Genomic DNA, 144,179 nt, shown 5'->3' with positions numbered 1-144,179 from the left:
GGAAATCACCAAATTCTGCACAATCTAAGAAAATTTGACAAACAGCTTTAGCTTCTACAACACCATTCTTGGTCTAGCCAGCTTGTAGTGGGGACCCAGATCATTCATTCAGAAAGCCATCCTTCCTGCCACAAAGCCTGGAGAAGGATCTTACATGTAAATACTCTTTGATAGCCCTGAAGGAATATGCCTCATTTAGAAAGGAGGAGTGAAACTAGAGAATTGTCATTATTGCTCCTATTTTGCTTTTTCACCGCGGTAAATACAGGCATACCAGGAGTTTCCTTATAGCACACTGAAAAATCATGAAATCTCCTTAACTCTGTCTTTCCCCTCTCTGCCAAAAAAAAAAAAATGTGATTGATGAAAAACAGAATCTGTATTGGCCACACGTTCACTGAAGTTCAAATACTTGGATCATTGTAATTTAAAATCATATTTGCTTTTATGTCTTTTGGCCTAGACATAATAATAATTGCTGTAATAATTACACCTGCTGGTAGTAGGTAGCAAGAGAGATGGAGAAGAGAAACAAGGGCAGGGAGGAAGGCGGAGGCAGTCAGTGAATAAAAATAGACAGAAAGCTGATTTCTCCTTAGGGACTGAACAAATTCACCCCCGTCATGCTTCATTTGGAAGAAGGCAGTCTCCTGGGTGCTCGGTTCACCCTCCCTTCTCTCCTCATGCCTCCCTCACCCCCGTTCAAAAGGAACTAAATAAAAGACCAGGTGGGAAGGGAGAAAGATAATGGCATTTGGTACCAACTCATCTGGGTGTGAGTCCCAACTTCTGCCACTGATTAGCTGTGCAATTGTAAATGGAAATAGATATCTCTTTTGGCTTTGCTTCTTCTCATGTGCGAAACAAGGTTATGAGTACTGTCAATGAGATAAAGCAAGTACTCAGTACATTTCTGCGAATACTTATTAACATTAAAGGACAAAAAGAAACAGGAATGAAGATTTTAACATAAGACCTAAAACTGTAAAACTCCTAGAAGAAAACATAGGAGGAAAGCTTTATGACATTGGGCTTGGCAATGATTTCTTAGATATGACATCAAAAGCACAAACAACAAAAGTAAAATTAGACAAATGGGACTATATTAAACTGAAAATCTTCTGTGCAACAAAGGAATCAATCAACAAAGTGAAAAGACAACCTATGGAATGGAAGAAAATATTTTCAATGCATATATCTGATAAAGAATTACTATCCAAAATATAATATATAAGCAACCCCAACAGCTCAGTAGTATAAAAACAAATAATCTGATTTAAATGTGGGGCAAAGAACTTGAATAGACATTTCTCCAGAAAAAGATTTGACTTTAAATTGCTCAATTAAATGTGTCAGATTCACATCTTCCCTTTCACCCAGCTCTTCCATTACCACCCAACAAGCACATGCTTATCTTTCTTGTGAGCCAAGCAATTCTACCCATTGACCTGACTGCAGTCACAAGCCCAACCAGCCTGGGACGGCTAGTGCAGAGGCATGTGAAAAAGTCTGAGTCAGGAACTCAGGGAGGCCCCCATCTGCCCACAGAATCTCAGTGGCCTGTTGAAAATATGGTCTGAGTAGGCATGCACTCCTCTCCTTTCTCATGCTCAAGTTTTACTATTTTTGAGTGTTTTAACTCCAAATGGCACGTGGAGAAGACTTCTATGAAACAGAAAGTTGCTTGGTGAAGTTTGCATTTACTATGTCTGGCGTGGATGTATTTGCTAAGACCACTCAAGTAGATATGGCAATGGAATTTCAATAACCTACACAGGGGTGAACAGACTATGGTCCATGGGTGAAATGATTCCCATTGCCAGTTTCTGGAAGGCCTGTGAACCAAGAATAGATTTTACATTTCAGATGGTTAAAAAAAATGCAAAACAACAGCATTTCATGATATGTGAAAATTATATGAAACTATGTGAAAATTACATAAAATGAAAATTTATCATCCGTAAGTAAAGTTTTATTGGAACACATCATGTGCAATCATTTTCATATTGCCTATGGCTGCTTTTCCACTACAACAGCAGAGCTGAGTATCTGCAACAGAGACCGTATGTCCAGCAAAGCCTAAAATATTTATGATCTAGCCCTTTATAGAAAAAGTTTGACCCCTGAGCTATAGCACATTACTGCTTATAGGCTACAAATCCATTTATCACCACATTGCAGGTCACCACTAAACTCCCTTTCATTCCTGCCTGACCGGTTTCATCAGCTATGAACTTACTGCCTTCATTCTTTCCCTTCTTAAAGCATATTTTTCATAACCTTCTTCATGTCATCTCCCTGTTCAAAAGCCATCTATATACTTTTACAATCAGGAGAAAGAATCTTCCACTATGCCAATTGTTCTCTATCATTTATAGAACAAATTCCAAAATAGTTGTGATGCACATATAAAGCCATTTAAATCTAACCTTGGTCTCCCCGTCACTTCTGGAATAAGCATCCTGTTGCCAAGATTCCCTCTCTGCAGCAATGCCTTTCACCTTCATCTACCTAACAGCTCCCTTACTGCCATCAAAGTCCAGCCCAAAGTACCACTCCCCTTTCCTCATATCCTCAATCAGAAAACTATATTTTATGCATCAATTGTTCCTCCAAAGCACACACTTTTTTTTTGAACGGTATTTTATTTTTTTATACAGCAGGTTCTTATTAGTTATCTATTTTATACATATTAGTGTATACATGTCAATCCCAGTCTCCCAATTCATCCCACCACCACCTCCCCCCAGCTTACCCCCTTGGTGCCCATACGTGTGTTCTCTACATCTGTGTCTCTATTTCTGCCTTGCAAGCTGGTTCATCTATACCATTTTTCTAGATTCCACATATATGAGTTAATATACAATATTTGTTTTTCTCTTTCTGACTTACTTCACTCTGAATGACAGTCTCTAGGTCCATCCATGTCTCTACAAATGACCCAATTGCACTCCTTTTTATGGCTGAGTAATATTCCATTGCATATATGTACCACATCTTTTTTTATCCATTTGTCTGTTGATGGGCATTTAGTTTGCCTTCATGACCTGACTATTGTAAATAGAGCTGCAATGAACACTGGGGTGCATGTGTCTTTTTGAATTATGGTTTTCCCTGGGTATATACCCAGGAGTGGGATTGCTGGGTCATATGGCAATTCTATTTTTAGTTTTTTAAGGAACCTCCATACTGTTCTCCATGGTGGCTGTATCAATTTGCATTCCCACCAACAGTGCAAGAGGGTTCCCTTTTCTCCACACCCTCTCCAGCATTTGTTTTTGTAGATTTTCTGATGATGCCCATTCGAAGTGGTGTGAGGTGATACCTCATTGTAGTTTTGATTTACATTTCTCTCACATTGAGAAGCTTTTCATGTGCTTCTTGTCCATCTGTATGTCTTCTTTGGAGAAATGTCTATTTAGGTCTTCTGGCCATTTATTGATTGGGTTGTTTTTTTTTTTAATATTGAGCTGCATGAGTTGTTTATATATGTTGGAGATTAGTTCTTTGTCTGTTGATTCATTTGCAAATATTTTCTCCCATTCTGAGGGTTGTCTTTTCTTCTTGATTGTAGTTTCCTTTGTTTTTCAAAAGCTTTTAAGTTTCACTAGGTCCCATTTGTTTATTTTTGTTTTTATTTCCATTACTCTAGGAGGTGGGTCAAAAAAGATCTTGCTGTGATTTATGTCAAAGAGTGTTCTTCCTATGTTTTCCTCTAATAGTTTTACAGTGTCCAGTCTTATATTTAGGTCTCTAATCCATTTTGAGTTTATTTTTGTGTATGGTGTTAAGGAGCGTTCTAATTTCATTCTTTTACATGTAGCTGTCCAGTTTTCCCAGCACCACTTATTGAAGAGGCTATCTTTTCTCCATTGTATATCCTTGCCTCCTTTGTCATAGATTACTTGACCATATGTGCATGGGTCTATCTCTGGGCTTTCTATCCTGTTCCATTGATCTAAATTTCTGTTTTTGTGCCAGTACCATACTGTCTTGATTACTGTAGCTTTGTAGTATAGTCTGAAGTCAGGGAGTCTGATTCCACTTAATTCATATAATTAAGGAGAAAGTTAGGAATCTAGCCAGGATGCTCCCCCCACCTCTGGTCCCTACATAGTTATATTTTATCTTCTGTAGTAACCAGCCTCAATGATGACCTCCAATGATCCCTATATCCTGGCAATCACACTCTTGTATCATGTCCTCCCAAACTGAAGAGGGCTGACTTGTATAACCAATAGGATATTGTGAAAATGATAATGTGTGACTTTTGAGACTAGGTCATAAAAGACATCATGGCTTCTGTCTTACTCTCATGTATCATTTGCTCTGAGGGAAGCCAGCCATTATGTTGGAAGGATGCTCAAGGACTCTTTGGAGAGGTCCACATGACAAGGAACAGAAACAGCCTGCCTGTGTGCATGAGTCTTTTTAGAAATGGATCCTACAACCCTGTTCAAGCCTTTAAATGACTGCAGCCCCTGCCAATATCTTGACTATAGCCTCACAAAAGACCCAGAGTCAGAACCACCTGGCCCAATGGCTCCTGAATTCCTGACATACAGAAACTGTGTGAATAATAAATGTTTATTGCTATTTAAATCACTTAGTTTTAAGGCAATCTGTTATGCAGCAATAAACAACGAATATACTTCCCATTGTGAGCAGTAATTTCTGCAAGGTTTGTGCACATTCACTTTTCTCCTCCTGAATTCCAAGCTTCTCTTCCTAAAATGGAGTCATACATCCACTTTTTTAGTAGTTCCCTAAACTCACTTTCAGAGACATTAATCAAATGAGAAAAGTTACTTCAATAATCTAATTTCCCCATGGCCTTCACCCAGCTGCCCCAGAGGTTTTCCATCTTGTCCCCAAGCAATTTCCTCACCATATACTCATGTCTAAAGCCTGAGATAATGTTGACTAGACAGTGTGAATGTCACATACTCTATATCTCATCTGTCCTCTGAGGAACGCATAATAAGATCTGAGATGCATCCTGTTGAAAATTGGATGCTGAAATGATAGGATCATGGCACTTAAATATATTCTTGTTTATTTGGTCCAGATCCCATGTTTCTCTCTTCTTTAAATACTTCTACCATCCTCCTGTCCTTTATGATTTATCATCCTTATTACTGAGAAACCAAAACCATAGAAACTGGTTGTTAACAATACTCATCTTTTTTAAAAATGTATTTATAAATCAGAGCCCCTTCTTTTTCCAAAGCAAATAAATTGTGAAACCTGTAGTCCCCCAGAGACTTGACTATTTATGCAACTCCCTTGAGAAAAGGAAATAAGAAGTGAAGATCCTGAACTCATCCCATCTCTGCCCTCGGAAACCTAAGATACTTGTCAAGATGCAAGGAACAAGATGCTGGCCTATCAAGGGATTGATTGTTCCTCATCCTAGCTGTATGGTCAGGAGCAAATGTCATCAAGTCCTTACAGTGGGGGTGAGAGTGAAGCAGAGCCAGCAACACCTTCCAGAAGTATTCAAAATTATAATGAGGAATAAATTAGTTAACTGCAAGTGCTTCCCAAACTTTCAAGAGTATACAAATTACCTAGGGATTTTGGTAAACTGCAGATTCTAATTCATAATGCTAGAGGGTGGCCTGAGATTCTGCATTTCAGCAAGCTTCCAGGAGATGCTGATGTTGCTGCTCCAAGGACCACCTTTTGAGTAATGAGGATATGAAAGAATCGTAGCTCTTAGCAATTATTATTGGTGTTGTTCATATGATCTCCATAGCAAAAGTAGTAATGTTGGTAAGTGGTGGAGTTGAGATTTAAATCCAAGACTAACTCTCCCTCCCAACTCCTATGTTGCCTCTGAAAAGGAGCAAGATATGCTTAGAGCAGGGCTGGGTGACAACTTCATAGAGTCATTATGCCACTGGTCTACCATGCCAGTAACTTTCCTTGTGACAATTCAGCCCTGATATCTTAAAGGCTCCAGAAAGTAATTCCAGCAGAAGAGTGAGGAATTCATTAGAGCCTCCATCACATTATCACATGTTGAGGACTTTCCAGCTTGCCCAGAAAGCATCCATCAGCAAAGCTAGTTTCTATCAAAAATGAAAATTGAGGCTTAATTCAGCCTGGGGAGGAAACTGATTAACCAGAAGATGGGAGATTAATCCCCTGGGCCACATCTCAGGGGTAAGAAGGGGCTGACTGTTCTATGTGTATTAGAATCAATTAAGCACTGTCCACCCCAGGAATCACAGGGAGGAAACTCTCTCCCAGGACTGAATAAGCCCGGAGACAGAGGCACAGACCTTCACTCTATGGCTTCTCAATGGAGGGTTGGCCCTGAATAAGCAGACTTCTGGCTTTATAGGGGGTGTGACAAAGCTGCTGAGACAAGCCTGGCATTATCTTACACTTACAGCACCTTTGAGGCAGGAGTGCTTGGTATTTCTATATTATTTTGTCTTAAATATGCCAGTAGTCATGGGGAAAGGAAGCAGAAATAAACTCTGAGAAAGGAAGAAGTGGGCCATCCTAACATTCTAATATATTGGTGTCAGACCCTGGGAGCTGGTTACAGATGCATCAGCAACTAGTTGTGGAAGGTTAAGGACTAGTGACGTACTTGCAATCACAGTGAGTTTCAAATTTGACTAATAAGACTTATGACTAATAATAGCTACTCTTCTGTCTCAGATGTTGCATTAGCATGATAAATGCATCATCACAGTCAATCTTTCCCGTAGCCTTACGGGGGATGGATTTGTGACCCCTACTTTACCAAGAACTGGAGTGAAGTTGCTTGCTGCCTTCCAAAGGCAGAGACGATGCTACAGACAAATTTGCCTTTTATAGCAGTTGAATATTTTGGTAGAGAAAAGAGATTGAACATGAATCAAAACACAAGATTTGTGAAATCACACAGGGGAAAAGAGAATGGAAGGGTCTCGTCATTACTGACGAAGATATAAGCATGATCACCCAATCTTTCCTAGCTATACAAAGCATTCAGTAGAATATTTGTGAGCTTTATTTGTGGGCAGTGTGTTGGAGGTTCAGACTCGTTCTAGATGTGGCTATAGTTTCTTAACAATGCTTCTCTCTCGCCTTCACTTACAGCCACATTCATTGGAAGAAGGCGGTGATGATCTGAATTAATTCTCACTAGGCTTGGCATCACAAAGCCTACACTTATTTTCACCCAGGTCACTGGTGTGCCCTGGAAACTGAGGAATAGCAACGAACTTTTCTGATCCTGTATCTTCATCTATAAAATGGGACTAACCCTACTTACTCTACAGGACAGTTGAGATGAGCAAACAAAATAATACTTGTGAAAATTACTTGAGCATGCTGCACAAGTGTTAGGTGTGGAACATGTGGAGGGAAACCACTCTCCTTTCCTCCCCAGTGAAGTGCCCAGCCTCAAGCAGGTGTATTCCTATTTTCTAGTTCTCTCTCAAAGAGAATGGCAAAGGATGCATGAATCAGCAGAGCATAGAGCACTGCCTATTTTTTTTCTCAGGGTCATTTTTCCTTTTTCTTCTCTTTCTACTGGCAAACATGGCCTTTTGAAGATTGACAGTGACACTGATTGGTTGGGTCACTTCTTTATGACCAAACAGAAGTTCTCTTTAGGAAACTGAAACATGCCTCCTTCCAACATCCACACTGAGAGAGTGTGGCATGAAGATAATCAAAAAAATCACAGGCAAACTGGCCAATCCAGTTATATCTGACCTTAAGTCATAGACCTACCCTCCAAAATCTCAAGAGCAAACACAACACACACTCCTGAGCATGTGCACACAAGCTATGCATCCTCAGTATGAAGGGGACCCCCCTGTCCCATCTCACACCCCATGTCAAAGCAGGGTCTCTACCAACTGTCAGTGTCAGCCAGGAGGACCAAAGCTGGAACAGAAGTCAAGGTGGGGCCATTAACTAATGATCATGGAACCAAAACCTCACTGACAGAGCAAAAACAAGGTTAGGAATGGGCTGAAGTCTTCTCAATATAAGAGCAGAATTTCCTAAATTCTATGATGCTCCCTCAGGGCTAACGTGGTCTTGCCTCTGAGAGTATTCACTCAAGATCAGCATTCCTGGACATGTCCAGGCAAAGTCTGCAGAGTCATTCCGATTTGGACATTTCCAGAGAGGATGGGAAGCTCCACTTCCTGAATAACTTCTCCAGTACTTTCCAACATTTGTCTCATTCCCACAGAAGAAAACTTGGGAAGGAGGAACATGAAACTTGCTTCTACACCTGGTTTTTGTTCTCTTCTAAGTTTGTAATTATTTTCACTTCTTGCTTCTTCCTGACTTTTTTTCTTTCCGTTCATTTCAATTCTTACACTTTGGGGGGTAAAATTAATTTGTGCTAATAATTTGAAAAAGGAAGTCCAATATTTTGAAAAACATTGGAGGCACAGAGGTTTTTTTAAAAAAATTTTTTAACATCTTTATTGGGGTATAATTGCTTTACAATGGTGTGTTAGTTTCTGCTGTATAACAAAGTGAATTAGCTATACATATACATATATCCCCATATCTCCTCCCTCTTGCATCTCCCTCCCACCCTCCCTATCCCACACCTCTAGGTGGTCACAAAGCACAGAGCTGATCTCCCTGTGCTATGTGGCTGCTTCCCACTAGCTATCGGTTTTACATTTGGTAGTGTATATATGTCCCTGCCTCTCTCACTTCATCCCAGCTTACCCTTCCCCCTCCCCATGTCCTCAAGTCCATTCTCTACATCTGCCTCTTTATTCCTGTCCTGCCCCTAGGTTCTTCAGAGCCATTTTTTTCTTTTTTTAGATTCCATATATATGTGTTAGCATACAGTATTTGTTTTTCTCTTTCTGACTTACTTCACTCTGTATGACAAACTCTAGGTCCATCCACCTCACTACAAATAACTCAATTTCATTTCTTTTTATAGCTGAGTAATATTCCATTGTATATATGTGCCACATCTTCTTTATCCATTCATCTATCAATGGACACTTAGATTGCTTCCATGTCCTGGCTATTGTAAATAGAGCTGCAATGAACATTGTGGTACATGACTCTTTTTGAATTATGGTTTTCTCAGGGTATATGCTCAGTAGCAGGATTGCTGGGTAGCATGGTAGTTCTATTTTTAGTTTTTTAAGGAACCTCCATACTGTTCTCCATAGTGGTTATATCAATTTACATTCCCACCAATGGTGCAAGAGGGTTCCCTTTTCTCCACACCCTCTCCAGAATTTATTGTTTGTAGATATTTTATCATGGCCATTCTGACTGGTGTGAGGTGATACCTCATTGTAGTTTTGATTTGCATTTTAGAGGCACAGAGTTTTAAATCCTAAATTCTTATCCCAGGAGCTTCTTTGAAGAATACGCCAAACCTCTTGTCTTCCTCTTCTGCCATTAATTTTGATTTGAAGTCATGTATTAACCTATCATCCATTTCCTTGCCAAGGAATTATGAGGGTGGCTTGAATATATTAACCTTACATATCCTAGGATTCTGTCATGGATTGGACAGCCTTTAGCTCTGCAACTTCTAAAAGCACAATATTCAAAGGGAAACATGAAGCTTGACTATTCCCAAATTTTGTCAGAGATTTTATAAACCCCAGCTTCCCTATTTCGTCTACCACCATGTTGAAATACAAGGATCAACACTAGGGCTTAGAATATGTAGAGATAATTAGGAATTCCCTAGGGGAAAAAAGGAAGTAAAGGATTAACCAAGGAGAGCTATTAATTAAAGGATTAATTCTTTCTTCTCAGTTACCACACATAGAGTCTTCCTCCCCACTCCAAGCTCCTCCCTAAACCATCCTCAATCAAAGCAGGAGCCTATCAGAGGGAGAAGAATGTCTTTTTTTTTAATCCCTTAAATTAGAATTCTCTACCTGAAATTGTGAATGCTAGTTAATGGTAAGCAATGAAAGGACCTATGAAGCAGAGTTTGAAATAGAGAGCGACAGAATGAATTTGCTTTGGTTATGCATCCAGCATAATTTTTAAACACAATAATATCTATCAACTGGTTAGCACCTTACATGTGTCTAATTTGGGATTTTCCCATAAACAGAGACTGAGTAAGGAGTTCAGAAGGTGATGCCTGAATACACAAGTGAGGGAATGGAGACAGTGAGGCAGGGAGCTGGAAAGGCCAGAAAAGGGTGCATTTTCAAAGTCACTGTGCAAAGCAACAGGGCTGTGCTCTGCAGAGAGCTCTGAGGAGTGTACAGAACACAACACAACTGAGCACTGGGTCACTGACCCACTGCCTCCCCTTCTCCCATGGATAGGGCTGCTCTAAGGGGTGTTAACTGCTCCCAGCCCCATTTCCTGTTGCTACTGTGCACTGGCTGAGCCAGCTCCAGATGCTTGTGGCAAAAAGTGGAAAGAGGCTCTGTGCATTGGAGGAGGGATGGAATCACCACCAATGGAAGTGGGTGCACAACTGCCCAGCTGAGCCACAGCTAAAATCAGACGTGGACGGCCAGGATGTGACAAGCAACACAAAAGGTTCTGCTACACATAGACACACATCATAACCCCTGTCTTCTCCTTCCACCTCATGACTTTTGTGCAACCTCTATGGAGAGTAATTTAGTCATATCTTTTCAGATAAAAAATATACATACCACTTGACCAAGAAGCTCAGATTCTAGGGATTTGCCCCATGAATATTCTTGCTCACGTGTGAAATGTCGTATGTACAATGATGTTTACTGAAGCATTATTTGTAATGGCAAACAATTGGGAGGAAAAATCTCAGTGTCAATCAATATGGAACCCATCAAATAAATAATGATATATCCACAGAACAATGGAATTAGGGTGCTAATTAACTATATTCAATACGTTGCATGAAACTGTCATTAAAAAATCAGAATGGACACTCAACAAACAAGAAGAGCAGCCAACTGGCATGCCCATAATGATGCATAGAATGTCAGTCATGAATGGCAAACCTTGTAGGAGTTAAAAAATGAAACTTCCCTATAGTCACAGTTATACTTCTTTAGATCATCGTTCTGCTAAGAAACTCAAGCTGAAAGTTCAAGCATCGTGCCCTCAATTCCCTTGGCTAAATTCTTCTGCCTTTGATGCTTATTTGAAGGGTGAATGTAAGGATATATTTAATATATTAGGCTTATTATGCAGTTATTAGTAGAGTTGGTTTTTCTCCTGTCCAAATCTCCATTTTATTCTAGATGTCTAAGCACTTGATTGAATTAAAAGCAGGAGTCCTGTGTGTGAACAGCCAGACCTCACAGAGTTAAACTAATTCCACAGCAGGATCACTTCATCAAGCAAACTGATAAATCACACTCAGCGGGGTTTTTCCTTCTTCCTGATAGCTTTCTTCTCAACTTTAGTATGCCAACAAAATTGTATTCGCCTTAAGAAAAAGTATCCAGAATCTGGAATCCTACTTGGTCTTCCCCATGGGAACCAAGATCCTGGAGAGGTGTGTCCAGACGCATGTAAAACAAACCTCCCCATCCAGCCTCCTGCATTCTCTGTCTTTAAAGGCAGAGAAAACTCACGAATCCAAACCACACCATGCTTTTTAAATCTCAAAAGGGGCTCACCTAGGATCCCATGCCTAGAATCATGGCTTAAATTCAAAGTGAAAAAAAGCAATTCCTGGATTGGAGCTTCCTGGGGAGTTGGTTATCCCTATAGGGTCTCTCCTGCACCTACTCAAGCAGTCATCCCCTCCTCTGGCCTTAACATGTGTTCAGCCAAGTGTAGGATATAAACACAGTAGAATACACCCAAAGCAACCATTATAGTTTAGACTGTCAAGGAAGCAAAAAGCAGTCTCTACCCAGAGTTCTGTCTGGCATTCTGTTTTCTTTGCCAGTAGGGAGATATCCCTGGGGATAAAAGGAAAGCCTCCTATATCAGGGTTAATTCCAAGAGTGGTAAGGGTTCAGCACAGTGTAGGAGTTAAGCCTCTGTTCATTAAAACCACCGTTCTTTGACTGGATGTTTTATGAAGGACTGTGAACAATCCCATAAAACAAAAGCACTTGCCCCTCTCTTTTCCAACCTTGGAGATTACTGTTTGGATCCACAGTAGCTTAAAACAAAGCACATGGTGAGAAGGCTAGTTCATCACAATGACAAGGATTGCAGTAAAATTTCAAGGAGTTGAGCGCCATCCAGCTCTGTTCACAGGCTGAATATGATGATAAAACTTGTTGATTCCCTAGTCTTCACTAGGGTTTGTGGAGCCAAAAGGGCCATGGGGAGTTCTGGGGCTTAAGGGGGAAGCAAAGGGGCTTGTGGGGAGGTGAGTGCTCACAGCAAACAGGACAGTTGTGTGTGCTGGCATCTCTTGGGAGCATCAGTCTCCAGACAGGCTTGTCCTGTATCCCTGTCTTGTCACTGAACCTTGCCCCTAACTGAAAGACGGATGCTAAGTTCACTTCATGGACTCTGGAAAGTCCAAAGTGTAGAAGCATGGGTTAGTAATTTCCTGTCTAGATTTTGTAGTTAATGGAATGGTGGCATGTTTTGAATAAAACAGTACATCTTGGAGATCTTTCTGTGCCTGTGCACATTGTTATCACTCATCTTTTTAACACTTAAACAGCATCCTAGCAAATGAAATCACTAAAATATATTTAAATGTGGATTGCTGAACATTTATATTGCCCTTCCCTTTACTTTGAGATATTAACAACAATGCTACATGCCTCTATGAGCTCACGTGACAGTTTCTGTATTCTATGGACCTATAATTGCGATTGCTTGGTCAAGAAGTGTGTGCTTTCAATTTTGCCACCTACTGCCAAATTGCTCTCCAAAATAGCTTTACTGATTTGCACCACGACCAGCAGTGCATGAGGATATCCACTACCCTACCAACTCACCGCCTCTTAGTACCATCATTCCTACAGATTTTAGCAAGTTGATAGATTTGAAGTGACATCTCAAAATGTTTATTTTCATTTACATGATTACTTGTAAAGTTGAGCATCTTCTCATGTATTTCATCATCTGCTGATTGTGGGTCCATATCCTTTGTTCCCTTTTCTTCTGTGGTGACCATTATAAAAGTCTGTTTCTGATAATCCCTATAATCTAATAATTTTAGGAGAGGATAGTCCATTGAAAACTTAATTGAGAAAAGTCTAAGTGAATAACAAATAAAATGACTAACAAGTAAAATAATTCTAAAATCTAGTAAGTAAAGGAAATTAATGCATATCTGGTTCTCAGAGCTTTGGAAACTCGACAACAATGGCTGTTCTATAAGTGAGAGATATCTGCTCGGAAGCATGTAAGTCTCTGCTAGCAGTGGAAACCCAACACGGCTTCATGCCCTCTTTGCGTGAATAGGGGAATAGGGAAGGAACTAACATTGTTGAATATTGACTCTGTACACAGAGCCTAACAGATATCATCTCATTTAATCCTTGCAAAAGAACTGTGAAAGAAGTATTATTTCCCCACTTCAAGGATGAGGAAATAGAGACTCAGAGAGAATTATATGTTTACCTCGTGGTCATGAAGCTTGTAATCAGCAGAGCCAGCATTCGAACCCAGGTTTGTCTGCCTCCAAACCACATGCACTTTCCACTGTACCACAGATTCATAATCCTTATGGATACTGTAGTTTGAAAAGAAGGATGGCATTTAGAATGGTAGCCATCCTTCCAGAAATAATTATTTAGGGAGCTAAATAACGCCCAAATTTTTCTGAATCTAACCATCAGGGACCTTCAGAGGCACACTTTCCCCACCACACTTTCCCTAAAAGGAAACAGTGGCCATCACATTATTTTTCAAATATTGTACCCTCTGTGGGGAATTGATATGCATTCTCTTCTGCTTGCCTTACACTACTTTTCCTCCTGCTAGGAAAGTAGTGGTTAGTTTTTCAGGAAGCAATATTACCTGCTTCCTCAGGGGGTTGATGACTTGACAAGGCATGCTAAGGAGAAGAGATGAATCAGGTTTGAAAGAATATAAAGCAAGGGTTTTTTCAGTGAGCACTAGAATTTATCCTAAAAATTTTTGAATTAAACGCATACCCATAGAATATATTACACATTTTTTAAACTAGTGGTTTATTTCCCAACTACAGCTGTTGGGTGATTACAGAAGGAAGCCAAATTGAGTCCTGAGAGTATGCAATTATGGGAACCTTACAGGAATTTGTGAAGTAGTTTTCATAGCTCTTAAAATGTCTTAAACTCTGGCAGACTTCCCAGGAGTTTTAGGGCAAAGCATTTTTTAAACTCCCAGTGGGGAGATGGCCAAGGTCCTCTGTGTTGTACATCATCACCTGGATGTGATTTCAGCCAAAGCTCTGCTGGACAGTTCCCACTGCATCCTCCCACTTCCCACAAGCACTTTTCCACTTTCTGCCTTCAGTTTCTTTTGAAGTCAAGGAAGCTTGTTCAGTCTTTGTACAGAGCCAGAAATTCAAGAGAGTTAATGCCTCTGGAGGCATTAACTCCAGAGGAGTTAATGGAGATTAACTCACCCAATAGGAGATAAAATCAGTAAGTAAATGTCCCATCTCTGGTCCTACAAAATGAAATTCTAAAGCATATTCTACATCCCATTTACCCATAGTGGTATTTGATTCAATAATGAATGCTCTCTCTCTTGGATTTCCTTCCTTCCCTCTCTCATTCTCCCTACTGTCCCCATCCCCCCTCCCTGGAGCACCTCCCAAATAAATGACTTACACTCAAGTCCTTTTCTCAGGTTCTGCTTTTGAGGGTACCTAAAAAAAAAAAAACCAAATTCTCACATATATCTATGTATCATTTTAGATATAACCTCCTCCTCTAAGAAGCCTTCCCTGATTTCTTCTAAGTATTAAAAAAAAAGCATAGCTAAACTTCCCTTTTATCACACCATATTTTAATTAGCTATTTATTTTTCCATATCCCTCACTAGACAGTGAGCTTCTTGCAGATAGAGACTGTATACAATTGCATGCCTAATCCCTAGCACAATATCTGGCACATAGTAGGCACTCAGTAAATATCTGATGGATAATGAGACAATAATGTGTAGGTACTGGACAAAGTAATAGACAGTCATATACATTCCCTTTGGTCAAGAGGATTCAGTGCACTGGAATGTGTAAACAGATAAATTGCTAAGCAACATGTTTTGCTCTCCAGTGGAGCTATGAAACAAGCATTGCTTAAGCTCTACCTTGAAAGACAGAGAAAGGCTCTCACAAAGATATTTGAGCAAGGACTTGGAGAAACTTGGTGTGTCTTTATTAAATTAATAAAGACAATTAAAATAAAATGACTTATAAGTGTTGAGCCTTTATTTGGTACCTGCTACTTGTACAAAGGGTTTTTCTGACAGTATCTCACTTAACCTCCAGAGATAAATATTGAACAGTTCCAGTTCCCAATTAAAGAGACTGGGGTTTGTGAGGTTAAGAATTTGTCTCAATTTGCACAAATAGCAAAAGGTAAAGCCACGATTCTGGTTTATTTTATGTCCAACATTTATTATAACAAAACTTGCTACTCGGGGGTTACAGTTCAAGATGGTGCTATAAGAGGATCCTGAACTCATCTCCTTCCATAAACACACTGAGTCTACAGCCTCATATGAAACAACTTTCTCTGGAGAAAAAAAAAACTAAACTAAAAACTGACTGAGCAACTCCTACAGCTCAGGTGAATGAAAGAAGACCCACATTGAAGCAGGTAGAAGAGGCTGGGACACAATCTTGTCATAAACCCCAACCCCAGTGCTTCCACCTACAGTTGGGAGAGAACCCAAAGCCTGGAGTTTCTACCTGAGGAGCAGAATTTGAACCTCACGTAGGACACCACCAACATTTAAGACCTGCACCTTAGAGATGAGCCCCCAAAACATCTAGCTTTGAAAACCAACAGGGCTTGCATCCATGAGACCCACATGGCTACAGCGATCTGAGAAACAGCTCTTAAAGGACTCAAATGCTCAGACTCACCCACCTCAGGGCCTACTGCAGAAGTGGTTAATACAGGGCACCCAAATTTCTGTGAGAGAGGCTCACTGGCTTGTCTTAGAGCTCTGGATAGGGGACAGGCATCTGATTGGACACACATTTGGAGGCATGCTCTTCAGACAGAGACTGACGGGTGCCATCTCTATGCTCTCTCTCTGCCTTGCTCCCACTGGAGAGAATCATCTTCTTTTTTATAACTCGAAGACTTCTTTCTCTCTTGCTCTTTCTCTTTTTACCCCCAGCAAGCACCGTTTATATTCCTGTCCTCACTCTGCCTTGCTCCAGCCAGTGGATGCCATTTCTTTTTCTTCTTTTAAATTCTAGACATCTTTTTTTTTCTTTATTTCTTTCTTCCTTTCTTTTTCCTTTCTTCTGTCCCAGTGGGAGCCATTTCTATGCTCTCCTTCTACCTCACACTCCCTCTGCCATTCTCCAGACTACCAGTATCTCTAGGAAAGGAGCTTTTACACACATCTGGTTCCCTGGTTTTACATCTGGTGACTGGGTTTTTGTGGCTGATGCCAGGGGACACTTTTACATCACCTGGCTCTAGTAGCCAGTAGGGCTTATGCCCATGGGCTCCACAAGACTGTAACCAATGGAGAAAGAGTTCTTAAATGGCTACCACCCCCAGGGCACAGCAAGAGGCAACAGACCTAGGAGTTTGGTCTTTCTATGGAAAAAGCTTATTAGCTAATCATCATAGCTGCAGCCTGAGGGGCAGGCTTCTAATTAAACACACATCTAAAGGCTTACTGTAATCCCTTCCAGAGACTTTGGATGGTGAGCATTATCTTTATGCTCTCCCTCTGCCATGCTCCAGAGCACGAGAATCTCTCAAAGTCAGGTTTTACATGCATCTGGTGCCCTGGTTTTTACTCTAGTGCCCTGGTCTTTGAGGCTGCTGCTCAGGGGATGCTCCTTGATCATCCAGCTCTGGTGGCCAGGGGAACTTGTGTTCCTGGGTCCTACAGGACTGCAACAATCAGAGAGATAGTTCTTGGCAGGCCACCACCTCCAGGGCACTGCACAGACAGCAGACTGAAACACCCCCAGTCTTTCTGTGAAGGAAGACTATTTGCTTGTCCTGGAGCTTCAGCCTAAGGAACAGGCTTCAGGTTTGGCAGACATCTAGGGGCTAGAGACGTGCTCTCAGAGAACACAGGCTGGGGATGCCATCTTTGGGCTCTACCAGAATGTTGCTTATACAGTCATCTGGAGCCCCAACTTTTGCTACTGCTACCCAGGGGATACCTCAAGATCACTTGGCTCTGGTGGGCAGTGGAGCTTATGCTTGTAGTCCCACAAGACTGTATATATTGCATACTTTGAAAGCTGCTACCTAAGGCTCTGGCTTCAAGGCAGCATGAATCTAGGTGTTGACTGAGCTCCCACCCTTTGGGACACTGCCAGGTCTTGGCACACCATCAACTACTCTGAGCCATTAAAAATGAAATAGGCTGCTTGGATAATCACAAAGGTTTGAGAGACAACCAAGACCTAGTGCAGAGTTTAATGATGTTTCATCTCCTACATGAGGCCACTCTTTCAAGACAGGGAGAAGTGGCTGTCTTATCTAATGTATAGAAATCAATACAGAGAATCAAGCAAAATAAAGGAACGAAGGAATATGTTCCAAAAGAAAAAGCAACATAAAACCTCAGAAAAAAAACTTTAAAGGAAACAGAAATTAGTAATTTATCTAATAAAGAGTTCAAAATAATGGTCATAAAGATGCTCACTGAATTTGGTAGAAGAATGGTGAACACATGGGCCTCCCTGGTGGCGCAAGTGGTTGAGAGTCCGCCTGCCGATGCAGGGGATACGGGTTCGTGCCCCGGTCTGGGAGGATCCCATATGCCGCGGAGCGGCTGGGCCCGTGAGCCATGGCCGCTGAGCCTGCGCGTCCAGAGCCTGTGCTCCGCAACGGGGGAGGCCACAACAGTGAGAGGCCCGCATACCGCAAAAAAAAAAAAAAAAAAAAAAAAAAAAAAAAAAAGAATGGTGAACACAGTGAATGGCGAACATCTTCAAAAGAGATGGAAAATATAAGAAAGTACCAAATGGAAGTTACAGAGCTGAATATTGCAATAATCGAACTGAAAACTAAACTAAAAGGATTCAAGAGCAGATTAGAGGAAACAGAAGAAAGGATCAGTGAACTTGAAGACAGAACAAAGGAAATCACCCAATAAAATTTGCTACTCTAGTGGGATAAAAGTCAAAAGATGGGTTATTCCCTATGTACCAAGGACTTTCATGTGAATCCAGGCATGGGAAAAAACAAACAAATAAACAAACAAAGCCTCAGGGAAAAGGGGTATGATGTCATTTTTGAAGGATGACAACACTACCACATACCCCCACATAGCCTCAGCCACATGCTCACTCCACACCAAAGCTCACGTTTATCCTTCTGCAGTTCAAGAGTTACAGGTTCTGCCTCCCTATCTAGTTAGAATGGTATGTGCCAGCCTCTTTCCTCTCCCTCCTTTGATTCAACTTTTCTTGAAAAAAAAAAGTATGTATACACACACACACACACACACACACATATATATGTATATATATATATATATATATATATATATACGATTCTACTTGGAATCACTTGTTATTTCTTCAAGCACTTCTCAATCATTTTAAATCAATCCTCAGAACCTCCCAAAAGGTGCATCTGTGCACATCTGTCTCTCTCTCTCTCTCTGACACACACACACGTGCCAAAGAAAGATCACCAACAATCACCTGAAGTATATACATAAGGGTGATTTGGGGATATTACTCAGTAATTAGGAGATAATGCTAAAATTTTAAGGCTAAACTCTTAAGACTTCAAATTTCCTCTCAAAATGTGATCAACTCTGCTGTAGAAACAAATTATTTCAGCGCTTTCATTCTCAGTAGAGTCATAGTACTGTTTTGGTAAATTTGTACAGATGAAATATGCTTAACATGATCTATTATAGAAGTCATTTCATAAAAGTGGGAAAGAGAGAAAGGGAGAAGAAGAAAGAAAGAAAGAAGAAAGAAAGAAAGAAAGAGAGAGAGAAAGAGGAAGGAAAGAAGGAAGGAAGGAAGGAAGGAAGGAAGGGAGGGAGGGAGGAAGGGAGGGAGGGAGGAAGGGAGGGAGGGAGGGAGGGAGGAAGGAAGGGAGGGAGGGAGGAAGGGAGGGAGGAAGGAAGGGAGGGAGGAAGGGAGGGAGGAAGGAAGGGAGGGACAGAAATGGACAGAAGGAGGAAAGGGGGAAAGGGAAGGGGAAGGAGAGGAGAGGAAGCTACTTTTCTTCTAATGGGAATAAGTGTAGCTGCTGAATAAAGAAAAATAAATGGTAGGGAAATAAAATCCACTTTCCAGGTTTCTTTTCCATTAAAAGAAAACAGGGTGCTTCCCTGGTGGCGCAGTGGTTGAGAGTCTGCCTGCCGATGCAGGGGACACAGGTTCATTCCCCGGTCCGGGAAGATCCCACATGCCACGGAGCGGCTAGGCCCGTGATCCATGGCTGCTGAGCCTGCGCGTCCGGAGCCTGTGCTCCGCAACGGGAGAGGCCACAGCAGTGAGAGGCCCGTGTACCTCAAAAAAAAAAAGAAAAGAAAACAGGAAGCTTCTTCCATTGCCTCTGTTCTGCAGTACACCAGGCAGGAGGGGAAATTCTGGAGGAGAAAAAATATCTTTGCTCTTATTTGAAATGCAGCATGGATAGATGAAGAAATTAAGATCTTCTAATGGCTCAGAAATAGCATAACTGATTAAGCAAGGATCCTGGGATGAAATGAGTAACTCCACTTTATATTATTTAAAGGAACTGACTCATAAGAAGGGAGAGAGACTAATCGCAGAGTGATGGGCAGTTATCGGTACCATATCAAAGGTCTGTTAATGGGATCTTGGAATGAGAATTGGGCTGTGAGTTGGTTTAGCTGAAGACCGTTAAGAACGTCTTCCAGTAAGACTCTAATCCCCACAGGACTGAAGAAAGTGACTGCACTGCATAAAACATGACCATGGTTTATGGCACACTTTCTTGCAAAGATCTCAGGCAGCCTCTGAGGAATTGACAGAGCTGTGATTCCACATTAATTGATACAAAAGGCACTGCTTTCCAGATGACCTCACACCTAATTGAATAAGGCAGACACACTTACCACATGTGATCATGTTTATTGCATGCATTATCATCATTTAGCATTTATCACCCTTTACCAGTAGCCTGTAACAGTTAAGAGGGCTGATTCTAAGATCTGAGAGACACAACCCCTATCAAAAAATTAGCTCTGTGAGTTTAATCATCTTTAAAATAGTGACCAAAAAAACCAGTACCTTCCTCAAAAGGTTGTTGTGGGTGAGGGAGACAAATGCATGAAAAATATAACATCTGGCACACAGTGAACGTTTGTAAATATCAATATTATTTGCATTTTCTGAAAGTAGTGTGGGTGGGTTTATTAGCTAGACTCTGCTCTTTGGGCAAAATCAACTAATAATTTTCAAGCACCTATTTTGTACACAATGCTTTCATATATGCTTTTTATTCCTCATAGCACTTCAGTGAGGTATGCATTATTATTCCTACTTAAAAGCTAAGAAAATCAATGCTCAGGTAAGATAAAATAATGTGCTGTTCATCACTTGACTATAAAGGTGTTTGACTTGAGCTCAGGTCTTCTGACTCCACAGCATGGACACTTACACTATATTATACATTACATTGTTATGACTTTTTACATACATGAATTTTTATAACCCATATCCATTCGTGTTTTGATAAGCCAGTTCTCCCAAAACCAAGCCCTGTTTTATCACATTTGCCAATTTCTGTGGTGTAAATACTTCCACTATGGCCAATGTCAACAACAAGCTTGGAAAAATCTTCTATACTTAACAATCTGCTCTTACTAGCCATTATAAGCCAGCTCCAGCCCAAAATTGACCTTATTCTTTTATATAAAACTCATAGAAACAGAGAGTTGAAAAAGCGGTTTCCAGGGGCTGGGGAGAGGGGAGTAGACAGGAATAGGGAGAGGTTGGTAAAAGGGTACAAACTTTCAGTTATAAGACAAATAAGGTCTGAGGAGCTAATATATAATATGGTGACTATAATTGTTAACACTGTGTTGTATAATTGAAATATGCTAAGAGAGTAGGATTTAAATACTCCCACAAAAAAGGGGGGGTAAATATGTGAAGTGATGAATGTGTTAATTAACTTGATGGAGGGAATCCTCTTGCAATGTATACATATATCAAATCATCACGATGTACACTTTAAATATCTTACAATTTTAATTGTCAGCTATACCTCATAAGGACCTAACATATAGCACAGGGAACTCTACTCAATACTCTGTAATGACCTATGTAGGAGTCAAAAAAGAGTGGACATACATATAACTGATTCACTTTGCTGTACACCTGAAACTAACACAACATTGTAAATCAACTATACTCCAATAAAAATTTTAAAAAACTGTACCTCAGCACTTCCCTGGTGGCGCAGTGGTTGAAAGTCCACCTGCCGATGCAGGGGACATGGGTTCGTGCCCCAGTCTGGGAGGATCCCACATGCCGTGGAGCAGCTAGGTCCGTGAGCCATGGCCACTGGGCCTGAACGTCCGGAGCCTGTGCTCTGCAACGGGAGAGGCCACAACAGTGAGAGGCCCACATACCGCAAAACAAAACAAAACAAAACAAAACAAAGCAAAAAAAACTATACCTCAATAAAGCTAAAAAAGTGGGGTAATAATTAAATATTATTAAATTTGTGTGTGTGTATATATCCATATCTACTTAGCACTAAAATAAAACTTCAGACTAGTGGTTCTCATCCTTGACTCTACATTGTAGTCACCTGACAAGCTTTTTCAAAGTCTTGATTGCCTAGGCTATACCCTGGTCTAATTCTATCAAAATCTCTGGAGATGATAGGACAAAGTGCCCACAACCAAGGGAGGTTAAAGCTTGATCCTGTGCCTCTTTCTGCCTATTGCTGGCTGTGCTCTTTTGCTCTCAGGCTCCTGACTTTCTCAGACCTTGTGGGTGCAACCTTGGAGCCTACCTTGGAGAGGCAGAGTGTGTTAGAGGGGCCAAGCCCAGACCAGAGCAGAGCCAGACTGTAACTCAGAGCCAGCAAACAGCAGGGAACAAGGCAGTATAACACAAGCAATGACTCAGAAACAAGACTGGCAGCCGAGAGCAAAGGAGAAGTCCAATTCCAAACCAAGAAGGGGACCTAAGGAACTGAAGGGACACAGAAGCTAAGTAACAGATGATCAAATGGGAGTTGCCAAGGCTCAGGGTGGGAATCACAACAATTGGTTCTACCCTCTGCGCAGCCACTACTCACAGTGTACCTGTGGGCAGCTCATTTAAATTCTCTTTGCCTCAGTTTCCTCTCCTATGAATGGGAGCGATGGTATCTTCATATAATGGAAGCTAACTCTGCCTCAACCAGAAAAGACTTTTTAAATTTTACTTTATCCTATTTTTTGACCTCAGGTACACAGATTTGATCACCCACTTAAATACATGGCACACTTTTATCATCAGTCCTTCTGTGAGTCTCTTTTTAATTTGTTTTTCACTTTATTTCTTGTTCTAATCCCATTCTCTTACCCTCATAAGCACCTTCCCTCCAGTATTTAGTATACATACTTCTAATCTACACCTATGTTTGTTGTGTTCCCTTTCTATCTATGGAAGTTATAGCTTATGAGTGAACCCTTTAAATTTACATAAGTAGTATCATAGTAGTTTACTTGGGGTGCCATAACAAAATACCACAGATGCGGTGGCTTAAACAACAAAACAACAGACATTTCTCACAGTTCTGGAGGCGAGAAGTCCAAGATCAAGGTATCAACAGGGCTGGTTTCTTCGGAGGTCTCTCTCTTTGGCTTACAAATGGCTGCCTCTCACTGTGTCCTCACAAGGTCTTTCCTCTGTGTGAGTACATATCTGGTATCTAAATTTCCTCTTCATAAAAGGACACCAGTCAGATTATATTGGGGCCTAACCTAAAAATCTCATTTTAACTTACCTCTTTTAAGACCTTGTCTTTAAATATGGTTACTTTCTGAGATCCTGGAGGTTAGGGCTTCAATACATGAATTTGGGAAGACAAACAAATTCAGTTTGTTATCAGTCCATAATAATTATTGTTTTATTATAGTAGATTTTTGCAGTCCTGGCACCCAATGAGCCACACACCTACTTGGAACCATGCTCTGACTCCAGACTTGGCACATAACTTACTCTGGCTAGTGGGACATTAGCCAACATGATCAAACAAAGGCTTGATAACTGTTTGTGCATTAGGGCTTGCCTTCTCTTGCTGCTGGCAAGTCCTCTGCTACCATGTGAGAAAGCCAAGCCAGCCCACAAGTTGTTGCTGACATGAGGCCCTCCCAGACATAAGGAGCCAACATCGGTGGCTAGATGGGCAGGTAAAGCCATCACAGACAACCTAGTAACAATTCTTCCAATTGCCAACCAACTGCAGGGGAATGAGTGAGCCCAGAAGAGACCAGCAAAACTGCCCTGCTCATCCCAACCCCAAATGTTGACTCATAGCCTCCTGAGCTAATAAATAGTGGTTATAAGCCAATAAGTTTGAGATGGTTTATTAAGCAGCAACAGATCTCATAGCAGCTATGGATCTCATTCTATTTCTTACTTTTTTTCATTTAACATTATGTATTTGAGATGTTGCTATTTGTAGATCTGTTTCACTCCTTCTGGCTGCTATGTGGCATTCTGTCATATGCACATGTCATATTTTACATATCCATTCTTCTAGGGAGGAACAGTTGAGCTGCCTCCAATTTTTTACTCCACACACATTCTTGGAGACGTCTCATTATCTGCCTGTGTGAGAATTTCTGTGGACACACTACTCAGAAGTGAAATTTCTGTGTTGCAAGGCATATGAATACTTAATTGCACTAAATATTGTTGCATTGGTCTTCAGAATAGCTATAGCAATTTACATTCCTTCCAGAAGTGAAGGAGGGTCAGCCAGGGGACTTTTATGTTTCATATTGGAGCAGGAATAATTCCCTGATGGCAGCTAGCTTTCAGCCTGCAAGAGAAAGTAAGTATAAGTCCTGAGCTGGAACAGAAAGGAATGGTCTAGAAACCAAAGCCCAGCTTCTGCCATAGGCAGATCTTAATACTCTTTATATAATTTTTTTTTTTTTTTTTTTTTTTTTTTTTTTTTTTTTTGCGGTACGCGGGCCTCTCACCGCTGTGGCCTCTCCCGTTGTGGGGCACAGGCTCCGGACGCGCAGGCTCAGCGGCCATGGCTCACGGGCCCAGCCGCTCCACGGCACGTGGGATCCTCCCAGACCGGGGCACGAACCCACGCCCCCCGCATCGGCAGGCAGACTCTCAACCACTGTGCCACCAGGGAAGCCCTCTTTATATAATTTATAAAGTCTGTAAACTATAGACTTTAGTTAATAATAATGTTTCAATATTTGTTTGTTCATTGTAATGGATGTTACAATTAATGTATAGTTTAGAGATACATGTAAAATTGTAAAACTATACAGATAAGCTAAAAATATATAGTGATTACTTAAAGGGAAGATTAGAGGTTGTGATCACAAGGGCCATGTACGTATTTTCTGGGATGCCTATAATGCTGTATTTCCTGACCTTATTGAATAAGGGGTAAGTGTGCATTAAAAGAAATGTTTGGTTTAGTAATATTCATTAAGCTTTATTACTATATGTTAGCATATACATGTACATTTTATGTACGTTTATCACCATAAAAATATTTTTAAAGCAGAAATACACTGCAATAACAAAGGAGATTTTCTCTGCGTGGTGAGATTATGGATACTTTTTCTCTTTCCTACATTTAAAAATATTTTCTAATTTTTTTGCAGTGCACATGAATGCTATTCATTATGTGAGAAAAGTAAACTCTACTTATTAAAGAAGGAAAGAAAAGCAGACTGTTAAAGAGCATCTGGCCAGAAATAGCCTTTTTCTTTCCATTTACAGCTTTATGTTGTGCTAAAAGTTGACTAGAAATATACCAGTTAAGGTCATCTAATTGCATGCCAAATGGAAACGTAAGGTAGAGTATAATGCACAAAAAATCTAGAACTGCTATAATATAGTTTTCCATAATTCATTCTAATGATTTAAAAGATCATTTTCAAAAAAAAAAAAAGATCATTTTCATAATTCCCAGTTTGGAAATAGGCTCACAAATAACAAAACTACAATGACTTTGGAGAAAACACAATGACCCACAGAAAAGATGGCAAAAAATTTCTTACCATTTCACAGCTTCCATTTAGAAGCAATTTAAACATCTGGCCTGGTGCTTTCATTTGTGATGTCAAATACCACAGGGGAAATTATAAGTGAAATAGACAACAGCCTAAGCTTGATTTTGGGCAGGCATTTCAAGGGAGCCACTCACAAGATGTTTATCCTTAGATAAGTCCAACATATGATTGTATGTGAACTTATGCAAGTCATATAAGCCTCCCTGGACCTCAATGTCCTCATCTGTAAAATGAAGGCTTGGAAGAAATGACCTCTAAGGACCTGCTAGTACTAAAATGTTATGACTGAGTCTATCCAACATGCAGGAGAACATGTCTTATGATAAAATCAATGCTGAAGATAGTAGCATTGAATATTCTATAATATTTTAATCTATAGCAATACTTTTCAATCTATGTTCATTTTATCCTCAACAACCTCTCTTTTAAGTAGAAATAGATATATCATTACACCTATCTTGGAAATGAGAAAATTGAAACAAATATTGACATAATGCAATAGACATCAAAAAATTTCAGTGTCTTCTGAAAATGTAGGATCTGGCATTATACAGCTGTGGACTCTTGAGCATTCTGGTTCTCAAGGTTTGGGTGTTTTGTTTCTTTTTTATTCTCATCTGTAAAATGAGAGGCTGAACCAGACTAGATGATATCTATGACTCTTTTATTTTATGACTACAACAAATTCACATTCTAGTAAGTAGACAAGGTCCTGATTATGAAAATAGCCTTTCCCCAATCAATGGTCACCTTATATAGCTCAGAAAACTTTGATGGGTGTGGAAATGGCCTAGAAGTCACTTACTTGGATACTCTTCATGGCCCCTAAAAACCAATAAAGTGCACACCAGTCTCTTCTCTGTCACTGAATTGAGTCAACAGAGACCCACGTTCTGATTCCAACTCATGATCGCTGAACCTCAATTTTGTAATCTATAAACTTAAGGGCTTTATAAACACCACATAGGGCTTCCCTGGTGGCACAGTGGTTGAGAGTCCGCCTGCCAATGTAGGGGACACGGGTTCGTGCCCCAGTCCGGGGAGATCCCACATGCCGCGGAGCGGCTGGGCCTGTGAGCCATGGCCGCTGAGCCTTCGCGTCCAGAGCCTGTGCTCCGCAACGGGAGAGGCCACAACAGTGAGAGGTCCGCGTACCGCCAAAAAAAAAAAAAGAAATCCCGTTTCTGCTTGATTCAGCTGGTGTGATTTTCTTCCACTTGCACTTAAATGATCCTATACAATAATATGTCCTCCCAAGGTGACCTCTGAAGGTCACCATTCATTTAGATGTAATTGAGGCTACACCCAGAACTCTCCAGTAAACTTGGGTTTTTAAATGACAGTAAAAACTACAGGCATAAAAGTATTCCTCTACGAGGTAATACCCAAGATGCTCAGTTCTCAGAAATGAAAAAAAAAAAAAGATTTAGTGAAATTGCAGGAGGTCAGAGTCTGAATCTTACATAAGGTCACAGTCAGTAGAAGAAGAATTCATGAAAGAAACAGGTTTAACCCAGGCATAACTAGGCTCATACTCCAGTTCAGCCCTGAGATTCTGGCTTCAGGATATAAAAAAAAAAAATTCTCAGCCTTCAATGAGTTCTGCAAATTCAAGGCCTGCCTTATCACATGAAGGAGCCAGACTGTAATAGACAACCTTGATCTGAGAGAGAGAGAAAAAAACTCTAAGATTAAAAAGAAAAAGAAGAAGAAGAATATAAAAGATAAAGGCTTCTTTTTGCATCTTCTTGAAAAGTCTTAAGCCAGATTTCTACTCTCTCAACAAAGCAATCAGAAGACAAGCTTCCAGGGTTAGACAGTGATGGATGAGAAAGATCTGCTGGTCAGTCTTGGAGCTGCTCCCGAGAATGGTAGTGTGTCATCGTTTTACAGGCCCAAGGCTGTGGTACTTTCCTCATTGTCTAGAATAGTGTTAGAAGCTACCCTAACACGCACTTCCTAGAACTAACAAACTGTAATCTGGATTTAATGGTTTCTTTCTTATCTCCAAAGAAAATTTACCAAAAATAATCAGGAAGGCTTACCATGCAAGTCATGCTATAATTGATATTATGGCTGGAGCTAATATGGCTTTAGACTCCAATTTTCAAAGGGAAAAGAGGGCCACCTATCTGCTCTCACTGATATGTTCTATCTCACTGCCCCGGCTGACTGAAAACCTGAACCCCAGAAGAGGCTGAAGAGGAAAAATTTCAAGAAAATACAGGAGTGTGAAGCTTTTGCTTAATCAAGACCTCCTAGGTTGGGACCTTGCTGTCAGTCCCGAGGCCTATAAATGAGTATTTAGGCAATATTAACCTTTCAGCTTCCATTATGATTAATATCCTTTGTTCACTTATTCCCTCTTTGTTGGATCTCTGCCTTCACAAGTTGGACTTTAATTGATCCTTTTAATTGGCCTCTGTAGGATGTGAAAGTGCAAAATTTCCCACTGATTAAGAGAGAGAGTAGTCTGTCCCAGGAAAGCATTCTAATGGAGAGAGAAAGACAGGGATCATGACAGGGTTGTAGTTGGAGCTTTCCTTTAATTTAAGACCCCCAGAAAATATACTGTCTTATATCAGTTAGTTAAAAAAAAAACAAAACAGGGCTTCCTTGGTGGCGCAGTTGTTGAGAGTCCGCCTGCCGATTCAGGGGACACGGGTTCGTGCCGCGGTCCGGGAAGATCCCACATGCCACGGAGCTGCTGGGCCTGTGAGCCATGACCGCTGGGCCCGTGAGCCATGGCCGCTGAGCCTGTGCGTCCGGAGCCTGTGCTCTGCAATGGGAGGGGCCACAACAGTGAGAGGCCCGCGTACCGCAAAAAAAAAAAAAAAAAAAAAAAAAATCATCACAGTGTGACCCTCTTTATAGAACTGCTGAAGTGGCTAGAATATCAGGTGGTTTGTAAACCCTAAGATGCATATCGGTAGGAGGTCATAGCTACTCTTTTTATAAGAGTTCTCTTACTGACCTTATCAATTCTGCCTTAAAAGTGATGCTCCTTCAGGGAAGAGACTGGGGAAGAAGTCTATGAAAACTTAACTCTTAACCCTGCTTCCTAAAATCAAGGCTGAAGCCACGGCTCCACCAGCAACCATTAATATGACCTTGAACAAGTCACCAAATCTCTCTAAGCTTTACTATCTCATTTAAAAACACAAAACAAAAAAAACAAGAAAGAACCAATGCCTACCTGCAAGATGGGCTGCTAAGTACTCATCCATTCATTCCTTCAACCAGCAATTGTAATTCAAGGTGATAACTACAATAGATGGGTTTGTATAAAATCCTGGGGCACAAAGAAGAAGAAACAATCGATTGCATCCAGAGATGTTGGGACAGGGTGCTCAGGGAAGGCAAGTTGGAGCTTGGAAGATTCATCATGTCATCCATGCCTAGGGATCCATGTGAGAAAAGGTGGGAAGACAAAAGAACTTTGCGGGTTGAGAAAATAAGTCCGGGGCTCTGTGAATGGAGCCTCCCATGGCGGGGGAACTGTGGGAACAGAGGCTGGAAAGGGAGGCTGGGGCCAGATTATTCAGCCTTAAAATCAAATGGCAAACTGCATTGGGAAACACTTTCTAAATGGCAAAATGAACATAAACGTCTGCTATTATGATTACTTCTTTTCCTCTTTCCTTCCCTAATCTCCTTAAGTACTGCAGAGAATGCCAAATTCTCCCATCAGTTTTTCACAGAGAGAAGCTTTGAAACCTTCAGACTTGAGCTTGAAACTGGGCTCTGTATACATGCTGCCGTAAACCTCAATTTCCCCATCTTTAAGCTGGGTTTGATAACGCCTACTCTGCAAAACTGTTATGGACGGTAGGAATCATTTACATAAAATGCCTGGCACATTCTAAGTGGTCAATAAATGGTAGCCATTAGCATATTTTTATTGGCAATAATGTATCTGAAGTGCCAAGATCAATGCTTGCCAGAGAGGAGATGTTAATAAATCCCTTTCATTACTCTTGGAGGTGGGAAGAGCAGTTTCTTGATTAGCCTTATTTGAAAAGGGGTCAGAATTCCACTTCTCCCAACAATTCTCATCTGAAAATTTCCACCCTCAATCATTCAATGGATCATGGAAAAACCTCTCCAAAGTGTGTTTTTCAGGCAAAGTAGTTATATGGTCTGAATATGTATTAGAAACACACACACATGCACGTGCGCACACTTGCACACAAACACAGCCATACAGCATTTCCCAAACTTCTGTGACCACAGAACACATGCCTCTGTAGAGCCGAACTCAGTTGGAGAAAAGACAGGTTAGAGCTTGATAACATGCAGACATCTTATCCAAGAGGAGATAAAACCTGAACAACTTACAGTAGTAGTAGTGATAATATCCATAATTCAGTGTCTTCTATATGCTTAGAATGTTACATGCATTATCTCATTTAATTAATGTCCATTAAAGTCTTAAGATAATAATAGACACACTTATACAACACTATGTGACAGGAACTCCAAGCATTTTAATAATTGTTCAATTCTTGAAATAACCCTATGTGGAAAGTATCATTAGCATCTCCATTTTACAGGTGAGAAAATTAATGTGCAGAGAGATTAAGCGATTTGCCCAAGGTGACAACTTCTGAGGAGCTGAACCAGGAATCAAACTTAGGCAATCTGGCTCCAGAGTCCATGCTCTTAACCACTGCATCATGTATCCATCAATTCAGGGATCCATTGCTAGACGTGTGAACTGAGGCACAGAAATAGAAGAGACACTTCTAGGGAAATCAAAAGATGCTCATGAGAACCATGATGGATACTCAGATCATCCTCTGAAGCTCCTGGGCAAAGCTAAGAGGAGATGTAATTATTTCTGGAGAGTTGGTTATGATGCAGTAGAGAGTTTGGGACACACAAGGAGCCAGTCTCACCTCCACTGGACCCCTGGCAATTTACAAAAAAAGTGTTTAGCAGACAACCCTCAACAAAAGAAGTCCCTTTTCCTGCCTAGTTTGACATGGATCTTCTGAAGTCTAGTTATGGTACTAGTCTCAGCAACATGGCTTGATGCATGGGCCCCAAACAGACCAGTGGCTTGCGGCCCAAAACTTCCCTTATTGGACAAAACCTGCTCAGGTAGCAGGGTCCACCTGCTGCTCCCTGCTGTGGTTTAGCCACATCCTCGTTAAATCCATTCTAGTTCCGCTTCACTTACCGCTTTTCAGTTTAACAGATGAGCCGATATGGCTCCTCCGTTGAATTTACAAAGCTGCAGATTCAGCCCTATGTCTGGCTAAAATACTTTAGACCACACAGTCAACTCGGTGGGGCTGGAGCTGGGTACCCTGTGCCATTGTCATTGACAGCACCTGCAGATGGCTTTCCTCCCCCCAGGCACAGTCACGCTAATAGAACATCGAGGACTTTATTACTTTTCCAGCACACTTGTTCATCTTCTAAGGGAAGAGAGGATTTATGGGAGCTCCAGGACCCCTCAGGCCCTGAGATCCGCCCCACCATCACTCAGCAGGTGCCAGTGCTCTGAAACCAACAGGACACCAGCCCAGGTAACTGATGCTCAGGCTGGAGGCCTCAAAACCTCTCCATGAAATAATTTACCTCCTATGGTTCAGTCAAATGATAAACTATCACACAACCACACACAGACACACAAACACATACATACACAAAGATTACTAGAGAAACAATGCAGAAGGATAAGACAAAATTCTGATGTAAGAAAATTTTAAATGGCAAAATTCAGACTGGCCCATATGCTCTGGATCCAGCTGTGCAGAAGTGTTTATGCAAGTGGTATGTAATAGGCTATGTGAAAGCCATTCTTGTATTCAAGTGTTGGAAAAAGCATTTTTTAAAATTATTGCATACGCTTTTTTTATTTGATCAATTTGACCAACGTTGTGTAAGATTTTGAACATAAAAGAACCACATATTCCACAAGAGCTTTTGTAAAGCAAGGAAGTTAATAGCCATTGATTATGTACTGCATGCCAAGGGATGTACATACAATATTGCAATTAACCCTTGAGACAAAATTACAAGGTGGGGAGTATTATCTCCTTATTTCAGATAGCACAAAGTAACTTGCTGGTAAATGACAATAACAGACAGAATTACGGCTCCAAATCTTTACTCCATCTCCAACAATAGGATCATACAGGCATATCCTTCACCATGTAAACTTTCATCACCCCTTGGACTCTGAGTTCAGCCTACATGACTTGTTTTGGCTGACGGCATCTTAGCCCATAGGATGCACACAGAGACTTTGAAAGCACTTTTGCATTTGGACATGTTCTCTTCCACCTCTGCCATCACCAGCCAAGTCTTCTGGTTCCAAGAAGACACAAGAAGCAGAGCTACCCCAACTGAACAAAGCCCAAATCAGTCTACCAGCTACCCACCCAACTCCCACACTGTCCCACAGACACACGAGCTAAATGAATCCTTATTTTTGTATGCTACTGAGATTTTGCAATTGGTTGTTACTTAGCATTATTGTGGCCATGTTTAAATGAATCTGCGACTAAGTCAGAATTCAAACTCAGACCTCTCACTCCAAATCCACAGTCTTTTTGGTGTCATATTACCACATAGTTTAAACTTTTAATAAAACCACACTCAATATATGGGAAATTGGGCTGAACCAAATGAGATTTAAACAAGTTCATCTTTGTCATCCTTTCTCTTTTCCCACTATGACCTCTCACACCTAATACCCAAATCGGGCTGGTGCACATCCTACAAATGACTATGAATTCTATCAAGCCTATTCCAATGCAAGTATTGACCTGAAATCCTAAAACTGGGCTAGACTTGTTTGCAAAGAAATTTTACATAGTAATGTCTGCTACTAGGTAAACAGAATCATAGCAGAGAAATGGTTGAACTGAGAAATAGCTAAATAAATTGTGGTACATCCAAACAATGGATTATTATCCCTCTGTCTTATATATTAAAAAGCTAAATATGTATGTGTGTATTTGCTCAATTTTGCATGAGCATAGATAAAAGTATGGAAAGATACATACCAAACTGTTACATTGGTTACCTCTGGGTGGGTGGGGAGCACAGGTGTCAGTGAAAGATTATCAGCATTTAGTTTACACATCTTTATATTGTTTTGCTTGTTACAACAATCTTACATAACTTTCAAGCCATTATTTCTTTGAAAATATTTTCTCCTCTTTTCCCTCCTCTCCTGGTACTCCCATTATGTATATGATGCTGTGCTTGATGGTCTCCCACATTTCTTGGGAGGGGGCATTTTTATTCATTCTTTTTTCTCTCTATTCTTCATCTTGCATAGTATCTATTGATCTATCTTAAAGTTCATTAATTCTTTTTTCTGCCACTTCAACTCTTGAGCCCCTGTAGGAAAAATTTTTATTTCAGCTATGTATTTTTTAACACCAGAATTGTCACTTGATACTGAGTTATAACTTCTATTTATTTATTAATATTCTGTATTTGATGCCTTCCTTTACTTCTTAACTCATGGTTTCCTTTAGGTCTGGGATCATATTTATGACAGCTATTTTGACAATGGTTGCTGTTAAAGCTGACATCTGGTCACTCTCACAAGCAGTTTCTATTTGTCTTTTTTTTTTTTTCCGTATGTATGGGTCATACTTTCCTATTTCTTTATATGCCTCATAATTTTTTGTTGGTAATTAGACATTTCAGATTATATATTGTAGCAACTCTGGATACTGGTATCCCCCTCCAAGTCTTGTTTTCATTATTTACTCATGTGAAATAAATTCATATTTTATGGTAAGACAAGAAGAATTTAAGCATAAAAATTTTTCTTGGCCCTTTGGCCTCCTCTCTCCCTTCACTGTGCATTCTGTATCCGCATTATGCATCGACCAAACCTCCCCCATCAGCAGAAATACCTGCTCAGCCATAAAGAGTAACATTCTTCTAACATCAACAAGACAACTCCTTAAAAGATAACATTCTGTCTTGATCTCGCAAGGGGCAGCTTAGATCTGGATTGTGTAAACTGTCAATAATACATCATTTAATGTACAGCCCTCTGTCTCAAAAACCTTATATAACTGTGCCTTTACTTCTAACGGTTCTCAGATCTTTCTGAGATGCTCTTCCTGGGTTAAAATTTTTCTGAGATGTTCTTCCTGGGTTATAATTCTCAAATTTGGCTCAAATAAAATTTTCCATTTCTTTCTTAGATCAACTGATGAAATTTTCATTACTCTGTATTTTTTAGTGACTGATTAGATTTTAGTGAAGTCCATATCCCCCACAAACACAGAGTGTTAAGCCTTTGGTGTTGTTCTCAGGGAGGTGCAGTTTTGGGGATTCCCACAACACCCTAAGATGACAATGGTGTTGGCAGGTCTCACTTGTCTTTCCCTGACCTCACCCAGCTGTTAAACTCTACTAATTGCCTACTGATTGCTCTATAGCTTTCAACAATGCCCTGGGGCATAAATTGCTCTATGAACTAATCCAATCACACTGTGACTCCTCTGGAGGAACAGTTTCTGATATACATGCTTGATATTTGTTCTGACCCCAGGAAGGCTCCTACCAGCTGTCTTATTCCCCAGTTCTCTACTGCAAAGTAGCCTGCCTATAACCTAAATGTGTCTTCATTAAAACCGTGAATCTCCACCCAATTTCCTTTTACCACAACCTTCACTATTCTTGAGAGTGTCCTTAGGTTTGAACTTCTCCACACTCCATTGCAATTGAAGTCAGTTCTTTGGGGAAGAGATTAGAAGCTATCTGTTTTATGGCTTACTTCTCTCCCAGGAAAAATCTTAGCGCCACCTCTCTGCAGCTGGAGGTGAGGAAAATAGCAGAGCAAAGCTTTACTCTGAGTGATAACCTGCTCTATTTGCTGGCCACATGGTTGGGGGTTGAGAGGGAGCTATAACCTAAAGTCCTCTCGGCTTGCCTCTCCTGGTACGGGACCACCACTCACAAACCCTGGCAAAGGCAACAAAGCCCCCGTATTCACAGCATAGCATGCCAAATGTAGGACATTTTCCCACAAGTGGGGACTGGGACTTAGCCTCAGCATCAGGTAGTTGGGAAGCAAGATGTGAAATATAGAAGACCTTCTTTTCCTGGGAAGAAAGCCCTCCAACTGGAAGCAGGGGGAAAGGAAGCCTGTGTTCCTGGCTGCAGCATCTGGAGTGGAGTCTCCATTTGGCTGAGCAGGAGTCATGAGAAAGGGAGTAGTCTTGGTTCAAATACTATGAACTCCCTTTTTAAATCAAATTTTCATAGATTTTCTTGTAATGCTGTTTTTTTTCGCTTATAGTTTGCTTATAGGACCATTTCCAGAGGTTTTACATGGTTGGGGTTTTTTAAGTAATTTTCACCAGTTTCACGGGTGAGTGGATCAGTGGAGCCCCTTGTGCTGTTGTGTCAAAAGTCTCTGTCCAATCGATGGACCTTAGATAACATTTGTAATTAATGAAGATGTAAAGTGAAAAGCAAAAGATCGGGAAGAGGTTTTACTCCAAACCTGACCATCTATTGATGTAGAAGCTGAGGCCCAAAGTCAGTGGTTCATCCTACTCATCCTTCTTTTCATTATCTCTCCCCACAGCTGAGATGAGCTTGGGAGTCCAGGCAGACCCACAAGAGCTGTGGCAGGTGCAGTCCTGGAGACAGATTAAGGGAGGATGATGGGAATCTTCATGATGTCCAGCTCATCCTCTCTAGTTCAACAAGGTGGCTCCCATGAAGGGGAGATTTTATTCACGTGACACAGAGACCCCAACGAGGCCAGCCACATCAAACAGCACTGTACAGCCAATACCCAGGTTTCCTTCGAATTATTACATTCAGTCTTTGCTCCTTTAATCTTATGTTACTAAAATAACTCTGCTTTGTTTGACAAAAATGCATCTGGATTACAGAATCTTAAAAGAGGATATGCCCAGATGGTAGCGGTATTTAAGGAAATATAGGTTTCCAATTTGAGAATTCGTAACCCCCTCTGATTTTATCTGTATGATTTTCCAAACCCCCCCTTTTGCCCATATACTGTTCAAGTTGCCAGGGGAGTTTTCTGGTGTAGTCATGGTAACCATGAAGCCTCATTATTTTACCCACCCTCTACACACACACACACACACACACACACACAAACACACACACACACACTTCACACACTTTACCCACCAACCATAACTTGCTCAAACTCCAAAAATCATTTATAGCCTGAAAATGAGTTTAAAATAACAAATCCCAAAGTTGTATGAACCACCACATTTTGTGTTTTTGTCACTCTGTCTAATTACTATTCACACCATAGGTAAAAAATATAAATGGGATTCAGGAGCAGATTGCTTGTAGCTGAGGACTTCCTCCTTAATAGAGAGGAGAATGGAGGAGTTGTACATTCCCTGCTCTAAGAGGAAAGCTGAAATTGAAGATGACTTTAAGACGTGCTCCTTCCTTATTGTTTTCACTTTCCTTGCAGTCATAATTATTCTTGGCTAATAATGTTGGTTTTTAAAGCAGGTAATTAGTGCTTCCAACACTGTAATTGAATTTCCTAAAAGCAAAGGCCTGCATTCTACAATCCAGGACCCAATTATTTGACCAAGAACTGAATCTCAGTGACAAGAGGCAAGAATTCCCCTGCATTTGCTTTAGTCAGGCCACACTTGGTGGGATGTCCAGAGCTCAGGAGAACACTGATGAATAGGTCTGTATTCAGGGGCAGGAGACCAAGTCAGTGAGCAGGTCTGTCAACCATGTCTTAAAATTGAGCCCTGGAGAAACAGAGTCTTTGGACTAGAGAAATGTGTGGGATTTGAAATCCCAAAGTCTGTGTTTTAGGTAAAATCATCTCTAAAGAGCAGAGGAACTGCTCCTGAAAAAGGAATATCATTAACCAGAGAGATACATGCCCCATGCATTTGCCACCTCTCCAAAGCAAACGATGGGGGAAGTGCCCTCACTATTTGTGCTGGGGCTCCCTTCTGCCCCTGCTCTCTATGGTGATATGTTATGTGCAAGAAGCACGATCCAGGGGAGTGATTTCCATCTCCTTCTCACTCTCAGTCTGTTATTTCCCTAGCCCATGTTACCCCACGGTAGAGCCTGAGATAAAGGTGTATGTGAGAGTAGTTTATTTAGGAGGGTGATTCCAGGGAGCAAGACTGAAGGACAGGAAGAGTGAAAAGGAAATAAAGAAGGAAAAACAATGCAAAGATGCACTTGTGTTGTCTAACTGGTCCTTGCTCTTGAGCCCCTTACTGGCATAGGATCACCTGAGAAAACATGGAATGTGTCTCCAAGGTATCTGGGTAAGACGGGGGAAGACATTTACCCTGGGCTCCTTCCCCAGTGGGTCCAGGGCTTCCCCACAAGGTACGAACTCCCTCCACGACAGAGCTGAGCATTTGTGGGTCCTGGGAAGTTCTTCAGGTGTGCCCTGCTGTGGAGTCAAAGCAGCAAGTGAGGGCTGAGGAAAACTTGTCAAAGCCTGTGTGGATTGACTACCCAGCAGCCATGATGGAAATAGGAGGCCAGGCCAAGAGGATTCGAGGTGATGCCTCAAGGTATTCAACCCACCCTTCAGAAGGGTGACAGTCAGGGCGGAGGGCAGGTGGACGAGGCCCCGGATTCCTCAGTCATTCACTGGGTGTGAAGTGGTAAAGACTTGACTGTCCATTTCTGACCCAGGGATGCAGTTTCCCATTTCCTTCTCTAACATCTTCTCCAACAAGATGGAGAGAAGAATATACCATGCTTGATTTACATCCATCTGAAAGGGCCTGTGTCCTCAGACAGGAATCCTGTCTCCCCCTGACCAGTTGGAATGCAAGGAGCTGACCCAAGCCTATAATCTAAGATTCTGCTAAGGAAAAAAAAGTGTTACATGTTTCCTCTATTCAGTACAAATAACTCTCTCTGAAACCAAATAAATAGATAGGATACCACCAAGTATAGTAGGAAAATCAGGGTACCTTAAGTCTGGCCTGAAGGAACCATGCTTCTCCAGAATGGTCCCCACCTAAAGATGAACCTACAATTTGGCACATTGTCAGTTTCCCCCGTTGGAGGACTCAGGATCTCTGAACACACTCTCCGTCTGTATTACTAGAACTTCTCATGATGACCTTTTTCTTGCTTCTGGAGGCACCACCTGCTGTCCCCTTGTGACCTGGCCTCGTTCCACAGCCTGGCCTCCTCCTCACCTTCTGTGCTCGTCTGTCCCCATCATCTGATGCATTCTCTCTCTCTCTCCTCTTCATCCTCTTTTATTCAGGCTAGGTTTCCCCAGAGAAAATCTTATATACAGTGTAAATTACATTTGAGAGCTCGATGCAAATGCAACAGCTATTTTTTTAAGCAAGATTATGTAAATTGTGGGTAGTCTATTAGTTTGCTTGCTGAAATTTAAAATTATGAAGTTGAAGTTCTTTAATATGAGTCAGGCCAAAAAAAGTAAATACATAATGATCAAATCATGAAAACGTGATACTGAAGCAGTCTGTTGGTATCACAGACATAGCATCCTGACTCAAGGAAACCCTAACACCAGAATTTTGGAAAAGACATAATTCTACTGAACTTCACCCAGTCCTTTTACACCTCTTTTCCATGTAAGAATCCTGAAACTCCCTCAACCATTCTTTCTAGGATGCATGGCTTACATCAAGCTTCTTATAAACTGGGTCTCATTTACAGTAACCACCCATGTTTCTTAGGATTTTCTTCAGGCTTTTAATATAGAATTTCCAAACACATTAAGAGTTTCTCCTGGGGGCTTCCCTGGTGGTGCAGTGGTTGAGAGTCCGCCTGCCAATGCAGGGGACTCGGGTTCGAGCCCTGGTCCGGGAAGATCCCACATACCGCAGAGCAACTAGGCCTGTGAGTCACAACTACTGAGCCTGCGCGTCTGGAGCCTGTGCTCCGCAACAAGAGAGGCCGCAATAGTGAGAGGCCCATGCACCGCAATGAAGAGTGGCCCCCACTTGCCGCAACTAGAGAAAGCCCTCGCACAGAAACGAAGACCCAACACAGCCAAAAATAAATAAATAAATATTTTTTAAAAAAAAGAATGTCTGATAGGAATTCCCTCAAATTCTAAAAAAAAAAAAAAAAGAGTTTCTCCTGGAAAACTATAATTCAAAAAGATACATGAACAGCACTACTTACAATAGTCAAGATGTGGAAACAACCTAAATGTCCATTAACAGATGAATGGATAAAGAGGGTTTGGTATATATATATTCCAAGTGGAAAAATGAAATATATATTCACATATAATAAAATATATGTGTGTGTATATATATATATACACACATGATGGAATTTACTTAGCCACAAAAAAGAATGAAATAATGCCATTTGCAGCTACATGGATGGACCTAGAGATCATCATAGTAAATGAAGTAAGTCAGAAAGAGAAAGACAAATACCATATGGTATCTCCTATACGTGGAATCTAAAATATGACACAAATGAACTTATTTACAAAACAGACAGACTCACAGGCATAGAGAACAGACTTGTGGTTGCCGAGTGGGGGTGGGATGGATTGGGAGTTTGGGGTTAGCAGATGCAAACTATTATATACAAAACAGATAAACAACAAGGTCCTACTGTATAGCACAGGAAACTATATTCAATATCCTGTAATAAACCATAATGGAAAAGAAAAAAAAAAGCATTTCTCCTGATTATTTCAAGAAGCTCACAAGGGGTGCCACACATTTGCATATGTGTTTTCCTCGTGTCCTTCTGCCTGTTCTGGTTCCCCCATTTGATGTTTAGTGCCCCCCACAAAGCCTTTCCCCACTGTCACCATCAACGAGGCTGCTGTGCACAGTCTGTCCCGCAGCCTCCTCTCCCATGGGGCTGCCAGGCAAGTCCAGGGAGGTGGCCAGTGACCGATCTCTGAGCTGACATTGTCTTCCTGCCCTTCTTTGCCCTGGGCCCAGTGCACACAACTGATCTCTCCTCCTCTCCAGACAAAAAGAATTCTGCCATGCATACCAATGCCAGAAAGGTCTGTTTCATGAAACACACCAGACCTCACACTCAGATACATTTCCACATCCTTCACCCATCTGTCTTTTCTGGGGAACCTTCTGGAAAAGCACAGTTCCTTCAGGCCAGACTTAATGTACTCTGATTTTCCTACTATACTTGCTGGTACCCTTTCTATCCATTTGGCTTCAGGGAGAGTTATTTGTACTGAATAGATGAAACATGCAACACATTTTTTTCCTTAGAACTACAGATTCAAGTACAGTAAAGGCAAAGAGGGCGAGGCAACTAACATTTACGACATCAGATGAGAAAAAGGAGGCTCAGAGAAGTCCCCCACTTGCCACGCTTACCCATCTAATAAATGATAGAACCAGGGTTTGTTTCCATCAATATCTCTTTCCCTCTCTGTCTCCTCTCTCTTCCCCTGATGACTTTCATTCATAGTTTTCATAGACGTGACTGAATGAAGTTTCCTGTCACCACTTTGTGTGTATCTTAGTTGATATCTGACTATAAAAGTAGATTCCATTTTCTCTGTGGCTACTTCCTTTTTCTTTTTTCTTTAAGTTAGCCCTGAGCCCAGATTTCCCTCCATATTATGTTTACAGATCATCTGCCGCTTTTTCCTTCAGCAGAAGCCACCCGTAAGGAATAAGCAAAGTCCATCCTGTCAACTGTCTCCAAATGAAGCATATCTAACCTTGCAAGCATTCTCTTCCTTGCATCCTACCAAGATTCAGACGCAGAAGATTCTATTTCTGTGTTTTGTTTTGTGAGCATTCCCTGGTGGACATTGTTTGCATTGTAGAAAATTAGAACTTGGAGGAACCTTACAGCTATTTGTCCACCTCTTCTATCTTAAAGATGAAGAAATTGGGGTTAAGCAACCAGCCCAAGACCTCCCAGCCCCTTCCTAGATCACGCAAGTTTAGGAGTGGAGCAAAGAAACTCTGGGCTCCCAAACTGAGCTTCTCCTAGGATATCCAACTGCCTTTACAGGGATCAGATATGCTGAAAAGATTTGCTCCCATAAGCTCAGCTAGGACATTGGCTACCTGTGTTTAAACATCGTTAATGTCAGGAGCGGCCTCCCATACTTGGAAGATTTAAATTTTTAAAGAGACACATTATAAATATACAAACAACACTCCTGCATTCTCATTTATAATGTTTCATCTTCACAAATTCCCAGACACCCCCAGAGGTTTCGCCTGTATGAAACTGCCCAGCAACAGTAAATGGTGCAGGACTGCTTAAATAAGCATGGAGTAAATGTCAGTCGTCTGCTAGAATGATGCTGGGTGTTTCCACATGAACATTTAATAAATGTTTGCTCCATCTGAATCTAGACAATTGCCCCCAACGATTAAGCAAGTCCTATTTCAGGCCTGAGCATATTACAGATGATTGAAGAACACTCTGGGCCCTTGAGAAACTATTCTGGAATCATCTCCATATTCAGATACATCCTGAAGAACAGAGGGAAATGTTCATCATTTTGCAAAAGCTGTCTCATTCCACTTGACAGAGCAGGACCAAAGGCTAACACCCTCCGAGTACAAACCTGTTTTACATCTTCAAGGTAGCTACTGCCCTCTAGTGTTCTGGGAGTACAGCAAAAAGTATACCTGGTAGAATCTAAGCCAACCTCACAAAGTTTTTCAATTAATGATACGTCTCAGTCACCAGTCACCTCAGTAGGTCCTTAGAAAACAAGGATGCTGCATTGGGATTGACCAGGTGTGGCTCCCAAGGTTTCTATTCAGCCAATTCACAGTGGTACTTCCATGCTTGTTAAAATACTGAAATGCTTCCGTACCACTAGGCAGAAAGCCACTATCCTAAATCCCCTGAGCACCCACACCGTTGCTCCAGAACCAGAACCTTCCCCTGCACTCCCCAGGGTTCTCCACCATCCAATAACTAAAGCTTTACTGCTTGGCCAAGGAAGTACCTCCAAGATCCTGATCCAGAGACATGGCTGCAGTGTTAGGTCAGCATTCGAATCAATCCAGTGATGAAACATTTTGAATGTGACACTTAATTGCTCCTCTTCATTCAACTAGCATGTTCATTCATCCATCCATTCATCATCTATTGACACCTACTATGTCCCAGACACCATTTTAATCACAATGCATGGGGGGAAAAGGAAGATTCTATTAGATTGCAGTCCTGTGGAATCCTCTGAACTTAAAAAAGACATCTAATTTGGATAATATCGTCCTAGTGGCCTGGAAACCTCTGCAGCCAATTACTAATCTACATCCAGGCTTCTTTGGATGATTACACTATAGTATATGTCAGGTGATGAGGGGCCAGACTTTGGCCGCACCTCTTAATAGCTCTTTATCTTTCTAGATTTCAGGTTCCTCATCTCTAAAGGGAAGAAAACAACACTTAGATCACTAGACTATTGTAAGTATTAAGGGAGATAGTATTTAACATGGCTTGTGTCATAGAATAAGCTTTCCATATGTGTTTGCTAATATTTGGTTCACAAAATATTAACGGTTAAAAATCTATTAGCCAAATCAAGTGTTTCTACTACTTTAATACACTAAAGAACAAAAAAGCTTAGGTCATCAGAGCAATTCTACTTTCCAGGAACAGTGAGATGGAAAAACACTTAAAGGAAAAGGGAAACTACAGCATGAAAAATATGAAGAGAAAACAAAACTGACTTTGGTCATTTCACATTCACCGCATCGGTTTAATCATTCTGTAGGTGCATTCACTATATATGGTATTATTTACAGACTTATCCAGACAGCTCCAAATGGACATACAGTAAAGCTTTATCCAGCCAGCTGTCAAGTCATAGTAAACCCGGCAATGAGTCCCTTTGCCCATCATCTGCAGACTTCCTTTTCATAGCTCATGGTATGTGGCTCTGTGTCCTCCTCGTGGCCATGGGACCAAGGACTGGTCAGTTGTAATTCACGACCGTGAAACAAACTGACTTTTCGTCATCTCCACTTGCAGGGGCTTCCAAGGAAAGATGGCAGGTTTCTGAAGAAACAGCTCCTTCCTCCCCGGGCTGTCTATCAGCACATTTCATCAATTACAATAGTACTGTTTCCTATGTATGTATTAGTATAGCTTTATGCAATAGCGCTGCTTTCTATGTATGTATTAGTATTGCTTTATGCAATAGTACTGCTTTCTATATATGCCTTTCTATAAATTCCTTCTATACCTACAAAGAATTCTTTACAAATCTTAAAGCACTTCACAGGCCCACAACAGAGACTTGGCAAGATTGTCTTTATTAACTTTGTTCCCAGACACCCATTCAGGAGCAAATGCCATAGTGGACATTACTATGCAACTTCTCACATTTGAAAAGCTAGAAGTGCCCCCATCCAATCAAAGGACTGAGATAGCCATGTTTGTAGCAGTGACTATAAAAAATGTTCAAAACTACTGGTCAAATATTCAAGGAAGACTGTGAGTATTCACTCACATCTGGATACTTTTGACCTCCCCCTCCCAAAATGGCCCCTTATTAGGCTCCCTCCCACCAGAGGGAATAAAACCTCTTAATCCCCCAGCATTGCTTATTGGAGCCCAGAGGCTTAGTTTGGACTTTCTAAATTTAACCTACTACTTTGGAATTTTTTTAAAAAGGTTCATAAGCATAAGTCAGATGGAAAGATGGACCAAAAAAAAACTTGTTCTCTTCCTAACAACACAACCTGCTTTATATACTTAACCTATTGTGTCAAGAAAAGAGAAGTAATAACAAAAGATATACTCTCTTAGTCTGTTAGGGCTGGGGACCTCTAGGAGTCAGACAGACCAAAAAGTTGGGACCAAATGTAAATGCACAGATCAGCTGTTTTAATGTTTGCCCTATTCAAAATGCAGCAGAACTGACAAATCTGTGTTTAACTACATAATATTTCACAGTTTTCTTTTTTTTTGTGGTACGCAGGCCTCTCACTGTTGTGGCCTCTCCCCTTGTGGAGCACAGGCTCCGGACGCGCAGGCTCAGTGGCCATGGCTCACGGGCCCAGCCGCTCCGCGGCACGTGGGATCCTCCCAGACCGGGGCACGAACCCGTGTCGCCTGCATCGGCAGGCGGACTCTCAACCACTGCGCCACCAGGGAATCCCTATTTCACACTTTTAAATTTCAAAATATCTTTTGGGTTTTATCACATAAAGTAAAAATAGCCTGAATCAAAACTGACTAATTCATGGTGTGTGTATTAAACAATAAAATCATTTTACTATCTATATATTGTGGGGCGTATTTTTTTATGTATATAATAAAACTTGAGCTACCTTTCAAAATCATCAATTTAAGTTACTAGATAAGCATATGTCTATTCAGGACTACCAATAAAATGCTCTTTTCCTGCCTCACTTGTTACAGCCTAGGTTCTAACATACATCTCAGCAATGTACCACCTATATTCTGATAGCAAATCTTCAGCCTATCATTTGATATTTCAACTGTAAAATATGTAGAATACAGGTTTCTGAAATTATCCTTATTAAAAATCATTAGTACAAATACTAGCAAATTAGCTATTTGCAATCCACTCCAAACACTTGCTGAGTTTCCTTGACTCATCCAGACAAACTTCAAATTGGAAAGAAAGCCGTTATTATAAAACATACTTTAAATAAGTAGAGTTTTGTCACTTCCAAAAATTTTTGAGGTTGGAAAAAATTTGCTTTCTGATTCTTTGGGAGAAACTCTTTTATAAATAAGAGTCATTTATAATTTTGTTCATCAATTGCTTACCAATTTTTTGCTGAGCTTTTTTAAAGTAATCCTTTGTGAGATAGTTCAAGGTCTAATTTTCCTGGAAAGCCTTTTTTTTTTTTTTTTTTTTTTTTGCGGTATGCGGGCCTCTCACTGTTGTGGCCTCTCCCGTTGCGGAGCACAGGCTCCGGATGCGCAGGCCCAGCGGCCATGGCTCATGGGCCCAGCCGCTCCGCGGCATATGGGATCCTCCCAGATCGGGGCACGAACCCGTATCCCCTGCATCGGCAGGCGGACTCTCAACCACTGCGCCACCAGGGAGGCCCTGGAAAGCCATTTTTGTTGGCCTTTGGTTCACACCCTCTTGAAGTCACACATGCTGATGTAGAGAAATCTGAATTACGGAGATTATATATTGTAGGTGAGACGTAAAGAAGACAGTTGGTTTTGAGTAGTTTGCTCTCTTGGGCAACAGTCACTGGGATTAAACAGATCTCCCTAGTGAAAGGACCAAAGGTGGAGACCACATTAACTTGGGGTAGGGGACAGCTCCTGAAAGACCTTTGCTTTCTAGAGGAATACGTATTTATGGCCTCTGAAATCTGAAGACATTTGAAGCCAGCAGGACCAGAAGTGAATGGACAGCTAAAGTATGTGTTGTCAGGTGACATGACAAGAACTCCTTATTCCTCAGCTCATGGCTTGAACCTTCTGGAGGGTGTAGTATGGTCCTGCTAAGCAGATCCCCTGTTCTTCCTGTAATTAGCAACAACGATATAGCAAATTTTATTTCTCCATTTACCTTTGAGGGCAGCTCTTGTCTCTGTTTCAGTTCATCATTAATCTTTTTGGACATCAAAAATTGTGTCAGGGGCCTCCCTGGTGGCGCAGTGGTTGAGAGTCCGCCTGCCGATGCAGGGGACACGGGTTCGTGCCCCGGTCTGGGAAGATCCCATATGCCGCGGAGCGGCTGGGCCCATGAGCCATGGCTGCTGAGCCTGCGCGTCCGGAGCCTGTGCTCCACAACGGGAGAGGCCACAACAGTGAGAGGCCCGCGTACCGAAAAAAAAAAAAAAAAAAAAACAAACTGTGTCAGGGCTGTCACAGGAGCCGTGCATGTAAATCTCCCCACCATATGCTTCTGCAAATTAAAGAAAATGTGCTTTAAGCTCGCCTCAAATGCAAAGGCTCCGTGTGATTTATTTCCACACTGTTTTTAGGGCTGAGCCGAAGCATGACTCAGCTACCCACAAAAACCCAAACTTCGAACAGGGGGACAATCACATAGAGGTGGGGACCTTGTACAGCATGGGACGCAAGTAGCCATTCTGTAAATACGTGTTGAATGAGATCTAAGTGGAGGACTTTTTGTACTCCGCCTTTCTCTTTCCAAAGGAAAACATCTTTTCACCCTCTTCAAAAGACATTTCCATGCCAAGTTCAAGTTGCGTCTCAGCAGATCACATTCACACCTAGCCGTATCTTCGTTGACACTCTTCGTTGACACAGTAACTTCGTTGACCGTTACTGATGCCCTGCCCCTAGTTGATTGTCTCTGAACTTGAGGAAGATGGTGATTGTTTTTCATGGACTGCTCTTTTCTGTGAGTTTCTTTCTGATAGGGCAAGTTTGAAATTATCCAAGCAATAGAACTTCTCCAACAAGTCAAATTGGCAGATTGTTGGTGCTGCTCAAAATATGACCCAAGAACTGACATCATCACACTACCCGGGAGCTTGTTAAAAATGCAGATTCTCAGATCCCACCCCAGATGGGACGTGGCCCAGCAGTGTGGGTTTTTCACACACCCTCCCAGGTGATTCTGACACACGCTAAGGTTTAAGAAGCATGGTCCACCTCTCCTTTCTCCCTTTCTCCATTAGCGCCAAGATCCTCAATCTGGAGGAAGGCTGACAATGCTCCCAGGTAATCCCAGCCTCTGCTGCAACAAAGGGAGGTCGATGATATACATGTGGAAGCAACCAGAAGGGGCATCCAAGTGAGCAGTTTCAAGGGAGGCTGGCTAAGCTGGGAGATGCAGCCCCTTGGCCTCTTGCCCTTCCTGCTGAACTGTGGACGTGAGGACTGGTGCTCCAGCAGCCATCTCAGTCCATGAGGCAGCCTTGACCATGGAAACGGCACTAAAAACTGAGGAGCCAAAAGGCAGGATTATGTTCCCAATAATCAGATGACAAATCAGCCACACTGGCCATGGCTTTCTTTCCTCCAGATTCCCTTCATATGAGAGAGAAATAAACGTTAACTTATTATAAACATATTCTAAACCTGCTTGTTTTAATTTTCAGTTATACGTCACCCAACCTAATCCTAACTAAATCCCAAATGTTGAGAGAGTGTTACTCAGCTGCCCCCTAGAAAAGCCAAACATGGAGGTAGAAATGCCTTTCCCAGGACTACTGGGAGCATCATCCCACTAACAAATTTCTTGGTTGAATTCCTTGCCCCCATCCCTCTTCCATCTAAAACGTTCTTGCAAGTTGATTAAGTAAAAACTGATTTAAGTTCTATAGAAAATGAGTAAGTGTGCCTTTTCCCTTACCTGGTTTATAAAGAGAACAGATTGGCACATTCTTTGAGGAAAAGAGAAGGTGGACAGGACAACACTTGACTGGTAAAGAAGAATCCTCTTACAAACAAAAGGTGCATTTTACCGATTGTAAGATCATTGCACTTTGGATTTGTTTTTTGGAGGGGGGTTTGTTTTTGCCACTTTAATATCCATCTTGCCCACTCGCTGCAAGCAGAACAAAGCAGGAGGCAGAAACTTTTTTCACCTCTGTATCCCCAGATCTGAGTGTAGAGACTGGAACACAACAGGGGCTCAGTAAGGATTTGTTTGTTTTGTTTGTTTGTTTTGTTTTATTTAACATCTTTATTGGAGTATAATTGCTTTACAATGGTGCATTAGTTTCTGCTTTATAACAAAGTGAATCAGTTATACATATACATATGTTCCCATATCTCTTCCCTCTTGCTTCCCTCCCTCCCTCCCACCCTCCCTATTCCACCCCTCTAGGTGGTCACAAAGCACCGAGCTGATCTCCCTGTGCTATGCGGCTGCTTCCCACTAACTATCTATTTTACGTTTGGTAGTGTATATATGTCCATGCCACGCTCTCATTTCATCAAAGCTTACCCTTCCCCCTCCCCATATCCTCAAGTCCATTCTCTAGTAGGTCTGTGTCTTTATTCCCGTCTTACCCTTAGGTTCTTCATGACCTTTTTTTTTTTCTTAGATTCCATATATATGTGTTATCATATGGTATTTGTTTTACTCTTTCTGACTTACTTCACTCTGTATGACAAACTCTAGGTCCATCCACCTCACTACATATAAATCAATTTCATTTCTTTTTATGGCTGAGGAATATTCCATTGTATATATGAGGCACATCTTCTTTATCCCTTCATCTGTCGATGGACACTTATGTTGCTTCCATGTCCTGGCTATTGTAAATACTGCTGCAATGAACATTGGGGTGCATGTGTCTTTTTGAATCATGGTTTTCTCAGGGTATATGCCCAGTAGTGGGATTCCTGGGTCGTATAGTAGTTCTAGTATTAGGTTTTTAAGGAACCTCCATACTGTTCTCCATAGTGGCTGTATCAATTTACTTTCCCACCAACAGTGCAAGAGTATTCCCTTTTCTCCACACCCTCTCCAGCATTTATTGTTTCTAGATATTTTTATGATGGCCATTCTGACTGGTGTGAGGTAATACCTCACTGTAGTTTTGATTTGCATTTCTCTAATGATTAGTGATGTTGAACATCCTTTCATGTGTTTGTTGGCACTCTATATATCTTCTTTGGAGAAATGTCTATTTAGGTCTTCTGCCCATTTTTGGATTGGGTTGTTTGTTTTTTGTTATTGAGCTGCATGAGCTGCTTGTAAATTTTGGAGATTAATCCTTTGTCAGTTGCTTCCTTTGCAAATATTTTCTCCCATTCTGAGGGTTGTCTTTTCATCTTGTTTATGGTTTCCTTTCCCTTAGATCCCATTTGTTTATTTTTGTTTTTATTTCCATTTCTCTAGGAGGTGGGTCAAAAAGGATCTTGCTGTGATTTATGCCATAGAGTGTTCCGCCTATGTTTTCCTCTAAGAGTTTGATAGTGTCTGGCCTTACGTTTAGGTCTTTAATCCATTTTGAATTTATTTTTGTGTATGGTGTTAGGGTGTGTTCTAATTTCATACTTTTACATGCCCCTGTCCAGTTTTCCCAGCACCATTTACTGAAGAGGCTGTCTTTTCTCCACTGCATATTCTTGCCTCCTTTATCAAAGATAAGGTGACCATATGTGTGTGGGTTTATCTCTGGGCCTTCTATCTTGTTCCTCTGACCTATATTTCTGTTTTTGTGCCAGTACCATACTGTCTTGATTACTGTAGTTTTGTAGTATAGTCTGAAGTCAGGGAGCCTGATTCCTTCCAGCTCCATTTTTCTTTCTCAAGATTGCTTTGGCTATTCGGGGTCTTTTGTGTTTCCCACACAAATTGTGAAAATTTTTGTACTAGTTTTGTGAAAAATGCCAGTGGTAGTTTCATAGGGATTGCATTGACTCTGTAGATTGCTTTGGGTAGTATAGTCATTTTCACAATGTTGATTCTTCCAATCCAAGAACATGGTATATCTCTCCATCTATTTGTATCATCTTTAATTTCTTTCATCAGTGTCTTATAATTTTCTGCATACAGGTCTTTTGTCTCCTTAGGTAGGTTTATTCCTAGATATTTTATTCTTTTTGCTGCAATGGTAAATGGGAGTGTTTTCTTGATTTCACTTTCAGATTTTTCATCATTAGTGTATAGGAATGCCAGAGATTTCTGTGCATTAATGTTGTATCCTGCTACTTTACCAAATTCATTGATTAGCTCTAGTAGTTTTCTGGTAGCATGTTTAGGATTCTCTATGTAGAGTATCATGTCATCTACAAACAGTGACAGCTTTATTTCTTCTTTTCCGATTTGGATGCCCTTTATTTCTTTTTCTTCTCTGATTGCTGTAGCTAAAACTTCCAAAACTATGTTGAATAATAGTGGTGAAAGTGGGCAACCTTGTCTTGTTCCTGATATTAGTGGAAATGGTTTCAGTTTTTCACCATTGAGGACGATGTTGGCTGTGGGTTTGTCATATATGGCCTTTATTATGTTGAGGAAAGTTCCCTCTATGCCTATTTTCTGCAGGGTTTTTATCATAAATGGGTGTTGAATTTTGTCGAAAGCTTTCTCTGCATCTATTGCGATGATCATGTGGTTTTTCTCCTTCAGTTTTTAATATGGTGTATCACATTGATTGATTTGCGTATATTGAAGAATCCTTGCATTCCTCAAATAAACCCCACTTGATCATGGTGTATGATCCTTTTAATGTGCTGTTGGATTCTGTGTGCTAGTATTTTGTTGAGAATTTTTGCATCTATGTTCATCAGTGATATTGGCCTGTAGTTTTCTTTCTTTGTGACATCTTTGTCTGGTTTTGGTATCAGGGTGATGGTGGCCTCGTAGAATGAGTTTGGGAGTGTTCCTCCCTCTGCTATATTTTGGAAGAGTTTGAGAAGGATAGGTGTTAGCTCTTCTCTAAATGTTTGATAGAATTTGCCTGTGAAGCCATCTGGTCCTGGGCTTTTGTTTGTTGGAAGATTTTTAATCACAGTTTCAATTTCAGTGCTTGTGATTGGTCTGTTCATAGTTTCTATTTCTTCCTGGTTCAGTCTCAACAGGTTGTGCATTTCTAAGAATTTGTCCATTTCTTCCAGGTTGTCCATTTTATTGGCATAGAGTTGCTTGTAGTAATCTCTCATGATCCTTTGTATTTCTGCAGTGTCAGTTGTTACTTCTCCTTCTTCATTTCTAATTCTATTGATTTGAGTCTTCTCCCTTTTCTTCTTGATGAGTCTGGCTAATGGTTTATCAATTTTGTTTATCTTCTCAAAGAACCAGCTTTTAGTTTTATTGATCTTTGCTATCATTTCCTTCATTTCTTTTTCATTTATTTCTGATCCAATCTTTAAGATTTCTTTCCTTCTGCTAACTTTGGGGGTTTTTTGTTTTTCTTTCTCTACATGCTTTAGGTGCTAGGTTAGGTTGTTTATTTGAGATGTTTCCTGTTTCTTAAGGTAGGAATGTATTGCTATAAACTTCCCTCTTAGAACTGCTTTTGCTGCATCCCATAGGTTTTCGGTCGTCGTGTCTCCATTGTCATTTGTTTCTAGGTATTTTTTTATTTCCTCTTTGATTTCTTCAGTGATCTCTTGGTTATTAAGTAGTGTATTGTTTAGCCTCCATGTGTTTGTATTTTTTACAGATCTTTTCCTGTAATTGATATCTAGTCTCATAGCGTTGTGGTCGGAAATGATACTTGATACAATTTCAATTTTCTTCCATTTACGAAGGCTTGATTTGTGACCCAAGATATGATCTATCCTGGAGAATGTTCCATGAACACTTGAGAAAAATGTGTATTCTGTTGTTTTTGGATGGAATGTCCTATAAATATCAATTAAGTCCATCTTGTTTAATGTATCATTTAAAGATTGTGTTTCCTTATTTATTTTCATTTTGGATGATCTGTCCATTGGTGTAAGTGGGGTGTTAAAGTCCCCTACTATGATTGTGTTACTGTTGATTTCCCCTTTTATGGCTGTTAGTATTTGCCTTATGTATTGAGGTGCTCCTATGTTGGGTGCATAAATATTTACAATTGTTATATCTTCTTCTTGGATCGATCCCTTGATCATTATGTAGTGTCCTTCTTTCTCTCTTGTAATAGTCTTTACTTTAAAGTCTATCTTGTCTGATATGAGTATTGCTTCTCCAGCTTTCTTTTGGTTTCCTTTTGCATGGAATATCTTTTTCCATCCCCCCCACTTTCAGTCTGTATGTGTCCCTAGGTCTGAAGTGGGTCTCTTGTAGACAGCATATATATATGGGTCTTGTTTTTGTATCCATTCAGCCAGTCTGTGTCTTTTGGTGGGAGCATTTAATCCATTTACATTTAAGGTAATTATCGATATGTATGTTCCTATTCCCATTTTCTTAATTGTTTTGGGTTCGTTAATGTAGGTCTTTTCCTTCTCTTGTGTTTCTTGCCTAGAGAAGTTCCCTTAGCACTTGTTGTAAAGTTGGTTTATTGATGCTGAACTCTCTCAGCTGTTACTTGTCTGTAAAGGTTTTAATTTCTCCATCAAATCTGAATGAGATCCTTGCTGGGTAGAGTAATCTTGGTTGTAGGTTTTTCTCCTTCATCACTTTAAATATGTCCTGCCACTCCCTTCTGGCTTGCAGAGTTTCTGCTGAAAGATCAGCTGTTAACCTTTTTGGGATTCCCTTGTGTGTTATTTGTTGTTTTTCCCTTGCTGCTTTTAATATGTTTTCTTTGTATTTAATTTTTGATAGTTTGATTAATATGTGTCTTGGCGTGTTTCTCCATGGATTTATCCTGTATGGGACTCTCTGTGCTTCCTGGACTTGATTAAATATTGCCTTTCGCATATTAGGGAAGTTTTCAACTATAATCTCTTCAAATATTTTCTTGGTCCCTTTCTTTTTCTCTTCCTCTTCTGGGACCCCTATAATTCGAATGTTGGTGAGTTTAATGTTGTCCCAGAGGTCTCTGAGACTGTCCTCAGTTCTTTTCATTCTTTTTTCTTTATTCTGCTCTGCAGTAGTTATTTCCACTATTTTATCTTCCAGGTCACTTATCCGTTCTTCTGCCTCAGTTATTCTGCTATTGATTCCTTCTAGAGAATTTTTAATTTCATTTATTGTGTTGCTCATCATTGCTTTTTTTCTCTGTAGTTCTTCTAGGTCCTTGTTAAATGTTTCTTGCATTTTCTCTATTCTGTTTCCAAGATTTTGGATCATCTTTACTGTCATTATTCTGAATTCTTTTTCAGGTAGGTTGCCTATTTCCTCTTCATTTGTTAGGTCTGGTGGGTTTTTACATTGCTCCTTCATCTGCTGTGTGTTTTTCTGTATTCTCATTTTGCTTATCTTACTGTGTTTCGGGTCTCCTTTTTGCAGGCTGCAGCTTTGTAGTTCCCATTGTTTTTGGTGTCTGTCCCCAGTGGCTAAGGTTGGTTCAGTGGGTTGTGTAGGCTTCCTGGTGGAGGGGACTAGTGCCTGTGTTCTGGTGTATGAGACTGGATCTTGTCTTTCTGCTGGGCAGGTCCACGTCTGGTGGTGTGTGTTGGGGTCTGTGGCCTTATTATGATTTTAGGCAGCCTCTCTGCTAATGGGTGGGGTTGTGTTCCTGTCTTGCTAGTTGTTTGGCATAGGGTGTCCAGCACTCTAGCTGGCTGGTCGTTGAGTGAAGCTGGGTCTCGGTGTTGAGATGGCGATCTCTGGGAGATTTTCACCATTTGATATTACGTGGAGCTGGGAGGTCTCTTGTGGACCAATGTCCTGAAGTTGGCTCTCCCACCTCAGAGGCACAGCACTGACTCCTGGCTGGAGCACCAAGAGACTGTCCTCCATAAGGCTCAGAATAAAAGGGAGAAAAAGTAGAAAGAAAGAAAGAGGATAAAATAAAATAAAATAAAGATAAAATGAAATAAATTTATTAAAATAAAAAATAATTAAGAAACATTTTTAAAGTAAAAAAAAAAAAAACGGATAGACGGACAGAACCCTAGGACAAATGGTGAAAGCAAAGCTATACAGACAAAATCTCACACAGAAGCATGCACATACACACTTACAAAAAGAGGAAAGGGGAAAAAATAACCTATCTTGCTCCCAAAGTCCACCTCCTCAATTTGGGATGATTCGTTGTCTCTTCAGGTATTCCACAGATGCAGGTACATCAAGTTGATTGTGGAGATTTAATCTGCTGCTCCTGAGGCTGCTGGGAGAAATTTCCCTTTCTCTTCTGTGTTGGCACAGCTCCCGGGGTTCATCTTTGGATTTGACCCTGCCTCTGCGTGTAGGTCGCCTGAGGGCATCTGTTCTTCGCTCAGACAGGATGGCGTTAAAGAAGCAGCTGCTTCGGGGGCTCTGGCTCACCCAGGCCGGGGAGACGGAGGGGTATGGAGTGCGGGGCGAGCCTGCGGCGGCAGAGGCCAGCGAAACGTTGCACCAGCCTGAGGCGCGCCGTGCGTTCTCCCGGGGAAGTTGTCCCTGGATCACGGGACCCTGGCAGTGGCGGGCTGCACAGGCTCCCCTGAAGGGAGGTGTGGATAGTGACCTGTGCTCGCACACAGGCTTCTTGGTGGCGGCAGAAGCAGCCTTAGCGTCTCATGCCCGTCTCTGGAGCTCCTTTAAGCGGCCCTCTTAATCCCCTCTCCTCATGCACCAGGAAACAAAGAGGCAAGAAAAAGTCTCTTGCCTCTTCGGCAGCTCCAGACCTTTTCCCGGACTCCCTCCCGGCCAGCCGTGGTGCACTAACCCCCTTCAGGCTGTGTTCACGCCGCAAACCCCAGTCCTCTCCCTGCGATCCGACCGAAGCCCGAGCCTCAGCTCCCAGCCCCCACCCGCCCCGGCCGGTGAGCAGACAAGCCTCTCAGGCTGGTGAGTGCCGGTTGGCACCGATCCTCTGTGCGGGAATCTCTCTGCTTTGCCCTCCGCACCCCAGTTGCTGTGCTCTCCTCCGCGGCTCCGAAGCTTCCCCCTTCCGCCACCCGCAGTCTCCGCCCGCAAAGGGTCTTCTAGTGTGTGGGAACCTTTCCTCCTTCACAGCTCCCTCCCACTGGTGCAGGTCCTGTCCCTATTCTTTTGTCTCTGTTTTTTCTTTTTTCTTTTGCCCTACCCAGGTACGTGGGGAGTTTCTTGCCTTTTGGGAGGTCTGAGGTCTTCTGCCAGCGTTCAGTAGGTGTTCTGTAGGAGCTCTTCCACGTGTAGATGTATTTCTGATGTGTTTGTGGGGAGGAAGGTGATCTCCACGTCTTACTCTTCCACCATCTTCCTCCCATCAGGATTTGTTGAATAAACAAATGAATGGCTGACTGAATGGATGCATACATACTAATCCTTTCATGTTTATACTGGACCTTCATCTTACTCTATGTAAAACAATCATGTGAGCTTTCAATGAATGGTTGGTCACATTTTCCCTTTCCTCGAAGACTATGGGAGACCTTGTAGTAACATATCAGTGACTGAGAGATTAGTCCAGAACTAGACAGACAGCATCATCGTAGGACTTGCAACCCACTCCAAGAACTACATGTCACCTTGGTCACATCATTTAACCTCTCAAGGTCCCCCTATGCAAAATAAGGAAGTTGAAGGAAATGATTGTCAGCATTCCTCCCAGCTGATCCAATCAATCTAAGAACCCAGAAGAGACTGTAGCATCTGGAAATAATCTCTAGTCTCAGTTCTTTAAGGTTTGCTTACAATTATTTTTATTATTATTTTTAATGAACTAATACAAGGTGCCAGGGAAGCCTGGGAATGGGGTTATTTATTACATGACCTCTGGGTTGTGTGCTATAAACGTCACAAATAGGCACACCCCTTTCACTATTTATTTCCAGTAAAACAAAAGATCAAAAAATCAGCATCAAGGGATGACACAATACAGCTGAGACCATTAGAAGTAACTACTCCCAAACTGGGCATCATAAAAGACATCATGAACTGCAAACAGATTTACTCAATGAGGGAGAGCCACATCCCTTAAATTCTCCACGGATGCCATAGGGAGTTTCTCAGGGTAGAACATGAAATGAAAAAGAAGCGCCTGGCCAGGAATGCTGTACATTATCCCCCAATGACCTGCCACAGAGACTATTTTTGAAGAAGCATTTATCTCAGCAAGAGTGACAGCATTTAAGAAGTAGCCAGGTCCCAGTGCCAGACAATCCTTCATGGGAAAAGGCTGCGAGCATGGCTGGACCTTTACAAAAGCCTGAATGATTGATGGGATGGGAATTGCCCTTGGTTGGTTAGGTTGTTGGTATAAAGGAGCCATAAAGATAATGCAGAAGTTAGAACTTAGGAATCAAATGGAGTTTACCCCAAGTCGTTGCAGCCATTACAATGCTCAAAAATTAATCAGGTTTTAGATTTGCAGGATCCATCATAACTACAAATGCAGACCCTCACTGCCTTGTAAATTTCTTAAGCAGTAACGGCTCATCGAATTGTATTATCCCGTTGAAGAATAATGTTATAAGGGATGTGGTAATCCCGGTTTACACAATTCTGTTTTATGAACCTAGCCAGTGTATTTCGTATCACAAGCAAGTATATTACAGCTATATTACATTGGCTCTCTCATTACTGATGTAGCACTGATGTTAGGTAACTCCTGTAAAACACCGAGAGAAACACTAACACACAATGGTATATTTATATATTGGAGGGAATCAGGATGTCAAATCAGAGTTAATGTGTCTTCCTTCCCTGCACAGAAAAAAAACGGCCAGTAAAGAGGTGGGGAACATGAGAAGCAGAGAAAACCTTTTAACCATTAAAATTGATCTCAAATCCAGGGTAGAAATGTGTTATAGAATATACTCTTTCCTCCTGTCTACCTTCTTCTACTCCAGAGAATAACCAAAAGATGGCCTGAAGTTATCACGGGACTTGGTGTTTCTCCAAAACAGAAAATACCCTCAATGCAGCCATCATTTTCTTTAAATTTTTGAAGTTTCTGGTAGAGAAAGTGTGGCACTTTACAGAATTGAGAGCATCGCAAATCAATTCAAAGAACTAGTTCTTGGTGACTGGTGTTCACCTGGCCTCAGCAAGTTCACCTCTGGTGGCAGGGGTTTACAGCTCACTGTTCCTTCCATGCAGGACAGTTCTGATGGGTTCTTTTTCTATGGAGTCAAGACTTCAGTCTATTACTGACCTTTGCCAAACAGTTTGTCCTGGGTTCCTCGCCCCACCCCCACCCCTACCCCCATTCATGTTTCAAACTGGATCTCAGGAAAGTGTTCTCTTGGAACACTGAAGGTAAACATATGTGACATCCACTACACTCCCTAACTCCCATGCCAATGACTGCTTCAAAAACCCTGAACCGAGATATATCAGGTAGATTTTTCATTGGACTTGACCATTATAACAAATACGGATTGTGTTTTACTGCTAAGTTTACACTTTGAAGATCAGTGGCTACACTTCCCCATCCCTCCCTCAATCCCCCATGTGGTCCACCGTGTTTTATTCTCGCCTACAAAGAGGGTGCCAGAGGTCATGGAAGACTTCCTGTATTTCTTCTGGGTGAGCAGCAACGTCAAATGCCAGGATGGAAGATGGTGAGTTTGCGTTTCACCAGTGATCTGTGTAAGAAAGGAAAGTAACTCCTCCCCCCACATGAAGAAAACTGCCTGGATGAAAGGAACTGTACAACATGAGTTTGCTAAGTGCATCCTCTCAACAGCAAGTTAAATGGCTGTAAGAAGTTGTGCTTGCACTTCATTCCATCAGCCCCAATTTCCTGGAAACTCAAACACCAAGTCCTCTCAAAATATGGCTAAATGCTAGCAAATATTTGCAGATATCATTTCTGCAAATGAAACCCAAAGACAGTTATGTACAAAGTTAGTTTACAGAATACCTATCCCATTAAGTTTCTTTGACAAGATCAAAATAGGAATAAATATTATTCTTAAATTCACCACCTAATCATCATTAGGAAAACTTAGGACCCTTGGAGGGGGTAAAGTAGATTTCTACAGATATTGCTCACATATTTGGTTTTCTATATCAGAGTATCTTCAATGCTATTGTGCCAATTTTCAACTGGAAACTATGATAAGTAATACTTTAAATGCAAAAATATATGTATCCTGTACTTCAGTATTCATATGATGACTCAACTTCCCCGCCAAGTCAATTTGTCAGGTCCTTGGGCTCCAAGGAACTTTATGGAGGACATTGAGTGTTTCTCAAATTCATTTTGAAATGAATGAAAAAAGCCCTTGCACCTCACTTGTGGAAATACCCCTTAGTTTGGAGGGCATGATCCCTCCTCCCTCACCTTGGGCTGGGGACACCATTAGCCAAGCACACAGTTCTGGGACTCTAAGGGAGGACAGCTCAGGACACCCTCAAATCAGTCACCTGAGTTACAAACATATAGACAGCTGAAATGGGTGCTAGACTAGGGGTCACAAATTCAACTTCTCCTCCTGTGCTATCCAGGTGTCCTCTGGACAGTGATGGACAGGAAGTGTAGGTACAGTTAAGGTTCCTGGACGAGGTTCTTCCAACATTTCCTTTCCCCATATGTTGTTCACATCAGGACCTGTTCTCGAGTCTCTGGCAGTCGAAGAGCAATCAGGCCACCCCCAACAAGAGAAGTAGCAGCCAGAAGGATGGGGACCACTTTGGTGATCCCAACAAAAGAAGCAAAGATGGTGTTTCCCAAGATGGCGCCAAATTTGCATAATCCATTGAGGATGCCAAAGGCTGTTGCCCTGTAAAAGAAGAAAGTAAATCATTCTGGGAGATGCAAACTAGATCTCCTTAGATATGTGGGACTGGGTTTTTTCTTTCCCTTGTTAAAGAAGTATGGGAAGGTGTGGGAGGGAATTTTTTTTCCTAAATGTAAAAGTAACACATTCTTATTTTAGAAATTTGGAAGTACAGAATAACATAAAGATGCAAGAATATATAACTTCACCACTGAAAGTAATCACCATTATTAACATTTTGGAGTATCTCCTTCCCCAACTTGAAAGAATGAAGAAGGATGAAGCAGAAAGTGCAAGTGTTCCCCATTAATAACACTTCGACCCTCTTGTGGCAGAGACTGTTAGTTCTCCCTAAATAGCATTTCTCCAAATGTAAGACTACATTTCCCAGATTTCCTTGTTTCTGAGTCTGGCCATGTGACTAAGTTTAGGCCAATGGGATGTAAGTACTCCCAGCAGCTCCTGAGAAACTCCCTTAAGAGATGTCAAGAGTGGTCCTTTTGCTCTCTTCTTTTATCCTTTTTCCTCCCATCCTGCTTCCTGGAATATAAATGGTCTCATCTTGGACCATGGCTGAGGTCATGAAAGAGGAAAAAGAAGATAAAAAGAGCCTTTAGTGCCTATCTCCTAAGTGTGCAGTTATTTGGGGTCTGTGTCACCCATGGCAGAAGCTAATCTTAATTGTTATTAATCACACTTCCCAGTGATAACTACTGTTAACCACCAATCCTTTTCTGACTCCATCTATATAAAGAGACAATATTCCCAGCACTAGTCCTCCTCAGATTAAGCAAAATATCTCTATTTAACACCACTAGTTTATGAAGAATATGGCTATATTTTTGTACTTTAAATTCTTTTTACATTATTTTCTATAACTATACTACACTATACCTTTATCCATTTTCACCAGCTCCAATCCCAATCCTTTTGTTTTCTGAATTTTCTTAGATATTTTCACATGTGTATTTTTCCAAATAAACTTTAGACTAATTTTTTCAAGTTCCCAGAGTGTGGAAAAATCTCATGGAGTTTTGAATGGACTCTCTAAAAACTAAAGAATACTTGACATTTTTGTAAGATTAAACCTTCGTAGAATTCAGTAAGATATATCTTGACATATTGTTGAGTCTTCTTTTATATCTCTCAGTAAAGCTTTATGGTTTTCTTCACATAAGTGTTTCACCTTTCTCATCAAATTGATTCCTATATATTTTATGATTTCTTCTATTATTAGATGGATTTCAATTTTAATTTTTTGATATATTTTAAAATCTATAAATTATTAAATTAGTTTTATTATTGACCACCTTACCAAATTATTTTATTGTTTCTGGTAGTCTCTTTAATTCTCTTAGGTTTCCTGGATTTAAAATCACATACCATGAAATAATGATAACTTTTCCTCCTCTTATTTTTTGTAAAACTTATTAGTTCTTTGATTCACAGAAAAGGCTCCAAGTTCACTATTCTGTGCTTTTCCATAGTTACCTCTATCCCAATACCTCTGTCATCAATCTTGGGAATATCATTAAGATTTGATGCAGAATTGCATTTACCTGGCTTCCACACCACTTCCCATTCCTTTCTGGCCAAAGAGCCACTTACCTGCTGTCCTGAAAAGTCCCCCTCCAAGAGAAGAAATAACTACTAAGCAATGGCCTTGACCCTATGCCTTTAAACCAGGCCTCTTCCCATAGGGCATGCACAAAATAAAAGGAAACCCTGGGCATCCCTGCCCCATTCTCCACAAATGCCCTAGACCACCATGCCTCATACCCACCTTTATTTCTGCCCCACCCTTTGTTTGTCTAGTTCTGCACCTTTTCACTTCATTTCCCATTGGCAGGCCTGTTCTCACCTCCCTTTGGATCGCACGATACATGTGGTTTAGCTCCAGTTCTTCTCTCCTGGACAAGGACTGCCCTTATCCTTTGCATCTTGCCATCCACCCCACTGTATCAAGCCTTAGCCTTCCCACTTCCGGCCTATGCCAGCCCCCAGGCAGGATAAACTCAATAACCTAAAAGACATTTAGTCCATGGAACACCAAGAAGACCAAGATGTGGCCATCATCAAAAAATCTACAAACAATAAATGCTGGAGAGGGTGTGGATAAAAGGGAACCCTCTTGCACTGTTGGTGGGAATGTAAATTGATACAGCCACTATGGAGAACAGTATGGAGGTTCCTTAAAAAACTAAAAATAGAACTACCTTATGACCCAGCAATCCCACTACTGGGCATATACCCTGAGAAAACCATAATTCAAAAAGAGTCATGTACCAAAATATTCATTGCAGCACTATTTACAATAGCCAGGACATGGAAGCAACCTAAGTGTCCGTCGACAGATGAATGGATAAAGAAGACGTGGCTCATATATACAATGGAATATTCCTCAGCCATAAAAAGAAATGAAATTGATTTATTTGTAGTGAGGTGGATGGACCTAGAGTCTGTCATACAGAGTGAAGTCAGAAAGAGAAAAACAAATACCATATGCTAACACATATATATGGAATCTAAAAAAAAAACATGGTTCTGATGCACCTAGGGGCAGGACAGGAATAAAGACGCAGACGTAGAGAATGGATTTGAGGACATGGGAAGGGGGAAGGGTAAGCTGGGATGAAGTGAGAGGGTGGCATGGACATATACACTACCAAATGTAAAACAGATAGCTAGTGGGAAGCAGCCACATAGCACACGGAGATCAGCTCGGTGCTTTCCAACCACCTAGAGGGGTGGGATAAGGAAGATGGGAGGGGGACGCAAGAGGGAGGGGATATGGGGATATACCTATGCATATAGCTAATTCACTTTGTTATACAGCAGAAACTAACACACCATTGTAAAGCAATTATACTCCAATAAAGATGTTAAAAAAAGAAAACAAAAAACAAACACCCTAAATGCAATGTGGTATATTGGGTTGGATCCTGAAACAGAGAAAAAAAGAACATTAGTGGAAGAACTGGTGAAAACCAAATAAAGTCAGAGTCTAATAATGTACCAATGTTAACCTCTTAGTTTTGACAAATGTACCATAGTTATGTAAGATGTTAATATTAGGGAAAGCTAGGTGAAGTGTATGCAGAAACGTTCTGTACTATATTTGGAACCTTTCTGTAAGCTTAAAATTATTCCAAAATAAAATGTTTACTTAAAAAAATGGAAAAAAAAAAAGAAGAAGAAAACCAAGATGACCGTAGTGGAGGATCTTGGGGCAGATGGACTTCTGGCCAAAGGAGTCCAAGAAAGTCCCAGAGGAAAGCCCAGAGAGGAACTGACCTCTGGTTGGTGGGATACAGCTCCACCGTGATCACATCCAGAGCATTCCAGGCAGCAATGCTTGTCCCACAGAACAGGCACTGCCAGCCAATCATCGCCGACTCACTGTTGCCAAAAAATAGGAAGAAGCAGCAGACAGCTGAGATGAGCATGGAGCCACCTGCAGAGGGAGATCAGGGCACAAAGAAACATGAAGCCCGTGGCAGACAACACCTGAAAAAACAGATTCATCTCTACACAAAGAAAGATGTGGACCCCATACATGGTACCCCAGCCATGGGATTAGAGACTTCTATGTGGGTTATATCACCAGAATTAGCCTCAAGGAAGCATTTCGAAAACCTCACCCTGTGGTGCTGCCCAGCCCAGAATAACTGAGAACAAGGCGGAGGGTGTGAGTATTAGTAGAGAATTTATTATGGTCCAGACATTGTTCTAAGGTGCCCGAGATACCTCATTATCAAAAGACTCTACTCTCATGGAGCTCATGTTCCACTGAGAACACAGCTGCAAACGGGCAACAGAAGAACACCCGATCAAGGGCCATGCTGCTTATTTTCACGTATGCCCATCTCCACCCCAGATATCTGAGTTGCCCTTCTCAGCTCTGCTCTGTGCCCGGGAAGCTAACCCCCGTGGACTGCATACCTGGAGTTTCCTTGTCAGTTGTGAGGAGAAAGGGCTTGGAATACTTCTTCCTAATTCCCATCCTGCTTTGTAAGCCCTTTATTGGCAAAGGCTGCTTCCCCCCAGGATGACAGTTCCTCCCGGACACCGCCTGCTCCTTGGTTCCAGCTCTCCCTGGGCTCGGTTACTACTGTTTTCTCCCTTTGTCCCTGCAGCCCTGGAGGCAGAGCCTGCTGCCCACTTTTGCTAGTATCTGGGTGTCTCATCTGCCTCATTTGTTCCCATAACCCTGCCCACACCTCTAAAACCTGCCCCATCATACAGTCTCTTCCCTAGAACTCTCAGGGGGTAAATTCCTTTTCCCACCAGGACCCTGGGTGATACAGCTAATGATAAGAGATCCCGCTGAAAGAAAGCTATGTCAAATCCTACTGAAATCCAATACGTCCAGCCCAGAAGAGCTTGGGAAGCCTGGAGTGAGTGCAGGGCACAGATCAAGAGGATGTCTGGAAATGCGGTGGGACTACTTAGCAGAAAGGAAGGAAGAAAGCAGGTCCCAAACAACCAGCTAGGAAACAGAGCAAGAGTCCCACCCAGGCATCAGAACCCTGGAGGAGGGAGGTCTTCAGGTTGCCAAGAAACCAGAAGGCTGGTCTGGCCTCACCCACAAGTGCCTCCCTGGGGGGCCTCCACCTGCAATCTCACCCTCAGACCTGGAGTTGCCTGCTGAAGAGCTGGGGAATGGTAACTGTCTGCTTTATTTCTATTGATTCTGAGAAGGGCTAGGGCTGTGACTGGGTAGCCTAGTAGCCTCTTTCCAACAGCAAGGAGAGAACTAGAATGGGAGGAGACTGGCATCTACTGGACCACAAATGCCCTGAGAACTGTATCATCAACATGCATGCATCCCTCAAAGTGGCCAGCCATGGGGCTTGGCGTACAATGTTTGTTGAATACAAAATATTATCATCAAATAAATTCAGTGATAGGGAACTGACCCCTTAACTATGTTAGGTCTTCCCATTATAGGTCCCTCTGGTGCCCAGTTCTTCCACTCTCATCATTAGTTCTTATTCCCCTTGTGATGGAGAGGCCTGAGGTCAAATCCCAGCTCCCCCTGTGTGATCTTGAGTGAGTCAATTAACCTCCCTGGGCTGTCTCACTCTCCCCATCACAGGGCTATGGTGAGGGTTAAATATGCTAATGTTTACAAAACGCTTGGGAAAAAACCTGACCTATAATAAGCACTTCCTAAGTGTTAGTTAAATGAAATTTCTAGTTTACATCTGTCTCTCCCAATAGATCATTTTTTCCTTAAGCACAAGGATGCTGTCTGTGTCAATTATTGCTGTATTCCCATTGCCAACCATACAGCCTGGCGGAGAATTATGCTGCATAAATTAATGTTTAGTGAATGAATAAATGAAGAGTAACAGGCTCATCAGCAAAACTTTCTTCTCTGCTGTTAACAAGGCACCACTTCTGCCCAGGAAAGGGCACAGCAGCAGAGAAAGCAGGACAAATGATTATCCAGCAGACTCGATAGGGGATTTGTCTAAGGGTCATGGGAGAGGCAGTTTCAAAACAGGTCACCCACATCTCATCGTGACATTTATTGAGCACCTAGTATTTACTGGGCCCTGAGAATATCGCAGTTGATGCACTGTATGCCAGACCTTTTACTAAAGATACAAAGGGGGCACTGTCCGAGCTTTTAACAATCTGTCTCAGAAACAAAATACGGGCATTAATAAAAAAAGTAAGATATAAAGAATAGTAAATATTAGTTCCAGATATCCAGTTTGGGGGTTACGGCTCTATTTAGCATTAGAGAAATCAATTTTTATCTGGGATACATTCATGATGACAAGAAGGGCTTCAATGGCAAAGAAGAGGATGTCCACTCTCTCCCTGCCCTGCCTGCTCCCTGCGCCCCGCCGTCTCTCCGTCCCTGGTCGAGGGGGGCCATCCATTCTTCTTCACAGATGCACCCACCCCACCCTTCATCGACCCTCATCTCCCAAGAACTTCCTCAGCTACTCCAGGACTTGACCACAGAATTCACTGTTCAACCCTGGGACTTAAAAGACCAGAGACAGGAATTTACTTTCTGCTATGAAGATTGCTCTTTTCTCCTCCAAAATTGTTGGTTTTTTTCCCATAAAAATAGGCTTGTCAGAGCTGCTCCAAGTGATTTAGTTCAAGTGCCAAGTAAAAATGTTTGGGTTCGGTCACCTGCTTTTCTTCTCTACGTTGATTAGACAGGTTGGAGAGACTGCTCCAAACACACTATTTGTCTAGCTCATTACATGTTAATATTTCCAAAGTAAAAACAAAAAACAAAAAAAGGGCCAGTGACAGAATGGCAGAAGTGTCACACATCTACTCTCACACTCTTTGTCTCACTGGAGCAAACAGAGGTATTATTTTAACCATCGTGCTTCCAACTCATCTAGGAAAGAGGTCATCTTCGCTGGCTCAGGTCAGTCCCACAGCATTACTAAGTGGCAACTCAGTGGCAGGCACCGTGCTGGGCACGAGTGTCACAGAAGTTAATAAGCCACCGTCTTCCGTCATCAGGTTTCAGGTCTAACCAGGGCATTGCCGCTAACAGGGGCCACAGCTCAATATGCCATGCCTGAGAGATGACCGTCCTCACCACATGATTAAAAAGCAGAAATCACAGGCATGTCTTGGGCTCATCACTCTAAATATTCATGCTACTACTTATTGACAAAACGATTATGTGATTTATCTTGTTTCCTTTGAGCTTTGCTGCTAGGATCTTGGAATTGATTTTTCCTGATCAGCTATATCCCCGGGGCAGAACTCATGGCATGTTTATTAGCATACTGTCTGCTTCCCTTTTCTTGGCCTTGACTCATATTCTAATGGGTGTACATTTTCCCTGGCCCTGGGTGTATATATTTTGTTTCTTGTTCACTATGCCTGGCATGTGTTTCAGTAACAAACTGCTGAATGAAGCAAGGCAGACATGAGAACCTGCAATGCACCAAGCACTATGAGATGCTTTGGGTACATTATGCTCAATCTTCACAAACCCCTACCAGCTCATTATAGGTCTCCTTATCTATAAGATAAGTCCCAGAGACGTAAAGGAACGTGTCCAAAGTCAAACAGCCTTTAGGTGATAGGATTCCAACATGAGCCTATCCAACTCCAAAGCCCAAAATGTTATCAGTATTAAATAATAATAAGTAATAGGATTTATTTTAAATCATCAAGTGAAACCAATGCTCATTTAAGAGCATTTTACAGAGTGGGTAGAGTGGATGTATTTAATATCCTATTGAAGTGCTAATAAAATAAGTAACTATCACAGAATTGCTGAGTCAGGAAATGAAGATGTGTCCCTGGCATGGACCAGACCTCCACAGGGCCCTGGGGTTTTGCAGATGTGCCTCCTTGGTTCTACACCAGCAAATTCCATCTTACTTGTGTGGTTTCCTGTGTGAGATTTAAGAAAAATTCCACTGCTCTCATACACTTTAAGCCACTGCCTTAGCCCACTAGAGCACAAACGTGGCATCCCTAACAACTCACCAATCATCTTGAGCCTTCCGACTCTATCCATGAGAAGGGCAGATATGATGTTCCCAGGCAAGACAGACAGACTGCCAAGGAAGCTGACGAGGTAAATCAAGAAGTCATTATCTTGCTCCAAGTCCATGTGGCAGCCCTCCTTCTGCTCCAGAAAGGTGACGTTGATAAAATGACAGTTGATGAACTTATGCTGGTAGAGGTCTGCATAGAGAAGGAAACGTTTGGTTCACATGAAATGGAGGTAGGCTGGGGAGATTTGGGGCAGAAACAGGGATAAAGTTATGCCCCTTCCTTGGGCAGGTGGCACCGCCCCCTGGCAATCAGACAGTCTCAAAATCCAGGTGACGCGTGGCCGGGTATGGATGAAGTAGAAAACCTTTAAAAATATAACGACCTGTTCAAGTTCCTATAAGCAAGGGGAAATGAACATTCACTGAGGGACATGTTTAAGTACAGCATCTTTCAAGCCAGATAATAGTTCTCTTTGTATCAACAAGATGACATTGAGGGCCACCGTACCTGGGCTACTCCTCTGAGGCTACCCAGTGTATACGAGGGAAATGACCAGAAAATCAGATCCAGATTGAGTCAATCACTCCAAAGCCCATGCAGAAACCTGAACATGCTTCAGAATAAAAACCATTTGCTCCTTGGTTGTGGAGGAGGGAAAGAGATGACTAAGTAGAGTACAGTGGATTTTTAGGGCAGTAAAAACACTCTGTATGATATTATGATGATGGCTCTTATCCATGTGTCCAAGCGCATAGAATGTACAACAGCAAGAATAAAGCTTAGGGCTTCCCTGGTGGTGCAGTGGTTAAGAATCCGCCTGCCAAGGCAGGGGACATGGGTTCGAGCCCTGGTCTGGGAAGATCCCACATGTCACGGAGCAACTAAGCCCGTGCGCCACACCTAGAGCCTGCAAGCCACAACTACTGAGCCCATGTGCCACAGTTACTGAAGCCCGTGCACCTAGAGCCTGTGCTCCACAACAAAGAGAAGCCACCGCAATGAGAAGCTTGCACACCTCAACGGAGACTAGCCTCCACTCGCAGCAACTAGAGAAAGCTAGTTTGGGTAATGATGATGCGTAGGTTCATTAATTATAACAAATGTACCGCTCTGGTGGGGGATGATGATAATGGGGGAGGCTATGGCATGGGAGCAGGAGGCATATGGAAATCCCTGTATCTTTCTTCCAATTTTGTTGTGAACCTAAAACTACTCTAAGAAAATAAAGTCTTAAAAAATAATAATAACCATTTGCTTCGGGACCAGTTCCATGTTTTTTGATACCTTCTAACATCAGCTATTCTAGCAAAAAGGTCACTATATAGGCTCTCAGGAAACCTAGGTTTGGGAACTGGCTCTGTGGCTGACCCGCTTTAACCTCCCTGAGCTTCTACCTATGAAGTTAGAGGAAAACACCTAATGATCTCCACTGCTTCCCAGCTCTGACACTTCATGACTGCAAGTGTTTGCAAAAGACCTCAATAGACATTTCTCCAAAGAAGATATACAGATTGCCAACAAACACACGAAAGGATGCTCAACATCACTAATCATTAGAGAAATGCAAATCAAAACCACAATGAGGTATCACTTCACACCAGTTAGAATAGCCATCAAAAAATCTACAAACAACAAATGCTGGAGAGGGTGTGGAGAAAAGGGAACCCTCTTGCACTGTTGGTGGGAATGGAAATTGATGCAGCCACTATGGAAAACAGTATGGAGGTTCCTTTAAAAACTAAAAATAGAATTACCATATGACCCAGCAATCCCACTCCTGGGCATATACGCAGAGAAAACCACAATTCAAAAAGTGTCATGTACCACAATGTTCACTGCAGCTCTATTTACAATAGCCAGGACATGGAAGCAACCTAAGTGTCCATCGACAGATGAATGGATAAAGAAGATGTGGCACATATATACAATGGAATATTACTCAGCCATAAAAAGGAACGAAATTGGGTCATTTGTTGAGACGTGGATGGTTCTAGAGACTGTCATACAGAGTGAAGTAAGCCATAAAGAGAAAAACAAATATCGTATGTTAATGCATATACATGGAATCTTAAAAAATGGTACAGATGAACTTATTTGTAGAGCATAGATGTAGAGGACAGACATGTGGACACAGGGGGGAAGGGGAGGGTGGGACAAATTGGGAGATTGGGTTTGACATAAATACACTACCATGTGTAAAATAGATAGCTAGTGGGAACCTGCTGTAGAGCACAGGGAGCTCAGCTCAGTGCTCTGTGATGACCTAGATGGGGGGAAAGTTGGGGAGGGAGGTCCAAGAGGGAGTGGATATAGGTATGCATATAGTTGATTCACTTCATTGTACAGTAGAAACTAACACAACATTGTAAAGCAATTTTACTCAAATAAAATAAAATAAAAAGAGTGTTCAAGCAAAGAGGCATCAATGAAACTTGAAAAAGAAAATAAAAGATATGCCAAAGAGTAAATGTATAGAACTCACTAATATTTTTTTAAGTTCAGGCTAAACATAAATTAGGAAGATAAATCCCATAATTGACTATTTAAAGACCAAGGGATATTTAGAGACCAGATATTGAACCTTTTGAGGCTGATATCATGGAGGAAAAAGATGTTCTTGCATAAACTGTGCCTTGGTGCCAATGCCAGGGAGAAAGCATTGATCTGGACATAATGCAAGTATCTCAGTGGAAAGCTCACAGACTTCAGAGCTAAACAAATTAAGAGATGAATCAAAGTTCCTCCAACTTGCTAGCTGTGGCTTTGGACAAGTTGCTTAAGCCCCTGTTTCCTTAGTTGTAAGATGGGAATGATAGTACATTTCTTACTTGAGGCAATATTGGTGAAGCCCCTGGTAAAACTCAATTAGTTTCCTTATAACCCAACTCCACTTGGTATTAATTTATAATGAGAGCAGTAAAAATAATGAGGAGAGAGTGGTGGAATTTTGTGATTTTTTTTAATCATGGAAATCTGAAATGGTGTAATTTTAAAATATTCTTATCATCTCACTTCACGCACGAAGCTTGAAAAGATGCAGTTTTCCCTTTTCATTTATTATTGTGAGAACATATGTCTTGAATTTTGTTTCAAATTATGCTAGGTCTTCAAGAATGCACTCCAGGTATAAAATGCAGCCCTCCTGGAATGCTGTTTTTTTCTTATTTTTTTTTTAAATCTGGGTCATACTTTGTTCCCACCAAAGATCCTTAGCATATAGCATCAGTCTCGTTGAGATCAGAACACTTGTCCAGTACTTTTGTTTCCATTTTACATGTGATCAAACTGAGACACAGATAAACTAAATGCCTTGGTAAAGGCTGTGCAACTTCTTTGTTGCACAAAGAAGCCCCAACGTGGGGCTGGAACCCATTTCTCTACATGAAGACGCAGCATGCATATCTGTGAATACTTTATTACTCCTAAAGCTTATGACTGAGCAGTTTGATTCTAGACAATAAGCCCACCCTGTTCGTGCCCTTACCTGTGTTATAAAAGATGGTCGATTCAATGGTGCAGTTTTTGAAATAGGTATCAGTCGATGTAACGTCTTCAAAATAGCACTCGTCAAATAAAGTGTCCTCAAAGAGTACATGTTTAAAGTACATCTTTGTGAACCTGTGGGAAAAAATTAGCCCCTGAATGATTCATCCAGGAAAAAAAAAAGAGACTTGAGACTCAGATGGAAAACACAGAAAGGCAGAAAAAAGGAGAACTGCAAACCCAAAGGTGCTGGAACGTTATTTTCAACCCAGACTAGTTCCCCATTTCTTCACTGTGTGTTTATAAATGGGGAGGGGCCTCAGGACGGTGGAAGCTGATGTCTAGTCCAGGTACACAGCCTGTGGTTCCCATATGCAGGTTCATGGACCTCCTACATCAGAATCACAGAAATGTGAAATAGTGTGAAATGAAAATGTTAATAACATCTCACTTTAGGAGTTTTAAAAACATGAATATCCCTCAGATGGTCGTAGAAGGTTTAAAGGCAGTAGATGTGTGAGGGCCTCAGAATCTTTGTTGAACCAAAAAAAGTGGGGAAATGGGCACTTTCATCCACATTGTTGGTAGAACATAATTGGTGCAGCCTCTTTGGAGAGCAGTTTTGCAAAATTTAAAATGTACAATCCCTTTGACCTAGGAATACCACCTGTAACAATTCATCGTACACATACTTGCTCATGCATTCAAAGAGACACATTCACTGATCTTCATTGCAACATTGCTGATAACAGCAATGGATTACTAGATAGATAGATAGATAACAGATAGATAGATGATAGATAGATAGATACCATACAGTGGAATACCACATAGCCATTATAATTATTAGGTAGATCTATATGTCTTAATATGGAACCATCTTCAAGATATATTGTTAACTGAAAAAATTAAATACAATATGGTGTTTATTGCATGTGACCATTCATGTAAGAAAGGATATGGTACATATGCCTGTAAATGCATAGCATATACCTGGAGAGTGACGCAAGACACTGGCAGATGTGGTTGGCCCTGAGGAAGTACAATGGGGGTTGGGCATGAGACAAATGTAATTTTTTTCTTTATATCAAGTGTACATATACTTTTTTACTTAAAAATAAAAGTCAATAAGAGGTAAAACCCCTAGATGATTATGAGGTGCAGCCGCATTTAGGAGCTACTGCAAGACTCCAACTCCTACATAAACTTAAAAGAAAAGAACAATATTATATTTAAAAACATATACTGACATATATTAACATCATCCTCTATTGGTTATATTTACCAAGCTTGGTTAAACTTTTAAGCAAGAAACCTTTGGCTATGTCTTCATTTATGAAGAATTACAACCCATTCATTCATCTGTCTATTCATTTATTTAGATATTCAGTCTTCAGCAAATACTTACATAGCTTTCGGTGTTATGAGTACAGAGAGGAAAGACATGGTCCCTGCCCTCAAATCTAATGGGAAAAAAATAAGCAAACAGACAACTACAATTCAGTGGGAATCACAGTGACAAAGGTAGCACAGGGTGCTGAGAGTCATTGTTCCTCTTTACAGCCACCAGATCATTCAATCTATGACCACATGCAAAGGGCAGTGCCCCTTGCCCTTTATGCTCTGTTGTGTTCTGCTGAGAACCCTAACCTAGAGCCACCTCTCATTAGCTTCTGCAAAAAGACCTCCCACCCAATAAGAAAGCCTGGACCAGTGCTTCTCAAAGAGAAGTCCCCAGACCCCTTGCATCAGAATAAAATGGGAGGATATTGTGAAAGATACAGTTTTCTACATTCCATCCTGGACCTCTTGAACTATGATCACCAGAGGAAGATGCCAGGTTATTATACTTTAGAAAATGTGAGAGTCACTAATCTAGGAAGCCAAATTGTTTTCAACAATTTTTCTTAGGGTTAAATTTGCTGCAGACTTTTAAACAGCAGCCTCCAAAAGTTATCACTGGACTCTTCATATTTCCATGGAAAAACTAATCAGTAAGCCTTTGTTACAGGAAGATGGCTGTGCTGTCAAAATTAATGTAATTTGTATGCTGAATGTATTTACTCAGGAAAGCTATTCCTGGAGACTGTCTCAGGTCTTTGCCCTTCTTAATATATCCTTCTCTTTAATACAGTAATAGGCTGGTGATGTGGCCTTCGGTGGTATTTTAATGTTCTACCAAAAGTGGGTGAGAAAGCAGAGCCATAAATCATAATAGGTCTGACACAGACAGACCTTAAAATGTATCTCCAAGTAAGTTATAAAAAGCCTAAGTTATAAAAAGCCAAAATTATAAAGGAAGAGATAAAAGGAGAAAGGGCCAAGGCATATTTTATGAGTCTTTTATATAAATCATCTCCTCCAATCTCTAATTTATATACTAAACTGGTCCAAGATTCTTCATTCAGGAGATTTCAAAGGCTGAAAGAAAAGTTAACAAAAGTATCTTGTGGAACTTTTCCTTTAAGGAAGCAGAAGCTATTGGCGAAAGAAATAAAAGAGTGGACTTAGGACAAGGCCATCTTGTATTTCCAAACGGTTGAAATATTATTTCATGGAGAAGCAGATTTATAGGATGGGAAATACTGGTGCTAATGTCAACCAAACAGACTCTCTAAGGACATATGTTCTTGTGCCTCAGAATATAAGATTGATACCAAAGTTGAACAAGAACAGTATACGGGAAATATACACCAATCTCATGTAGATGCAAAAATCCTAAATAAAACATTAGTAGTTCTATGGGTTTTAGCAAACGTATGATGAGATGTATCCATCGTTATGGTCTCATGCAGACTACTTTCACTGCCCTAAAAATCCTCTATGCTCTGCTTATTTATCCATCCCTCTCCCCTAACCTCTGACAGCCACTGATCTTCATAGTTTCGCCTTTTCCAGAATGTCATATAGTTGAAATTATACAGATGTAGCCTTTTTCAGAGTGGCTTCTTTCACTTAGGAATGTGCATTTCAGGTTCCTCAATGTCTTTTTATGGCCTGATAGCTTATTTCTTTGGCCCTGAATAATACTCCATGGTCAGTATGTACCACAGTTTATTTATCCATTCACCTACTCAAGGACATCTTGGATCATCACTGGATAATATGGTAGTTCTGGCAGAGGGTATATGGGAAATCTCTGTGTCTTCCTCCCAATTTTGCTGTGAACCTAAACTGTTCTAAAAATAGTCTTAACAAAATAAGTTGAAACCCAATTTGAAATATTTGCACAAGTTTTTTGTAAAAAATAAAGGACATGTACATTGCCTCCAAGCTTTGGCAATTAGGAATAAAACTGCTATAAACATCTAAACAAACAAACAAAAAATTAGTAAATCAAATTTGTCAATGTATTGATTGCCATTTTAAAAAATTCACACTGGGGGCTTCCCTGGTGGCGCAGTGGTTGAGAATCTGCCTGCCAATGCAGGGGACACGGGTTCGAGCCCTGGTTTGGAAAGATCCCACATGCCGCGGAGCAACTAAGCCCGTGAGCCACAACTACTGAGCCTGCGCATCTGGAGCCTGTGCTCCGCAACAAGAGAGGCCGCGACAGTGAGAGGCCCATGCACCGCGATGAAGAGTGGCCCCCGCTCGCTGCAACTAGAGAAAGCCCTCGCACAGAAACGAAGACCCAACACACCCAAAAGTAAATAAATAAATAAATAAATTTATTTTTTTTAAAAAAATTCACACTGAATGATTAAGATATATCCCAGGAATCAAGTATGGTTGAATACTGAAAAAAAATATTATTTTAATATATCATATTAATAGGTCCAAGGAGAAAATAATATGATTATCATAATAGATGCAGAAAAACGTTTGACAGATTCGATACACTTTCATGATAAAAACTCTCAGCATACTTAAAACAATAAAGAATTTCCTTAACTTTATAAAGGAGGCCAATCAAAAACATACAGCAAATATCATACTTAAAAGGAAGACACCCAAAATGCCCCCACTGAAGTCAGGATACCCATTAGCATGGCTTCTATCCATCACCAAACCGGATGTCATAATCAGCACAATATTGTACATCAGCTACACCTCAATTAAAAATATTTAAAATAAAAGAAGTAAATAGCCTAAAAATAACAAAACTAGTTGAAACATGTAGGGTATGAGAATTATACATGCACATCTATAACCTAGTATGATATTTACCTAAAATTTAAAGCACACAAAAGAATGCTGTACAACGTTTACAGATACATAAATATATTGGAAAAGTATAAAAACACACATGAATGTAAAACACCAAATTTATGACCATGGTGATCATCACTCCTCAGGAGGAAGAAGAATAGCACCAAGAAGGGGAACTGAGTGAGTGATGTTTAATCTATATTAAAATCTGAAGTCAATGTAGCATAGTTTATGATTTTACAAAGCTAGGCGCTCTGAATAGGGTTGTTGGTGCTATTCTCTATTCTCCACATATTTGATATATTTCATGATGGAATAAAAAGGAAAAGAAAGGAGACAAAACAATTGTTATGGGCAGGTGATAGGCTGGTATAACAATAACAAGGGAAAACTATTAGAACTAATAAAAGAGCTCGGTTAGAGACAAAACAAACATCCCCAAATCAACAGGATTTCTATTGATCTGCAATAACCTGGGTAAATGTCTGATGGAGGAACAGCAATCCCATTTTCAGTAGCTAATTAGTTGTAAAATATTCAGGAAGAGGCTCTATAAGAACTATGCAGGATCTAGATTAAATTACAAAATTTTGCTGAGATATTTTATTAACTCTGAAGCCTGATGGACATTACATATCAATATTATGACTTTCAGATGTGGAATTAGAGGCTTAAACAGGTCGGTCAGAGGTGGCTCAGCTATTTACTGACCCATCAAGGCTTGGAACCCAATTCCCTCAAGCCTTGGCTACTTCCTCAGACCTGAAGCCAGAAGGTACATTTAAAACATTTCCCACCCTTGCCAGCTTCACAGAGATTTACTGTCCTGAAACACACCCACTGAAGATGAAGAAAATTCCTACTGATGCTCCACTAAAAAATGCTTTTAACAGTGTGGGTAGCATTTCATTGTGATGTGTGAAATCAACCTTCTCTCTTCTAGATACGCATTTGCTTTCTTTCTCTCTGCTCTCCTAGCTAAAAGTAATCTTCCCGCATGTGTGATAGTCAATAAGGTAAATAATTTTATTTAAATTTTTAATCAGCAAAGTGTGGATAAAGTCTAAGGGGGAATACTGGTACGAATGGGGACAATGCCCCATCCAAGTTAAAGAACTTGAAGAATTTAACTCTCCTTTAACTCTCTCTTAAAGAGGCTCAAGGTTTCCAAAGGCGGCATGTTTTCTAGTTTATGACCAGCAGATGGCAGCATAACTCAAGAAAAGAAACCAGGTTCAATTCCTTAGATTGGTTTCAAAAGTTCCTAATCTTTTTCCAAGGAGAAAAACACCATTTTCATTCAAATAAATTGCTGGGGTAAAAATTATGAGCTTCAAGTGACTGTGGTATCCCCTGGTTAAAAAATTGAATGACATATATATGACAAGTTAAAATGAACTCATTGCAACTTCTGAAGGAATTTATACTTTAATAATCACACAAAAACATTTGTATGCATTTGAAACACAGAAACATGGTAGAACATCTGTGTGTGCAGAATATTTACATCCACTCCCAGACAATCATTGGCCTGCTTATGCATTCGCAGACCCTTAACAATAACTATTGTTCCCTGGGGTCCTGTTTCCACAGATGAGACCACTGCCTTCCTCAAGCCTTAAGCTTTGGGAGGCTTGGATCTTTTAAAAGGACAGAGCGGAGCAGAAGTTCCCATTTTCTGTGTAGCTAAGTCTTAGAACTCCAAAACCTACTTTTAAAAATCATAACAGCTCTGGCATTGCAATTAACTTTTTAATGCAGAAAACACCATGTAAAACAGGGCCTTTGTAGGAATGCAGAGTTTCCCAGTGAGACGATATTTGTAGTTGTCAAGGGTACGGGATTGGAGTCCGAATGCATGAATTGGTGAGAGATATTTCTAATCTATTTACGTTAGCTGTGTGATTTGGGCAAGCAACTCAACCTCTCTAAGCTTGTTTCCCGACCTGTAAAAGAGAAAGCACATTTCTTGCCTCCTGGAGTTTTTGTGAGGATTAAACGAGATAATCTCTGAAAGGCACTTAAGGAAGCACCTGGCACACAGAAGGGTCATTACCATCGTTATTATTACTAACACCACAACAGAGTATCACTGAACATTGGAAACTTCATAGATGAGGTCTCTTTTGGTGACTTCGTCTCTGCAGGGAATAACAACATATCATGGGTGACATCTAGCTATCCATAATGTCCCTTAGTTTTCAACATTTCCAAAGTGTTCTAATAAAGAAGGGCAATATTTCTTCCTTGGCAATGCCAACGCAAGACCTCTGGGCTTATATTGAAGAGCCCTGATGGTGAGAAATCCTGGGGAGAATTGCCATCCACCAACCACTAGCCTTCGAGCTGCCATCCCTGGAGTGGCCACTCTCAGCAGATTCCAGGAACCAAAGTGTCCCCAAAGAGAGCATGTGCATACATGGGCATGTGAAGGTGGAGATGTTTGTGACTGAGCCTTGGCATTTTAAAAAATCATCTGAAAATCTGAATTCCATGTCCACGGATAGTCGGTCCTAAGTTTCCTGCCCCAAAGGACTTATATTTGTAGAAATAACATTCTCCTTTTCGTGTCACACTTTCTTTCTCATCCTAAATAACAGTGAACATTTGCTAAGGTCTGGCCGGTAAGAACATAGGGACTAGACTGCCCAAGCCATCTTCCTTGAACTTCACCCAGACATACACTTCTTTCTCACAGTCATGGGCATGGCCACTTAGACACACTGGTGGTGCAGGCTGGGGAAGTAGAACCAAGTCAGAGGAGAAAATTCATGGTGATAATTCTTACACAGACACATTAACTTGGGGGCAGTTTATACCACTGACACTGGGCTGTGGTGTTTCTGGTGTATCATGCCCTCGCCTGACCCAGTGAACTTGCTAAGGATAATTCAAGAAGGGAAACAGCAGAGGTGAAAATGCTGAGTTTAGTGGAGCATGTGGCCTGGAGGAAACTCTGTCCTGCCCTGACCCATTTGGGGCCTTCAGAGGGCAACCTCAAAGAGGTGTTCTTAAAGCCCAACAGGCTGGACTATCCATCTCAGTGTCCCAGGAGTAGAAAGAGGAGGAGTCAAACAGATTGAGGAGGATGTGGGCAGGACTTTTCTAACACTCCACTCATTTTTGCCCCAAAGCACAACATTCTTGATGACAGTGGGCCATGCCAATTGACACTTGGAGGTAATGTTAGGCGAAAGAATAACATAAGATAGTGTTATATTGGCCTCTGGATTTGCTTCTGAAGAAGCATCCAGAATCAAAGAAAAAGCTCAACAGCCAGGCTGTGAGTTGGTGCAGGACCTCACTGGTGAGAGCTCTGGGACCTCTCTCTAGGCAGGCATCATTGAGGGGCTCTCTGCGCATCACCATTAAAGATGTGAGGTCTCAGGAGAGATGATTTGGTTGACCCTCCTTGGATGAATCAACCTTAGCCAGGATGACAGGGGACGGCACAGTACAGACAGAGCCACCAGGGGCGCTGTCGAGTCTCTGGCAGCCATGGTAAGCTGTGATGCTCCACCAGCCTTGGAGCTCAATCCTCGCCATATTGAATGCTTATCTTCCCAATGGCTCTCTCCCCAAGACTGTCCCCACACACAGTCCCCTTGATCTGAGGAAAGCCCGTGGTCTCCCACTTACTTGTCATTCACAAGTTTCCCATGTTGGTGAATCTGATTTTCCATTGTGAAGTTGATTGTGACACCATACACGTGCTCATTGTGAAATACCTTCATTTTGGACTTGTATGCTTCATCTTGAAAATACCGGATCATATCAGGGAACCAAACTGTCAGTCCATAGTAACTGTAATACAGAAGACAGAATATTTGAGCAGCAACACCATCCGAGACTGCATTCACGACTTGATGTAAATCAAGCCCATTTTAAACCTATCAGTATGGTTCATTAGAAATATCTAATAATATAACTCATCATTTTAATAGATCTAAGGGAAAAAAATCATGACTACATCCATAGGTGTCAAAAAGGTATTTGATAAAAAACGACATTCATTCCTGATAAAAACAACAATAGATTAGGAATTCATGGACACTTCCTTAGCATGTAAAAATATATATATCTCAGCTCAAAAGTCAGGATCTTTCTTAATGAGGAAACACTGCAGTCATTACCATTAACATAAGAAACACGACCAGGATACACATTATCAGCACTACCGTTTAATACTATGTTGCAGGTCTTAGCTAACTCAGCTACTCATGAGAAAGAACATAGGAATATAAAGTTGCAAAGCAAGAGGTAAAATGATCTGGAGGGCAGACAGCAGAGGCAAGAAGAACTACAATCCTACAGCCTGTGGAACAAAAACCACATTCACAGAAAGATATACAAGATGAAAAGGCAGAGGGCTATGTACCAAAAGAAGAAACAAGATAAAACCCCAGAAAAACAACTAAATGAAATGGAGATAGGCAATCTTCCAGAAAAAGAATTCACAATAATGATAGTAAAGATGATCCAGGACCTCAGAAAAAGAATGGAGGCAAAGATCAAGAAGATGCAAGAGGGCCTCCCTGGTGGCGCAGTGGTTGAGAGTCCGCCTGCCGATGCAGGGGATACGGGTTCGTGCCCCGATCTGGGAGGATCCCATATGCCGCGGAGCGGCTGGGCCCGTGAGCCATGGCCGCTGGGCCTGCGCGTCCGGAGCCTGTGCTCCGCAGCGGGAGAGGCCACAACAGTGAGAGGCCCGCATACCGCAAAAAGAAAAAAATAAAAAATAAAAAATAAAAATAAAGAAGATGCAAGAAATGTTTAACAAAGACATAGAAGAATTAAAGAACAAACAGAGATGAACAATACAATAACTGAAATGAAAAATAAGCTAGAAGCAATCAATAGGAGAATAACTGAGGCATAAGAATGGATAAATGACCTGGAAGACAGAAGGGGGGAATTCACTGCTGCGGAAGAGAATAAAGAAAAAAGAATGAAAAGAAATGAAGACAGGGCCTCCCTGGTGGCGCAGTGGTTGAGAGTCCGCCTGCCGATGCAGGGGATACGGGTTCGTGCCCCGGTCTGGGAGGATCCCATATGCCGCGGAGCGGCTGGGCCCGTGAGCCATGGCCGCTGGGCCTGCGCATCCGGAGCCTGTGCTCCGCAACGAGAGAGGCCACAACAGTGAGAGGCCCGCATACCACAAAAAAATAAAAAATAAATAAGAGATCACTGAAGAAATCAAAGAGGAAATCACAAACTACCTAGAGACAAATGACAATGGAAACTCGACAATCCAAAACCTATGGGATGCGGGAAGGCAGACAGCAGAAGCAAGAAGAACTACAATCCTGTAGCCTGTGAAACAAAAACCACATTCAAAGAAAGACAGACAAGATGAAAAGGGAAGGAAGATAGACAAGATGAAGAGGGAAGTTTATAGCTATACAAGCCTACCTCAAGAAACAAGAAAAATCTCAAAGAAACAATCTAACCTTACACCTAAAGGAACTAGAGAAAGAAGAACAAACAAAACCCAATTTTTGATTCACTTTGTTATAAAGCAGAAACTAATAAAAAAAAAATTTTAAAATAGAAAAAAAAAACACCCAATTTTAGCAGAAGGAAAGAAATCATAAAGATCAGAGCAGAAATAAATTAAATAGAAACAAAGCAAACAATAGCAGAGATCAATAAAACTAAAAGCTGGTTCTTTGAGAAGGTAAACAAAATTGATAAACCATTAGCCAGACTCATGAAGAAACAGAGGGAGAGGACTCAAATCAATAAAATTACAAATGAAAAAGGAAAAGTTACAACGGACGCCATAGAAATACAAAGCATCCTAAGAGACTACTACAAGCAACTCTATGCCAATAAAATGGGCAACCAGGAAGAAATGGACAAATTCTTAGAAAGGTATAACCTTCCAAGACTGAACCAGGAAGAAATAGAAAATATGAACAGACCAATCAGAAGTAATGAAATTGAAGCTGTGATTTAAAATTTTCCAACAAACAAAAGTCAGGGATCAGATAGCTTCACAGGTAAATTCTATCAAACATTTAGACAAGAGCTAACACCCATCCTTCTCAAACTCTTCCAAAAAATTGCGGATGAAGGAACACCCCAAAACTCATTCTATACATCCACAACCACCCTGATACCAAAACCAGACAAATATACTACAAAAAAAGAAAATTACAGACCAATATCACTGATGAATATAGATGCAAAAATCCTCAACAAAATACCAGCAAACAGAATCCAACAGCACATTAAAAGGATCATACACCATGATCAAGTGGGGTTTATCCCAGGAATGCAAGGATTCTTCAATATACGTAAATCAATCAACGTGATACACCATATTAACAAAATTGAAGGATAAAAACCATATGATCATCTCAGTGGATGCAGAAAAAACTTTTGAAAAAAGTCAACACCCATTTATGATAAAAACTCTCCAGAAAGTAAGCATAGAGGGAAATTACCTCAACATAATAAAGGCCATATATGACAAAACCACAGCCAACATCGTTCTCAATGGTGAAAAACTGAAACCATTTCCACTAAGATCAGGAACAAAACAAGTTTGCCCACTCTCACCACTATTATTCAACACAGTTTTGGAAGTTTTAGCCACAGCAATCAGAGATGAAAAAGAAATAAAAGGAATCCAAATTGGAAAAGAAAAAGTAAAACTGTCACTTTGCAGATGACACGATACTATACACACAGAATTCTAAAGATGCTACCAGAAAACTACTAAAGCTAATCAGTGAATTTGGCAAAGTAGCAGGATACAAAATTAATGCACAGAAATCTCTTGCATTCCTATACACTAATGATGAAAAATCTGAAAGAGAAATTAAGGAATCACTCCCATTTACCACTGCAACAAAAAGAAAAAAATACCTAGGAATAAACCTACCTAAGGAGACAAAAGACCTCTATGCAGGAAACTATAAGACAATGATGAAAGAAATTAAAGATGGTATCAACAGATGGAGAGACATGTTCCTGGATTGGAAGAAATAACATTGTTAAAATGACTATACTACCCAAAACAATATACAGATTCAATGCAATCCCTATCAACTACCAACGGCATTTTTCACAGAACTAGAACAAAAAATTTCACAATTTGTATGGAAACACAAAAGACTCTGAAGAGCCAAAGCAATCTTGAGAAACAGAAATGGAGCTGGAGGAATCAGAATCCCAGACTTCAGACTATAGTACAAAGCTACAAGACAGTATGGTACTGCTATAAAAACAAAAATATAGATCAATGGAACAGGATAGAAAGCCCAGAGATAAACCCATGCATATATGGTCACCTTATCTTTGATAAAGGAGGCAAGAAATATACAGTAGAGAAAAGACAGCCTCTTCAATAAGTGGTGCTGGGGAAACTGGACAGCTACATGTAAAAGAATGAAATTAGAACACTTCCTAACACAATACACAAAAATAAACTCAAAATGGATTAAAGACCTAAATGTAAGACCAGACACTATAAAACTCTTAGAGGAAAACATAGGCAGAACACTCTGTGACATAAATCACAGCAAGATCCTTTGTGACCCACCTCCTGGAGAAATGGAAATAAAAACAAAAATAAACAAATGGTACCTAATGAAACTTAACACAACCCTCAGAATGGTAGAAAATATTTGCAAATGAAGCAACTGACAAAGGATTAATCTTCAAAATATACAAGCAGCTCTTATAGCTCAATATCAAAAAAACAACCCAATCCAAAAATTGTCAGAAGACCTAAATAGACATTTCTCCAAAGAAGATATACAGATTGCCAACAAACACATGAAAAGCTGCTCAACATCACTAATCATTAGAGAAATGCAAATCAAAACCACAATGAGGTATCACCTCACACCAGTTAGAATGGCCATCATCAAAAAATCTACAAACAACAAATGCTGGAGAGGGTGTGGATAAAAGGGAACCCTCTTGCACTGTTGGTGGGAATGGAAATTGATGCAGCCACTATGGAAAACAGTATGGAGGTTCCTTAAAAAACTAAAAATAGAATTACCATATGACCCAGCAATCCCACTCCTGGGCATATACCCAGAGAAAACCACAATTCAAGAAGTGTCAGGTACCACAATGTTTACTGCAGCACTATTTACAATAGCCAGGACATGGAAGCAACCTAAGTGTCCATCGACAGGTGAATGGATAAAGAAGATGTGGCACATATATACAATGGAATATTACTCAGCCATAAAAAGAAACAAAATTGAGTTATTTATAGTGAAGTGGATGGACCTAGAGTCTGTCCTACAGAGTAAAGTAAGTCAGAAAGAGAAAAACAAATACCACATGCTAACACATATATATGGAATCCAAAAAAAAAAAAATGGTTCTGAAGAACCTAGAGGCATGATAGGAATAAAGACACAGATGTAGGGAATGTACTTGAGGACATGGAGAGGGGGAAGGGTAAGCTGGGATGAAGTGAGAGAGTAGCATTGACATACATACACTACCAAATGTAAAATAAATAGCTAGTGGGAAGCAGCTGCATAGTACAGGGAGATCATCTCGGTGTTTTGTGACCACCTAGAGGGGTGGGATAGGGAGTGTTGGGAGGGAGACGCAAGAGGGAGGAGATATGGGGATATATGTATAGTTGATTCACTTTGTTATACAGCAGCAACTAACACAACAATGTAAAGCAATTATACTCCAATAAAGATGTAAAAAAATAATTAAAAAATTGTTTTTAATAAAATAAAAATTTCTAAAAAAGGGATCAGAAATTTCCTAGTTGTAGAAGCCACTAGCATTGGTTGCCTGTTACTTAGAGCCAAAATCATCCAATCTGACACAGACTCTGTAAGTTAGAACCAACTGTAACCGTCAGTGTATAGATGAGGTACCTGAAGCACAAGGAAATTAATGAACTTAAGGAAAACAGAGCTTACCTTAAAGCCATGGTGAACCAAACCACGGCCAGAATCAGTGTGTTCATCCTGTAGGGCCCCATCACACAGTACAGAGCATTTTCCCAGACCTATAACACACAGAAGAGATGGGTTGTTAAAGGCAAAAACTTGTGACTTGGAAGAGCTCATTTTTAATATTTTCTATTAAATTGCCTAGGAACCCATTATCTTCCAGAGGCAGCAATTCTGCTCAAATAACAAGGAAAGGCTCTTCTCTTCTTACTGGCTGGTCTCAACTTCTAACAGTCCTGTAGCATCTGGGAACACAACAATGCTCCATGCATGTGACAAAAAGCACACGGAGTGGAGGTGTCAAGGCAGTGAATAGCCTTGAGTAGTGAGTTCTGCTCCCCGCCAGTGGGAATGGGTGATATTCCAAACATTGAACCACCCTACACCAAGAAGGTCATCCAGGCTCAGGAGTCTCTGGCCATTGACTGCCTCAGTGTTCAATAGTTGATTCACTTCACAGGAGCCTTGCCCTTCAAGAAGACTTTCTCAGAAATCACCAACAAATCTCAAAGGGGTCATTTCTTTAACCCACTCCTTTCTTCCTATGGATTATTTAATGAGAAGGTGCTAGAGAGAAAGGTTTTTACTCAGACTAGACTTTGCACCTACATTCAAAATCTCTGCCTTGGAAAGGAAGAACAAAGAAAAGAAACGAAGGTTTATAGTTTGTGGCTCAAGGGCTCACAGGTAAGCATGGGCTTGGACCCGAAAGTCCCTATCCAAGGTAACTTTCTGCCCACCACACTGTCTTGGGTTGATGGGGGTGTTCAGGATCTCTATTCTTCATCCACTGATGTTACCGATTTCCATAGAGCCTCCCTCTCAACAACCCCAGGTCCCCAGCTGTACCTGCTTGAAAGTGGTCTTGAATCTGACTAGCCAGCGCTGGTACCAACTCCCTGTTGAACTTTGGATCTCAATGAATTCATCCATTTGCTTGGGAGTTTTAATGTTGGAAACCTGTAAAGCAAAGATGGGCTAGCGAGTCTTAACCCCACTTTGACTTTTCAATTTTTAGTTTAATGTAACTGACTTTATTAACTTACTTAGGGCTAGAGGAGCTTTCGGTGACCCTACAGTTCAGTAATTCTTAGCCAAAATTGTACATAGCATCTCTTAGGGATCTTTCTCAGGTGGTTATGTCCCACTGCAGACAAAATGAATCAGAGTTCTTTCACTCAATTATGGCTTTGGGAAATACACTGAATTCCTGTTTATATCTGATTTGCCCATAGTAGAGTTGACTCCACCTTAAAATTGACAAGTCTATCCTTAATGGATATTAACATCACAGAAGTCTAGAACCCATATAGGCAATAGTGTGTGTGTGTGTTTGTGTGTGTGTGTTAGGAAAGGGGGTTTGCTATGCAAGACATTTTTAAAACACAGCAGAATAAAAGACATTATGTCCTCCTTCTGCACAGCAAAGGAAATCATCAACAAAATGAAAAGGCAACTTACTGAATGGGAGAAAATACTTGCAAATCATATATCTGATAAGAGACTAATATCCAAAATATAAAAAGAACTCATGCAACTCAACAGCAAAAAAAAAAAAAAAAAATCCAATTAAAAAATGGACAGAGGATCTGAATAGACAATTTTCCAAAGAAGACGTACAGATGGCCAACAGGTACGTGAAAAAAATGCTCAACATCACTAATCATCAGGGAAATGCAAATCAAAACTACAATGAGATATCACCTCACACCTGCTAGAATGGTTATTATCAAAAAGACAAGAAATAACAAGTGTTGACAAGGATGTGGGGAAAAGGAAATCCTTCTGCATTGTTGGTGGGGATGTAAATTGGTGCAGCCACTATGGGAAGTAGTATAGAGGTTCCCCGCAAAATTAAAAATAGAACTACCATATGATCCAGCAATTCCACTTCCGGGTATTTATCTGAAGGAAATGAAAACACTAACTCGAAAAGATATCTGCATTCCCATGTTCACTGCAGTATTATTTATAAAAGTGAAGATATGGAGACAACCTAAGTGGCCATCAACAGGTGAATGGATAACGATGTGATACACACCCACCCATGCAAATACACACACAATGGAATACTACCCAGCCACAGAAAATTTTTAAAAAAATCTTGCCATTTGCAACAACATGGATGGACATCAAGGGCATTATGTAAGTGAAATAAGTCAGACAGAGAAAGACAAATACCCTATGATCCCACTTATATTCGGAATCAAACAAACAAACAAAACAAAACAGAAACAGAAAACCAAGCTCATAGATACAGAGAACAGACTGGTGGTTCCCAGAGGGGAGAGGGGGTGAGGGTGGATAAAATAGGAGAAAGGCGTCAAAGGTACAAATTTTCAGTTATAAAATAAGTCATGGGGATGTAACGTAGAGCATGGTGACTATAGTTAATAATACAGTATTTATTACTTGAAAGTTGCTAAGAAAGTAAATCTTAAAAGTCCTCATCACAAGAAAAAAAATTTTTGTAAATGTGTGGTGACAGATGGTAACGAGACTTATTGTGGTGATCATTTTTCAATGTATACAAATAACTGAATCATTATGTGGTGCACCTGCGACTAATATAATGTAATCTGTCAATTATACCTTAATTTTTAAAAAGAGAGAGAAATTATGTCCTCCTTGCTACCCCTGGTTTTCCTGGAAGAAATCAAAGAGATAGGGAATGGGAATAAGGCTGTATATCTCAGGGCTCCCCCAAGGGCCCCGGAAAGTGTTAATTTGTCCAGTGTCAGCAGGTAGCCCCAGGGAGCAATCCTGACTCATTAAGACAGCGATTTTCAGTTTAATCAATGTTTAAGACAACCATTGCATTCTATAACTAACCATCATGTTAAGGAGATTCCTGAGCACACAAACTCTTAGCCAAGTTATCAAGGTCCTGTGCATGCAGACCAATTCAGAGGAAAACAGAAGAGTGTACTCAAAAAATTAAAAACCAGTTTCTATCACCTCGTCCAACAAACCTTTCTTTCTAGGGAGAAAAGGCTTTAGTCGTAAGTGTCTCCATCTCTTTCTTCAGCCAAGGGACTGAGAATGTGAGGAGACAGAGAGAGAGATGAGGCTGGATATCCACAGGGGAAAATACAGTCCCTGAATTAGGGACAATTGCTTCTTTAATTCCCAAGCCCTGAGCCTAGGATGGCTTGGCTTTGTTTTTCTAAACCCTGAAAACAGTGGTTCTTCTCTTGGGAGGGCCGGATACCCTTTTGAGAACCTGGTAAAAGCACAGGTGCTCTTCCTAAAAATCACAGGTATATGAGCATGCCAGAGCCTCCTGGGCTGGTCCTGCCATTCCTGGGTGTGTGGCCTCTGCAAATGCTCTTCTGCCCAGGCCCACAAAGGGACACAGGAGAGAGAACGCAGCAGGCCCTCCAGTGGGACTCTTGGCTGGAACTGGTCTTTGTGTTATTAGGTACCCCAGGGAGACCAAGAGCCCAGCTGCAGCCGAAAGAGGCCGAGGAGAAGGTTGACCCCAAGTCAGGAAGCACATTAAGAATCTCACTAAATGGGACTTCCAGGAGGTCCAGTGGTTAAGACTCTGTGCTTGCACCGCAGGGGGCGCAGGTTCAATATCTGGTCAGGGAACTAAGATCCCACGTGTCTGAGGTGCGGGTGGGAGAGGGGGGGAAGGAAATGCAAATTTTATCTTTGCTTTGCTCCTGGGGAAAATAACACCCTATTCCCTAGGGATCTGGGAGTGGGTGTGTTGACAACTTGCAAGCATAATTACTCTAATTTACAACTAACTAGGATACTTGGCTTTGCTTCAGTCTAAAGTAGAATACGATCTGTGTGGTCTGTGCTCACCCCAGCCTTGCAGAGCATGGGTTCTCAGGGGAATACTTCAACCCACCCCCTTTCCAAAGGTGTTTCAGTGGACACCTGCCAGGGGGCTGTTCAGAAGCTTGTGAGGTAGCGAATGGGGCTGGTGAAAGCCAGGGCTCTGTAGGGGAGGGGAAAGTATTCCTCTACCCTCTTAGGCTCCCTGGCTGGGTCTGGAAGTTAAACTGGCAAAGAGAGATTAACAGGAGTAAAGCATCCACATTTTACTGAATTTTTACATGTCCGTGGGAGCCTTCACAAGAGAATGAAGCTCCGAAGAAGTGACCAGCCCAGGAAGTTTTTATACCTTGTAGAAACAGTAGATTTGTGAAGAACTGACAAGACAAAGATATTTGGGCTAGGGTGAATAAATGGTGAAGAAGAAATTAGGACGATAAGGGTTAGTTTAACAAGGTTTGTTGATACAGCCTTCTTGGCCCTAAGTTCCCCATCTCTGCTGAGAACAATGTCTTCTTTTCTTCTGGTGCAGGGAGAGCACCTTACATGTGGGAGATTTATGGCCTGTTTCAGGGAACAAGGGGGAGCAGGGGGAGGTCAGAGTGACATTTCTACTTTTGCTGTTTTCTCAAACTCCTTCAGCTTATGATATTCAATATGCCGACGTGCCACATTTTGGGGTATCATGTCCTGAACCCCATCAGCTCCAAGGTGGATGTGAGGAGGGCCACATCCAGGGCTCACCATGAACACTAAGAGCCTGGCCTACCCTAAGCTCTTCCTCCAGGCCCCTGAGCATGTTTACTGTGAGTACCGTCTACAGAGGGGAGCACACAGGATCATAGCAGATGACCCCATTCGGCAGGGCTGAGTATCACTCCTGACTCCAGCCACTGCCCAGCTGTCTGAGGTCAGGAACACTTTCAGGCTGTTTTTCTTTTCTTTTTTTTTTCCCGGCCCATCCAGTCATCCTCCTCTACAAAATTACTATGATCATCAAGTCAGTATGGAAATACTGAGCCCGTGACCTTTTTAATTCCCTTTTCCTGAGAAAGGGTGAAATCTACTAAAAGCAGAGGTTATACCCAAAGACTCAGTAACATCTCCTAGGAATAAGCAGGAGCTTGGAGGGAAGGCTATAGAATGGGTGGGGGTGGGAGGCAGGACTGAACCAAGCATACCCAGACCCCAGGGGACAGGGCTCTCCTGCTAACATCTGGGGTCCAGACCTGCAGTCCAGCTGCAGCATGAAAATCCATCACAGGGAGCGGCAGGGATGGGAGGTTGGGAGAACCATCAGTTCCCTTATCATCTTTCATTTTGAGTAGCTCTGCTAATTGTGCTTCTTCTTCCTTTTTTTCTTAAGTGTGGGAAATTTTTAATAAGAAAGTTAATTGAGGAAGGATTAAGAAACTGAACTAGCTAAAAGTTCTATTTTCAATTACATTTCGTTTATCCAACCGGAAAGTCTATAAATATTGTTAATGGTGCTTCTTAATAAATGTTTGTGATAAAAGGACTGGTCCCATGTTTTAGATAATTTTAGGAGCATTGGAATTGGGGAAATATGCCACTGGACAACTTTCTATAAAATCTATTATTTGAGTTTATTTATTAAAAAATATGACATAAAATATTTGGTTAATAGTTAACATCTATGTAGTATTTACTCTAAGCCTGGCACAGTTTAGGTGCTTGATTTTAATCCTTACCATAACTGTATTTATAGACATTGTTATCTCTCTTTTCCGAAAATAAGGCACAGACAGTACCTTGCCTAAGGCCACACAGCTAGAACATGTTAAAACCAGGAATTGGACCCAGACTGGTCTGGCTTCAGGTTGTAGATTCTTAGCTGCTATGGGGTCCTGCTTGAGAATCAGGGGTTTCAAGTAACAGGTTAACAAGAAAAAGTGTTTTACCACAGACTCAAATTATGGAAGCCAAAGAAGCAAAAGCAGTGAGTTGGAGTAGGTGGGAGTTAACTCAGGAAGGCTTCCTTGAAGAAATGGATTTGGAGTTGGTCTAAAAGGGGGTCATGCAGACAGGTGCACAAGGACCCTGCCGTGGGTATTCCTCGTGGTTGGCCACAGCTTGGTGGGAAGAGCACAGTTCATGGTAATTAACAGGACCTCCCCGTGGAAACTGCCATTGGCTAGTTTTTCACTTTTTAAACTAGTGAGAAAGAAAATCCAGGCTAATAGCCAATGCTGGTGAGGATGCTGAGAAACAGGTATCCTATCATTGGTGGTATCACAGATCATTGCAACCCTACTGAAATGTAATCTGCAATACATCTCAAGAGCTATAAAAATACTCATGCTGTTTGAGTCACTCATTTTATTTCTAGGAGTCTACTCTTAGAAAACAAACCCAGAACATGAAAGGAAAGGAACTATGTGCAGGAAAAGGTTCATTGCAGCAATATTTGCAGGAACAAGGTAATAAAACAGGGCATATGAATCTCTAACATTGGGAACATGTTTACGAAAACTGTGTTAATGTCTCTAATATTAATGTCCATTAAAAGGATGATTCTGAATACTATGAGACACATATAGAATGCCTATAAGTACTCCTAAATAATCTTTATGCATTGATATATATAAATATATGTACATATGGTTATCCCCATATGAATACAGCTAGTTTTTCCCTTTGCCATATTTGAACAATTAGCAGTACCAAGAAGGTATCCATCAAAATGCAAAGAATAATTATGATGCAGTAATAGGAATGTCAGGGGCTTTATTCCCCTTTTGACAAATTTTCTGGGATGTGCTTATATAATAAAATTATTTTTTAGCAAACCAAAGCAGTGAAGAGGAGAGGCCCCCTCCTGTTGGCATAGGTGACCATGCACTCACCGTAAACACCTTCTCTGGGGTCCCCTTAGCCCTCATGTTGGTGTCATGAACGTGCTTGAGAATCATCCAGGCTTCGTCGTGTTTGCCCATCTGGTAAAACCAAGGAGAGAGACATGAACAGTCTTTTGCTGATTAGGGGTGGAAAACCCTACAAGCCCAACAGGTGATGATACCCAAGTCTGAGGCGATTGGCCATGGATGTGTTACTGTCTAGGGCTTGTGAAAGACTAGGACAAGTTTCTGTCACAGCCCATCTTGGAAGGATAGTAAGGTTGTACCTTCAAGGTGTAAATGCTGGGTATTATTATCATTATAGGCTATGAGTAACTACTCGTAGTTTACAGTTGAATAGACTGCAGGGTGGGAGCCATGTTCCTCCCTGGCAGGACAAAGCAAAGACACAACATGTGATGGGTTGAACTGTGTCCCCAACCCTAAAAATATGTTGAAGTTCTAGCTGCCAGTACCCCAGAATGTGACCTTATTTGGAAGCAGGGTTGCTGCAGATGTAATTAATTAAGGTGAGGTCATACTGGGGTAGGGTGCATCCCTAATCCAACATGACTGGTGTCCTTATAAGAAGAAGCCCATGTGAAGACCCAGAGACACATAGAGAGAACACCATGTGGTGACAAAGGCAGAGACTGGAGTGAAACAGCTGCAAGCCAAGGAATGCCAACAAATGCAAGCAACCCACCAGAAGTTGAAAGAGGCAAGTAAAGATTGCCCTAAGGGCTTCCAAGGGAGTGTGGCCCTGCCAACACCTTGGTTGGGGACTTTTAGCCAACAGACCTGTGAAACAATAAATTTCTGTTACTATGAGCCCCTTGGTTTGTGTGCCTTTGTTAGAGCAGCCCTAGGAAACTCATACACAATGAAGGGTAACTTTTGAGATAAGCATGGATAAAAAACTTTTTGCTGCATCTGGAACCTGATCAATGGGATGAAAGAAGAAATTCAACAAGGAGGGTCAGTCTGAAGAAAGCTAGAAGGAGGCTTATAAGTAGAATCTGAGAATTGGGGCTGTAAGAGCCTTCAAGTCCTATCGCCCCTCCACCAGCCCTGCCTGTCTGACCACCGCAAGCACGAGAGCCTCACCACCACCACCACCAAGCTGGAAACCTCACAGGACTCCGGGAGCAGCTTTCTGGAGGAGAGAGGTCCTACAAAGCCAAGAGTCTTGAAGGGCTTGGGAGCAGTGACAGATTTACAACCCAGCTCACAGCCATAACATGGAAAAACTGCATGCAGCTTTGAAGAGCCTCATAATCAGGACCTCTGAGGAGAGTGGGTGCCAGAAGCATCCTAAGCAGAGCCTCCTCCAGCTCCACCCAGCCTCAGGGAGCAGTGCTGCTGCTCTGTGCTCAGTGAGCTCCTGAGTCCCTCCGGCTCTGGCAGTCCTTGAATCCCAGGCGTGCAACCATCACGATGGATTTAATGATGGGCCAGGTCAGCCAACATGGGACCAAGGGGCTGGAGCAGCAGGGCTAGCTCCTGTCGCTGTTCCATTGCTCTCACACAGGTTGGGGGCACTGACTCACCTCTAGCAGAAACCTCGGGCTCTCTGGCATGAACTTCAGGGCCACCATGGACACAGTGCAGGGCAGAGCGCAGACGATGACAAACACTCTCCAGCTGTGGAAGTGGTAACTGGTGCCCATGCTGAAGCCCCAGCCTGTGAAGAAGCAGTCAGAGGATCTCTGACACACGGTCTTAGAGTGACCTTCAAGAAATGGCTTTCAAACCATGGGGCAAAAGAGCATCACCTGGGGAGCAGGTTAACATGCAAACTCTCCGGCTGTGTCCCCAAAGCCTCTGATTCTGAAAGATGCTGGGAATCTGCATCTTTTCAACCCCATAGGCAGGCCTGGCCTGACACTTACGGGGCCTTGGGTAGGAGTACAAATAGAGGCACCACCCCATATTTCTATGTATTCATTAAAATTTCAGTTAAACTGTTAGATAATAGATATTCCATCCTCCTGCTCAACAAATAAGCAGCTGGAAGGCCAAGCCCTGACCTGCCCAAGACCCACCTTTACAGGACCCCCTTCTGTCCCCGACCAGCCTCTCCTGTAGAATGAGGGGCCTCATGCCAACACGTGTGGTCACACCACACACACCACCATGGTAAGAGTGGGTGTCCTTGTCATGATCCCTTGAGTTTAGTGGGGAGTCCTAGGCCCTGAGTAGCCAGAGAATGATCTGGATGGAGTGGGGTTGTGGCCTTAGGGACACACGTTGCCTCATGGGAAGAGGTACAGCTGGAGGAAAGCCAGAGCAGGGCCTTATGTGACCCAGGGTTTTGATGGGGGATTAGTCTTACCTAAGTCAAAGGGCAATACCAGCTCTAGGTGATTCCAGTGCACAGGGTTCAGGACCACACTTTGAAAAAACACTGTCAGTGATCATACTAATTTTTTTTTAAAGAAACTGAGCTTCTACATTCAAATGAATTCTACCATCATTGAAATGGAGAGGTGAATAGCTCCTACTCACCTTTCATTATTCAAAACATTTCTAAAATTCATTTTCAGAAATTGCCTTCAGGATCTACAAAACATTCCTTCAAATATCTTCGTAAGTAGCAAATTTCCCTCTTTCAAGGAACGATAACACAGTGAAAAGTGCCTGGACTTTTGCAGTCACATAGATCAGAGTTCAAATCCTGGCTTTCTCACATCGTTATTGTTATGTTGGTGGGTTTTCACAGCTGTAGAAGGCAGGTAATGGTACTTCCACAGATTTGCTGTGTGTGAAAGCTCCCGGCAACCAAAAATAATTCACCTGCTTTGAGGGTAGGTTTGATTTGTTTAGAAATAGTTACATGACAGTTAGTGCCAAAGATGTTGAGTAAAATAGATGAATATCAGCAAAAGGATTGTTTTCTTTTAAAGCCAAGATTATGAAATAGACTGGTTCTCTCATGCCGCTCAAAATGATCTCTGAAGACAATTCCAACAGCATTTCTTAAAAAAACCAAACTTTATAAATAAATTATATTGATTTCTAAAGTTCAAACGGTGAACATTATTCGGCTGTAAAATCTCTATTCCATTTACTTAAAAATATACTATATGGCCAACTCCAGAGGTGGGCAGTTTATGTCTTGAATTCTCTCTTACCATCACGGTTCAATTTGTTCTACTTGCAGCGGACTCCTAACCAATATCTGCTGTTTCTGCAGATATTTCTTACTCTATTTGCACAATGGAGTGACTGGCCGGAGGGAATCCCAGGTGAAAAAACATGGGGCCGTGGTTGCTTTTACACAATGGCCACAGAACATAATACACATAATACATCCAACATTCTCAATCACAATCAAATCTCTTTTTTGCACAGCCTGGCCTGTTCTCCTTCCATCTCACTGGAGTTTGTTCATTTTTTTAAAAAATAAATTTATTTATTTATTTATTTTTGGCTGCTTTGGGTCTTCGTTGCTGCGCACGGGCTTTCTCTAGTTGAGGCGAGCGGGGGCTGCTCTTCGTTGCGGTGCACGGGCTTCTCATTGTGGTGGCTACTCTTGTTGTGAAGAAGGGGCTCTAGGCGCATGGGCTTCAGTAGTTGCGGCGTTGTGGGCTCAGTAGTTGTGATGCACGGGTTTAGCTGTTCCGAGGCATGTGGGATCTTCCTGGACCAGGTCCCGAACCCGTGTCCCCTGAATTGGCAGGCGGATTCTTAACCACTGCTCCACCAGGGAAGTCCCTGTTTGTTCATTTTAATTTTAATTAAGAAGTCTTTCCTCTCTTGGGAGTGACAACAGAAAGAAGAAGGCAAAACCATAGTAAGATTTCCACATTCTCAGCTCATGTCCAAAAACCACTCTGGCGTAATCAGAAATAAAGCTGACCAAAACTACATAGCAGTCAAACTCAGGTGGGTAACAAGAGAAGAAGGGCAGAAGCAGGTATGTTTAGAAAGTATTCTGGGGCTTCCCTGGTGGCGCAGTGGTTGAGAGTCCGCCTGCCGATGCAGGGGACACGGGTTCGTGCCCCGATCCCGGAGGATCCCACATGCCGCGGAGCGGCTGGGCCCGCGAGCCATGGCCGCGGGGCCTGTGTGTCCGGAGCCTGTGCTCCGCAGCGGGAGAGGCCACAGCGGTGAGAGGCCCGCGTACAGCAAAAAAAAAAAAAAAAAAAAAAAAAAAAAAAAGAAAGTATTCTGCCTCAGAGAGATTTTTTTTCTTAATGACAATATATGCAAATTATCCAAAATCCATTATTCCCTCATGCCTTTCTGGTTTTTATGGTGATTTTAGTAATCTGCACTTATCACATTCATTAGGCACACCTTTGGGGCCTTAAATCAATTAAAATTAAACAGTGAACTGCTTTCAAATATATAGGACTACTATTAATTTGGAGACAGGGATTGTTCTGGTCAATGATCTTTTAGCTTGCCCTACTTTTCTCCATCAGGATTTCTCAAACAGCTGGTGCTGCTGACTACAGTGTGAATTAATCTTCCATAATATATCCATTCTGGGGGGACTATGCCCATGAGTTCCCAGAAAAACATTCTGAGGTTTGTAATTTTCTTTCTCAGTGACTCAGTCACCCAAATTCCTGGTGCCAAGACCTCCCATCACTTCATTCCTGCAAAACCAGTTAAATGGTTTGCACAAGCTACGTACAAACATCAAGTCTCCTTTCCAGATCACCCTTGCATTTGTCCCTGCTGAGTGGAAGGGGTTTTAGAGGATTAATGTCTTAGTTCTGTTGGGAAATATCATCAAATGTCTCTGTTCACTGTGCACAGAACATCTGGTCCCGGTAAAATGAGGTTGAAAATAAATAATCACTCCTGTTGCACTGTGATTCTAGTCCACCATATTTCTAGGATGGGTTGCCCTCAAGTTAATGCCTGTTTCAATTAAGCCTAATCATCCAAGAGGCTGGTATTTTTAAATGGAATGTAAAAGCCATAGATTTCTTACAGGCATACAAATAGGAAAATATCCCATCCAGTTGGAGTAAGATACTTAACCACAAGCCCTGCTATCAGCCAGGAGCTATGTGGTCCCTCTGTCATGGGCATCCCACTTAGTCTTGGTCAATGTGTCCCCAGCCTGAATTCTTTTATTGCTTTTATAGAAACCAGACACCCATTGTGTGTTTGTGTGTGCAAAGTGAAGTGAAAAAATGATGCAGTTTGTAGTGACTATTGTGGGTTGCTCCCCTCACAATATCCTTCCCATCCTTCCTCTCCACTGGGTTGCAGACTTGTGGTTTGGGTGGGACTGACCCCATCCCCAGTGCCAGGGTTGGAGAAGAAAGTATATGAAATGCCCAGGACCTGGCATCCTCTGGGGTTTAGTGATTGGCTGAGGTGAGCACATGACTTAAGTTGATCCAATCAGAGGGAAGCCAAGGACCTCTACTCATTGGCTGGTTGTGAGGGCAGTTCCCTTGTGGAACAAGCAGTCTGCAAATAGGGCTAGAATTGCTAATGCAGCTTGGAGGGAAACCAGCCCAAATACTAGAATCGTCTCCAAAATTTTCTCACCATTATTTGCCTCCCAAGAACTGCTGGATGTTAGGGCTGGCACAGATCGGATCTCCACAGTCTATTCTCTTTGCTTCCTTCTCTCCATTTTATAGATAAAGGAACCAAGGCTGGACAAGCTAGAGTGACCTGTCCCAAATTACATAGAACCACTATTTTGACTCAGCTTTTATCCAGAGTCTATTTGTTTCCCCCACACACAAAGTTTTCTAACTCAATTTATATGTAGAAATAGTTTCTTAGTGTTAACACGTTTGGATCAATTAACAGGGGAAATGATATTATAGCAAGAATTGTGGGGACAAAAGCAATTCCTTGGACCCATATAACCAACAGCCTGGATAATTAAAGTATGCATTTTGGGGAAGGGTAGAATGCAGAGCCTGATATCAGGAGTAATACAATTTTGTATCTAAAATTATGTAGAATTACCTATAGTAACAGAATTATCTGGAAAACCCTTCAACTCTTTATTTCATTATTCTTGTTCGTATTTCTTCTCTGTTTCTGATACAAAAATCCAGTGGGATATGGCAAAGGTAACATGATGGTCCCAAACCCATTTCCTCTACCTTGTGGGCACACAGCTAGGTCACATTTCCCAGTGTCCTTTGCTGTAGTGTGTGGTCATATTACAGATTTGGGACCAATGGGATGTGAGCAAAGAAGATGTGATCCAATTCCTAGCCTGCCCTTCAAAAGCACCCACATACAACTGTGCTCTTTCACCGAACCAACATGTAGGTTACCTGTTGAAGAGCGTAGATCACATGCTGGAGGGAACCTGAGCCCTGGGATTACTGATGGAGCAGAGCTGCCTGCAGATCAGAAACACCAGCCGGGCTTTGCAGGAGGGGAAAACTTCTTTGGTATTAAACCACTAAGATTTCAGGGTTTATCAGGTTCTCAGGGTAATACACCCAGCATCCCCTTAACTAATAAAATAGGGATTGTCTACACCAAAGCTTCTTCTTAAAAAGATAATACAGAAGCCTCCATTAGCCCAGAACACACATCAGAGAGCGTCAGATTTAAAACAAGCACACCAGGAGAAAAAGGAATCCTCCTACACTGTTGGTGGGTATGTAAATTGGTGAAGTCACTACGGAGAACATTATGGAGGTTCCTTAAAGAACTAAAAATAGAGTTGCCATATGATCCAGCAATCCCACCTGTGGGCATATATCTGGACAAAACTCTAATTCAAAAAGATGCATGCACCCCTATGTTCATAGCAGCCCTATTTACAACAGCCAAGACATGGAAGCAACCTAAACGTCCATGGACAGATGACTGGATGAAGAAGATGTGGTACATATATAAGATGGAATATTACCCAGCCATTAAAAAGAATGAAATACTGCCATTTGCAGCAACACGGATGGACCCAGAGATTATCATACTAAGTGAAGTAAGACAGACAAAGACAATTATCATATGATATCACGTATATGTGGAATCTAAAAAATGACACAAATGAACTTCCAAAACAGAAATAAACCCACAGACATAGAAAAAACTTATGGTTACCAAAGGGGAAAGATGGGGGAGGGATAATTATAAGTTTGGGATTAACATATACACACTACTGAATATAAAATAGATAACCAATAAGGACCCACTGTATAGCACAGGAACTATATTCAATATTGGGTTGGCCAAAAAGTTCATTTGGGGTTTTCTGTAAAATGTTATGGAAAAACCTAAACGAACTTTTTGGCCACCCAATATTTTGTAATAACCTATGAGGGAAAAGAATCTGAAAAGAAGAATTGAGCTGCACAGTGGGAGATGGCGGTGTGGGAAGACACGGAGTTCACATCTTCCCACAACTAGGGCGCCTGCCAGACGCTGGTGGGGGACCTCAATGTCTAAGGAGATGGGAGGAACCCCTGAGTGACTGGGTAGGATGTGGGGGGAGTGAGGGGGAAGGAGAAGTGGAGGCCAGACAGGACCTGTGCCCCTGAGGGGTGGCTGGGAGGGGGTAGGGGTTCCCATGCCTGGAGGGACCCTTGGGGGCTTGGAGGATCGGGGGAAGCATGCCTAGCATTTCCCCTGCCCAATCGGGCCCAGGGAAGCCTGCAGGGTTCCCAAACTAGTTACTCCACCCTCCAAGGCCCCCTCCAGGCCACATTGGTCCTAGGGGCATAGGAGGGAGGCGGGGGGGTGGGGTGGGGTGAAAAAGAGGAGAGGTGGACGGAAGGGGAACCCTCCAGGACTGGAGGATCAGGGGAGGCATGGCAGCTGTTTCCCTCAAGCCCTGGGATGCCTCCTGGGCTCCCAGGTCTGGTCCTCCATTCTCTGAGGCCCCCTCTGGCTGTGGGGGTCCTAGGGGCATAGGAGGGAAGGAGGGGGCGGGGAGAAGAGAGGCCAATGGGGTGTGGTCCTCAAGGATCAGAGGATGGGGAGAATGAGTCTAGCGTTTCCCCCACCCACTCGAGCCCAGTGAGCCTGCTGGGGTCCTGGACCTGGTCCTCAGACCTCCAAGGCCAGTGGCACTCCTAGGTCCCTCCTGCTGGGTTGAGCCTAAGCCCCACCCCCCACCCCCCAGGGCCTTTTCCAGTCCTAAGCATAGGCCACGCCCACCACCTAAACCCCACCCCTGCCTAAGCCCCACCCCCCACAGCCAAGGCCTTTTCTGGCTTTTTTTTTTCCTCCTCTTTTTTACTATTTAGGTTCTGTTTTACCTTCCAGTTGTTGCTTCATCTATATATATATTTTTTTCTTTCTAACATATGTTAGTTTTCTAATCTTATTTTATTTTTTACTCTTTGCTATTGTTCTGCTCATTTTTTTCTTTTTTCTTTTTCCTTCTTTATTTTTTTTTCTTTTTATTTTGCCTCCCCGCATGGCTTGCAGGATCTTGGTTCACAAGCTGAGGGTTGGGCCAGAGCTCCTGTGGTGGGAACTCTGAGTCTAAACCACTGGACTAACAGAGAACCTCAGACCCCAGGGAATATTCATTGGAGTGAGGTCTCCAGGAGGTCCTCATCTTGGTACCAAAACCCAGCTCTACCCAACAGCCTACAAACTCCAGTGATGGAAGCCTCAGGTGAAACAACCAGAAAGACAGGAACACAAACCCACCCATCAAAAAAAAAAAAAAAATTAAACGACAAAAAAAATATGTCACAGATAAAGGAGCAAGTCTGGTAGGATAAAAACCTACAAGAGTATATAAACGAAGAAGAAATAGGAAACCTACCTGAAAAAAGGATTCAGAGTAATGATAGTAAAGATGATCAAAATCTCAGAAATAGAATGGAGGCACAGATTGAGAAAATACAAGAAATGTTTAACAAAGATCTAGAAGAACTAAAGAACAAACAAACAGAAATGAACGACACAATACTGAAATCAAAAATACACTAGAAGGACTCAATAACAGCATAACTGAGGCAGAAGAACGAATAAGTGAGCTGGAAGACAGAATGGTGGAATTCACTGCCCAAAACAGAATAAAGAAAAAAGAATGAAAAGAAATGAAGACAGCTTAAGAGACCTCTGGGACAACACTAAACGTACCAACATTTCAATTATACGGCTCCCAGAAGAAGAAGAGAAAAAGAAAGGGTCTGAGAAAATATTTGAAGAGATTACAGTGGAAAACTTCCCTAACATGGGAGAGGAAATAGTCACCCAGTCCAGGAAGTGCAGAGAGTCCCATACAGGAAATATCCTAGGAGAAACACACCAAGACACATATTAATCAAACTAACAAAAATTAAATTCAAAGAAAAAATATTAAAAGCAACAAGGGAAAAGCAAAAAATAACATACAAAGGAATCCCCATAAGATTATCAACTGATTTTTCAACAGAAACTGCAGGCCAGAAAGGAGTGGGAGGATATACTTAGTGATGAAAGACAAAAACCTACAACCAAGATTATTATACCCAGCAAGGATCACATTCAGATTCGATGGAGAAATCAAAAGCTTTTCAGACAAGCAAAAGCTAAGAGAATTCAGCACCACCAAACCAGTTTTACAACAAACGCTAAAGGAACTTCTCTAGGTGGGAAACACAAGAGAAGAAAAGGACCCGCAAAAACAAACCCAAAACAATTAAGAAAATGGTAGGGCCTCCCTGGTGGCACAGTGGTTGAGAGTCCGCCTGCCGATGCAGGGGATGCGGGTTCGTGCCCCGGTCTGGGAGGATCCCATGTGCCGCGGAGCGGCTGGGCCCGTGAGCCATGGCCGCTGAGCCTGCGCGTCCGGAGCCTGTGCTCCGCAACGGGAGAGGCCACAACAGTGAGAGGCCCGCATACCGCAAAAAAAAAAAAAAAAAAAAAAAAAAAAAAAAAAAAAGAAAATGGTAATAGGAACATACATATTGATAATAACCTTGAATGTAAGTGGATTAAATGCTCCAACCAAAAGACACAGGCTGGCTGACTGGATACAAAAACAAGACCCATATATATGCTGTCTACAAGAGACCCACTTCAGACCTAGGGACACATACACCGAAAGTAAGGGGATGGAAAAAGATATTCTATGCGAATGTAAATCAAAGAAAGCTGGGGCTTCCCTGGTGGCACAGTGGTTGAGAGTCTGCCTGCCAATGCAGGGGACGCGGGTTCATGCCCCGGTCCAGGAGGATCCCACATGCTGTGGAGCAGCTGGGCCTGTGAGCCATGGCTGCTGAGCCTGCGTGTCCGGAGCCTGTGCTCTGCAACGGGAGAGGCCACAACAGTGAGAGGCCCGCGTACCGCAAAAAAAAAAAAAAGAAAGGTGGAATAGCAATACTGGTATCAGATAAAACAAACTTTAAAATAAAGAGTGCTACAAGAGATAAGGAGGATACTACATAATGATCAAGGGATCACTCCCAGAAGATATAACAATTATAAATATTTATGCACCCAACTTAGGGGCACCCCAATATATATGGCAAATGCTAACAACCATAAAAGGGGAAATTGACAGTAACACAATAATAGTAGGCGACTTTAACACCCCACTTACACCAATGGATAGATCATCCAAACAGAAAATAAATAAGGAAACACAAGCTTTAAATGACACAATAGACCAGATAGATTTAATTGATATTTATAGGACATTCCACCCATAAGTGGCAGAATACACTTTCTTCTCAAGTGCACATGGAACATGTTCCAGGATAGATCACATCTTGGGTCACAAATCAAGCCTTGGAAAATTTAAGAAAATTGAAATCATATCAAGCATCTTTTCTGACCACAACGCTATGAGATTGGAAATCAATTACAGGAAAAAATCTGTAAAAAACACAAATACATGGAGACTAAACAGTGCACTACTAAATAACCAAGAGATCACTGAAAAAATCAAAGAAGAAATTTAAAAATACATAGAGACAAGTGACAATGAAAACATGATGACCCAAAACCTATGGGATGCTGCAAAAGCAGTTCTAAGAGGGAAGTTTATAGCAATTAAATCTCACCTCAAGAAACAAGAAAAACTCAAATAAACAATCTAACCTTACACCTAAAGCAACAAGAGAAAGATGAACAAAGAAAACCCAAAGTCAGTAGAAGGAAAGAAATCATAAAGATCAGAGCAGAAATGAATGAAATAGAAATGAAGAAAACAATAGCAAAGATCAATAAAACTAAAAGTTTGTTCTTTGAGAAGATAAACAAAATTGATAAACCTTTAGTCAGACTCAACAAGAAAAAAAGGGAGAGGGTGAAAATCAATAAAATTAGAAATGAAAAAGGAGAAATCACAACTGACACCGCAGAAATACAAAGGATTATAAGAGACTACTACAAACAACTATATGCCAATAAAACAGACAACCACAAAGAAATGGACAAATTCTTGGAAAGGTAAAATTTCCCAAGACTGAACCAGGAAGAATTAGAAAATATAAACAGACCTATCACAAGTAATGAAATTGAAGCTGTAATTTAAAATCTTCCAACAAACAAAAGTCCAGGACCAGATGGCTTCACAGGTGAATTCTATCAAACATTTAGAGAAGAGCTAACACCCATTCTTCTCAAACTCTTCCAAAAAACTGCAGAGGGAGGAACACTCCCTAATTCATTCTATGAAGCCACCATCACTCTGATACCAAAACCAGACAAAAATATCACAGACCAATATCACTGATGAACATAGATGCAAGAATCTGGACAAAATACTAACAAACAGAATCCAACAACACATTAAAAGGATCATACACCATGATCAAGTGGGATTTATCCCAGGGATGCAAGGATTCTTCAATATATGCAAATCAATCAATGTGATATGCCATATTGACAAATTAAGGAATAAAAACCATATGATCATCTCAATAGATGCAGTAAAAGCTTTTGACAAAATCCAACACCAATTTATGATAAAAGCTCTCCAGGAAATGGGCATAGACAGAACCTACCTCAACATAAAAAAGGCCATATATGACAAACCCACAGCACACATCATACTCAATGGTGAAAAACTGAAAGCATTTCCACTAAGATCAGGAACAAGACAAGGATGTCCACTCTCACCACTCTTATTCAACATAGTTTTGGAAGGCCTAGCCATGGTAATCAGAGAAGAATAAGAAATAAAAAGAATACGAATTGGAAAAGAATAAGTAAAACTGTCACTGTTTGCAGATGACATGATACTACACACAGAAATTCCTAAAGATGCTACTAGAAAACTACCAGAGCTAATCAGTGAATTTGGTAAGGCTGCAGGATACAAAATTAATGCATAGAAATCTCTGGCATTCCTATACACTAACAATGAAAAATCAGAGAAATTAAGGAAACAATCCCATTTACCATGGCAACGAAAAGAATATAATACCTAGGAATAAACCTACCTAAGAAGGAAAAAGACTTATACTCAGAAAACTATAAAACACTGATGAAAGAAATCAAAGATAACATAAACAAATGGAGAAATATACCATGTACGTGGATTGGAAGAATCAATATTGTGAAAATGACTATACTACCCAAAGCAATCTACAGATTCAGTGCAATCCCTATCAAACTACCAATGTCATCCTTCACAGAGTTAGAACAAAAAACTTTACAATTTGTATGGAAACACAAAAGACCCTGAATAGCCAAAGCAATCCTGAGAAAGAAAAATGGAGGTGGAGGAATCAGGCTCCCCAACTTCAAACTATACTACAAAGTTACAGTAATCAAGACAGTATGATACTGGCACAAAAACAGAAATATAGATCAATGGTACAGGATAGAAAGTCCAGAGATAAACCCACTCACCTGTGGTCACCTAATCTATGACAAAGGAGGCAAGAACATACAATGGAGAAAAGGCAGCCTCTTCAATAAGTGGTGCTGGGAAAACTGGACAGCTACATGTAAAAGAATGAAATTAGAACACTCCCTAACACCATACACAAAAATAAACTCAAAATGGATTAAAGACCTAAATGTAAGGCCAGGCACTATAAAACTCTTAGAGGAAAACATAGGAAAAACACTCTTTGACATAAACCACAGCAAGATCTTTCTTGACCCACCTCCTAGAGTAATGAAAATAAAAACAAAAATAAACAAATGGACCTAATTAAAATTAAAAGCTTTTGCACAGCAAAGGAAACCATAAACAAGAGGAAAAGATAACCCTAGAATGTGAGAAGATATTTGCAAATGAAGCAATGGACAAATGTTTAATCTCCAAAATATATAAACAGCTCATGCAGCTCAATATCAAAAAAACAAACAACCCAATTAAAAAATGGGTGGAAGACCTAAATAGACATTTCACCAAAGAAGACATACAGATGGCCAAGAGGCACATGCAAAGATGCTCAACATTGCTAATTATTAGAGAAATGCAATTCAAAACTACAGTGAAATATCACCTCACACTGGTCAGAATGGCCATCATCAAAAAATCTACAAACAGTAAACGCTGGAGAGGGTGTGGAGAAAAGGGAACCCTCTTGCACTGTTGGTAGGAATGTAAGTTGATAGAGCCACTATGGAGAACAGTATGGCAGTTCCTTAAAAAACTAAAAATAGAACTACCATATGACCCAGCAATCCCACTACTGGGCATATACCCTGAGAAAACCATAATTCAAAAGGACACATGTACCCCAATGTTCATTGCAGCACCATTTACAATAGCCAGGACATGGAAACAACCTAAATGTCCAACGACAGATGAATGGATAAAGAAGATGTGGTACATATATACAATGAAATATTACTCAGCCATAAAAAAGGAAAGAAATTGGATCATTTGTAGAGATGTGGATGGACCTAGAGTCTGTCATACAGAGTGAAATAAGCCAGAAAGAGAAAAACAAATATCATATATTTAACGCATATATGTGGAATCTAGAAAAATGTTAGAGATGTAATTATTTGTAGGGTAGGGATTGAGACGTAGATGTAGAGAACAGACATGTGGACACAGATGGGGAAGAGGAGGGTGGGACAAATTGGGAGATTAGGTTTGACATAAATACACTACTATGTGTAAAATAGATAGCTAGTGGGAACCTGCTGTATAGCACAGGGAGCTCAGCTCGGTGTTCTGTGACAACCTAGATGGGTGGGATAGGGAGGCTGGGAGGGAGGTCCAAGAGGGAGGGCATATAGGTATACATATAGGTGATTCACTTCGTTGTACAGCAGAAACTAACACAACGTTGTAAAGCAATTTTACTCCAATAAATAAATAAATAAGAACAACTGGATCTCTTTTCTGTACATCTGAAACTAACACAACATTGTAAGTCAACTATACCTCAATAAATACACACACACCAAGGAAGGGAATGGGTAGAGAATTGTTGGTCAGTTTCAGGGGCAGTTTCTGTTCCTCCCTATGGTCTGCAGGATTCTGGATGATGGCAAAGCCTACACCCATGATCAGTGGTTCACCAAACGTAATTTTGAAGGGTAATGATAATATTACCCAGGATACTCAAAAGGCATAATCAAATTCAAAACTGCTGCCTCCTCCCTACTTTACTCTTAATAAAATCCAATAGTGAAAGTTAATGTTGCCAAGTCTCTGCCCAGAAAATCCAGTTTTTGCAATTATCCAAGATAATAAAATTGTCTCCGCTGAAACCAAGACCTTGTCTGTAAGGGCTGCTCCACGTTTGCAGCTGAAGGAGTGACAGCAGGCACTAAAATGGAAGGTATACGAGAGCACCACACTGAGGGGGAGGGGGCATCATGATCCAAGGTCTGGCCAAGGCCAAGTCATCAATTTGGCCAAGTCACCAACTTTTTGGCTTCTGTTACAACATCTATAAAATGGGGTTACTGAGCCTAACTTGCTGTGAGGAGGAGGGGTGGAGGAGATGAAGGTTGAAGTCCTTTCAAAAAAAAGGAAGGAAAGGAGAGAAGGAGGGAGGAAGTGAGGAAGGGTAGACTGTATTATTTCCAGAAAGACATGTGTACTGAAATTAGCCATGTGTCTCCAGTGTTGGAATTTCTTTGGAAAGATCAAGGTCGTACATAGGAACTGTGAGTGAGTGTGGGAATAAGGCTGAGGACAGGGAATGTTGTTCGGATGCAGATGTCATAGTAACAAGGGGCCCTGGGTTCTTTTAAGCCAGTGCACTCACCATAGTGTGGAATGATGCTCCAGGCCATGGCAGACGCATAGATGCCTCCAGTCATCCAGAAGATGCCTAACCAACTGAGATGCTCTCCTCGTTTCTCCCGGGACAAGAATTCAGAAAAATAGGCAAAAACAATGGGCAGTGCACCCCCAATACTGCAGAGAGAAAATGCCAGAAAGTAAGAACCAAGTCAGACACTAAAAATGGTCATAGCAGGAACCCAATTTCCTTGTCCCACCCTTAGGCTCAGTGGTGAAATAACCCAGTGAATTCAAAAGACCGGCCAAGGCACTGTTGGATTATTTTGACCTTATGACTGACTTTACAATCTAACCCCTTTCTAAGGTTCAACTTTAACACAGTATCTTGGAAGTCAAACAAAAACTCAGTTCAAAGTTTTCTGGAGGTACCACTCAGAGTCAGGTTATCAGGATGGATGGGGTTGGGGGGGGGGGTCCAGCTGAACCTCTGTAATTACGCACCCTATGCCTGAGATGAGTCTGCAGAAGAGGAAGGCTCCATATCCCTGTACGAAGGAAGAGAGGGAGGCGAAGGAGGCGTTGACGGCCAGGGACATGCTGAGGACTCGCTTCCTCCCCAGCTTATCAGCCAGGCCCCCCAGGATGAAGGCTCCCCCCATCATTCCTAGGTAGACTATCACCCCTGTGAGGAGGAGAAAGAAAGAGAGAGGAGAGGGTGGAGAGAGAATACAAGAGATTAGAGACCATGCAACATTTTAGAAAATCTGATGCCCATTTTAATGCATCCTAGAAATTCTGTGTCACAGACATAAAAGGTGGAATGTGACAGATGTTGGTGGCCAATTAGAAATGTTGGACAAATGTGACTTCTTAGGAATGGTATTCAAAAAATAATAATCTCACCAGGTTTACATATATGTATACATACTAAAATAGATCAACCATAGCTGAGTTTGATGTATCTTTTTTCAGATGCATAATCTGCAGATGAGGGAAATTTTGTCATTTTATTTTTAAGCAAAAAAAGTGTTGGTGGGCTTCTTGGTGGCGCAGTGGTTGAGAATCTGCCTGCCAATGCAGGGGACATGGGTTCGAGCCCTGGTCTGGGAAGATCCCACATGCCGCAGAGCAACTGGGCCCGTGTGCCACAACTACTGAGCCTGCGCGTCTGGAGCTTGTGCTCCGCAACAAGAGAGGCCACAACAGTGAGGGGCCCACGCACCGTGATGAAGAGTGGCCCCCGGTCGCCGCAACTAGAGAAAGCCCTCACACAGAAACGAAGACCCAACACAACCATAAATAAATAAATACATAAATAAAAACACAAATAAATAAATAAATAAATAAATTTTAAAAAAAGTGTTGGTGCTACAAAAGTCCTTGTGGGGTTATGTTTAGAGAAATTTTCCAGGGAAAATCGTGGCCAAGCAGGTATGGGGAACAATGGGAAGGAAAAATATGGTGCGAGTGAAAACAGCAATTCCCAACAAGACAGCTTATTTTATTAAACACCCAAGAAGGACCTGTTCCAAGCCTCAGCCAATGTTCAGATTTCTTAGGGGAATGTGGAAGAGAGTAGCAATGAGCTATCCTTTCTTCATCACATGTAACTACTATGTGCCTTGTAATAGAATCAGTTACTTTATGATATTATTTAAATACATTGTTGTACACACATTTATGGAATTCTAATGAAGCCAGCAAGCACCCTCATAAAGGTGGCAAATCTCCAGAAGCACATGGATAATTCTCTCCTACTAACTATTGAGTACTTACTAATTACCAACGACTGTGCCAGTACATCATTTACTAAACCCAAGAAGAAAAGTTTGGAGAATGTCTTTCATGTGGTGGAAATACTGAATACGAATTAGGAAAGCGTTCTTTTGCTAAGCCTTGACTGTAAATCAAACGAAGAACATCATTTGTCTTTCACAGAAAGGAAGCTTCTCCTGACCTGCGGATGCTTTATTTATGCAGATGTGTGCTGGGAAGGGCCCACGTAAAGCAAAGAGCTTCATTAGCTGCTTAATCAACTGGAAGGTAGGTCCCCAAAAGGAGCAATTCAACTATGCTCTGCTTTATCTTCCCAGTGGCAGATTTCCTTCTTTTATTATTTTTATTCCATGAGATGAAAAGAAATGATAACTTTGGTGCTGTCAATGGTTTTCACTAACTAGGATTCCCTTCCCTCATGTGAGTTGTAACTTTTCACCTCTACATCCCTCAAAGTCATGAAATATATTATTTCCTTTTTCTTTTCCATATATGTCACTTCATGAAATACGCCTGAGTCTATAAGCATTCATTAAATACCTCTTATTAGGTAAGTGCTATTTTTGTTAATGGGGATACAGCAGGGTACAAACACATGAAAATCCCTGCCTTCATGGCGCTTACATTCTAGTTGGGGAAAAGAGATTATAAATGAGTGAGTAAAATATACAGTAAGTGGGTTGCTGATAAGTGTTATAGAGAAAAATAACACAGAGGCAGGGAAAAGGAGAGTCAGGGTGGGAGGTGACAGTTCTAACTAAGATGGTTCAGGAAGCCCTCAGGGAAACGGAACATTTGGGCAAAGATCTGCAGAGAGTCAAACATGGGGATGTCTAGGGGAAATTGCTGGACCTGTGCTCCTGGACCCAAGGTTTCTCTCCATTACAATTTTACCAGTTTCTCAGCCCATAGCTCAGAAAATGTAGTGAGCAATTTCCCACTATATTAGGTCACTGACACTTGTGTTTGAGAAAATGAGTCAAGATTGCAAACCCAACTCAGGCCTGGGCCATGCTGTACTGTAATAATGTCTGGGTTAGTCTTGCTGCTAGACTGTGAGTTTATCTGCCTGATCCAGCCCTGACTGGCCAAGGGCTTTCAGCATCTGGTTCCCAGCAGACTTAATCTTGCCCGGTTCTTAGCCATCGGGTGTTAAGTGGGATTGCCTTACTCACTGATGAGGGAGTCTTAAAACCATCTTCCGTTGCCATGACCTACCTCCAGCAAGAATGAATTCGGTCAGGTGCTTGGGTGAGCCTCAGGCTGTAGCTTCCCTATTATTCTCACCAAGTAGTACTAGTCTGCAAGATTGGCTTTGTATTTGGTCCCCATGCTAGTTTCCTACCAGCACCTGATGCCTCAACCAATTGGAAAAGTCCCAAACCCTGTGTGTGTCCACCCAGGCTTTCCCCAGGAAAGAACTGGGTTCTACTTCCTCAGACTTAGACAACCCACCTAACACCGTGACCACAGCCAAGAGCCCCACATCTGAGATACCCTGCCCTTCCTCCCCACTCCCAGTTAGACCCCTGGGAGCTCACCACCAGTCCAGTTCACACTGGAGTTTCACACCATTCCTTATACTTGGTAATTCAGACTTCTAGACAAGAGCAGAGAGGGAACTTTTTTCCCCAGTTAGGTCTGTTAGACTTCCAACTTTTTTTTGGCCTCAGTTTAGTGCAACTCCCTGCCAAGAATTTCCAACATCCCATTCAGCCAACAGAAAACTTGTGTTTCTCTCATGATACTTGGTCAGTAAACTTTGGAATAAAAAAAAAAAAAACATATTGAAAGGAAAGAAGGAAGAAGGGGGAAAAGGGAGGGAGGAGGGAAGTCCCACCCAAATTGCAGCTCCATGAGCAAAACAGATGCTATGGTTGCTTTAAGCCACTGAGTTATACAGCAATAAATAATGGGACAGTAAGTGCCAAACAAACTTAAGGAGCCTAATATATCATATAATAGCAGCAAAACGGCGAACATGGGGTGAGCACTAGCCACTAGACAGGCTCTGTGATAAGCATTTCACAGGCATTGTTGATCCCCTTTCACATTTACAACAATCCAGTGAGGGAGATACTGTTATTATCCTTATTTTATACAGGAGGAAACTGATCCACAGAGAGATAAAGTAGCTCCCCAGTGTCAACAACTGATGGAAATATCAAGATTTGGGACCAGTACTTCTGATCTCAGAGTCCCTGCTTCAACTACTATATTTCACTGCTCTTTATGGATAAGCACTGGTCAGACTTTGTAGCTCTGCATCAGTTCATTCTTTCTTCATTGGCTCGTCCCCAGGATGGCTTGCTCAGTGGGGCATTGTTCTTTCCATTCAAGGAGATAAACCACAAAATCTGTGATTATCTCCTGGTGAGAAACAGTGTTCCAATAAAGGTATATGTCAGGTATTTTAAAATCACAGAGGGGGAGCACAGCCTGGATACACCTCACGCAACATGGGAAGGCTTCCAAGAGAAAGACATTGAGCTGTTGTTGAAGGACACATAGAAGTCAGTCAGGTCTCCATCTTGGTGACGGGGGTGTATCGCAGGCAGCAGCAGACAGCACATGCAAAGACAGGGAGGCTGAAAGAACAACTGTTGTGTTTGGGCAACTACCTGTAAGTAGTTCAGTGTGAGTAGAACACAGTACTCGTGGGACAGCTGGTGAGGGATTGGGGCTGGAGGTTAGGACAGAGGCCAGATCATAAATGGCTCAGAGCGGGTGTGTGCATGTATGTATGTGTGTGTGTGTGTGTGAGAGAGGGAGCACATGCATGCATATGTATGAGTGCGTGCACATGTGGTGTCTGCATGCCTATATGTGGGCCTACAAATTGGGGGGAAGGGAAGATAAGAATCAGAGGAATGGTCAGGACATTTGCTAAGAACCAATCTGTACACCCCATACCCTGGTCCCACCCCAGAGAAAAACACTAGCATCCAATAAATGTTCTATTTTTTTCTTACTTCAATAAAGCTATCTTCAGCACTTCTCAAATTTCACTATGTACAAAAATCAATCATGGAGATATCTTTTTAAAATCAGATTCTGATTCTCCAGTTTGGTAGGTCTGAGTTGGGGCCTGAGAGTCCGTATTTCTAACAAGACTTGTGCTGCTGGTCCACAGACCATACTCTGAGTGGCAAGAGGCTAGAGCACACCCAGCTTCAGGACAAGACAGGGAGGGGAAGTGGTAAGAATCCTGACTTTGGAACCCAAAGATCTCATTCACTGGTTGTGTAATTTGGGAGAAAATCCTCTACCCTGTAAGGGCCTGAACTTCACATCTGTAAACTGATTATTGAGATAGCTAATCTCCAAGCTGCCTTCCCATTTGTTTGTTTCTAAAACGTATAAATCATGAAGGATGAAATTCTGTGGATTTCTCAGGAAGAAGATTGTCAGACTAAAAAAACAAACCCAGACACAGATGCTTGATTAAACTTTTGTGATAGTCACACAAGACATGTTTATGGATCAGATGCAGCCCTAAGTGGCTTCTGGGCCACCCGTTTGCAATCTCAGCAGTGAACATTGTGCCAGTTATTGAGCTGTTATTTCTCAGCTCCAAAGCCATCCTTCTAGCCCCTACTTTGTCCACAAACTAATACAAGTACTTTGCAGGCTGCTCCCTGCTAGGCCCTGCCAGTAGGGGGCACTAGAGGGAGGCTTCAAGGAGGGGACCTCTGCTTTTCGCTCCTGTCCTTTCACCTGCACAACACTTTTTCTCTCTGGCCGCAGCAATTCCCTTCCACAGCAGCAGCGGCTGAATCCAAAAATCAGAACCAGACACATCCCGCCTCTCCTCCCCTCCCCTTCCAGAGCAGCACCAGCCAGCCAGGGCCCTCTCTCTAGAGATATGAGCTAGCTCCATAGGGCCCCCTTTCCCTGAGCGTCTAAGTTATCATAATTCCAACTTACTCCCCCAGGTCCTAAGGGTGGCAGCTGCTCCTTGCCTTCACTACCTCAGTATACTTTTTACAAACATTTCACTTACCCAGTTAATAATTTTTTACATTAAATTCTCTGTTTCAATAATTGTCATGATTTCTGTCTCCTGACTACACCCTGACTGATCCAGACACATAAGCAAATGGATGAATCTTAGAGATTAGACATTGAGTTCAATCCCTTAGCTGTACTGGATGAGGAGACTGAATACCAGAGAAGGTCAGGAACCCTCTCAGAAGCTCTCTGCTGACCTGGGATCTGCTGGCACTACAGTCTGGTCTCTAGCTCCAGGCCGGGTGCTTTTGCTACCAAACCTCAGTGTCCAAGGCAAAGGAAGAACTAGCAAGAACAAGAAGGGCTTCTCAAAATGCTGTCGTAGGGGGATCAGAATATGCGGCCTCCAAATGTGCCACTTTGATATAAGGATTATTTTGAGCTGAAGACAGTTGAGAAAGAGCAGACTCCAAAACAAAGCTCTGCCCTCCCTCACATTTGCCTAAAAGCAGGCTTAGACTCTAAATCACCAGAGACTCTTATCAACATAGAAGCAGCACAAAGAAGAATCTACATAACAAACCTCACTAAAGCAACTCTATATTAGTTTGCCCCACAGACTGATTTGCCTTCCCCCAGTTTGCCACTCTAGGAAGCCTAAAACCCTATTTGTTTGTCTTGTCACTTCTCTACAAATGTATTGTTCTTTGTGAAGATGCTATCTAAGCCCAGATTCTAACCATCCCTAGAGCTACTCACAAGTATATGCACTGTGCATGGCAATAAAGTCTGTTTGTTTTTCTCTTGTTCATCTATCATTTGTCAGTTTAATTCACAGGGTCCCCAGCCACCAAACCTAGGAGGAGAGAGGGAAAAAGTTTTTCCTCCCCTGTACTGTTTTGGGATGCCATGAAAAGGAAGAATGGAAGAAAGATGAGCCTATCCAAGGAGAAGAGAAATAGATAATTAACAATGCCTCTGAAATGGCTGTGCTATTAAACTCATTTAAAATCTGTCTTTCACAGCAGAAATTAAGACTATAAATTTGGAAAATTAGAGTGCACTGGAGTCATCAAAAATTACTTTAGCATGAAGCTGATAAGGGGCTAGTTAGAAAGCTAGGAAGTCTACCCTCCTTCAATGCTATTCAACAAGCTCAGTGGCATCTTGAGGCAATGTCCCCTCTAATAACACTGAGGTTTTTGAGGTAATTAAAAACCATGATTTAGAGTCTAAGCCTGCTTTTAGGCAAATGTTGGGTAGGGCAGAGAGCTCTTTTTTTTTTTTAAGGCTGCTCTTTCTCAACTGTCTTCAGCTCAAAATAATCCTTATATCAAAGTGGCACATATGGAGGCCACATATTCTGACCCCCTATGATGGCATTTTGAAAAGCTCTTCTTGTTCTGTCTAGTTCCTCTTTTGCCTTGGACGGTGAAGTTTGGTAGCAAAAGCACTCTGCTACTTGCAGAGCAGGGGGCATGGGGGTGAAAGGAGGGGGATGTGGTGGGGTGAGAAGGGCTTTCAACTGGTGGTAACACCGCAAATAAAATGGAAAAGAGGGAGGAACCCACACTGATAGGTGCCCATAAAAAGAAGAGCCCAGTCTTGAGACACAAGACTTGAGCTGGTCATGGTCATAGTCCTGGCTCCATGGGTTACCAGCAGCATGACCATGGGCTCCCCACTCAGCTTCTCTGATCATTGCTCCTTCTTTGTAAAATTCAGATACTAGTAATCATCTTGCAGAGTTGTTAGGATTATGTAGGACATTGGGTTGAAAGTACGTAGCAGGATGCCTGGCTCGAAAGTAAATACATAACTAATCAAAGTTGCTACTGTTGTTATGAGCAATGCAGCTTAGAATGGGCTGGCACCTGAGAAAGCCACAGGATTGGAAAAATGACAATAAGTTGGTGGTATTTTAAAATCAAATCAACCATGTATTAGAATTTGAGAAAAGGGGATCAAGACAAGCATAAGAAACTTATTTATAGGAGTATTCCCTTTAAATGTACCTCCCTCTATCCTTACCTGAAAAGGAAGCCAACTTCCAACAAAAAGCTTTTTTGGACTAAAATTTTTTCAAGTTTCTTCTAACAAGATTTTGAGGGGGGGTACTTTTTCCCCCTAACTCTTCTGTTTCTTAAGTTCCCAGATTAAATGTCATCTCCTGAGAGAGGCACCCCTGATGTCCCAAACTAGGACTCAACAAACTTTTTCTGTAAAGGGCCAGAGAATAAATATTTTACTTGCAAATAATTTACCCTGCAGAAGTCTTGTGGTCTCTATGACATATTCTTCTTCCTTTTTTCTTTATAATCCTTTAAAAATGTAAAACAAAAATACGGTAAGTCCCCTCCATACAAACAAGTTCCATTCCAAAAGCATGTTTGTAAGTCCAATTTGTTCATAAGTCCAACTAAGTTAGCCTAGGTACCCAACTAACACAATCAGCTATAAAGTACTGTACTGTAATAGGTTTATAGTAATACTTTTCACACAAATAATTCATAAAAACAAACACAAAAATAAAGAAAACATTTTTAATCTTATAGTACAGTACCTTGAAAAGTACAGTAGTACAGTACAACAGTTGGCATCCAGGGGCTGGCATCGAGTGAACTGGCAAGAAGAGTTGCTGACTGGAGGAGGGGGAGGAGGTGGGAGATGGTAGAGCTGAAGGATCGTCAGCAACAGGAGACGGAGGGCAAGCTGCAACTTCACACACGTTCGAACTTAAACGTACGTATGTGGGGGACTTACTGTAGGCCACAGACCTGTAGACCATAGTTTGCTGACTCCTGTCCTGTTCCAAATGAAATTCTGTCATCTCTGCTGGTCTTTCGGCACCATACTACCATTCCTTCATATAACATATGTCTATTTGCTGTTATGTATTTATTGGCTCAACGTTTGTCAGATGCCTTTGACTGCCATGTCCCAGAGGAGAGGGAGGAGGGGACCTGTCAGTTCTGTCCGAGTGGAGTTACACTGTGTCTCTAGCACCCAGCACAGAGAATGACACCTTGTAAGCACTCCATTAATATTTTTTCAAGAAATAAACAAAATAGGGCTTCCCTGGTGGCGCAGTGGTTGAAAGTCCGCCTACCGATGCAGGGGACACGGGTTCGTGCCCCAGTCCGGGAAGATCCCACATGCTGTGGAGCGGCTGGGCCCGTGAGCCATGGCCGCTGAGCCTGCGTGTCTGGAGCCTGTGCTCCGCAACGGGAGAGGCCACAGCAGTGAGAGGCCCGCGTACCAGAAAAAAAAAAAAAAAAGAAAGAAACAAACAAAATAATATTAAAATAATTCACACCCACTGTAGAAAACTCTGAAAAATACATTAAAAATGTATAAAAGGTAAAGTCAAAACTATCATACCACCACTCAAAGACAGCTGTTATTAGCGTACTTTATTCTTTGTATTTGTATTTGTACACATACAATTACATGGTGGAGACCATTCTGTCTTGGAAGTTCCATAACCTATTTTTTCCACTTGATAAGTAACTCAGCAAAGAACATCTTTGTGCATATGTCCTTGTCTGCGTTGCTAGTTATTTGCTCAGAATTGATTCCTAGAAATTAAATCATGAGGTCAAAGGGCTTCTTGAGACCCAGCACTGAATTTCCTTCCAGAGAGCTGGTATGCAACACAAACCTCTTGCCATCTCTAGAGATGCTCTTCACACAGACAGAATATACCCGCAGCACCAGGGGCAGCACGTTGAGGAGATAAACAATCAGAATGTGCTGGCTTATATGTGATGGGAAAGAAGAGGCTCCTGCAGGATAATCTTCTTTATTTAGCAATTAACCAAGGACAAAGAAAGCATTTCTCACATTTTTTTCACTTGAATACATAGAAATTAAATGCATTAATATCCTAGGAAACTTCTGAGCTCCCTTTTTCTGCAGCCACTCCAGTATTTATTTGACTGCATGCATATGCCTTGCAAGAATAAAAATCAGCATCTCCAGATGGAACCATTTCTATTCCACTTCTTTATTATTCATCCAAATATACTTTCTTGAAGGGTAATGTTCTCTTGGACTAGGGTCTGGGAGTCACAGATCTATAAAGTTTACCACTTTATCACGTGGTAAACGTGATAAAGGTTGAACACATAAGTGAACCCCTGGGAGAAGTCTCACTTTGGTACTAAGTCATGGAAGAACATCAGGGTATCTATCTGCATACCCCTATGAAATCAGATGCCTTGGGTAGTTTGGCCAAGTGCTTTGTTTATATAACATCTGGATGCTAGGAAACTTCTGGGATAAGTAAATACTTTATTTTGGGTCTAAAGTGTTTAGCACAGAAAAGGTTTGGTTTTAACAGTTTGTCTAGTGGAAACCAACATGGCAATCACTGTATTGGACACTTCTAGTACTTTATGTGTCCGATAAACTCAAGTGAATGAATCTTTGGAAGTAGGTTAACTTTCCCAGTCTACTGAAAGTTGGAACTCTCCAAAAGGTCACATAAGATATTTGGAAACAAGTGTGGAGAAGAGAAAGGAAGGGACAAAGGAATTAGCATCTTTTAAGACCCTACCATGTGCTAGATACTATGCTAGGTGATATACAGAATAATTTCAATTTGTCATTCCAACCCTGTGAGGGAAGTATTAATGTTTTCATTTAATAGATGAGGTTAGGAGCTTTCCTCTCTGACCACAATTATTGAAATAGCTGAGTAAATTGTTCTAATATCTGATAGAAGAAATCCAGGTTTACCGTGGGTGATTCATCAATGCCCCAGATTATGGAGTAGCTCATGAGAAAAGGTGCACTAATACTATTCAAGGACACCAGGGTTGGAGGTATTTGTCACTCTGCCTGAGGATGCAATACATTCACTCATGCTTGGTCCTTCAGCTCGAGAGAAGCCACAACGCTATGGAAGAGCAGAATCATCCCTCCTGGAAGGTCTAGGTTTGGCATGTGGCCAATAGATCCAGAGGTAGGGGTCTGCAGATGGATTGGGGAATCTGAGAGACAGAGCCACTTGCTTCAGCAACATAGTGTAAGGATAGGGTCTTCAACCAGGAAGAGGTTCTTTCTCCAGCAATACTTAAAGGAAATTAAAGACCCTGCAAGGCAGCCCAGAGACTTTATCAACCCAGGTGATGCATAACCAAGCTCAAGCCACAAGGCAATATTCTGAGCCAAGCAGTGAGCCTGTAAGTATACCCAGATCCCAGATCTCTAGCCATGTCTTTGGTGAGTAGAAGATAGGCCTACAGTCATTGTGGAAGCAACTGTAACAGAAAGCTTTCAGGACACTAGTGAGGTTTCTGCCCTGGGCTAGCCCTGGGGCAAAGGGGTATCTGGCATGTCCCTTAATCTCCTCTCAGGATATTGTTCTCACAACATCCTCAAGGAATATTTCTTAGTGCCTCTTTTTGATAAGAAGAGGCACTAAGAAATATTCCTTGAGGATGTTGTGAGAACCCTGAAATTGCCTTGTCCACATACCACCACACTAGAGCCATCTTAGAAAAGCAGAGATTGCCTTTTGGTACCTCTCAGTGCAGGTAAGAAGAGGTGTCACCTGGACTAAAACCAGTAAAGGTGTGACATCTCTGATAGCTCTCCTGGACACCGTGGGCATCTCAGATATGACCATTACCCAGTGAGCCTCAGCAATCCCTCAACCATTCCACTAAAGCCCAAGTTGAGACTGCCATTGTGGTCATTTCTAGAGGATGGAACCATGTATCTAATGACATCTAGGACCAGTCCAGGAGAATCACAGTAGTGCTAATTAATTGCAGAGTATGGCTCAGAGTTAACAGCTGAGACAGGAGTAGTTGACATAAAATCAAAAATGGAAACCAAAATCTTTACAAGGAAATTTGCTCAGCCCCATTCTCTATGTATCAGCGAGTGTGGGAAAGGGGCATAGAGATTAAGTAAGTCCAGCCCAGTCCTCTGCTTTCAAAAACACTCACAATATAACAGAAATAAATAGGTGGAAACAAGTGAAGTGGTAGAGCAGGGCAGGGGCCAGAGAAAGGCCACAGCAAGAACTCTGGCAAGCTGATGACTAGAAAGAGGGTGGGGGCCAAGCTTTGCTATCTTAGAATAAGCAGATGGTTGGGGGTGGTAAAGGAATGGTTGGATGGGGACAGCAGGACTGAGCATCACACAGGGATCAGAAGGTGATGAGGCTGGTTATTGGCAGAGGTCAAACTCACGACCTTACAAAACTTGGATGTCTTTTGGTACAATGACTCTGAACAGGCTACCTTGTCTTCAAAGAACATTATCTTCTATATTAGCATAGAGTTGATTTAAAGCCAGACTGGAAAAGATCTGTCTTTCTCCCTGGGACACCTAGACATCTGGCTCTGACTCATGGCTAAGATAAGGGCAATGAGATTTGTGATGTGCTGTTTGAAGTCTGAAACTCCCCTGGTGATCCCTAGAGCCAATTTGTTTACTCATGGTTTTCAGTATCATTAACTGGTTAGTCAACCTGGCTCTACCGCACAATCAGAGGGACAAGAAAATTCCTCTGGGAACTTCTGCCTTGAGGTCTCCTAAAGTGAAGATTTCTTGCACAGATCTTGGTGGTTTTATCTGGAGACAAGCCCATATGAGAATAAGAAGGACCTTGGGGACTGTGCCTGGATGTCTTTTGAATGTCCAGTTCTTGCCTACACTCTCTTTCTCTCTTTCTCCCTTTAAATAAGAGCCTATGTGACCATACTCAGAGGAGTCTTGTGAGTCCTCTCAAATATCCAAACTGATGAAATCTTTTCACCTCTTAGCCCAAGGATTTCAAAATCAGATGCCTACACGGGCCAAGCAGTAAATGCAAATGAGTGAAGTTGAGCAGGCATACTTAATGGGGAATGGTAGGAATGGGGAAATACGGGCCCATCTAAAGGGAGCAGCCATACTTAACTTCAGCCAGTTGTTGTGTTATCGAATATACACTCTATTCCTAGAGTTTCAAAAAGAGCCGGAAATCTGATTTCTAAATAAAATTCCTTGCTTTTTAAAACACTCTACTAACCAAACAATTATTTTCATCCATTGTTTGCAAACCCTATGTGACAGAGATCAGCAGAGGTTTTAATATTAGTATGTTAGGAAAGTGAGTATTCACACTTTTGTTGAAATAAAATGTATCTCGTGGGTCAGATCTCTTAATTTTTTTATTCCTATGACAATTACTCTTAACTTTCTCTTTACCTTTGTATCAGGTATTGAATACCCCCTGGATAGTGATGTTCTATGCTCTTTCCCGTCTGTCTTCACATTGCTTGTTTCCCTATCTGGCATGCTCTTTGTTCAGATCTTTGCATGGCTGGCTCCTTCCAAAGCTTCCATGACTACCCGTCCACACCATCCACAGTGGTCTCTCCCTCTGACAGGTGGAATCACAAAGCCCAGTTAGAAGGCCATTATATCCCAAGTGAGTGACATTGACAGCTTGGAGTGGAGTGATTGGTGGCAGTGGAAATGGTAAGAAGTGGCTGGATTCTGGTTGTATTTTAAAGGTAGAGTCAAGAGAATAGATGGTATATAAAGCAGAGATTGCATCAGCTCTCCAAAGAAGTGAGTGGCAATAGAGAGGAGCTTCCTTGGCTGAGTACTGAAATGTTCCAATGTTTAAGGGTCAGGAAGATGAAGAGAAACCAGCAATGGAGAATGAGAAGGAGTGGCCAGTGGAACAACAGGGAAACTGGAGGCAGGGGTAGCCTAGACATCCAATAAAGAAAGTGTTTCAAGGAGGCGAGAGGGCTGAACTCTTACAGTTGCTGCTGACAGGTCCAGAATGTGGAGGACTGAGATTGGACCACTCGAGTTGGGCTCACTAGTGATCTAGACAAGAACAGTTTTCTGAAGTGTTGGGGACTAAATTCTGCTCAAAGTCGAGCAAAAATGGGAAGTGAGGACTTGGATTTAGTGAGTTTTACTGAAAACAGAAGAGATGTGTGTGAAGTCAGGATTAGAGAAACTGAAGTGTTGGGGACTAAATTCTGCTCAAAGTCGAGCAAAAATGGGAAGTGAGGACTTGGATTTAGTGAGTTTTACTGAAAACAGAAGAGATGTGTGTGAAGTCAGGATTAGAGAAACTGTATCATGTTTGTGTGCTGATGGGAATGACTTGAGATAGACAGAAAAATAGATGAGGGAGAGGAAGGTGAGAATTATGAAAGTGGTACCCTGGGGAAGTGAGAGTGGATGAGAATCTAGCCTGAGAGTAGACAGGTGAGCCTCACAGCTCCTCCACAGCAACAGGAATAAGATGTAAGCCCAGGGGCAGTTAGGAACATAAGTGTGGAGGTAGGCACTGTGGGAGTTCTTTTCTGGTTGCTTCTGTTTTCTCAGTGAAAGAGGAACTGAGTTCATTATGCTGAGGGTAAAGATGGGGAGGAGGCGCTGGGAACTGGAAAACAGAGGATGAGGCACGAAATTGTCATCAAGGAGAGTGGGAAAGTGAATAATTCAGGGAAATGAAGAAGGATGATGGCTGGCAGCACAAGGGCGCCCTTGAGGTTATTGACAATAAATTTAAAGTGAGACCAGGGGACGACATTGTGTGTATCTCACCAGCCGTGTTCAGCTACAGGGTACAGGGACAGACTGATGACGAGTGAGGTGTAACCAGAGCTGAGGGACACAACAAAAAAGGGAGGCACAAGGAAGTTGATGGCGGTTATGATTCTGGCTCACGGAATTTAAGTTCAGTGAAGAATGGGATGAGGACAAGAGCGTGGTAAGTGACAGACCAAAAGGCTGTAGGTCTCATGAGGTTGAACAACTGTGGGAGCTGGAGGACTGGATAGAGTGAGCTAGAAAGACAGAAGAAGGGGTACTTGACATTGGGATTGTGGAGGGGTTGGAGTAATCGATAACAATAAGACCTAGGGTAAGACCAGGACAGTAGGTGATTAGGAGGGGGGATATCATTGCAGAAGACTTTAAGGAAAGAAACTAGGATATTAGAAAGCGCTTACTGAAATCACCAAGAATTATAATGGAAATAGTGACAGTAAACCTGGCACTGAATTCCTCAAGGAATGAGGGGGCATGACACAGGGGGCCAGTAGATGACTGCAACAAGGATGCATGCTACGTGAGACCCTCTGAGGACAGGAGATGCAAATGAGGAATGTTTTAAGGAGGAGGAAGGGAGAATGGTCTGGAAATGTCATGGGGGAGCCAGGAGGAGCAATGGTACAGGGGTGTGGAATATGAAAAAGGAAACAGCCACCCACTAAGACTGCAGGGCTAAGTAACATCCTCAGAGGAGAATACATTTCAGTTGTAGCAAAGAGACAAATCACAAAAAAAGCAAAAGCCACTAAGACTGCAGGGCTAAGTAACATCCTCAGAGGAGAATACATTTCAGTTGTAGCAAAAAGGCAAATGACATTAAGGGAAGAGGTGGGAGATGAGATAGGGGAAAAAAAGGATGCACAGTGCCATAGGGGGATGAAAGTCTGGGTGATAATGAACATCCTGGGAGACGTGGACCTCTTATGGTGACCAACACATACAGTGACAAAGGGTGTAATCATGCTCCCGAAGGTCTCAAAACCAATTTTGGTAGCACGGTTGGTAGTATTAGGGGGAAAAGAAGTATTGAAGGACGTACCTAGAGCACCCTGAGTTCTGGATCACCCCCTGCTCCTGCCAATGGAAGAATGGAGTTTAGGAAGGTGGGGGGGAGGAATCATCTCATTTATTTTCTGTTTCCCCTTAAAATGTTAGCTCCATGAGGGAAGCACTTGTATGTCATTCGTCAATGAGCCACTCAATAAATAATTGATTCCTTAAAGAGTTATTCAATAAGATAATATATATATATATATATATATATATATATATATATATATACACAAAGCAAGATCATATTTATTGGGTCCTTATTGGGCACTTTGATGAGCCCTTGATGTACACTATCTTATTACCCCTCACAATAGTTCTGTGAGGTAGGTACTAATAATATCTTAATCTTATAGATAATGAAACCAAAGTTCAGGGAGGCTAAGTGATTTCTCTATGATGGTAGAGGTAGTTAGTGATAGAGCCAAAATATTAAGTCAGACTGCCCACCTTTAAAGTGTTTACACATATGGTAGACTCTGTTGGTCACATTCCCAACAGAACTTTTTCCCTCTTCTTCCTTGTTAAAGGAAGCGTGGTTTTGTTAATATTAAAATGTGTTCAGAGAAATTCACACACACACACACACACACACACACACACCCCTAGGGGATGAAGCATAGTTAATTTAAGATGGTCCTCTGAATCCAACTCTTAATTCAGGGAGAGCAATAAGACATACAGGGATGTCTGTCAAAGGCTACTAGGCAATGTTTTTGTGCAATAAAAGAGAGAACATTGCAGAAGAGGCACTTTCTTGCCACCATCGCTCTCACTTCCTGTTTGGAAAGCCATCATGGGAGGATGTAGAGCATAGAGCTATGGTGGTCAGCTTACGACCATGACGGAAAGGCCAGAAGAATGTCCTTGCCTAATGTCCTGACATCAGTAAGCCATTGACCCAACCCTGGAACCATCTACTTTAAGAATTCTTGATAAGTAAAGAATAAACATCTTCACGATTCAAAGTCATTGTTACCGGCAGTTGAATACATCCTAGACACATATCGCCTCCTAAAAAAGAAAACATACAGATGAAAGATCATCTGCTTGATTTACATAGTCATTCCTTAAGAGCAAACGGCAAGACAACTCTGTGTAGAGGAAAGACCTCTGTGCCAGTTGTCGGGGGCCCAGGTCCTGCTCTCAGAGCTTGTGACCTTGAAGAACTCACTTCCTCCTTGGGGCTCAGTTTCCTCCAGCTAGAACTGAAAGGCATGTTAGGAGTTCTCCTTTATCCCTTTCACTTCTAATATTAGATGATTCTATAATGTTGTAAGTAATGGCTTACGCCTTATAATCTGTTGTCACATCTCCTTCGAAGGATAAGACTTTCCTTTCTAGGACCCAAGGAGAGGTGAGGCAGAGAGGCCAAGGAAAGGATGCGACTTCTTTAGGCTATTTGCTGCACATCCCCAGTGGAGACTGATATATGCCTCTGAGTCAGCAAAATCTCCGGTGTTGAAACAGATGATGCTTACTCTGCACATTTGAGCAGCCTGGGCCCGTCTGAATGGAGAAAAGGGTGTTCACATTCGATCTGTTCAGTGGACCCCAGGGGGCATGTCAAAGGCTATTGCATTTCCAAGAACATCTATCTGACTCTCCCTTCCCTCCTCCCTGCCCTGCTAATATCTGAGACTTCTCTGGAAATGAAACCAATCCTTTCCAAAGAAAAAACCAACTCATCTGGGCTTGTGCTGCATAAGAGTTATAAATACAGAGAGATTTTATACCTGCGGGTCTGCAAAGGGCCATGATAGCTGTATAGTCATGAACTCCACATTGGACAAGAGTGTTCCATTGTCTGATGTGGTTCCTGGCAGAAGGAGGGTGGGGAAGTCCTTTGTGCCTCTGCTGCTCTGGTCTAAAAAGGTGATGGAGCATTCCTTGGGACCCTTTTCATGGGCAGATGGCAGTGTCGCTCTTCAGCAATATGACAGCCTATTCTGGGCTCACAATCTATGCCTCAGATCACTGCAAGTCCCTGGTGAAATCGGCACCTGGCCTTTCTGGTACAACTGGCTGGGACGTGGACTACATCATGCTCTCACCTACAGAGATAAGCTGTAACTGACTCTAGCACTCTGATGGAGGCCCAGTGCCTACTTGGCAACTGTATGGTATCAGAGTCATGCATTTTGCGTAAAGGTTATTCAAGGTTATGTATGCAACGGTCACCTAAAGACATCTTCCATAGATGGGACGGCAAGGTATAGGAGAAGCAGTAGACTTTGCAGGCAGACATAACTGGCTTCAACTCCTAGAGCCATCACTAACTAGTTTTGACAAGTTACATTAACCTCTTAGAGACTAAGTTTTCTCATTTGTAAAACAGTGAAAATAATGCTTCCCTTGCAGGTTGTTATAAGGATGAGAAATGTCATATATAAAATGCTTAGTATAAAAGAGTTTATCAAACTAATTTTTGGTGGTGGTAGTAATATAATTATTATAATTTGCTTTTAACTTAAAAGAAAGGTAACAGAGGTTGTACCAGTCCTGGGAAATAATGGACCCTTAAGCATTAGTTCTTTGCTTTTTATGAAGAAATCCATACATGAAAAAATAAACCTTCCAACCTCATTACTATAAAGTAACCCACAGTGAACACGAGTGGCAATGAGTGACAATGCAGGACAAGAAAACTACCTTAGGAACCAAATGCATCACTTACAGTCTTCGAGCAGCACTTCCTTCATCCTGTAAACTTGGGATTACCACTCTGACCACCTCACAGTTTCATTTAAAGGTCAAATGTGAGTATCTCTGAAAATCATTGATAATCTCTTGGATATCAAAATCCATTGATAATCTTGTTGGCAAATGTAAACAAGATTTTTGGGTACAACCCCATTTTCTTTACACTGGTCAAGGTGTATGCAAATATCCCATCCATCACCACAAACTCAAGAAGGAAGCTGTCTGGGGAGAATTCCTAGGTAGCACAATAAAAAAACCCTGACAACTCAGTAGCTCCTAATGACCCTGAGTCTCTGTGTAAACTACCTAGTTTTCTAGTCTGGCTGCACAACAGAATCACCAGGCGGCTGTGAAAAAATGCCTATACCATACCTCAATCATAGAGTCTCTGACAGCATTATTCTACAGCAAGGCCTGTTTTTGTTTTGTTTTGTTTTAAATATTTATTTATTTATTTATTTGGCTGAGCTGGGTCTTAGCTGTGGCATGTGGGATCTTTGTTTCCTCGTGCAGGATCTTCATTGCAGCATGCGGGATCTTTAGTTGCAGCATTCGGCTCTAGTTCCCTGACCAGGGATTGAACCCGGGCCCCTTGCATTGGGAGTAAGGAGTCTTAACCACTGGACCATCAGGGAAGTCCCAGGGCCTGTTTGTTTTTTTTTAACAGCTCCTCAGGTGACTCAAATGGGCAGCTAGAGGGGAGAACCCCTCACCTGGAGCAGTGGTTCTCAACTGGAGGTGATTTTGTCCTTCCAGGGGATATTTTGCAATATCTGGAGACATGCCCAACCCTGCAACTTCCCCTCCATTCCCAGTAAATATAACAGTTTACTTAAGGATTTCTCCCATTCATTCCTGCTGTATTTTCCATAGTCTGAAGATTATATTTTCAAATATGTGGATTTACAGCCCTATGAGCTTTTTCTAATTCACTAAAGTTTTCCATGGTGGGGACAAATATAGGGGAATCCATATAAATAAGTAACTAGCACATTTTTATTCCCCAAATTAATAAATCATTAGTTACCAAACATCTTTTATTTAGGTCTCAAGGAGTGTGCTTAGAACTATGGAGAAAAACAACAACAGAAACAAAAAACCTTCAGGTCTTTGAAGGTCTCATGGCCAAAGACGTTCTGCAAGCAGTGTAGACAGAATGTAGAGACATCTTTGCTACAATGAAAGCTCAAACAAGTTAGAAGCTGAACATCATCAGGTTGTTGGATCAGAAGATCCAACAGATGGATCAGATGGATCAGAAGAGCAGAGTGAGTATTAACTGAGGACATACTGTGTGCAGACCCTGAGCTGGATAGTTAGAACGGTGATCTCATTCAATTCTCCCAACAGCCCTGAGAGCTAAGTACTCCTCTCCCCCCTCTCCTCCCCCTCCCCCTCCCCTCCCCCTCCCCTTCCTCCTCCTCCGTCCCCCTCTTTTTCCAGACAATGTTATTTAGTCCATGTAAAACTAAAACCTACACACATGGAGCTCCAAATAGCTTAGATTCAATCTTGATGAAAATAAGAGTAAAAATCCAGGATCCATAAGTTTGAACAAGTGGTTAATAGTTAGTTTTTGACACAAATGCTTTCAGACTGAGGTAGGCTCTATCCTTTGATATAGGACTAAGTTGAAAGGCACAAAAAAACAAAACAGCTGTAGACAAGTGGGAAAAGTGCCTCACTCAACGCTAAATCCGTACTTAACATGTAGCCCGCATCATAAAACTGAGGGTTTTGTTTCAAGAAGGTCTCCTTGCAAGATTTTTCTTAACCCCAATGGTTAATTGTGAAATAACTTTTAATCTTGAAATTACGATGCTGGTTTTCTGGTTGGTTGGTTAGCTGGTGGGTTGGTTGGTTCTATAGGAAATTGTTTTTCTTCCTTTATGTTTGTTACAGAAAATTGAATTTACTCATCAGCTTTGTCATAGTCAACCCTCTGACTATGAATTCACTGATCTTACTACAATAAACACAACCAGCTGTGTAAAAATCTCTTGAAATTAGGAAGGGTTGTCTTCTTTGCATAAGTCATCAGTTTTCTTTCTTGCATATATTAAATAAGAAAAAAATGGTGCTTATAGCAGAAATATTTTGAAGCTGTATATAAAAAATCTCAATTTTTCAAAACACTCAAACAGCTTCTATTGTTTCCTCTATGTACTAGTCCAGGAATTGCATATTTCTCCCTTGGACTACTCCAGTAAACTTCTGTCATATCTCCTACCTTAGTCTCTCTCCCTGACAATCCATTCTTCATCAATGTGGGGATTTTGCCAGTTGCTAAATATGTCTACTCCAGGTAAGCACTCCAGAACTGGGGAAATAACCACAGGGTGGATTTGGGGACCTACCAGGCCCTCTGTGAGATGGGCCTGAGCCAAAACTCCATTGATCACCTGACCTCCATTAGTCCCTAATCTGACTTATAGAACACAGTGATGTTTTGAATCTCCTGGAATTAGTGCCAGTCCAGATCCAGTGTCTGGTAATCCTCAAAAGGTCTGATTATTTCCTTTTCTCCAATGCACAGTCATGCTGGTAAAAAGCCAAAGGTCCCTTGGGGAAGACTGGAAGAAAGATGAACCAGTATAAATTTTTGGCAGCGGCCTGGGATCCTTCTTCAAGGGGACCCAGCCTCCCCTTTGCTCATGGATTTTGGGTCTATAAACTGGCTCAAATCCGGGAATCAATTGAGGGGCAGTGACTGTTTTTATGAGACAGGTTAGACTTTTGTTCACTTGACCTGGAATTTTTCTGCTCATTCAGATCAAATAAAAATTTAGTAGACTTCCTATGTATTTCACTTCTGGGAATACCGCAGTCTCTTAGAGTCAGGTACTGCTTTGACTCTGCTGTCCATTACAGTAATCACGCCCACCTTGACTTTGGTGGTTAAGCACTGTCACTTGGCCCCTGCCACCCAGGGTCCAATTACTCTGCATTTAGGTTTCTCACTTCAGTGACTGAAGTCCCCACTGCGAGGTCTGGCTTACATTTAAGAGTGATCACAGAGCTCTTCAAGGATGCTGGGGGTCCCCTTACAAATTTATTTCTCATAGTCATGGTGAAAGGTGTGTCCTGTGGACCCTCCCAAGGCGGGTGAGTAGGTTTTAAATGACAAATTCACGCTAACATTCCAATCTCCCTAAGCCTTTGAATCTCTTCCTTTACATTAAACCAAGGCAGGTCTGGCATTCAAGTTCATTTACTGTGGGCCAACTTTTGGTCCATGTTTTAGCCAACCAACCAACCAAACTAGTAGAGCCCTTTCTAACTCCCCAAGGCTTCAACATTAAATGCAGAAATCTCTGTTTATCGGGTCCATATCAATTAATGTGGCCCAATCCAAATTTATGTTCCTTCCACCATTACCCCATACCCCTAATATCCATTCCCACACATATTCCCTGAACTTCTGTGTAAATTAGAAAAACCAAGTAGTTCTTTTGCAGTGTAGCAGAACTCCTCATGGGTCACATTTTGACCCTCACTTTTAGGGACCTGCAGGGACTTGAGTTTAGTTATAAGTCCAGAAGAAAAGAGGGGTGGGGGTCCTGAGGAGAATCAACAATGTCTTGCGAGGTAGGTGCCTTAAGGGGAGGCCATTACAGCTTCCTCATCAACGCAGGGTTAATCCCCTCAAGATGAGTGGAGGGGCTGCTTCTACTGGCAAAGAAGACTGATCAAAATTTAGGAGTTCAATGTCCCCAGCTGCATCAGGGTCTTCCCACACATCCCCATGCCAACTTCCAGGATCCTATTTCTTCCCTATCAATGCCTTTACTTTAACAGTAGACATGCTGTGAGGCTGGGAGTTCAACGTGCACTGTAATTCAGCCAGTCAGAGGATGAGAATCTGGGTTTGGTTGTCAGCAATCTCAGGAGATAAAGGTGTCCTTCAGGGCAGACAGAAGATTTTGGGTCATTTGTGCAGCGCTTGTGCTGGGAATTCGAGTCCTCAGTTCATTCATTTCTTTTCCCACTTTGTCAATGATATTAGGAGCAACCAGCCAATCTCATACTCATTACTTTGACAGCAGTTAGTTTGACAAAAATGCTCACCTAGATCCTTGCCTCTTGTAAGTATTTGAATAGGAGAATCCAATGATGATATTTTGTGTATCCCTATTGCCACATCATGCTGTGAACAGGAAGTGCTCTCTTTACTATGGGAAATAGAGTAAATAGTGTCTTTAAATGTAACCAGATTACAGAACTGATTCCAGAAGCTCCAGAACCAATTCAGTAAACTCATCCTTAAGATTCTGTTCCTCTAGAACCACTCCCAGTACCAAAATCATGGGAGCAGAGTCATCATCCTAAACCACCTTGTCACTCCCTTCCTCAAAGCCATTTAATAGCTCCCCATTTAATAGCTCTTGCATCGCCTGTGGAATCAAGTCCACACTCCTAAATACGGCAATCAGTGTAGACTCTATTAAGGAAGGCCTTGGCTTTCTTTCATTCTATTCTGAAGAATCCCATGATCTAAAAAATATAAATAAGGACAACTGATATCATCAAACACAAAAAGATTATATGAAAATTCCTAGTGGTGGATTTCACCATCATGCATATTTGTTTCCATGAGGCTAAGTAAGTATTTATTGAGCACATATTTTGTGCCAGGCTCTGGGGTACAGGTGGTCCCTCCTTTCAGGAACTGACACTCTGAATTCAGGGCTAAAGAAAAAGTGGCTCATAAATCAAGTGCTCTACCCTGATGTTCACTTCGAACTTGCATACAAAACAATTAAAGGATAATCTTTCATGACAGCAGAGTAATACATCCATCTCCGAGCTGCTATGGAAATTCAACACGCAATTTATTCTAATGAATCCACTCCATCTGACATTGCTCCATGTCCTCCCTTAGCTCATAATGACACCAAGCCCCAGGGGTCCCCTGATACGTTCTAAATCACTATCTGAAGTGTAGGACTCCCTGAGCCTTCCCACTGCAGATAGCAAGAAAACTAACAGCCAATAAAATACCCACCGAGCAACTAGACCCTTCCAGGAAATCAAAATTCTGAAGGCAAAAGTGGAACTCTTACCTAAAAATGAGGCTCTCTTTCTTTTGATCAGCATGAAGGTAGGAATCACCCACAGTTGCAGCCTAAGGGGTATTTTTACAATTACGAGAAAACTTTGGTGGCAATTTACCAAATGCAGGTAGAGAAGGATGCTGTTGGTTTGTTCCATGTGTCATCAATACTAAGTGGTATCCTAGCTATAAGGAAACAATGATTAGAGATGCCAACAATTTGATGTCACTTGAAAAAGCAAATGTCATGCCAGACAGTCCTAAACTTCCTATCTTTTAAGTCATTTTAAATGATTTTTTCTACATATAGCTAGAAAATACATAAATAATATTGATACCTGAAGGGGATTAAAAAGAAATATATTGATAGATTCATTCACCAACCACCTAAAATCATGAAAGACTTTGAGATGAAGAATTCAGATCAGCACAAGGTCACACAACCACTAAACAGCAGAGCAGATATAAAAACAAGCCACTTAACTCTACAACCTGCCAACCTCAAGTTCTATCCCTTACACCGTCTCTGTTTTCTTCATATTTGAATAAAAGGGATAACACTGAATATTGCATTGCATAGTGCTGTTTGGTATTTTATATTTCTTGTATGAACTATATTTTCACCATTAGAATAAAACACACTGAGTGCTGGGACCTGCCTGTCTTGCATTGCCATACAGGGAATACAGGCATGAGGAAATGTCCAGCAATTCTTTTAAAAATAAGAATAAAGAGTCTAATTAACAAATGAATGCATTCTTTTTGTCTTAAAGGGGACCAACCACTTTATAAGAAGCAGGGCTGACCCTTCAATGCTAGCAACATTTTCACAGGACTTTTTCTTCCCCAACTGAGACAGTTCTAGACAAGTGACTCACTAAAACACAACCCTTCAAGGAAGCAAACTTTCATCTTTCTAAAACCTCAGCAAAGTGGCACAGCGGCACCCAGATATTTTTGTTAACTGGCCTGGGGATGCTTCTTTTATTTTCTGAATGGTTCATCCATTTCCAGGGAGAAAATAACAAAATAGTCTATAATTTGAGGCCCGAATTTGGGGGTAGGAAGAGTTCTCCTTCTGAATTCTTTACCTGGAACATCAACTAGGAGTCAAGTCCAGAGGCATATCACTTTGTTTCCTTTTTTTTTTTTTTTTTTTTTTTTTGCTGAGCTGCAGGTCTTGAGGGATCTCAGTTCCCCCACAAGGGATTGAAACCAGGCCACGGCAGTGAAAGCACCAAGTCTTAACCAAACTACCAAGGAACTCCCCCAGTTTCTTTTTATCTTTTTAAAATAAAAGAGAGTTAAGAGAATGAGAAGACAGGTCACAGACTGGTATAAAATGTTTGCAAAAGACACATCTGATAAAGGGCTGTTATCCAAAACCTACAAAGAACCCTAAAACTCAACAATAAGAAAACAAAAAACCTTCTTGAAAAATGAGTCAAAGACCTTAATAAACACTTCACCAAAGAAGGTATACAGATGGCAAATAAATAAATGGAAAGATGCTCCACACCATATGTCATCAGAGTAATGCAAATTAAAACGACGGGATATCACTTCACTCCTATCAGAATGACCAAATCCAGAACACTGAAGACGCCAAACACTGGCGAGGATGTGGAGCAACAGGAACTCTCATACACTGCTGGTGGGAATGCAAAATGGTGCAGCCACTTTAGGAGACTTTGGCAGTTTCTTACAAAACCAAATTTTTTCTTACCATGCAATCCAGCAATCACACTCCTTGATACTTTCCCAAAGGAACTGAAAACTATGTCCATAAAAAAACCTGCGCGTGGACATTTATAGCAGTTTTATTCATAATTGTCAAAACTTGGAAGCAACCAAGATGTCCTTCAGTAGGTGATGGGACAAATAATCTGTGGTACATCCAGACAATGGAATATTATTCAACTCTAAAAAGACATGAGCTATTAATCCATGAAAAGACATGGAGGAAACTTAAATGCACATTACTAAGCAAAAGAAAGCAATTTGAAAAGGCTACATACTATATGAGTCCAATTATATGAAATTCTGGAAAAGACAAAACCTTATGGAGACAGTTAAAAAAAAAAATCAGTTGTTTCCAGGGGTTGGGGAAGGGGGGAGAGATGAACAGGCAGAGCACAAAGAATTTTAGGGCAGTGAAAATTCTCTGTATGATACTGTAATGATGGCTATATGTCATTACACATTTGTCTGGCCCATTGAATGTGTAACACCAAGATTGAACCCTAAAGTAAAAATAAACTATGGACTTTGGGTGATTATGATGTGTCAATGTAGGTTCATCACCTGTAACAATGTACATCTGCTAGAGGATGTTGATAATAGGAAGAGATGATGTATGTGTGTGGGGAAGGGGCATAAAGAAAATCTCTGTACCTTCCTCTCAATTTGTCTGTGAACCTAAAACTGCTCAAAAAAATATTGTCTTAAAAAAAAAAAAAAACAGCTAGGAAGGGGACAGAAAGAACTGGGTTAGCACTTGAACAGAAAAGGCCTTTTCACCAGCCAAGATAGGGAAGCTTGACCTTAAAAGCCTATTATAAATAACTTTGGGTTAAAGAAATATGCAATGTCACCTGAGAAAATCTAGTCCAGAATTTGGATGAGTCATCATTATCAAGCAATCAACTTAGTAATAATAACAACCTCAACAATAATAACTAAAATGAGTACCTATTATGGGCAGGCACTGTTTCAGGCAAGTTAAATGCATTAAATCCATTTAGTCCTCAAAAACCCTATGAGGTAAGATACCATTAGTATCTCCATTTTGCAGAGAAGGAAACCAAGGCACAGAGAAGCTAAGTAATTCCCAAAGTCACCCTCCTAAGAATTGGCAGAGCAAGGGCTCATACCCAGGCCACCTGGCTGCAGGGTCCAGGCTGCTCCATTGTCTCACTGCAACTATAATTCACTGTAAATGCTGAAGGGAGACTGTCATAATACAAGGTAACAAGAGCAAACTGTAGTTTAGGGGCATGGAGCGCTGATTGCTTTACCAGCTTTATCTCACTGAATCTTCACAACAGATGTATCATTACCCTATTCCATATACTGGAAAACTGATAATTAAAGAAGTGATGACTTGCCCAAGGTCACTGGAAGATAAATGATACAGCCAGTTGCCAAACCCTAGTAGCCAGACACCAGTGTCCACACCACTATTCCCCACACCATGCTACGTCTCTGTTGGAAGCAATCCATGGTGCTCAAGTAATCTATGGGACGCTTGATGACTGGAAAGAAGTCTGCCCCATGGCATGACCTCCTTCCTAAAGACCATGTGTGAAAGAAAGGCGGTATGGTATAGCAGAATGAACACAGACTCTGAAATCAGAAAGATTTGGGTTGAAACCCCAGCTCCAGCAATTACTATGTGACATTAAATACAGCTCTCTGAGCCTGTTTCCTGATGTGTACAAACGGGATAAAAATCCTATAAGCACCACGGTGACTATGAAGCTGACCTGAGACAGCACATGGAAAAGCCGGCCTCACGAGACCCTCCAATCACCCACCTCCCTGGATCCATAAAGGGGGCCCCATAAGTACATCGGGAGTCCATCTCTGCTCAGGGGTCTGCCTGCCCCTCTTGGGCTGAGTCATAGCATCTTCATGAAAAACACTGAAATTAAAATTGCACAAATGTGGGCTCTCCAGATTGGGACCATGTTCCCTCAACTCCTAGCATTTGCCCTGGGAGCCAGCAGGAGCTGTAACCATGCTATTAATGAGGTTACTGGGCACCAGTGTGGCAGAGAGAACAAGAGGGTGTGAAAGCGTTACTGACATACCAATTTGGACTAATAGTGACCCAAGATTTCAGTTGAGAATATCACAAAACAAAATAATGGTCCTGGAAATATTTAGATCAACTAGGGATGGTTTGGTTTGATCAGGAGGTTGGGGTTTGTTTTGTTTTGGGTTTTGCCCTTTTCAAAAAATCTATTGAAACTTAGAGAAACACAGCAGAATTTTGTTGATAAAAAAATAATAAAAATAATTTTAAAAAAATAAAATTTTGTTGGTGTTTAAAAACTCTGGGTTGGGCTTCCCTGGTGGCGCAGTGGTTGAGAGTCCGCCTGCCGATGCAGGGGACACGGGTTCGTGCCCCGATCCCGGAAGATCCCACATGCCGCGGAGCGGCTGGGCCCGCGAGCCATGGCCGCGGAGCCTGTGTGTCCGGAGCCTGTGCTCCGCAACGGGAGACGCCACAGCAGTGAGAGGCCCGCGTACAGCAAAAAAAAAAAAAAAAAAAAAAAAAAAAAAACTCTGGGTGACGTCTTGCTTATTGAGTCATTTCTTTTGTTTGCATATACTTGGTCTCTTCTGGTTTCCTGATGGCCATATCTGACAGAGTTCCCATCATTTTAAATGTCTCTTTAATTAAGCAGGAATGGATAAAACCATTTGTGTGTGTGTGTGTGTGTGTGTGTGTGTGTTTGTGAGTAGTATATTTCACTTATCATAATTCAAGTTTCATCCATGTTTTAGCATGTGTCAGAATTTACTTCTTTAAGGCTGATTTTTTTGGGGGGCGTTTATATTCATTAGGGATATTGGCCCGTATTTTTTTCTTTTTTTTTAAATTTTATTGAAGTATAGTTGATTTGTAGTGTTGTGTTAATTTCTTCTGTACAGGAAAGTGACTCAGTTATACATATATTCTTTTCCATTATGGTTTGTCACAGGATATTGAATATTGTTCCCTGTGCTATACAGTAGGATCTTGTTGTTTATCCATCCTATATGTAATAGTTTGCCTCTGCTAATCCCAAACTCCCATTCCTTCCCTCCCCTTGGCAACCACAAGTCTGTTCTCTATATCTGTGAGCCTGTAAAAACATTTTTAAGAGCCTCCAGGGACAATTCTTTATGCAGATATTTTCTTTATATTATACCCCAATCTTATTTATTGTGGCTCAAAATCAGGGGCCAACAAACTATAGCCCATAAGCTAAATTCAGCCTACTGCCTTTTCTTGTAAATAAAGTTTTATTGGAACCAGTTGTGCCCATTAGTTTACAAATTGTCTATGGCTGCTTTTGTGCTAGAGGCAAAGTTGAGTAGTGGTGACAGAGGCCATCTGGAGCTTTAGAGAAAATATTTGTCAATCCCTGCTCTAAAGCAGGCATTGGGACCAGAATGGCACAAAGTGTTTCATAGCAGGTATCCCTACCATAATCAAATAATTCTCTATGTTCGTTAATGCCTGTTTGTCCTACTTTATGTAAGTTCTTTGAGAGTCAAGGAGTACATCTACCTTGTTCAATATTTCCTCCCCAGGGCCTGAGCACAAAGACTAAAACATGGTACACAAGTAAGAAATATCTTTTGAGTGAATGAACTAAGTTGCTAGATGGATTTTGAGTTCTTGTGGGTCATAACTATGTCTCCGTTTTGAGTAAGAACCTGACTCACAGTAACTTCTCTGTAACTGTATATTTGCTGAACAATGAATTGCATGGACTCTGAATTTAGAGAATGAATATTCTTTGCAGGACATTTAATGACCAAGACTGTTTTGTCTATATTTTGATGAATCTCTTCTATGCCACACAATTTATGCCCATCCTCTCTCTAACTTCACAGAATCCTCTGTGCCGCAAGCCCTGATATCTGATGTTTGGCTCTGATGGTGCTAGTCTCATCAATGATTTGCAAAGCTGGTCCTCCATCCCATGGAATCCATCTGTGCTTCACAGTGTGATTCCCCAACAGCTTGAAGGGGTTCTGTGGGTGGCTCAGCCCAGTATTCATTGCCAAGGCACACGGTCATTCAGCCCACCAACACTTATATACAAGAGAAACCAGGAGCGGATGCTATCAGGTTCTGGAAAGACATAGAGAGAAGGACTGAGTGGAAGAGACCTCTGGCCTGCCACACACAAAATGAATTTGTCATTTGGATATGGAAGATGGTTTAACATGAAAAAGAGAGAAATCAGACTCTCAAGGAGGCAACAAGACTTGGAGAAAAGAATATAACCTTTAAAAATTGTGAATCACTATGTTGTACACCCGTAACATACAATATTGTATATCAACTATACTTCAATTTAAAAAAAAAAAAGACTTGGAAAGAAGAACTAAGAGCTTGGGACTCAGACAGATCTGGGTAGGCACCCAAGCTCCAATACTTACTAGCTTTGTAAACCTGTGCCTATTAATTTCTCTGAGATAAAAATACCTTAATGACAAAATGGATGTAAAATGATAGTGTTGCAAGGACACTATGATAGATTTAAGATACCTAACAGTGATGGGTGCTATACAAATTTTACTGCTCTTTCCCCTTCAGATTTTAATGCCACAAAGAGAATGACCTTTGAAAATTTCTACTTACCAAGCATTCCTTTCTTGGAACTAGACAGACACATGTCCTTCTCTGCACTGGGCAGGGCAAAACTCACCACAAACACTTCCACGCCATCAGCCATCAGGGCCAAACCCAAAACAAAAAAGAGGGTCCACTGGAAGCGTCCGTGGCCACACTCATCAATGATGGTCTCATACTGGTGGGCCAGCTGCTCTTCCTCTTCCATCCTCTCAGCCATCAGGTCTGCCTGGCCCCGAAGACCATCCACCCTGGAGGGTGCCATCTTGGTCTGCTTGGTCTTGATGTCATCTGGGTGAGGGATGCCCTGGTACTCGCCCTCATAGATCTCATCCTCCTCATCATGGCCTTCTGTAACATCACTCTGTGCATCTTCTTCTGGATTGGACTCATTACCACGATAATAGCCATCACTGGGGGCATAGCCCTCATAGTTGTCATGATATTTGTAGTCATCCATTCCTTGGTTCTGGGACTGCCTGCTTGCTTCTCAAGCTATATCCCTTGCACTGTGAAAGAGGTTTGGGCTGTTTCAATAATCATCATCCATTCTATGTACAGAGGTTTAAATGTATACTTCTTGGGTGAACGTGACACCTGTATTCTTCCCCTTGGTCTCAAAGGCAACCTAAGTATCCATTTGCATTCAGTGTCTATTGGAAGTCTTTGGAAAGTTTCAAATTCTGGTCTGGTCTCTTGCAGCAATCCAAGGGTATTGTGTTGGAGATGTTGATTAGAAATGGGTCCAGCTGTTCTCCTTGACAAGGAGTCTGCAGGACTTGGCAACTTGCTGACTGGCCTGGTTTGTTCTGCTACTGAAGGTTATACCCTGGAGTACAGAGAAAGGAAAGAGAAGAATGTTATGAAATGTGGAAATTCTGACAAAATACTCTCAGAATTAAACAAATATGTTTATTACTGCCAGTGCTTCATGTGTAATGTGGAGGAAATCTTGGTTAGACAATAGATTCATACCAAATGAATGAGCCTTAAACCAGTGAGAAAGAGCAGTGGTCAGAGAGGCCCTTGGAATCATTGATTAACCCATGAAAGGGGTCAAGTCTTATACAAGAATGAAATATAAAGCGAGCAAGAGATTTTCAATACAAGATGATTTTGTGTTATGGGTTCTCTGTTAGAATAGATCAAGCTTTTGGCAACAGGGCAGGTTTATTACAGCTCAGCTTCTGTTATGAGGAGCCCAGCTTTTCTAACTTTGGCGTGAAGTTTCTGTACAATTTTACATCTAGAAATGTATGGCAAAGAAATATCCAGGACCATTTTTCCCAGGGCTCAGCTTACTTTTGAAACTCAGCATTGTGGTTCCAGGGCCACTCTGACCTTGTACTTGTCTTAAATAGGCAAGAATAGCTGCTAAAGACCCAGAGCCAGAGAGCTTGTGCCTGAAGTTTGATTCTGCCACATAATGGCCATGTGATCATGCACATATTTTTCTGAGCCTCAATTTTCTCAATTTAACAATAGTACTTAACCCGTAAGGCTGTGCATAAAGTACTTAGAACAGTGCCTGACCTGCTTGGTAAATACTAGTTAAGCATTGATGTTATTTTGCTCTTTTTTTTTTCTAGCTCCAGTTCTGGAAACCAAGACCCAGTATTGTCAGAGACAAGACCCTACCTTATATCCCAATTCCAATCAGTGGGTACATCTGTTGATTTCCATGCCCAACAGACCCTGTCCTAATTACATCCCTAGAATCCCAGGTCTCACAAGGTCTGGAGTCACCATTTAACAATGTCTCCTGGGTACCAGAAACTGTGTTAAAGGAGTCACATCCCTTATCCCTAATTCCTAAAACATCAGAAAAAGAAGGAAAATGTGTTTCCATCCTTATCTTACAGATAAAGAAACTGTATCTCAGGTGGGGTTAGATCAAGGACACAGAACCAGGACTCAGCCAGGTCCACTGATACCCAAAGTCAGTTCTTTCCATGGCTGTCGTGCTTCCCAAATGCTGTTCCAAGGGCCTGTCACACTAGATCCCCCGGGGGAGTTTAGAAAACAGATTCTAGAATGCATGCAGAGGGACTGGTTCAAGCTCAGAAATCTGAGTTTTCACACGGTTCCCCAAGTGGCTCTGAGGCCCAGCTTCTCACTGAGCTGCCCCCCCGGGTGGAGGCCAGACCCCTCCCAGACACCTTTAACTCACTTCAACTCTCCCCACTGCCAGACCCTTGGACTAAGATGGATGCTCAGATCTCTTCATCAGGGCTGCTAGAAATCCACTCCCCAGCTCAACCCACCTGCTGTCAAGTACATACTCATTCCCTCAACCTTTCCAGGCCTCCCTGTCACACCCAAAACCCACATTGTCCTTTCACCAAGCTCAGCCGACACCACCCCACAGAGGACTGGACACGCTTGCCCTCGCCGTGCCCACGGGGTATCCCTGGACCCCCTGCCCTACACCTGTCTGCCTGGCTCTCCTCGCCCTCAGCCCTGGACAGACTCCAGCTCTGGAACTCATTTGACTCCGAAAACACAAGGGATATCTACTGGGGGATGCCAGACACTAGTGGCTCTCAAACGCAGGGTGGGCCAGAGCCAGTCAGGGAATGAGGGGCTCATTAGAGCTGGGATGGGGCCTGGAAATCTGCAACTTCCTCAAACGTCATAAGGAATCCAGTGGACTATGCTTTGAGAAAACATTGAGGTAAAAAATCAGCAAGAAATACTTACTGAGAACTGATTCTCACTTCATCCTTTCAGATTTTTCACCATCCCCAGTAAATAAATTTGTATTAGGCCATGCTGGCCTGAACCATGTCAAATTAATATTCTAAATCTGTTTTTATTATATGCATTTAGGACCACAGGAGGAATATAAATCACATGTAAACAGCATGAGAGCTTTGCAGAGTGCTATAAAAAATGGAGAAAGAACACGCCAACTGTCTGAGATCTGGTGTGTTATTTCCATCCTGGGGGTTCTGCAAAAATGTCATGAACTAAAAATGATAGACTTGCAATTCCAAAAGCACATGTGGGAAATACCACTCGGGGCAAAGGTCTTGGGACTTGCTTTGTGGAAAGAAGCAGATCTTTGTCAAAACAAATTCCACTCATCTGATCCAGTTAAATGAACTGCTGTGAATGTCAGGTGTCGTGGAGTCGGGAAGACTCACTGTCAAGTGCTGTGGGGGTTTTTTCTCTTTCATTGAGAAATGCCAACTCATTTTTTCAGCAAAGTATTTTCTAGAGAGTACAGCTATTAATCTGTTATGGGTTAAGTTGGGACCCCTAAAAAAAAGGTATATTGAAACCCTAACTTCCAGTACCTCATAATGTGACCTTATTTGCAACTACGTCTTTATAAGGGTAATCAAGTTAAGATGAGGTCATTAGGGTGGGCTCTAATCCAATATGACTGGTGACTTATAAAAAGGGGAAATTTGGATGCAGAGACAGACACACATAGAGAAAAGATGATGTGGAGACAGAGGGAGGGTACCATGGACAAGACAAGGGATGTCTGAGGCCACCAGAAGCAAGGAGAGAGGCCTGGAACAGATTCTCCTTCACAGCCCTCGGAAGGAATCAACTCTCATCAGGATCAATCAAAACCAACACCTTGCCTTTGGATTTCTAGCCTTCGCAACTGTGAAACGATACATTTCTTTCTTTAAGCCATCCAGTTTGTACTCCTTTGTTATGGCAGCACTAGGAAACTCATACATTCAAAAACATCAGCAAGTCTAATGATTATCAGCTAAACAGCAATAATAAAACAACCAGAAGAGCAGCTGTTAACTGCAGACTAAGATGAGCATGTTACAAGCATTACCTCATTTATCCTCACAGCCAATAGTGAAGCAATGTTATTCTCTCCATTTCACAGATGAAGAAACTGAGGGCTAAGAGGGTAAAGAATGTGCCCAATGTAACACACAGAATCAATTTCAGGGCTTGGATTTGAAGCCAGCTTCAGAGAGAATGTTAGGGATGATGTACAGTGGAAGAAACTTAGGAGTCCAAGGAGACAAGTCAGGGTCACACAAGGAGCTGCCTGCAGAGCTAGGACTGACATTGGGCTTCTGACTCCCAGGTTCAAGTTTGTTTGCCCATCCTCAACAGACATTCCCCAGGATCTTTGGTGCTTAAGGCATTGTATTAGTTATGACATGACTTGATCCCCATTCTCAAGAGGTCTACCCCTCATGAGAGAGTCAAACAACACAAAGTATCATGCAGTCATAAAAATTAAATGTTAATATTAACTCTCACTAATATTATCTTTCATTTATTGGGTACTTGCCTTGTGGCTTTGAGCCAAGTACAATGCTAAGTTTATCGTGTGCTCTACATATTCCAACTGGGACAAGAACCCTATGAGGCAGGGGCTGTTTTTATACTCAGTTTACAATAAACAAGACTGAGGCTGAAGAGGTTGGACAGATGACCAGGGTCACAGGTTGTAGGTTCTCCGAGGAGGTTCAGAGAAGGGAAGGATAGCTATGAGCTGAGTTCTACTGAAATAGCATCTTAGAGGTTGGGGGATTTCCAAGGGCAGGAAAGGGCTCAGAGAAGCAAACAACAGAGAGGAGGGCACTACAGGCTGGAGAACAGGGAGAAGCAAAGGCACAGAGGTAGGAATGGCTTCACCTGTTTTGGCAGCAATGAAGCATCTGCCCACAGCAGAGGATCCAAGAAGGGGCGATTATGGGAGATAGACTGGGGAGGGAAATAGCAATCAGTCTGAATGCCCTGCTCAGGGACTGAGAATTTTCCTTTGAGCAAGGGAAGCCCTGAAGTTGTTGTTGAAGTGAGTAAAGTAGCGTGTCATGCAGAGCAGGGATCTGGAAAGATTTTCCTGGTGGGAATGCGTGTCCTGGTTTTTAAGTGAAAACCTAGAGACAACGAAACCAGGTAGAAGTTTTCGTGTGTGTGTGTGTGTGTGTGTGTGTGTGTGTGTGTGTGTGTAACTGAAGATATTGCATGCCGCAACGAAGATGCCTCATGCTGCAACTAAAAGCCAAAATAAATAAATTAAAAAAAGAAAGACAGACAGACAAGTCGTTTTTCAGGCTGATCTGCCTTTTTGGAGGGTGGTAGGCTATATAGCAGAATGGTTCAAGAACACAAACCCTAGTGTTAAGGCCCCAGGTTCAAATCCTGACTCTGCCACTTCCTGCTACCTGTGCACAAGCTACTGGCCTCAGTAGCCTCAGTTTCCTCACCTGTAAAAGGGCTGTAATACTAGTACCTACGTTGAGTATTTGGGAAGATAATCCATGAAGAGTGCTTAGCACAGTGCCTGGCACGGATGTGATCAATATAAATTTTATTTTTTATTATGATTGTTGTTGTTATGATTATTATCTGAGGATTGATAAGGAAAATGTAGCCAGGATCTCAGCTTGAGCCTTGCCTAACTCCACTTGAGACCTGGGGCCCATCTGGACTGGGCTGGGGAACAAAACACAGAGAAAAACAAACTGACATTTAGTTATTCATGAAAACCACTGCTTCTCCAAAATGACCCAGCACAAATCTCTTAAGCATCCTCCTTTAACTCTTACATTCTGTTAAACTCTGCGTCTATGCTATCTGATTCAAAATCATCGCGTGGTAAACACTTGTTCATGATTAAATATCACATAGAACGAAGCTAAAAATAATGTTATAATCAAATGATGTAATGCTTCCCAAAATGTGTTCTGCAGAACGTTAGGCCTTTTAATATGCTCATTTAAGGGGAAAAAAAGTATTTCAAGAGCAAATAAGTTTAGGAAATGTTGCATACTTTATTCAGATTTTCTTTCAGAGATTCATAATGCACATGGCTATGTTAAAAGCTGTGAGAAGACCTGAATAAAAACCTATTTCACACCACAATGAGCTACCACCACACACCCATCAGAATAGTTACAATCAATAGACAGACGATAGCAAGTGCTGACCAGGATATTATGAACTAGAACCCTCTTAAAATGTTAAACATACACTTACCGAACAATTCCAACCTAAGAGAAATAAAAACACATGCCCACACAAAGACTAATACGTGAATGTAAATAACAACATAATTTACAATAGCCCCAAACTGAGAACAATACAAATGTCCATCAACTAATGAATGGATGAACAAAAGGTGGTATATCCATGCAATGGAAGAATAACCAGCAAGAAAAAGGAACTACCAGTGCATACTACAACATGGAGGAACCTCAAAACCATTACACCAAGTAAAAGAAGGCAAACACAAAGGGTCATGTAGCGTATGACTCCATTATATGAAATTCTCCAGAACAGGCAAATCCATAGAGACCAAAAGCAGATAGGTGGTTGCCTGGGGCCAGGGTGGGAGCGGGGAGTGACTATAAGTAAATTTGAGGAAAGTTGAGCCAGAGAAGTGTTGTGAGTGTTCTAAAACTGGATTATAGTGATGGTTGTTGCACAACTCTATAAATTTACTAAAAATCATTTACTCTAATGAGTGGATTTTATGCCATGTATATTTTAATAATAAATTATTTTAAATAATTTTATAATTTGTATTACATAATAAGGCTGCTGTTCTTCCCCTCTTTCTTCCCCCCAAAATCTATTTAACTGGTGGAAACCAGTGTTACCCGTGATTATGGACCTCTTTTTCCTTGGAACCCTTATTAACATTAGGCTCTTCTAAATAGTGAAGTACTGATTTAGAGCCTAAGTTTATCCATCCTAGGATTTTGTCATGTCTTGAAAGCCAATTTGGCAAGCATCATGGAGTCTATTTGCATCAGGACCCATTAGAAGTGAGAATTAGGGAAAACAGCCTGGTCGTAGCCCAATGGGCCACAGGTGGAGGGAAAGATAATTCTGAGATTTTCCACCAGATTCAATCAAATCTTGGTGGTATATCAAGAGCACAGAATGTGGCAAGTTGGGTGCAAACAATAATGGAAGGTGGTCCCTTTAGCAAAGATGCCAGTAGACTCACACCCACCCCTAGAAAGCTGAGCACGCTCGTTGGCCTCCTTGGCAGGAGTCAGTAGCAGCTGTGCCTTCAGCTGCAATTGGCCTTGATGAGACATTCACCCCAAGAGTCAGGGCAGAAGAACATGGCAGATAACCTACACTTCGAAAGACTAGTGCACCAACAGAGGAGATGGCCTTGGGTACTCCTGAAACTATTTGTCAGGAATTAAGGGGGAACTGAGGCATAGAGGGGCAAAGCCTGAGAAAATCGTATTTAGAAACTTGGTGTAATTCTATTTCACATGAACAAGAGACAGGAAGGTCAGCAAACTCAGAGAGGCACTAATGAGATAGCCAATGTGTCAGTTAGCTTTGCAGACACCTCTTACTTCAGTTCCCATCCTAACTGTGCAGGTCATGCCAATAATGAGTCCAAAGATAGGACAAGAGGGCTCAGTACAAAATATTGTCAGTTGTTTAAGAGAAAGACCGCTGGACCACTAGATAGAGGATGTGAACTATAGCCCTATGCCTGCCATCGAGTCAGGGTGGGACCCTGGATGCAGCCCTCAGTTCCATGCATCTAAATGACAGGCTGTACTGGATGACTTCTTAAGGTCCTTTCCAGCTCTCTGATTCAATATTTTCTTCTATATCTGTGACAATGCTTTGAACCATCTAAGTAATATATAAAACATTATTATTATTATTATTATTATTATTATTATTATTTTAATATCTGGGATAGTGTCCATTTTAAGCTAAGAGCAACAATTTCCAAACTGATTAACCATTTTCTGGCAATGTGATGACTCTTTATTCTTAAACATTTAGAATTACTCCAAGAGGTCCCATGGCATTCTGCACATATCTCTATAATCACATTATACTGTGACTGTTTATGTGTCTCTCTGCCAGGAGATTGTGAGCAATTCTAGGATAGGTAAAACAGGGGATTTTACTAATTTTTTAATCTCTAGAACCAAATACAGAGTCTTTAAACATAGAAGGTCCTTGAAAATGCTTGCTCAATAAAGGAGGTTAATAGTTATTCAGTGCCTGCTTGAAAGCAAGTCAAAATGGCACCTGGGCCAGAGTGCCCCTGCCCTGGCTATAAATAGACCAATTGGTTTACCTTTATTTACCAAAAAAAAGTCGGATCAGCTGACCTCCTGAATACGCCACCTTTTACAAGGAGTCATTCACTCTTTTACTTCCCTACTGGCCTTTCATTGACACTGAGGTCCCGGCTTGGTGCAATGATCCTAAGGACTACCTGAGTTATTTGTTATCAACTTTCAGACTATAAAATATGTTTTAACCACCTGCTATGCTTCCTGAAATACACTGCTTGATGTTTCTGGGGTACGTTACATCTACCCGTGAGCCGAAAATAACAAGGCTTAATCTGGTTAGTATCGGAAGATGTGTTCTCTGAGGCTTCCAACCTCAGATGTCCCACTTAACACAGTGTCATTAGTGTGACATTAAAAGTACTTCTCTCTTCTTAGCTGAATCACCCAGCTGTTCTATTGTGTTAAAACAGAAAGCCAGTTTCCAAGGTGTATTGGTTATTAAACAAGAACGAAACTACATCTTTTTGTTGGAGGAAAAAACAAATACTTTAAAGGAATGCCAGGCTTAATTTGACTGTTCAGAATGGTTCTTTATTTTAAACTACAAAAGCAAAATAACAATTTATGGAGAAGTACATCAATCAAAGCATCATTCAGAACATCAAGCCCAGAAAACAACCCATATGTTAAGTAATAGGGGCTAGGTAAATGCAGCTTATACATACTTATATAGTTAAATACTATGGGTTTTGAAGGACTTATTAAGAAAAAAGATGATCACACTATAATAGTAGGTGAAAATATAGGTAAATCATATATTACATCATTATACCAATAGTTTCTGTAATATTATATATTGTAAATATTTATTTATACTACACAAATGTATATGGTGGGATGATCTGTTAAGATGTTAATGTTGACCTAGTAATCCCTGAAATGCTAATTCTCTCCCTCTCTGCTCCTCTGTGTTCTAAAGCCAGGTCAGGGTTTTTCACAGTGTGGTCCTCAAATCACCTACAGGAGAATCACTCGGTACCAATTAAACACAGATTCTTGGACCCCATTCCAAACCTTCTGACACAGAAGGGGGAAAGAAATCTGTTTTATTAGCAAGCTCTCCAGGTAATTCTTGTGATCACTCAAAGTCAAGAACCTCTGGTTGATGCTCATCTTACCCCAAGAAGCAGTTAATTTCTTTTTTTTTTTAACATCTTTATTGAAGTATAATTGCTTTACAATGGTGTGTTAGTTTCTGCTTTAAAACAAAGTGAATCAGCTATATGTATACATATATCCCCATATCCCCTCCCTCTTGCGTCTCCCTCCCTCCCACCCTCCTTATCCCACCCCTCTAGGTGGTCACAAAGCACGGAGCTGGTCTCCCTGTGCTATGCGGCTGCTTCCCACCAGCTATCCATTTTACATTTGGTAGTGTATATAGGTCCATGTCACTCTCACTTTGTCCCAGCTTACCCTTCCCCCTCCCCATGTCCTCAAGTCCATTCTCTACATCTGCCTCTTTATTCCTGTCCAGCTCCTAGGTTCTTCAGAACCTTTTTTTTTTTTTTTAAGATTCCATATATATGTGCTAGCATGAGACCCTTGTTGCTGCTCCTGGGACTGCAGGGTTAATAGCCTCCATGGGCACCCACAGCCTGCACTTCATCCAGAGTGCTGCCTGCAGGAGGAACAGGGCTCTGTCTTCTCTCAGGGAACTCACAACCCCCTTCTCTAGCTTGGAAAAAAAAGAAAAAGCAAAGCAGTTAATTCCTTTGTGATTCAAGGGCAAATCCAAAGAAGCTCTCAACCAAGTCTTCAGACAATTAGACCCTTCCAGGAGCTAAGCTAGAAGGGAAGGGGAAGAGGAGCTGGTGTTTGACTTCTAGGGGAGGTACCCAAGCCCTGAGAGAGGGGGACTCATAGGTGTCAGAAAGCCTGTTCCCATAGGCAGCACTGAGTAGCAGAAAGAACCAGAACCACTGTGGCTACAGCCATGGACCAAGAGCCAAGCATCTCCGCCATTTGGGGGACCACTTAAGTGGTCCAGTGGAGTGGGGAAGGGAGCCCTAAAAAAAGACTAATTGCCATCTTATCAACCCTACTGTAATTTGCTTATGAAAAACTTTTTTTTTTTTTTTTTTTTTTTTTTTGCGGTACGCGGGCCTCTCCCTGTTGTGGCCTCTCCCGTTGTGCAGCACAGGCTCCGGACGCGCAGGCTCACCAGCCATGGCTCACGGGCCCAGCCGCTCCGCGACATGTGGGATCCTCCAGGACTGGGGCACGAACCCGTGTCCCCCGCATCGGCAGGCGGACTCTCAACCACTGCGCCACCAGGGAAGCCCCTGAAAAACATTTTTAATGGTATTTCTTGCCTAGCAGTGATACTGTAAAAGCAAATTCTTGCCCCCTGCGTATATCTGCAGATTCCAGCTCCGCTCCTTACAAACTCTGAGAATCTGAGCAAGCTGTTTACCTTCAAGCTTCGGTTTCCTCATGTGTGAAATGAAGAGAATATGGGTTCCTATTCATTGGGTTGTTATGAGAATTAAATGAGTTAATACATTCAAAAAGCTCAGTGCAGTGCCTATCGCCAAGGAAGAGCTCAATAAAAATAGCCATTGTTATATAAATGAATAACACACAGGATATGCATTTCTACATATTCACTAACCTCTGCAGCAATGCCTAACAGAGCCAGAAGGACAATAAGAGCCTTCGCCTCATCCCACAAGCAGCAAATCTGCAGCCTTTGAGGTACGGTTCTCTAGATGTTTAGCATCCCAATCTGCTGGAACCCCGCCCTGAATCCCTACCCCTGGGCCAGTGTCCTGACCACCTCTCCCCATCACTCTGTACCCAGACCCTGACAAACATCCCTGTAATCACCAGATGTTTTGCTCCTGTTGGGGTTCAGGGCGGGCCCCCCAAAATACATCACAATGACATATTGATTACTTTGAATTACAGTTATTTAAGAAACAGCCAATGCTGGAGGGTCACTCTGACCCTCCTTTCTATCTCTCTGAAAACAGGAAATAAATCTCTCATGTAAAAGGTACACTCCCTATATCTGGAGGTTGAAGAATACCCTTATTGCCAGAGACAGGGAATTCAGGCTGAGAAGCCTATGTAAAAAAAACCTTGTCACTTCTTTAATTTACTACCCCAAGCCCAAACTCTAGATTCTTCACTAATTCAGCGCCCAAAACTTAAGTCTTTTTGTCCTGTAAATTCCTCACAAATGCATTGTTTTCTTGTCTAAAAAGTATAAAGGCCGCCTGCTTTGGCCACTTCTTAGGTCTCATTTCTACCAGACCCTCTTATGCACAAATTAAAATTTGTTTCTTTTTTTCCTGTTCATCTGTCATGTGTCACTTTTATTATTAGTCCAGCCACAAGGACTCAAGAGGGATTGAGCGGGAAATTTCCCCTTCCCCGACACTCCCAAATGACTGATGCCCAAGGCCAATTTCCCAGAATGGGTGATGCTATATTTCTTGGTATCTGACATGATTTCAAGATACATTCGAGCATCGCATTAAATAACATTGAATCACATAAAGAAAAAG

General features: G+C 41.6%; 1 protein-coding gene across 3 annotated transcripts; it reads right to left on the bottom strand.

Annotated features, from left to right (window-relative positions):
- Window positions 1-57,182: 57,182 nt before the first annotated feature.
- Window positions 57,183-133,067, bottom strand: SV2B (synaptic vesicle glycoprotein 2B). 3 transcript variants are annotated; one of them, XM_060095082.1, is made up of 12 exons: window positions 132,617-133,067; window positions 103,641-103,821; window positions 103,162-103,313; window positions 89,638-89,771; window positions 88,097-88,186; window positions 82,290-82,400; window positions 81,408-81,496; window positions 76,135-76,299; window positions 68,345-68,478; window positions 64,849-65,049; window positions 60,658-60,817; window positions 57,183-57,366 (listed from the first exon to the last, which is right to left on the bottom strand). In XM_060095082.1, exons 1-12 carry the CDS (start codon window positions 133,065-133,067, stop codon window positions 57,183-57,185), a joined length of 2,052 nt encoding a protein of 683 aa, XP_059951065.1. The 3 variants fall into 3 exon arrangements, with proteins under 3 accessions (XP_059951065.1, XP_059951066.1, XP_059951068.1); XM_060095083.1 differs by lacking the exon at window positions 64,849-65,049; XM_060095085.1 differs by lacking the exons at window positions 103,162-103,313; window positions 103,641-103,821.
- Window positions 133,068-144,179: the final 11,112 nt, after the last annotated feature.

The sequence above is a fragment of the Mesoplodon densirostris genome, chromosome 4, assembly GCF_025265405.1.
Source record: "Mesoplodon densirostris isolate mMesDen1 chromosome 4, mMesDen1 primary haplotype, whole genome shotgun sequence".
Taxonomy (NCBI): Eukaryota; Metazoa; Chordata; class Mammalia; order Artiodactyla; family Ziphiidae; genus Mesoplodon; species Mesoplodon densirostris.
This window is presented reverse-complemented; position numbering and strand designations above follow the sequence as displayed.

Excerpts from the sequence above, each read along its gene's own strand:
- SV2B (XM_060095082.1), bottom strand. The coding sequence starts at position 133,067 with ATGGATGACTACAAATATCATGACAACTATGAGGGCTATGCCCCCAGT. Across the intron at positions 103,822-132,616 it reads TTCCAAGAAAGGAATGCTTG|GGGTGATAGTCTACCTAGGA; the intron begins GTAAGTAGAAAT and ends TCCTCCTCACAG. Across the intron at positions 82,401-88,096 it reads CCCCAGAGAAGGTGTTTACG|GTTTCCAACATTAAAACTCC; the intron begins GTGAGTGCATGG and ends TTTGCTTTACAG.